The 103,788-nt window shown below is 34.6% G+C and overlaps 1 protein-coding gene across 1 annotated transcript; it reads right to left on the bottom strand.

The window, feature by feature from the left end:
• Positions 1-31,458: 31,458 nt before the first annotated feature.
• On the bottom strand, positions 31,459-82,164 carry LOC145293931 (serine/threonine-protein kinase RIO3-like). Its single transcript, XM_080140757.1, has 11 exons — positions 81,533-82,164; positions 68,341-68,516; positions 64,739-64,834; positions 63,708-63,820; positions 62,217-62,354; positions 58,533-58,720; positions 57,503-57,685; positions 50,425-50,584; positions 48,643-48,813; positions 45,179-45,280; positions 31,459-32,038 (listed from the first exon to the last, which is right to left on the bottom strand). Exons 1-11 carry the CDS (start codon positions 81,763-81,765, stop codon positions 31,880-31,882), a joined length of 1,719 nt encoding a protein of 572 aa, XP_079996883.1. The 5' UTR covers positions 81,766-82,164; the 3' UTR covers positions 31,459-31,879.
• Positions 82,165-103,788: the final 21,624 nt, after the last annotated feature.

Raw genomic sequence — 103,788 nt, 5'->3', positions numbered from 1 at the left:
GAAATTCTGTTGTTGCCTTAAAAAAAAAAAAAAAAAAAAAAATCTAAAATTGCTAAGCAAGGAAGGCTTTCAGGCAGTGCACGGTCCGAGATCACTCTCCAGGTCTTACCTTTGAAGATTTTGATGTCTCTATTGACTGGATGTGCTGCCAAGATATACAAATTCTTAGACTTGTTGCCATATTTCAGCTTAATTCCTCCTTTGTTCTGATAAATTCTGTTTGTTCGCTACATTAATGTTAATAAATCTCATTGGTTGCTTTTGTGATGAGATGAAGAAGTTCGTTAGTTTTAACAATCGCGTCTGGGTACAAGCGTGTACATTTGCATAATCCATGTCAGTTATTGTTTTTGCTGAGTGGTATAAACTTTTTGCTCTTCCAAGGATGAACCTCGGATCTCTGTTTCAATCAACAGATTTAAGATTATAATTAAGTAACTTTTTGTATGGATTTTGTTTCACTCGTGAAATATTTTTTAATTATTTTAACATGTCTGTGTGATGCTATAAGAAAGCCCTGTCTCCAGAAACAATTCCAAATGAATATTCAACAGGAAATTTCGCTTCATTAAATGTTAGCATTTTGTACCAACTGCTGTACTATCGTTGTCATACAGCTTTGAAAAACATGAAAGAAACCGACTTTCGATTAAATGTGTGAAAACTTGGAACGGTCCAAGGACAGGATTTGAGAAGAACGAAAGGAATACGGAATGAGAATGGCTTAATGTACAGTGGTGAGAAAAGGTCAATGAAACCGAATAGAAGTAGCAATGTTACCTCTCTTTCTCATACTTTTATTAGTCTACCCATTGGCCCTTAAAAGGTAAGATGAAAAATGTTCAAAATAAGATGATTTTGAGATTATATTGTCAGTTATGTCTTGAGCTTAATTTAGATGTGAATGCTAGCAATGGAGGCACAATGACATGAAATGCACAATGTGCATATGTGTGTTTAGGAGTATGGGTTGCTTTTGCTTTGCACCCAACTTGTAAAACCAGTGCATGCATCTTCAACGATCACCAATACAAGATAAAGATAGGAAACCACACTACATAAACGTTGGGTGTTGACATGACTATACAATTGGCCTTAAGCCACGGAATATGATGGTATACATTGGTGCACCGTGACAGAAAAAGAGAAACAAATAATTAGACGAAAATGAAAGAAACAGAAATGACATAAATTGAGCGAAAGAAGTGCAAAAAAATAGAACTAACGCGTGGACTAACGAAGATAAAAGTGACTTGGATGCACAGAAAGTACAAGTTTATGAAAGAGTTTGTAATATTTTATTAGCATGGGTGATTGTGTGGAGGAAAAAGTGTTGGCAGCCTCGAATCTTTAGGCGAAGGTGAAAAAGAAAGTAAAAAAAAAAAATCCTGAGACGTTACTGCTGCGTCAAGAGGCGAGAGGAAGTGAAAAGCATTGAAATCTAGCGATTAAAAAGTTAAGTGAATGAGTTCACACATGTGCGTAAACTTAACAAGGCCAAGCATCACGCCATAAGGGAACAAAATCACGCACTTAACTTTGACTGCAAGCCAGTTAAGCTTTAAGCTCCACAAGATTTTGGGGAAACCACCTCCTGATAAGTCGATCCAAAAAAATGTAGACGTTCGCAAATCGTAGATATAATCTAAGGAGTGTACAAAAAGAAGCGGTACCCCCCCCCCCCCTGAAAAAAGCCTTTGCCGGACATACAAAAAAAATTTGCATGCAGACACACACATTTTCGCTTATATATATATTATTGGACTACTTGATGAGTTTTGTATTTTTTTTTTTTTTTTTTTTTTTTGTGGGCTTCAGTTGTATTCCGATGTTTCGGTCAATTATTTCTCTGGTTGTTAATCGCGACAAGTTAGGAATGGTCAGTCTCTTAACTCAGTAATTATTGCCCTCTGTAGCTGTTGTCTCACCACGTTTTGGCCAACTAATCCTCTGGCCGGCTTTTGGTAGGATTGAAACGGCTATCTAAAACAGCTGTGGAGGGCAGTAATTACTGAGGATACAGTTAAGATTTAGCATTCCTATCGCATCGCGGTTAACCACCTACAAAGGCCAGAGGAATAGTTGGCCGAAGCGTAACACAACAACTATGCTGATGAGGATAAAAATCTACAAATAATTTCTTTTTTTAATCATAAGACGAGAGCAAGAAAGTGATTTTCTAATGTCGCACAGAAAAAAAAACAATATTGACATGGTGACAATAATAAAAAAAAAAAGAAAAAAATAAAGGATACAAAAATAAGAAGGAAAAAAAAAAAAAGAAAAACGTAGGTGTGTGTGGTACTATAAAGTGGCCCTGGGGTGGATTTGAGGGGGGGGGGGTATAGACAAAGGAAGAGTAAACAGCTTAGAATTAACAAAGAAATCGGAAATATCCTACAATCAACCATAACAATAGAAACCTACTGATAAAACAGGGAAGGGCAACTTCCGGTAGCCAGGGTAGGGTGGCCAACCAGTGATACCAACATAGAGGGGTCAGTCAGTTGAGATGTAGATGCCCGTCACAGCGGATGGAAGTTGGACAGTGACAGTTAAGATCTAAATGCGCTAGACGTCGGATGGGAGTTGATAACGACTACAGTGTGACATTTAGAGTTGATTGTGAAACAGAGATAGACAAATGTAACATAGATAGAACAGAAGACACACACACTCACAAGTCCAACAGTCAATTTATATATGAACATTGGCGTTTGTGTTTTTCCTTTGTTCATATATCTATGTTGTGAACCGCGTGTGTTCTCATCGACAGTCGCCAACGGGAAAAGGACGATCCGGCCATAAGAATAGTCGAATGAAAAATCCATGACACACGACGTTTGGAGTCTGCGATCTGACGTGGGAGCCACATGTCTGGTTACAGGGGTTAGGGTTAGGTGTAGTTGCTTATTTTATTTTTATTGATTTTTTTTTTTTTTTGTGTGCGCCGAGTATTAAAAGAGAAACAGTCTTTGATAAATATTTCCGATTGATACATGAATTGTAACTACAGTAGAACCCTGGGATTAAAAATTAGTAACAAAATACAGTGTTACATGATAAAAGGGCTATCCCCTTTTCATGTAAGTGTTTTTTTTTTTTTTTGTTTTTGTTTTTTTTTTAAAAAGGGAATTAGTTAAATGTAAATATGAAATAGGATAGTCAAGGATTCGAACTTGCGAAGCTAGATTTGGAATTGAAAATTCCAATCATAAGTTAAAATAAATACAGAATGTTATTGAAATAAGGAATTGCAATTGTTTAGCTTACATATCTGTATATGGAAAAATAATGAAATTTGTTTCTGTGAAAATTAAAATAAGGAATTTAATTGTCAATTGAAATTGTAAACATATTTGGTAAAAATGTTATTTGAAAAATAGGTTACTGAACTCAGGATCATGTCAAGTTTGGCAACGTGATGCATGTCATCCAACGTGCTTTATGAGCACATGTTTAATCATGCGATGACGTGATGAGTTCTCAATATAGGTAGAGTTTTTAGATGCAGTTAAAGAGGAGAGGAGTCTGGGAGAAAGAGCCGAGAGAGAGAGAGAGGTCAGAAACGGCTGCTGACGTCAAACCTTGGAAGTGAAAGGTTAGAGAAGAAAAAGCCATATAAAGAAACCTTGAATTCCTCAAGCGAAATCATGGACCGGTCATGAAATAAAGGACGTCATCATCTTTATGTATCTGCGTCTTCTGTGTTCATCATTACAACGAGAAAGGTAACGTGTTTATATTATATGTACAACTATCAAAACGTAAATGTCAAACCCTCGGTCTATCTATCTATATATCAAATCTCCTTTCATTGTGTATTATATGTATCCTGTCGTTATATATAAGAACTGTCTGTTATTTTATATATACCCTGTTTATGTCTCCAATATGCTATCTCTTACAAACAGGAACATCTTTAGACATATGAACACTCTAAGACTGTTTCTATCACTCTAAGACTCTCACAAATATGAACAACAAATAACATCAGTCCTCTTCTAATAAGAATTACATAACATATACGAATATTTGGTGCCGTATTTGGTACTTCTAAAAATAACACCCCTATGCAACAACAGTACAATATATAATATACATGTATATAATCAAATAACATATAACATTGTAAGGCAATTACCGCAATCAGAAGCTGGAAAAACGTTGTATTCGACATTGTAAACTGAAAAAAAAAAAAAAAAATGTATACTGTACTTGTTTTATTTTTGGAATATTTTAAATAATTCAGTGAATACAAAAAAATTCACATGAAAGATGTGTGTGAGAGAGAAAGGATGGGCATGAGTAGTAGTAGTAGTACTGGTAATAGTATTGATTAATATTGATAATAGTAGTATATAAGATAATATATTAATAATAGCAGTAGTAGTATATAAGATATGTTGATAGTAGTAGTATTGGTAATAGAGGAAGGAAACAGTTTTGGAAGGCGATTAAATTTAGTGGCTTAAATGAACATGTACTGTAAAGACGGGGGTGATGGTCAGAAAACGTTTTACCACTGTAACCCTTTGCCCATGGGCCACGGTCTGGAAGGAGATAATGATCAATGTTGAAAAAGAGAATTGGTAGAACGAGTAGGGAAAAACAAAGGTCCACATGGGTTGCTAACTTTTTGGGGGTCGCGTCACATCTGAACAAGTTAAGTGAAACGTTTCTGATATATTAAAAGTCGATTGCAATTTTTACAGATGTTTTAAATAATTGATGGTTGCAAGTTTAGGAAAGAAAAGAAAATTAAAACGTGCTCTATTTAAATGAATGTATGTCGGGGATTTAATAAGAAAATACATAAAAAAAATGGACGAAAGAAAATATCAGTACTATTATATATATATATATATATATATATATATTAGTTATTGGTTGTTTTTGTTTTTTTGTTTTTCTCTTCTGTTTAATAGAGTTTTGCCATAGTTCATCTTATTTTGAGATCAATTTTATCCCACTTGTGGGAGTGACTCTCCAACAAGTGAAGATGAATATAAACCAGGTTTGACAGGAATATTATTATTATGGAATACCAGGATGGCACCTTAGCAGTTGGTTATTAATTTCTGCCAGATTTGACTTTTCGTATTCTGGGGTTTCACATTGCTTTGATACAACTGAGTTTCGGTCAAACCTGGTTGATATATTGTGTCGGTCGGCACTAACCCTATTTGGGTTTAACTGGCTTCCTCCAAAAAAGGAAGTTTCATGGGAGTATGAAATTCACAAGCTTCGCCAGTCGCATGTATATCCCCATTAGGGGAGATGACGACGTTAGGTTTTTGCAACTCTTGCAGGGAGGTGTCGACGCCCTCCTACATACAGCACCTGGAATTCCCAAATTGGTAACCCATTTTAATAATGACCAGGCTCAACGTTGCTCAACTTCGGTGATCTGACGGGAACCGGTATGTCAACATGATTGTGCCGTATATTGATTGATTGGTTGATATATTGTGACATTTTGAAAATAACACAGCACGCACATAACATGTGCATGCTTCTGCTGTGAGAGTAGTTTTGGCACAAGGACCCAAGATGCGGGGAGCTCAAAAGCTCCCCTTCAAAGGTGTCTCACCCATTGCGCCACATATGTGCCTAAATCTAAATGCAAGTTCCATAGACAAAGCTTCTTTTCTAGAACTGCCTGGCTGTCGAACTCTGTTCCGCTAGTCTGCTTTCTGGCTAACTACAACATGATCATCTTCAAGTTCATTGTGACCAAATTCTTGTTGAGCCATCCCCTTAAATAGTCAATTTCTACCCCATTTCCGTCACCATACATGAATTAACTTTTATGCTCAAGTGGCCTTCAGGCTTAGTAATTGTGACTCCCCACTCTCCCCTGCCCCCCCCCCCACCCGGTAAAAAAAAAAATCTGTGCTTGTACTTTTAAATGGGTTTACATGACTTTTGCTTTGAATACAACTTTTTAAAACAGCGGACGCATATTCAGCGATCACCAATATGAGAGATGACACGGCCAGAAGATGGAGAAAAAAAAAAAAAAGCCAATCACAACACACAAACGTTTGGGGCCGGGATGGGGGGGGTGATAATTGTTGGTGGAAGGGGATGGCCTAGTCATACAGCACCTTTTAGCTAACTCTGTCTGCTCTACCCTAGACCCGGGTCGTAAGTAGCTGTTTGATTTTCAATTTCCTGTTGTCTTTTTTTTTTTCAAATCTCGTTATCCTTATCTCTATCAGGTCCATGTGCTAAAAACTTTTTCACACCTACATGACCTGACATGACATGGCAATGCTACGATGACAGGTACAAAGTGCTAACATTTAATTGAGCAAAATTTATCTCTTTGCTTCCTCTCCAGTATCAATTTAGGGTAGTTGTCTTTGGGCACAGGCCTGTCATATTGTGTCATACTTTATCAATCTTTAACAATATGGCATAATCACATTGGCACACTGGTTATTGTTAGATCACCAAAGTTAAACAATGTTAAGTCTGGTCAGTACCAGATAAGTGACTATTTGGAAATACCAGGTGCTGTATTTAAGAGGATGTCGATACTTCCCTAGTGTCATTATCTGGCCTGATAGGATAGGCATGTGACTGGGGATCACTTATGAATTTCATACTTCCATGAAACTTCCTTCTTTGGAGAAAGTGGGTTCAACCCGTTTAGGTATGGTAATAAGAATTTAGAAAGCACAAGATAGGTATGAGAAGCGTGCAATAAGTAAGTTCCCTGACCCACTTCAAGTTGTCTGATTTAGCTGAAATTTTGCATGTGCAATGATTTATATCTCTACGGGTTATGTGGCAAATTACAGCTCTGAACTAATTGCGGTTTCTGTTTTACAGTATTTTTAACTGAGTCAGGTGTGAAATGGAGCCTGTTGAATTTTTTTTTTTTATATGGGGTTCACCACTTATCAAGGCCCGAAGGCCACTCAGGGATAAGGGTTATTGCGTGTACAGTAATCAATGAGATAGTATTGTAGTAATCATTAGTATTGGGGGTTTTGATAGAGTGTCTTACTTAAGGGGGCGGTTTGTCAGGAGTTTGTTTATGTTGAACTTGAAAACGTCCAAGTTGTAGTCAGGTGGGAAACAGGCAAGCGGCAGAGAGTTCCACTGGCGTACAGTTCTGAGAAAGAAGCTTTGCTCATGGAATCTACGTTTGGATTTAGGCACAGATAAAGAGTGGGGAAAATTATTGACAGTAGTTTTAGCCAGACGGCTGAAAGATTGGCGAGGGGGGGGAGACGAGGAATTGGAGCTCAGACGAGCACCTGCCATGGAAATAACGATAAAACAAAGATAGGCTCGCAACGTCTCTTCTGTGGGAGAGAGGTTGCAGGGAAGAGAAAAGGGCATCTCCCACTAAGCCACGAAGTCTATTTTGTACTCTGTCAAGGCAGGATAGGCTGTTTTTAGCAGCTCCTGCCCAGATGTGGCATCAGTACTCCATCCTTGGATGTACTTGGATTTTATAAAGATAGAGAATTGCATCAGTAGTGAGATATCTTTTTGAGCAGTAGAAGGATCCCACCATTTTCCCAGCGTCCCTGGCAACGTGTTCCATTTCAGATCAGGAGTAAAGGTCAAACCCAGAAGCTTGTCAAAACATGGAGGCTTCCCAAGACGGGAGCCATCCATTTCAATTGATTCCAGATGGGGATCAGAGCATTGATGATGTAAAGATAGAAGCTTGGTTTTGGATGAATTAAAAGTGACCAGCCACCTCTTCCCCCATTGTACCACATGCTCAAGATCAGAGGAGAGAGAATTAGAGAGAACTTTGTCATTTACGGCCTTTGATGGTCATGTCATCAGCATAGATGCCAACGAATGATTTAAGTATGTGTTTTGGGAGGTCATTGATGTAGATCAGGAAGAGAGTTGGGCCCAGGATGGATCCCTGAGGGACTCCAGCATTAATACTGTGGGCCTCTGATTTCTGCCCATCAACCACTACTCTTATTAACCTATCAGAGAGAAATGATTTAATGATGGAGAAAACATTTCCAGTAATACCATAGCTGGAAATCTTGTGAAGTAGGCCCTTATGCCATACCTTATCGAAGGCCTTTGATATGTCAAGAGCAATTGCTCTGGAAAGGAAACCTTTGTCAAGAGATTCACTAATCCTATGTGATATAACCGTTAGCACATCTGCTGTAGATCTTGCAGAGCGGAAACCATATTGCATGTCACTAAGAAGGTTTTTTTCTGTTGAGGTGGTTGACTACTTCTTTATTTAATATGGATTCCAACAACTTACTTATGACACAGAGGAGACTAATTGGTCTGTACTGAGAGGGAGATGACTTTTCACCTGAATTCTTAAATACAGGGCATACTGATGAGGTTTTCCAGGGTGTTGGAAAGCACTTCTCCTTAAGGCAACACTTAAACAGTTTTGTAAGTATGAGGGCAAGTTCTGGTTGGAGCTTTTTCAGCACTATAACTGGAATCCCGTCAGGGCCAGTTGCTTTACTGGAATCAAGGTTCTTGATTAGCTTGGCGACCTCACGCACAGATATTTGTATGTCGCATAGCGTGTTGTCTGTTATATGAGGAAATACGGGGAGTTGATGGTCATTGTCGCATAGGGTAGAATTAGCTACAAAGTTCTTGGCAAATAGTCTGGCCTTGTCTGATGCTGACGAGATGACCTCAGGTCCATTGATGATAGTTGGGATAGAACGCACGCTTCTGTTCAAGATCCTGTTTGCTATTTGCCAGAACTGGTGGGAACCAAGCCGCTGCTCAGCTACTTTGGATTTAACAGACTGAGTATATAGCTCTCTTGCATGTTTTATTACTCTTTTACAGTGGTTGCTGGCAGTCCTGAAAGCAGCTTTAGTCTCAGTGCATCTATTACGTTGGTAACTATGGAAAAAGTGATTTCTGTGCGCGATGGCAGCAGCACATTCAGGGAAGAACCATGGCTGGCTGGTAGGTTTTTGTTGGAATTTTTTGGATGGTATGAATCGATCTATGCCTACAATTAACCATTCGGTCAGGTCTGATACTATAGAGGACACATCCTTTTTAAATATGGAATGCAGAGGTAGGTCAGATATGAATGTACGGAAGCTATCCCAGTCAGCCATAGAGTATCGATATATAGTACGGTGGAGAGGTACGTCTGAAGACTTATAACATTTCATTTTTATCTTAACTCTTACGGTGGAGTGGTCAGAGGATCCCAGAGGAGATAGAACGGAACATGAACACAGCTCTGGGGATGTTGTGAGGAAAAGGTCTAGAAGGCTTGCATATTGACCGGGTGTATCGGGCACACGGGTGGGTTCGTGAACAATCTGAGTGAGGTCATAGGCAATGGCAAAATCATGACAAAACCTCCCCTCCTCATCAGTTTTATTTGAGTGGGTCAGCCATTCAACATTATGGACACTGAAGTCACCGCAAATGTGAATGTTAGCCAAAGGATGAGCTGACAGGATGTGGTCAATTTTCTCAGATATGCTCTTAAAGATAGTAACCCCACTGCTGTGGGGGCGATAGAGGGCAAATATAAATGCAGTGGTGTAAGCTAGTGCAACTCGGAAGCACATATAAGGTAAATTAGGGTCTTCTCTGGAGATATCCCTACCACATGGAAAGCCATCTTTGATGTTGGCACATATTCCATGCCCATGGCGATCTTGGAGATCAGATTTAGATGTTAAGTTGGAGTAACCTTTAATTATGAATTCGTCTAGAGAAGTGGTTGCCCCTATGCCAGTTTCACTTAAAAAGAATATGTGCGGTTTCGTCTTCTGTAATTGTGTTTCAACCTCTGGAAGGTTGGAACATAGACCCCTGATGTTGGAGAAGGAGACCTGGTAGTAGGGGTCTACGTTGGAGGATGGGGTTCTAGGTTTATTCATGTCGAGCAGTGATCCGGTTTTTGTATGTGAAAGGACGCACACCACAGGAGATTTTTGATGAAATGAAAGAAACTTATGGTGATAATGCCTCATCATATGACCTTGTAAAACGCTGGCATCGCAAATTCAAACATGGCTGGAAGTTTGTGGAAACAGCTCCCAGACCTGGTCGCCCCTCTTCTGCCATTGATGAAGCATCTGTCCATCAAGTTGAGGCCGCCATTTTGGAAGATCAGTGCATTACTATTCACCAAATAGCCCAAGATGTCAAAATTAGTACAGGGTCTGTGGAAACTATCATTCATGACCATTTGCATATGCATAAGGTGTCTGCCAGATGGATTCCCAGGTTGCTCACACCATTCCAGAAGCGAGAACGCGTTGAGTGCTCGAGGATGAATTTGGAGATGTGCCAAGAAGATGAGTCAAAGTTTTTCAAAAGACTGATTACACAGGATGAAACCTGGGTCCATCACTATGATCCAGAGACCAAAGCCCAGTCAATGCAGTGGCAGCACTTGGACTCACTATCTCCAAAGAAGGCAAGGGTGTAGCCCTCCACTGGCAAGGTCATGCTCATAGTCTTCTGGGACCAGGACGGAGTAGTGTTAGATTTCCTGGCAAAGGGTACCACAATTACAGGAGCCTATTATGCTTCACTTTTGAGGAAATTAAGGGAAGCTATCAAAATCAAGAGATGGGGCAAGATCAGCAAAGGTACATTCCTCCTGCAGGACAACGCTCCGATCCACAACTCGCATGCCGCCAGATTGGAAGCACAGGCTTGTAGTTTGAAATCCTTCCCCATCCTCCCTACTCTCCTGACCTCGCACCCTCTGACTTTCACCTCTTCCCAGCCATGAAGTTGTTTTTGAAAGGAAAGCATTTCCCAGATGATGCAGTCTTGATTTCTGAAGTCACGTCGTGGTTGGAGGACCAACCTGGGATGTTCTACAAAAATGGTCTCCAGAGCTGCATCAAACGATGGGAGAAATGCATACCTCTGGGTGGTTCCTATGTAGAGAAAGACTAATAACTGTGCCGAGTTTCGTTGCTCTACTGCTATGGGAAGTGCGTCAGGGGCATTACTTATTGCATGCCTCTCGTATCTCTTTAGAAAAAGGAGACGAACATTCATTTCTAATATTTAAAGCAATTTTAATGAGTTGTCTTCAATAAAAAGGAGAATAGAAGAAAAAGGTGTTAATACTAGAATAAGTTTATAGGCATAAACAAAGACAAATGGTTAGACAGTGCTATTTGTAAAGAGACGAGAGTTCATCTTATTATAAATTTTCCTAATGTCTGTCTGTGTGTGTGTGTGTGTGTGTGTGTGTGTGTGACATGGTTTATCTCAACCTACAGGCAATCCACCCAAGCAAGTAAGGTACCGAAATTAAGCTTATGACCCAGTGGATGTTTTAGTGATATTTATATCCATGTTTGGTGTATGGAAATACAAAAGAAATGCAAACGTTTTATTTACTGGATATTTTTCCAGTACAAGGACTCAAGTTTGCCCAGCTGTGCAAACTTGGGTTCTTGTATATGAAAAATCTGTATTGTACATAGATGCTAAAACCTGTATCGTACATAGGTGCTAAAATCATGGCTATGTAGATATGTATGTGTTATAATAAATCTTTTTTTTTTTACATGGAGGTCATCACTTATCAAGGCCCGGAAGCCACTCGGAGATAAGGGTGATTGCGTGTACAGTAATAAATGGGAAAGTATCGTAGTAATTGTTAGTATAGGAGATTTGATAAAATGTCTTACTAAAGGGGGTGGTTCATCAGGAATTTGTTTATGTTGGACTTGAAGATATCCAAGTTGTAGTCAGGTGGGAAACAGGCAAATGGAAGAGAGTTCTACAGGCGTGCATTTCTAAGAAAGAAACTTTGTTCATAGAATCTATGTTTAGATTTAGGCACAGATGAAGAGTAGGGAAAATTATTGACAGTGGTTTCAGCTAGATGGGTGTTTATCGTGAAAGATTGGAGAGAGGGGATCAGAGATTGGAGCTCAGACGAGCACCTGCCATGGAAATAATGATAAAACAAAGACAGGCTCGCAACGTCTCTTCTGTGGGAGAAAGGTTGCAGGGAAGAGAAAAGGGCATCCCCCACTAAACAATGAAGTCTATTTTGTACTCTGTCAAGGCAGGATAGGCTGTTTTTAGCAGCTCCTGCCCAGATGTGGCAGTAGTACGCCAGCCTTGGACATACTTGGCTTTTATATAGATAGACAATTACATCAGTAGTGAGATATCTTCTGGAGTGGTAGAAGGATCCCACTATTTTCCCAGCGTCCCTGGCAACAGATTTGATGTATGTGTTCCATTTCAGATCAGGAGTAAAGGTCAAACCCAGAAGCTTGTCAAAACATGGAGCCTTCCCAAGATGAGAGCCATCCATTTCAATTGATGCCAGATGGGGATCAGAGCGTTGATGATGTAAAGATAGAAGCTTGGTTTTGGATGAATTAAAAGTGACCAGCCACCTCTTCCCCCATTATACCACGCGCTCAAGATCAGAGGAGAGAGAATTAGAGAGAACTTTGTCATTTACGGCCTTTGATGTGTTGCCATAGATGGTCGTGTCATAAGCATAGATGTCAACGAATGATTTAAGTACGTGTTTTGGGAGGTCATTGATGTAGATCAGGAAGAGAGTTGGGCATAGGATGGACCCCTGAGGGACTCCAGCATTAATACTGTGGGCCTCTGATTTCTGCCCATCAACCACTACTCTTATGAGCTGTCAGAGAGAAATGATTTAATGATTGAGAAAACGTGTGTGCCGATGAGTTCGTGGAGCTTTTTGTTGAACCCCAGAGCCAGATATCCTGAGGTTCTGGTTGCACCCTAAGAAAGAAGATTCCTTTGGTTTCTTGGCCATTGTACACGCCACTCACTCACCTGAGAGATGGTCAGAAATGGCTTGCATGCTTACACTAATCACTGTTGACTTAGAAATCAAGCTTGGATTCAAAATAATAATGATTGCTTGTTGTAGCTGTATTGTTGTCGCATGTAATAGTGCTATTACATCTCTTCTCTTTTCTACCCTTAATTCCTTATCACTTAAAATGTGTTATTATAGTTGACACCCTTCCCGCCCCAAAGTACTAGGGAGTAGGAGAGAAAAATAAAGGAAATATAACAAAAGAAATTGGAAATATGTTAAGGAGAGGTGTGAGCAAACTAATGTCGAGGCAAGCAGGAAGAACAATGGAGATTGCAGGAAAGGTGACCTAGGCTGCATCCAGGCAAGCATGAAAAGAACAATGTGTCGATCCCAGGAAAAGGTGACCTAAGCTACATCTAGGCAAACGAAAATAAACAATGAAATCCCCAGACTTGTAGCGACCTGGATCCATGATGTTAATCGGTCATGGGTCAGACTGGAAACCAGCAAAAGTGCAATAACAAGCTGGCGAGGAAATAGGTTAACAGGTTGAAGAGATATTAATAAAAAGAGGAGAGAAACAAAGCAACAAGCAGACAGTCAGAGAGACGGACAGATGCGGGACACAAATTGACACAGTTTGCAACCACCCCTACCATAAACCCCCCCACCACTATCATTGTGTGTGTATTAAATATATCATAAAGTAAACTAAGTCTTTTTTATAAACAAAGTGTGTGGTATTCATTGATAAATGATATAAGTGTCCATTTTAATCGCTAGATGATCACCAGCCTGGCATATATGTAACAAATAGGGTTTACCAATAGAAAATAGATAGGAAAATAGAAAAAAGAAACTTGACATGGAATTGTTGGCCAGGACAGAACAAAAGAATCTAACAATGGACTTGAGAGAAATGAGGTGCCTTAAATGAGTTTCCAGACTTTTTTTCGTATGGACACTTTTATTGATGAAACTCTCGTCTCCTTCGAAGAAATCTCCTCCGGCTGCAATGCACTTCTTGTACCATTCCAACAACTTCTGGAAGACCCTATGGAACTCCTCTGTTATTGACCCTCGTCACAGCCTCTTTCATCTTCTCAATTGTTTCATAACGACAGCCACTTAAGTTTTCCTTGAACTTAGGGAATAACCGAAAGTCATAAGGAGCAACGTCTGAACTATAAGGAGGGCGAGGAACTGTCTTGATGTCCATCTTGGTCAAATAGTCTGTGACAAGGATGGAGTTGTGAACTAGTGCATTGTCCTGGTGGAAATACCACTGACCCGGTTTGAAGAGTGTTGGCCTCTTCTGATGGAATCTCTTCCCGAACTCCTTTAAAACCTCAACATAGTATTCCTTGTTGACTGTCTGCCCAGTGGGAACCCAGTGCATGTAAATCATTCCCATGCTATCATAAGTTTCTAAGTTGATTCGCTCTGTCTGGTCTTCTTGGGTCTGGGAGAGCTAGCATACTTCCACTGAGAACTCTATCTCCTGGTCTCCAGGTCATAGCAGTAGATCCAGCTTTTATCGCAGGTCACTAGAGCATCAAGAACTACGAGACCATCTCCCTGCTGTCATGACAATGGCTTTCCTTCTGATCTTCTCTGAGGACCCTTAGGAAAAACTTTGTGCAAATCTTCTGCATCTTCAGTTCCTTGCAAATAATTGTGTATACGATTCCCACACTGACATCAAACTGTACACTTATTGTCTCTATAGACACACGATGGTCCTTATCAACGAAATTCTTTAGTTGGCCAATCAACTTTGGTGTTCTGACTTCCTTACTCCTCCCACATCGATCACCATCTCTCACACTCCCTACTTTTCTTGAATCTCTTATGCTACTCAAAAACTGATGCTTAATTCAAGAAAGATGGTCCAAAAGCAGTCTAAAGCATTCCATACGTTTCTATGACATTTTTTTCAAGATTAAAACAGAATTTTATTGCATATTGTTTTTCTAAAGTGTCTTCATGCTCAGATTGTATTTTTGAAATTCACCAGCTGTGACAATCAGGCTTTAGTAGGGTGTGTTCCAATTCCTGCTATAGCTGTTCATTTGAACCTGAAATCATAAAAATTGGTCAGTCATCTCATAAGATGTATAGCAATAACATATTGAATTTTCCAGAGTCTACGAGAATTTAAAATGCCTGTACAAAAAATGTCTGGAAACTTATTGAAGGCACCTCATATTTAGATTCGGTTTGTATGTATTTTAGTATTGACAATGAGTTTTATGACACTGAGGATTGAGAAGTGGTTTTATGACCTTTTATTACAATGTTCAGTTGACAGTTGGGAATTGGCAACGATTAACTGACAACAATTGTGAGTTGGACTTAACAATAGTTGAGAGCTGGATGCAGTTGGAGATGGATCATGGCTCGGATTAGATGGGAAAATGAACTGATCAACTAACTGACGAAAACAGTCTTAATAGTAGATATAGATGGGAACCTTAGCATGTAGAAGGTCAATGGTGTCACATACACGCCCAAAGCCCAACCAACATTATGCAAAATGTTGGAGTCTGTGTTTTCTTTATTTTCTTTTGTTGGATTTTATTTTTATACTTGTGAGCCAATGCGCTCTACTTGACGGCTGCCAGTGTGAGAAACTATGATGATACTTCCATAAGAACAAGATGGAGAAGAAATCCACGTCATACAATATTGAGGTTGGCAGGCTGTCGGGTGGGGTAGCACGTAGTGTAACAAAAAACGTAGAAAAAAAAAAACTCTTTGTTAATTCAACAGTTTTCTAAGGTAGGGCTGGCTACAGTTTGAGGTTTCTGTTTTTCTGTGTTTTCACTTTTGTTAGGAGTGGAGAATTTCAATCTCACCGTGCTTACTCTCCTATTACATTGAGCATGTGATCATCTCTCTCATAACCATTCATTGCCTCATGTTCTCTGTTTATATATCTGCTTATCTTCCTCTTTTTATTCCTCCTCCAGCCATTTCACTTCAAGGTCATATAATATCAACTCATTCATTTATTTATTTCTTAGTATAAATACAATACCAATTGTTGACGTCATCTAGCCTTGAAGACCTCTTATATCAATCACTGGGAATTTTCTTGTTGAATATTTTATTTTTATTTTTAATCTATAAATACAAAAGCGAAAATGTGTGTATGTATGTATGTTCGCTTTTTGTGTATGTCCAAAAAAGGCTTTTTTCTGAGAACCAGTCGGTCGACTCACTTCTTCTTAAAAATTTTCATATCACGCCTAAATGATAATATCTACGAGTTAACAACCGGGGTCGCCTGTCTATTTAATTTGCCTGGCTTTCAAAAGATAAATATTCAGCAATTTTCGATCGCTGCATGTGCATTAAGCTTTTTCATATAAAAAAGAAGCGAACAGACTTGCGGTAAATAAAACACTGTCCTGCACTCAAAGTTGACGTCATTAACTCGTCAAAAACGGGCACCTGCCGTTAAACGTCGCACGTTTTTTTTTCACACTTTATTATTTTCCAACTGCACGTCAAGGCTTCGTTTTTTTTTAAACAAACACCCGGCCAATGATTTTTCTTTTTATTTACCCAAAAACACACACACCTCCAAATACCCGGGCAACGCCGGGTGCCCCTCACTAGTCTATAATAGAAATCTCACCTGTTTGTTTAAATATATGTATGTATGTATGTCTGCCTAAAACTTTTGACAGAGGCGACAGATTTTCACGAGATCTGTATCTTTTTAAAGCTCGACCCGTTGGACGACAAATAAAAAAAAAATTGGCTAAAAACATTAATTCCTTCACCCTCAACTGGGCACTTTTCTACAGGGAGGGGTCGCTTTTTTCGCCGATATTTGCAGAATTCATCCCCTCTTTTCGATTGACTAGCCTTAATTTAAACCTACGTCACTTCCGGTTTGGCGATGGGTGCAACAGCAAAGACGCCATGTTTTTTTGTTTTTTTTTCACTTTCTTTTCCTCCTTCGAAAAATTAGCCAAAAACATTAATTCCTTCACTCTCAACTTTCTACGAGGAGGGGGTCGCTTTTTTCACTGATATTTTCACAAATCATCATCTCCTTTCGATTGTCTATCCTTAATTTCAATGTTTGCGAATTCCGGTTTTGCCATGGAGGCATCGGCTAAGATGTAACTTTTTTTTAACCTTCTTTTCACGTTACGGGTTTGCCTGTCTACTACCACATTTTTGTAACATCTCTCTCCACCCAAACTGCCTACTGTTGTTTTGATCCCCCCCTGCTACTACCACTTTTTATGGGGGTTCCTTACTACACCTCCACATACCCGGGCAACACTAGGAACCCCTGCTAGTCTATTATATAAAAGGCAAAATGTGTGTGTGTGTGTGTGTGTTTGTATGTCTGCCAAATACTTTTCTCAATTGCATCAGGCTGGGTCGAAAACAGTACCATCTGAAAGATCGATGTCTTGGTTGCATAATATGTGAGAATTAGAAAAAATGGTCAGTTATTTCCTATAGAAATAGACGTTTGCAACGAGGGAGGGTAGCAAAAAATCGTTCCTTCATAATGATTTAGACAACCATGTATGCGCGAATGACGTTCTTTCTTGAATTGGTTTAAATAGAAAAAAAACGATGTTTCTTCGCTGACTTCATTGTGGAGCAGTGGTTATCAAGGTTGCGTCATAAGCTTCAGGTTTCACATTTGTGCCCACATAACAGATTTTTGTTTTGTTTTTCCGATTTTTTAAAAAAAGTTTTAACATTTAAACAGGGTTAGTTATGCCATTTATTTATTTCTACTTTATTTTCCCTTCTTTCATTTTTCCATCACGTTTGCACCTACATAACGGACTGTTTTTTTTTTCCAATTTAAAAAGAAAAGTTTTAACATTTAAACAGTGATTAAATGTGATTTTTTCAGTTTGTTGTACCCCTTGTTTATTTTTCCATTGGGATGCCATGCTCTGATTTTACGCCTGGCCCTTGCTCAATATCCTTACTACACCACCTCTCCACACCCAGGCAACGCCGGTACCCTTGCTAGTCTATTATATGAAAGGGAAAATATGTGCTTTTATGTCTACCAAGTAGACAAGTCTGACAAGTATGGAAAATTGATAATCGAAAAATATGATTAAATATGAAACAGTCCGATTGATGTCTGATTGGGACAAAACAGAAATGTCTATTGTTTTTATCTCATTGTCGTTATATATCTGTTAACATGAAAGGTTGTTTTTAAAACCTCTGTTGAGAGGTATGAAGAGATCCAGAGATTCTTGGCTGATTAAGACTGACAGCTTAGAATGGGGGTTAGGAGAGAGGGTCGCCACCGGGCGTTGTTCGACCTGGGGTGACTAATCACTCCTAATTTGATAATAAGCAGAAACCTCAGTGCAAATGGGGGTTGAGGTTTGGGAGAGATAGGTTCAAAAGAGGAAGAGTAGAAATTAGGGGAACAGAGAAAGAGAGGTGTTGAGTGGACAAGACGAAGGGTAAGCTCTAAGAGGAAGAAAGAAAGGGTGTTTGTAATACTCTCTGGAGGAGAGATGGGGAAAAGGGGTTGAATTTAGAAAAAGGAATTCTAAAAAGAGTAGAGTCGTAGCCAGCAAACTGAACGGCTGGGCTGGTCAAGCGCTCCCGATTTGGGAGCCCTCAGGGACTGATGTTATGATGTTAACTAGCCTGTGTTAATGAGAAATCTGTGACTTTACTGGTCTGGTCTTACATCGTTTCACTGCTATAGTCAGTCACCTCAATTCAGACAATAGCTGTTATGAAGTAATGAAATTAATAAATAGTTTGTTATTATTATAAACCAGACTTCTGTTTGTTTGTGGTGAGGACTCTTCAATTTGCAGCAAGCCGCAAGGACCAGCAGAGTGATTGATGTACCCGGAGACTACCTGCACAGGGTAGGAGACGATTCGATCGAGAGGCAAAGCACCCCACGATGAAAACACAGTGGATGAAGACGATCAATTGGCCAAATATGTGACAAGACAATGTACAATCGAAAGAACACCTGTCATATCGGGTGGAATCCGACGAGGTTAAGAACACCCGGTGTAGTTGGTGCAGTATCGGTCCTCCTTCTAGTTGTTGCTTTTGATTGATTGATTTTTTTTGTTGTTTTTGATTCATTTACTTTTTTTGTTGTATTTGATTGATTTTTTTTTGTTGTTGTTTTTGATTCATTTTTTTTTTTGGTGTTTTTTAATCATTTATTTTTTTTTGTTGTTTTTGATTGATTTATTTTTTGTTTTTTATTCATTTATTTTTTTGTTGTTGTTTTTCATTCATTTATTTTTTTGTTGTTGTTTTTTATCCATTTTTTTTTGTTTTGTTTTGTTTTGTTTTTTATTCATTTATTTTTTTATGTAGGGGCAGCCCCAGTGCACTGGTTGCCGAAATATCTGGTGGGGAAGTTGTCACCTATTTCTCTTTTTGGATGATTCCAATCTTTTGTGAGAGTTGCTCAATATCCTTAGTATAGCCAAACCGAACTTCATGTCCACCCAGTCAAACGCTGGGTATCCATGACAGTTTTTGATACATTTCACTGAATATACAATCCAGTCACTCAAAGTGCCTAGGAACCGCTCATGTGCAAAGCAAATGACTGCTACTATGACGAATGTTCATCATTCCTTTTTTTTCTCTACCATTGAATATTTTTGTGAGAATATGTAAAAGTTGTTAACTTGGTTTCAATCTCTATTATATAAAAGTTTTTAATCTCTATTATATAACACTGTGTGTGTGTGTGTGTGTGTGTGTGTGTGCGCGCGCGCATGTGTATGTGTGAGAGTTCCTTCCTTATAGGTTCTGAGCTTATCTTTTGCGAATTTCACACAAAGGTAATTTATACCTCTGGCAGTGTTCTTAGATGTGTTTTGTCCAGAAATTCATCTGCTAAGTATCGAAGATCAAAAAATCTGATCCTAAAAAAGTAGTTTTTTTCTTCTTATAGATAAAAAATAATAATCTTTACAGGTGAATTTTTATATGTGACACTGGCAAGGGAGATAATAAAATCTTAGCAATGATTTTTTTTTTTCTTAAGAAAAAGAATTATTGACATCTGGAGATATAGCTCAGCTGTAGAGCACTCGACGACAGATCGAATGATCCCGTGTTCAAGCCCAGTATACCTCACCATTTTATTTATTTATTTTATTATTAATGAGTTCAATTTACAATAAAAGAAGAGATACCATTAATAATCGCTTCAAATCATTTCTTCGCTTGCATATATTAAAACTAAACATTAATCAGAAGTGACTTTTCCAGAACATTCATCGTCAAACCCAAATATCAGCTGATGTGATATTGTAAACAAAAACAGACGGAATTTGATGAATGATATTATCATTATTATTATTAAAACAAAAAAAAATTGTGAATTAGTCCACAAGGCAAATTATTCCTTGTAATATATAATAATCAATAGAGGATTGATTCTATAATTCATACATACGCAATCTGCATAAATTAAAATATCATGTTTAAGCATATTGTACCATCGGGCAACGTCGGGCGTCTAGCTAGTTGTATATAGTTTTGTACTGTTGTAATTTGGTTGATTAAAGTGCATCTCTCTCCAAGTTTGCTCCATAATATACAAACAACAAACATTTGTACAAAAACTGAAACATGCATTACATAGGTGTAAAATAGTGCATGATGTTTGATTGTAAACATGCGCTACTGCATGTTTTAGTGGTGCATGTGAATCGCAGATGTTGCAGGTGATAGATGTTCTGCCAAAAATGAAAAAAATGGGAGGGGGCACCGAGAACTGAAAATATCTTTTGTTGGAGTCCGGGCCACATAAGAAATGTTTTTATTTTTGTTTGGAATAAAATAAGTGCCTCTTTAAATGGAGAATCAAATAAATGCTGAGATCAACCTACTTGAGAAAAGTACCGTATATTTCGGCGTATAAGGCGACCGTCAGATAAGATGAGGTACAAAATTGGAGCAAATTTTAATAAATTCATCATACATCGGTTGTATAAAACGACTGCTAAATCATGAAACCATGTTTGTTTAGCCTAGGCTAGAGATTGCAACACCGGTATCTTATGAAATATTGGTTTTTAAAGATTATTTTTTTTTAAACTTTTAGGGCCATCTTATACACCGAAATACATAGGAATATTCCTAGATAGACTCCAGATAAATCCCTTTGAGTGGATACTGTCTAATCGTTATCTCTAGTGGAGATATAGATTGGTCAAATGAAGACAAAGGTCAGGAGTGAAAAAATTCCAGAAGATGGAAAGAGCAGAGCAGTCAGAACTGTGCGGCTGTGTGATGGTCCTATCCTGAATAATATCGGATGATAAGTTGACGGAAACTTGTGTCATCCGAGTCTGAACTATTTTTAGAACACCAGTCTGGCAACAGGTAGCTGTCCAATCAAATTAACCTTTTCGTTTTGGTGTGTGGGTGTACATAGGTGAATGCTATGTGCGAACAAGAGATTGTTAAAACTAAGAATTAGCTGCAACTTCCAAACAGTGAACAAGTCTTTTTCTCCAGGGAAAACAAGGCAGTAAGTGGAAACAAAATGACGCTTTATGAAAATCAGAATGAAAAAAATAACTTTGCTGAAAGCCTCGTCGAGACCAGAAACAATTTTATTTTTGAAAGAAAAGAATAACGATCTGGTGCACATTTGTTACTGCTTACATGTCTCCCCATGAGGACAGAAAAGAACGGCCATTATTTGAGAGTTGTGCAGAGTTGTAGAAGGCCATTATTTGAGAGTTGTGGATTCGACATATTAAAGAAAGGTACAAGTCATGGATTCGATGTATTAAAGAATGGCATAAGGTCGTTATTCGTGAGTCATGGATTTTTGACATACTAATGTGGCACAATGGCGTAGCCCCTTTTGAGGGAGCTGGGGTCTTCTATATTAATTGACCTTGTGTCAAACTTGGCCTGCACTTATGTGGAGGCAAACACACATACGCATTTCAGTGCGGATACATTTTCTTAAAAGTTAAAACTGTCGGGACTTGAAGATTGACACATGTTTATGTTTCAGTGCATAATAAAAGTTCAAACTATGTTGACATTATAATTTTGAAAAGCAAATCATTGCGTGAAACGCATCATTCTCTCTCTCTCTCTCTCTTTCTTTATTTCTCTCTTTCACTCCCCTTCTCTCTCTTTAAAGATAGAGAGAATTAAATATAATTTCATTGTTTTAAAAACAGTTGAGATTTACTCGCTATACGCGATGGGTCGACAAAATATGCTTCCTACTTGTTAACTGTTAAATAAATTATATATATTTTTATAAAAATGCATTTGTTGCTATTTTTATACAAGTATTCGATTTCAGCATACCATTAATGCCGAAGATGCCATTAATGGGAAGATGCCTGCAATGGCCACACAAGATGTGACCCATGCCAGACAGTTATAGCCGACGACGTATCGACCCATTTTTGTTGATGTTTCCACCATGTGCCTATCATTAGATATCGTTGGATATCGTTTATTCCCCGGGGAGCTGGTTGCTTTCCAAAGACGTTCATCAACCAAGTAACCCTCTCGGGGAGGCGGTAGTGCCACACATTGAAGAAGGAAAGAAAAAGAGAAGAAGAGGAAAAGGAAAAAGAGCAATAGGTGGTGCCATGCCATTATGTATTTCAAGTCGACCATCTAAAAACATTATTCACATGGATATACCATCGGAAAGAAAAATGGTTGGTCATGAAGTTCTCTTTTTTCTTTGCTTTATCTTGGTGCTTTTATCAATTGTTTGGAAGGACTCGTCGGATTATTATTTCTTTTGAAGTTCAGTTAACTTTAAAATTGGTGTTTAAAATGGTTGGTCATGAAGTTCTCTTTTTTCTTTGCTTTATCTTTATCTAACCCTAACCCGACGGATTATTATTTCTTTGGAAATCTTCAGTTTTAAGTTCAGGTAACTTTAAAATTGGTGCGCATCAGAACACGTGCATAAGAAATTTTCATCTCAACGTTTCTGTCCTGCAATCAGGAACTTTGAATGACTTTCATTTCTCATTATTATTTTTTTTTCCCCTCTTCTTCATTACTTTGTTGAGTTTATAAGAATAATAAAAACAGAACGAAAAAATATATAAAATGTATTTTTCTTTAGATTCGTGTTCTTCTATTTGCCTCTGCTAAATACATGCTTTGTTTTAACCTGCAAACTAACCTACTATTATCGCTTCCAGAATATAGGACCATTAGTTCATACACAGTTCGGTATCATTTGAAGATTTTCCCCATCTGACAGGAGAGAGCTGGGTGATGCATCTTTGCTGATGGACTTTCCCACATTTGTGCAGATTTCTGAGTAAAGATGCAATGGACTAACACTCAAAATACAACTGCAAATTACTTTAAATATAGAAATAAAATAAGTTTAAGGCTCCTAAAACTTGTACTAGAATTGTCCGCAAAGACCCGTGGTGCAGTGGTTAAAGTATTTGGAAAAATTCAATTGCAAACTGATATTCTCCTGAAGGTTGAAGGTATAGAGTAGGCGACCAGAAAATATAATTGCGAATTACTTAGGATTTCTACCCAGTCATGGCTGACAGAACAAGACCATGCTACCCCCGTGGATTAAATAAAGGGTTCTGTTTGAAATTCCATGCAGATTTCCAAGTTCAACAGAAAGATTCCAGAGTTCGACAAGATACACCTGAAGAAGGTCAGAGGTTACATGGACCAAAACGTTGTGAAAATAACACTCAAGAGATAAACATTACTTCAAAGAATCCAAATAATACAAACTAGCGGGACCTGTGGAAATTCCACAAGGGACACATTCATATGTAATATATTGATGTTGGCATTCTGTAGATGTTCAGTGTAAATGGAGACACTCTGATATTATTGTAGCTTTTTTTGTTAAAACTGCAAAAGTATTTATCTAAGCTAGCAGGGATGCCCGGAGTAGCCCGGTCGTAAAGTATGCTTAAATATGATGTTTTAATTCTTATTTTGTTTATTATTGAGTTAATGTTCTATCGATTTTTATATATTATAAAGTTGCGATTTCAAAAATAAAAAAATATATCCATATGACTTGGGTGCATTAGCTTGAACTGAAACCGAAACCAAAACTTATGAAGAATTCTTGGTAAAATTATTTATTACAAGAAATAGAAGTCCATAACAATTAAACGATAGTCACTCAGATGTAAGTGTGACACACAAAATAAATAACACACACGCCATCCTATTAATATATAGATGACCAATATTCATCTAAAAAATTCAGAAACGAGATAAATTTGGGGAATGAGGAGACATTCCTGCCACACTTTTTGAATTAATTCTGCCCATTAAACAAGAATATCCTCATTGCGTGTTGATACAAGATGCCAGAAACACATTAATCCTGGTCAACAACTTATTTTGAGAACTTGGGTGTTTGCTTGGGCAAATATGGAAATGTTGTGATATCTTTCCCAATGGTATTACGATTTAAGTGAATACAAAGCGCTAACTGGATTTGAACATCACTTATCTAAAAGCAACACAGAAACCATTCCATGCATTGTTAAGCAAATGCGTCCAGGAATTACAATGGTGAAATTTTTTTTTTTTTTATAACTAAAAAATAAAATAAAGCATCATTTCATGACAAAACGATGCAACAAGTCATTGAGTAAACCCCAATCGATGAAATTATCGGTTGAAGCCCGTGATGACCCGAGTTTTTCCCAGGTCACATCTGATATTTGCTGCCAAGGAAATTTCAAAGAAATGAACATCTCTATTGATGCTGAACAACAGATTTCTTAAAGTAAAGAGAATGAATGTTACAATTTATTGGTGTCTCAGTTTATGAAAACAGAATCGAGGGCAATTCAATTTTTTGTGGGACATTGTACATTGGATATGCAAGAATTGGAGTGGAACAATAGGTAAATTGAGAGATGATAACCAGTTTGTGTACAAGAAGTGCAAGATAATGCTGTAACGTGACCATGATGCTTGAACCGTGTTTGTTACAATTCATACCTCCCTCGGGACCCCCACGCTGTTCGGCTCCGTCAAAAAGGAACAACCAAACAAAAATAAATAAATCCAACTTGGCTTTTCTTTCCGTTTTAGCAAAAGGCACTTATTACCATCACTTTCCAAACAATGCTTCTTGTTTTTCTTCTCTGCTCGACCACAAGCCAGCCCTTTCTCGTCTTCAACTTTACACATCCATCTTTTTCAATGCTCACTTTTCTCTCGACCATGGTGTACTTTTTTTCTTCTTTTTCTTCTCATACACCTAATTTGCATATGTGCTTTTTTTTTTTGGCTACTGCTGCTAATATCTTCGCAAGTAAGCTATCTTACAGCTCCTGCTGATATTTTCCCATGTGCTCATATGCGCTCTGTTACAATGCAAATGTATGGAGATTTAGACCAAGCTATTGAAGTCATCAAATTTTTTCCTAGCTTGGTGATAGCATAGCATGGAACAGGTGTTAGTGTGGTTGCAAGAATTAAGAGTAGATAGAGTAAGTTCAGGGAACGAATTCTGTTATTACTAACAAGCTGAGAGTTACCATTGCCGACAAAGGCATGCGTATATAATGTGATGAAAGTGAATCCTGGCCAATGAGGGTTGAGGACGATATGAGAATCATACGACGCGTAAAGACAGGCTTGGATCTGATGACCTCAAATTAAGATTAAATCTGAACAGTATAAGGAGATGCATGCAGAGCAGGAGGCGTAGATGGTATGGTCACATTAAAAGATGGGTAAGAGTTTTTGGGTTAATAAACATGAAGCAATCAAGGTAACAGGTTTAGTAAACAGAAGGCCGAAGAAAATATGGGAGAAAAAGAGAAAAAAAAAAAATAAAGTTGAGAAAAATGGATAAATAAAGACCTGGCCAGAGATAGGTTAGTTTGGAAGTTAATTCCTAAAAGCTGTTCAACACATGCCAGCATGTAAAATGGATATTGGGGCTAAAGGTCCTTATACACAGAAGGGGGTGGGCAAGAATGTGGCAGTCAATTGTAACAAACACTTTTAACTGTTGGATCCTTTCAAAGTTTGCTTACATAAAAATTTCATTTTAAATCGGACAGAGCTGAGTTGGAAAGAATCTAATTGATTTTCTAGCCGTTCTCTTGTTCAATGAGACCTAGCCCCTCCTCTTTCTTTGGTTCCTGATAAATCCTTGTATTTTTTTAATTATGTTATACTAGCCTGGGTGCCTGGCGTTGCCCAAGTGTCTGGAAGTGTGTGTTGAGCAAAAAAAAAAAAAAAAAAAAAAAAAAAAAAGTGGTAGTAGGCAGGCAGGCTCGAACCCGTGACACAAGGCGGAAATGAAAGTGAAATAAAACCTGACATCTTACTGCTACTCCATGACGTGACCAGAAGTTTGGAACGTTGAAATTAAGTAAAGTCATTCCAACCGATATGATGACTTGCAAAAATGGAGACGCAAAAAAAACAAAAAAAAAAAGACCGACCCTCCCTATAGAAAACTACCCAGTTGAGGGTGAAACAGTTAATGTTTTTAGCCAATTTTTCGATATTTGTTGTCCAAAGGGTTGAGCTTCAAAACGATACCAATCTCGTGAAAATCCGTCACCTCTGTCAAAAGTTTTAGGTAGACGTGCAAACATACATACATTAAAACAGATAGGTGAGATTTATATAATAGATGGAGCAAGTTTACAGGAATTGGAATTTATCAGTTTCAGATGCATAATTTATTAATATTGGACGTGTGTTGGTACTCAATATTACTTATAATTTATTGTTTTTATATTTAGTCTTAATTAGTTATCTTTGTATTATTAACTAGTCTTTGTTTTATTTATTGATGCAAAACTTTTTTTTTTCTCAGAAAAAAAACAAAAAAAACGAAAAAAAAAAAAAACGAAAAAAGGACTTGAATTAGAGAAAAATCGAAAATTTACAGGCTCCATCTTTTCACTTCTAAAATAACTTCTTGTATCATGCATAGCACCGCTTGTTCATACTGCATCCTCCCATTGGTCCATAACGGTCTTCCTTTTAATAAAGTTCTATGCAGTCTGCAGCCATTCAACTAAAGGGTAATAATCAACTAACTTCCTGCATGCTGAGAAAAGTTCTCCCATGGTTAGGCTATCCTTGACAGCAGGGATCTTGTTTCCTTCTTCAGAGGTTTGCATATTAGTCACCCTAATAAAATAATTGTCAAACACAAAGGCATGGAACAAATAACAAAACCTTTTTAAAACAAAACAGCAAAAGAATTTATTTTAACAGCATAAAGTTGAAAGTTGGACTATGTCCAGGTTGAGAAAGAAGAAATAGAAAGTTCTTTGGGTCTGTCGGTCAGGAAGTCATTCTTTGTGTAGTCCCAGATAGGAAGCAGTTATCTTTCGTGAAAATGGTCAACGCTGGAGTGTCAAGTAGACAGGCATGAAAGAGAAAGGTGTCTGGCTTCACTGCTGATTAGGTTCCCTCCATTGGCTGACTGTTTACTAAAAGTTCCTTAAGGGACAGATGACTCAATGCACCCCGCCAGCTAATTGGTTAGCGTGTGGCTGAATTACTTTGTGGGGAAGGAGAGGGAGTATTGATTCACAAGAGAAAATAGATCATTATTTGTGACTGCTACACTTTCCTAATAGTGGGGCAGATTGCTGAAACAATCTTTCACTTGGTGATACAAGCACCAAAATTGAAATATCTCTGGTTTGCTTCTGCAGCCATCTTGAATTTTCTAATGGCTAATGTTCTTTTCTTAAAAAATGTATGTTCTGAACGTCATGTGCCAATTTTTATGCTTGTATCACTAAGTGAAAGATTCTTATGCAATATTAAGATAACCTGCACCACTACAAACAAACTTTTGTTTTATTCCACTGTAATTTCAATCCCAGAGCCATTCCATTTTCTAATGTCTGATGGTTTGACCATATAAAATCAAACGTCTGTTAAATTGTATGTATGTTTGTATGTCTCACTAAAACTTTCAACACACGCGACCAACACTGACAAAATTGGTATCGTTTGAAAGCTGTCCCTCAGCCGAATAATATTAAAAAATTGTCCAGAAACATTTATTATTTCACCGTCAACTGGGCCATTTTTTACAACTATGGTATTAAAATTCCTTCATTGATCTACTTTATCAAACTGCAGTCTTATCTTTTCTCTTAGCATGCTTTCATAGCAGCTAATCTGATTTGTCGGCACAGAGGGTCCCGTGGTTTATTGCCACCATAAAAATAGGGGTGAATGTCCTCACCCTGACATGGCCTGGGTTTTATCAGCTGGATGCCATTATTACTGGTTTGCCATTCTAGTTACTTCCTGGCCTTTAGCAATTGCAGCTCCTCCCGGTGGTCGATAACATCCAGGCCAAGTATCCCATCAATTCTTGTGATGAGTTTATCCAGTGCAATCAATATATTCCTTACCATGATTTTGGCATTGGTTTCTCCACAACGCTTTACATCTCTGCTGCCATCTACCACTCTAATATTGTTGGCCCCCATTCTAAAAGTTGGCGACACTTGTCAAACAAGTGTAGTTATATAGTCGGTACCAACAAGGGCTCTAGCCTGCTTCCTTTGACAGTGATAATTATCAGTGGCAACAAGCTCACATGTGCCTTTTAAGAATTCAAGGAGTGACACAATAGCAGCCCATTACTCGTTGCCCAACTGGAATCATGTAACAGTGTGTGGGAAATCATGCACGAGCATGTGGGAAAATAGCAGCAACAAAGGATAGCTGGTTTGCGAAGAGATTAGCAGCAGCAGTAACTGAAAAATGCACATATGCAAATTAGGATGTGCAAGAAGAAAAAGAAAAAATGAACCATGTGAGGTGGGGGAGAAGAAAGTCAACGTTAAAGAAAATGGATGTGTAAAGGACGAGAATGGGCCAGATGTGGCTCGTGTGTGGTCGGAGGAAGAAGAAAAGTGTACACCGGGAAAGATGGACGATGAGAAATTTTTAAGTCGTGTCAAGACAGGAAAGTAATGGTAGTAAAAGCTTTTGTTAAAAAAAAAAAAAAAAATGCCAAACTGGATTTTTATTTATTTCCTTTGTTTGTAATGGCAACATTACAATCAGATAATGTTCGGTCTTCTCTACAAACACTCATCAGGTGGGTCTCTTGATATCTGAAGCATTTTCCAATAAATTTGCAACTTTGTTTCCTCACGGAGATGTTTCACCAGCATCTTGGCATGTCTCAAAATTTCCTCTGCCTCAGAGTTCTGATTTGTCAATTGTTGCAGTTCCATCAAGATGAGGTCAGGAAAACCACTCACAAGAAAGCCATTTTAACAATCTTCTCAAGACCTTGACCCATGTATCCGGCCAATCGTGCCAGTTGCCCTATTCCTGCTGCACACTCATTCAGATAACCAGGGAAAATCATAGATGGAAGGAGTGGAAAAGTGGTGAAGGAGGAAGGTTGGGGTTGGGGGGGGGTGTAATTGGATCCTTGGATTTTTATCCAAATTCGAAGATTCATATTTTGTTCATTTTTATGACACTTTCAGCAAAGAATGGTGATGTTAGAAAGAAATCTTGTCTTGGAGGGGGGAAGGGAGGTGTTACTATTTATGTACAACAAATGAAGGTACAAGGCATGATAATTGGCTCCTGCTGATTCTCTATTCATGGTGACAAGATATTTTATCGCAAAAACATTCATAATAATATCGAAAAACTAAATATACACAAACGGTTATATTTACTTTGGTAAAATTTAATCGTCATAGTTTATTAAGTTTTCACACAAATTATGAGAATTGTGCACTGTAGCATTATTGCACAGCATAATTTAGTCTTTTGTTTATCAAAGCCAGATGCACATATGATGGAATTTGTGGTACATCTTGTTAATTTGCTGACAATATGCCCATGCACAGTCACCACTTTGCGAGGATTTAGGAATATTGGTTGATGAAGGTAAATTCCTTTTCAAAATTTCTACATTTTAAATATAATGTTGATAAAGTAAACAAAAATGTTTCAAGAATCTATGAAATCTTTTTTTTTCTTTAATAATTTTTTTTTTTACTTTATTTTTTTATTTTTTTTTTTACAAAAATCATATTAAGACAACCTTTAAGAAAAAAAAAAAAAAAACCCAAACACTCACATTCTTTAATGAATAAAATTTTTTTGTTAGAAATTTAAAATAAGTTAATCAAAATTTAAAAGCAATGTTTTTTGGTTTTTTTTTCTCAGAAGAAAAAATAAAAATTTAGTCAATGTTTCAATTCATAAGGCCTTTTCTTCATTGTTTTTCTTCATTTTTAAAAAAATTAATTTATATTTTGTAGGAGAAAATTTCCAAACAACTCAAATTGAAATTAATTGTAAAAATTAATTTTATTTTTTTAAAAATATATAATCTCTACTATTCTCAACGTGAGAAACACAAAGTCGTGGTGCACAACGTCCATGTAAAGAGAGGCAGACAATCAGATGACCTGTGTGTTATTCATCAACACTTAGAAATCAAACATGTCTACGTTGTGAGAAGGCTAATCAGCATATAATTTCTTTTTTTATACAACCAGTGGAATTGGGTGCATTTGAAATCTGATGAAAGCACCATAAATATCAAATTAAAATGTGGCTGACAGTGCTAAAGTCCAATTTGGAGGCAATCACCAGCATTCAGATTTATGATGACAGAATAGTGGGTGGTTAGATATCGCTAAATCAAATGGTAAAAACTGCATAGCTTGGGCGGCATTTATTTGAGAATTAACTTGTTCAAAAGAGGTGAACAAGCACTGGTAGTTACTGATTTTCGCTGACGCATCCTGAAGACAACCCAGTGTGCCATGGTTGACATGTTGTCACGAACAAATTTAATTTTGTAAAAAAAATGTTGGTTCTTCTTAGTTATTAAAGCGAAATCCAAAAGAATTTTCATTAAAAACCAATGGTATACACTTACTTTTTATACCAATTTCAAAAACAACATTATTTACTTAACTGTCATGTTGCAATTAGTTTAATATTACTGCATTGTTACATAAAACATGTACTTTGATGATTTCATGGTTCAGTGATATCCGCCATTAACAAGACAAACTGCAGTTACTTCCCCTGACTTCATACTATTTAAGTATGTGCAATTTACTTTGAAAAGTATTTTCATTAATAATTTTCTACTTTACTGTTTTTCGTAATTTTTGGATATGTTACTAATTTCGTCATGATAATTAAGTAGATATCGTAAGTTTTTAATGAATTTTGATTTTCATTCTAATAACGAAGAAGCATCCAAAATGTTTTGTTTTAAGTCATTTTGAAGTCATTTCACTCATTTTTTTTTTTAAAAGAATGCAACATTTCTCAGATGAATTTTTGTCATTTACAAGTTTTGATCTGTTGTCGGCATCATGAAAATAACGGACATAAGCTATGAAATAAGATGAAATTAATTGGAATCATTTCATAGAGGTTGTATGTACTTTATCAAAATAACTTTTAATTTTGGAAAATATTGATTGATTTACAAGCAAATATAAGTATTTTTTTTTTTTAATTATTTTTTGGTGCTTGTACAGTTTAATCAAGACATTAAAAAATGAAAATATCGAAAAAAAAATTATATATTGTACATATCCGTTCTGGACTGAAAATCTCCGAACAAAAATTTCATTTAATTTGATCGAGTAGTTTTTTTTTTTTTACAGTGGAAAAACACGTTTTTATGAGAGCGTGTTTAAGTCAGCCATTATGGAAATTTTTAACATGCCACGGAGAGATAACTCAATGTAAAGCACTGAGACTCCCTCCCCATCTTTATTACTAGATTTTCTTCCTAAAAATCGAACCTTTTGCTAGGTATCATAATATTTTTTTTTACAGCGAAAAAAAAAAAAAATACTTGATGAAATTAAGTGAAATTTTTTTTCAGAGAACTTTGTTCCATAACGGATAACCTTTTTTCTATGTTTTTTTTAATATCTTGATTAAACTACAAGTACCATTTTTTTATAAAAACATTGACAAATTTTTAAGCATTTTTCCTCCAATGAAAATATATAAAAGGATCTTTGATTTGGATTTTTTTTTTTTGTGTTACTGAAAAAAAAAAAAAAAAAATGAAAGAAAAAATAGAACAATTTAAGCATCTTCCTCCTCTTCTTCCAGATGTCCGTCATCCTCATCAACTTGGCTTGCCTGTTTTTTTGACTGCTCCCAGAAATAGTCAAAAGCATAGTCTTTTTTATTATGGCCATGAACAGTAAGATTTTTCTTTTGTTGTTCATCAAAATGTCGGACCTGGAAGAGAAAAAATAAAGCAGATTAAAAAGAATGAAAGCAAATTAGTTACAAATTAACAAACGAATGAAAATAAAGTCTAAAAATTTATGTCAAGATTTACACACAACGTCATAAAAATATTCAGTTTTATCTTTCTTTTATACTAGCAGGTGTTGCCTGGTTGTAAAATATGTTTAAATATGATATTTTAATTATGCAAATTTCCTATTTATTATTATAGAGACAATTCTCTATTCTTATTATTAGATCCCCAATATATATACAGGGTGGAACAATAAAATTGTTGCTATAGAAAAGACAATATGATTCCATTTCTGTTTGATGAAAACCGGTTTTCTTTTTTTGTTGCAGACCATCTACTAGTTGGCCAATTGTGTACAAATCCTAGGAGTGTCAGATGTCTTCTATCATGTCTGAAAGTGACACAGTGTTCAATGATCAAGTTCAGAGATGTGCCTCTGTACAACTCATGCTTTCTATCGATCCGAGTTATGACAACAGGACCATTGCCAGCATCCTCAAAATGCATCGCTGGATTGCCACGAATAACAGGGACAACCCCAGGATGATAAAAACAAAGTTTCCGGCCATGGTTGTGGCCTTTGGTTTGGTTTCAAATGCCACCTCACATCTTCGAAGTTGGTTTAAAAGCCAACATCAAAGTGTACCTGGATGTGCTGAAGAGTGTGGTTATCCTCTGGTGCAATCAGGTGGCCACTGGCAAACACTAGGAGTGGCAACAGGCACCAGCCCACAAGTCCAAAGAGACCCAGGCTTGGCTTCAGAAGGAATTCTACGACTTTGTACACTTCTCTCATTCCCCCCCCCCTCCACCAACCCGCTGGGATACTTCATTTGGTTATACGTCGAGAACACCAACATGACCTTCCACAACACCAAAGCCAGCCTGATAACTGCCAATCCGCCGAACTCCTGCCAATGCTTGTAGAAAAGACATGCTCCCAGTTCCGAACCCGTATTGAGACAGTGATTAAGACTGAAGACGGCTACACTGAATAGATGTCAGCTCTACTACATAATCAAATTACCTGAATTGATTTTTTTCAATAAAAGTTGTAAAATAAAGCTGTAGTGTTGTTTTCGTTAGGGCGACGCTTTTATCGTTCCACCCTGTAGTAATGATTTCAAATTTAAAAAAAAAAAAAAAAAAAAAAATGACTGCATTGCCACTAGCTGGAATCAAAACCAAAACATTCAGCTCTCCAGCCATAGTTGTTATCATCTGAGCTATAATCAGATGGATAAAAAAATGGCTAAAAGTTAAGTGACTTCAAGCTGAAAATACACACATGCTCAGAACATAGTTGATTTACTTTTGCTAAGACAAACTGATTTTTTCCAATTTGGACCTCATAGCAGCTATTTTTACAGGCTAAAAACCAAATCGAAAGTGTTCTCAAGGTTAAAATACCTTATATATCAAATTTCAAATATGTAGACCAAATATTCAAAGAGGAGTTTGGTAGAGACATTTTGCACACACACACAAGGTCAATTTTATATACATATAAAAAACACATGTCCATGTGTTATGACGTTTTCATCCTAAGTTCTACACAATTATGCATAATGTAGAAACTATGCATAAAGAGAAATCTAATAGTTAAATAAACCGATCATCTAATAAGAAACCATAAAAAAAATGAATAATTAATTAATGAACGCTTGTTCTTCAAATGAATATACAAATTAGTTAACCTTTATGAAGTCGCTCGCATATTCATGACAGAGTATATTAAGTTTGCTTTAATAATTTTTAAATAGAACAAGTGAAGTATGCATCGTTCCCCGTAAGTGCACAGTGAACGAGGCATAAAAAAATTACGGAGTTCAGCATTCCAAGCTGTAGTTGAGAAAAGTGTGAATGGACAAGGGTGAATTTACAGGTCCAAGCTCCTTTAGTCGAGGGGACAAAAGAATAGACTTAATATCAATGTCACAGCGATAAAAAATCTAAAACTTATGTGTATATAGATTAAAATTTGTATGTGCATATAGATTAATAAAATTTGTATGTGCATATAGATTAATAAAAATTGTATGTGTAACTAGATTAAATTTATGTGTAACTAGATTAAGAAAATTTGTATGTGTATATAGATTAAGAAAATTTGTATGTGTATATAGATTAAGAAAATTTGTATGTGTATATAGATTAAAAATTTTTTTATATGTATATAGATTAATAAAATTTGTATGTGTATATAGATTAATAAAATTTGTATGTGTATATAGATTAATAAAATTTGTATGTGTATATAGATTAATAAAATTTGTATATGTATATAGATTATTAAAATTTTTATATGTATATAGATTAATAAAATTTGTATGTGTATATAGATTAAGAAAATTTGTATGTGTATATCTATATATATAAAAATGTAATTCTTGGTTCGTTCTAAATCGATAAAACCATATTTCTACATTACCAATTTAATTGAAATTTTCAGAAAATCTATCTGTAAAGTTAATGAATGTTTGCATGTTATTAAAATAATTTAACATTGCGAATTATAAAAATATTAATTAAAATAAAAATATTTTTCGTAAGTCGTTTCTGCGAGACTGCCCGGTTTTATTTCTGGTAACTTCCGTTTCAACTATTCTCGAATTACAAGTAAAAAAAAAAAAAAAAAGGTACTCATGCAGAGAGTGATCCATGCTGAAATAATAACATTATTTAAAAAGCCATTCTTAACATGGGGAGGGGGAGAGTGTTTTGTACCTATTCTGTACTTTAACCTTACAATTGAAAATAAAAAAAACATAAAACTTTAATTAAACGTGGAAATACGATTTAAAAAATAGCGTGGATTACTCTCTGCATTAGCACAAAAAAAAAAAAATCTCCTATTTTTTAAATTTATGTATCTTACCAATTTTTTTCCTTTGTTTATCTTAAGGCTTTTCACTCATCAAACATTACGTTTTAATTGTTTAGTTTCTTTCACGGTATTGTTGACATAAAAAAGTTTGTTTTAACTTTTTCTAAACTGTTTCATTTTTACGACATGCCTCAGCGTATTATAAACACCCTAACCTCCCCATGTTAAAAACGGCTTTCAAATTAAACACGCCCTTCCACAGACCTCGAAAGCCGTTCTTAACATGGGGAGGTTGAGAGTGTTCATTCCGAAAGCCGTTTTAACATGGGGAGGTTAGGGTGTTTATAATATGCTGGGGCGAGTCGTAAAATTAATGAAGTTGCTATTTATTATTTATTGCAAAAAAATCTTGACAATTCAAAAGAATGTTTAAAATTATTTATTTGTTGGAAAAAAAACCACAAAAAAAAAAAAAAAAAGAACTATTTTATAAAAGTCCAATGTTGCTTTCATTTCAAAATTGTTTTCTTAAAATTATATTTTTTATGCAAACTTTTCAATCAATGATTTTACAATTATATTTAGATTCCCAGTAAAAAAAATAACAAACAACCCACTTCTCCATTAAAAAAAACCCAAAACAATCATTTAAATTAATTTGTTGTTGGCCTTTCAAAGTTGCTTTAATTAAAAAAAAAATGTATAAAATTATTCATTTGTTCAATACAAAACAAAAAAAACAAAAAACAAACAAAAAAAAAAAACACACACACAAACGAAAAATTAAACAAAAAAAACAAACCAAACTAATAAATGTTTTGGTTTTGTTTTGGTTTTCAAATGGCGTTCGCCCAGTTTAAACAATTATGAATATGTCATTTCAATTTTCTGTTTTTAATAAAAAAAAAAAAATGTTTCATGAAAAACTTCCCCATTCTCATTAATTAAATCGAAACATTTCCAATTAAATAATTATGGATATATGTTCTTTTTCACTTTATTTACTTTTTTTCATAGTTCTTTCCGGAAGTTTAATTTTTTTGTTTTTTTTCGAACAAATAAATAATTTTAAATATTCTTTTGAATTGTCAAGATTCATTTTCTCCAGTAATATCGGTTTACCAAGTTTCTGGAAGTAATAAATGATAATTTTAGTTTAATTTAACGTTTCTGGAAGTAATAATATTAATTTTGGTAAATTTATTCTTTCCTTTTCCGGAAGCAATCGTTTGGCCATATAATGATGTCTCCCCTAGATTTGGATAGCAAATGCGTGAAAAAAAAAATGGAGTCTCCAATTTCGGCAATAAAGGATAGAAGCACCATTTTATTCATTCTTGATTTATTCAAACAGTCCTTTGGAAAATAAATATTTAAAATAAAGTAGTCCTTGGGCGTTGAGTTCCATGGCGACCAGCAGAATTATTCAATGGTCGCTCCCTTAGCCCCCCCCCCTAGTCAAGGCTAACGCATGCGCACGTAACATTTATCATTTATTTACTTACGTTGCCTTTCGCACTTTTACAAACATTATTTAATTACGGTGGCTTAACTCTTTTCATGAATAAAAAAAGTAACTAAACCTGAATTTGTCACTTTTACAAACATTTATTTATGTACGTTGGCTTAACTCTTTACATGAATATTGGAAAAAAAGTTTTACTCTTTATGAATATTAAAAGAAAAAAGTTACTAAACATATATTAATAATTTTTCACTTTTACAAACATTTGTAATTCATGTATTTACTTACGTTGGCTTAACTCTTTTCATGAATATTAAAAAAAAAAACAAAAAAAACCAAACCATGTATTGATAATTTCTCACTTTTACAGACATTTTTAATTTACATGGGTGGATAATTTTTGGGTTAAATATTTACATTTAGATCCACCTCCACAATTTTCTTTTTTAAATGACTTTTATTGATAAATAAATCTACTTCTCTGCAACGGGCACTGAACCCCTCCTTTTTTTTTTTAAATAGTATTTTCGGGTGGGTATGCGGACAACAAATATCAGTTACATTTTGCAAATATTTTTTCACCCCCCCCCCCCTCCAAAAATGGTGTTTATTCCGGAAGCTGTTCTTAAGATGAGGAGAATGGGGGTGATTATAAGGTGGACCTAATCTAAAAGAAAAAAAAAAATACCAAGTTTTTTTAAATGATTAAAATAATTTCTCATTTTTACAAACATTTTTACATGCGCACATAAGCAACTATTTTTTTTTATTAACTTTTCTTTTTTACTTTTTTTTATTTTTAAAAATTAGTAAATTTCAATGAATAGAATAATAAATCATTTATCATTAATATGTGTTTTTGGTTTTGTGTTGAATGAAACTTTTTTTCATTACAACAATAATGAACCAATTTAAATCTTCTGGCATGTGTTTAAGGGTTACGACATTATCAATAAATCGTTTAGTTACTAAGCCAACGTCAGTAAATAAAAAAATGTTACATGCATATGCATTAGCCTTGACTAGGGGGAGGGTATTAAGGGAGCAACCATTAAATAATTATGCTGGTCGCCATGGAACTCAACGCCCAAGGAGTACCTAAAGTGGCACTTATGTTATCGTGCTATTTTTTAAAATAGTATTTTCACACTAAACTCAAATTTTACAATATCTTTTTCTTTTATTAATTTGTTAGGTGAAAGTACAGAGAACCTGGTCGGTTTCTAATGTGTGGAAAATCTAGCTCCTGAAAAAAAAAAAAGAAAGAAGGGTACTCTGGATAGTAACAAAAAATTAAAATTGCCTCAGTCTCGAAAGATTTCTTCTCTACTGAACGAGGAAAAAAACGGTGAAGTGTAGTTCACCTTCTGTTTCTCTCCCCCCTCTTTCTTCCTCTCTTAATATCTCTCTCTATCCATCTCTCCCTTTCCCTCTCTCAATCTATCTTTCTCTCTATATCACCCTCTTCATCTCTCTTTGAGCCCCTTTCTCTCTCTAACTCCTGCTATCTCTCTCTCCTTTCCTCTGTCTCGCCCTCTCTATTTCTAACTCTCCCCCTCTTTCTGTCTATCTATCAATCCCTTTATCTCTCTATCTCCTTCTCTATTTTCCTCTCACTTTCTCTTTTCTATCTATATATCTTCCTCTCTATCTGTCCATCTCTAATCCCTCATCCTATTTTGGTCTCCTAAATTAATTACAGTGAATAAGGCATTGTCAAAACATGGATAAATCCTATTTTAGTCACCTAATTTACTGACTGTGAGAATAGAAGTTACTTGGAATTTACTGCTACCTTGAACAGCACCAGAAGTAACTGGTAAAACCTTTCTAATTAAATTGATTTTGACAGCCATTCGGTAACAAAATGACATAGCCTTAGTCCTTGCTGCATGAGGAATACCTGCGACCTTGCTGCCAAGTAGAAGAATTATTTATTTGAAAAATTCAATTTTTCAAAAATCTCATGTTCGACATCTCCAAAACATCCAATATGGGGAAAAATATTGCAGAAATGCAAACTTATTGTTTAGGATGAATGCACAATGTTACGCAAAAAATCACTTGAGGTTCTTGGTCGATCCTTACAAGATTTGCGTGGCAATGTCAAACCATTTGGGAATGCAGTAATATTGCTTGCAGGAGATTTCAGACAAATGTTACCTGTTATTCTTCAATCAACACCAGCAGATGAAATAAGTGCTTGCCTCAAATACTCTACTTTTTTTGTGCCACGTGAAGACATTAAACTTAACTCAAAATATGCATGTCCAGTTGTAGACTGTTCGATCCACACATAAATTTTTGCATCACTTTTAACTTCTGTAATTTTATTTCATCAAAAGAAGAGTTAGTTTAAAAGGTTTTTGCAGATATTCAAATCATAAGAATTCCATTTGACTGAGTGAACAAACTATTCTTGCAGGTCAATACAAAGACGTCCACGCTATCATTCAATGTAAAATTCCAAGTGAGGTAGTCAAATACAAATCCATCGACACTGTTGTGAAAGCAGATAAAGTGGTTAATTATCCAACAGCTATATTTGCCAGGGATGCCACCGCATGTATTGCAACTGAAATTTGGCGTACTAATTATCATGTTGTGAAATATAAACCAATCCAAGCTTTGCAAAGGCACATGGCTTGCAGTAAAAAAAAATTAAATAATATCATAGAAACAATAATCATAACAGGACTTTTTACAGATGAATATATCTTCATTCCATGCATTCCTATGATTCCACCGAATACATCATTATACTTTAGGAAATTGCACCTTCCAAGTTTATTGTCATTTGCAATAACCATCAACAAAGCACAGGGAACAATCTTTACAATTGTGTGGCTTACAGTTACACACTGACTGTTTTTTCACATGGACAATTTATGTTACGTATTCAAGAGTCACTAAACCAGAAAATCTCTATATCAGCTAAGAAAATGGAACAACAAAAACTGTGTACCCATACGAAATGGAAAATTAAAACTATAACAAGGATGCTTTTCCTCATTTTGGAACTTTTTCCATTGCGCCAATTTGAGCCACAGCAACGCGTGGCAGGGTACAGCTAGTAGATTAATAAAATTTGTATGTGTATATAGATTAATAAAATTTTCATATGTATATAGATTAATAAAATTTTCATATGTATATAGATTAATAAAATTTTCATATGTATATAGATTAATAAAATTTTCATATGTATATAGATTAATAAAATTTTCATATGTATATAGATTAATAAAATTTTCATATGTATATAGATTAATAAAATTTTCATATGTATATAGATTAATAAAATTTTCATATGTATATAGATTAATAAAATTTTCATATGTATATAGATTAATAAAATTTTCATATGTATATAGATTAATAAAATTTTCATATGTATATAGATTAATAAAATTTTCATATGTATATAGATTAATAAAATTTTCATATGTATATAGATTAATAAAATTTTCATATGTATATAGATTAATAAAATTTTCATATGTATATAGATTAATAAAATTTTCATATGTATATAGATTAATAAAATTTTCATATGTATATAGATTAATAAAATTTTCATATGTATATAAATTAATAAAATTTTCATATGTATATAGATTAATAAAATTTTCATATGTATATAGATTAATAAAATTTTCATATGTATATAAATTAATAAAATTTTCATATGTATATAGATTAATAAAATTTTCATATGTATATAAATTAATAAAATTTTCATATGTATATAGATTAATAAAATTTTCATATGTATATAGATTAATAAAATTTTCATATGTATATAGATTAATAAAATTTTCATATGTATATAGATTAATAAAATTTTCATATGTATATAAATTAATAAAATTTTCATATGTATATAGATTAATAAAATTTTCATATGTATATAAATTAATAAAATTTTCATATGTATATAGATTAATAAAATTTTCATATGTATATAAATTAATAAAATTTTCATATGTATATAGATTAATAAAATTTTCATATGTATATAGATTAATAAAATTTTCATATGTATATAGATTAATAAAATTTTCATATGTATATAGATTAATAAAATTTTCATATGTATATAGATTAATAAAATTTTCATATGTATATAAATTAATAAAATTTTCATATGTATATAGATTAATAAAATTTTCATATGTATATAGATTAATAAAATTTTCATGTGTATATAGATTAATAAAATTTGTATGTGCATATAGATTAAAATTTGTATGTGTATATAGATTAAAATTTGTATGTGTATATAGATTAATAAAATTTGTATATGTATATTGATTAATAAAATTTGTATATGTATATTGATTAATAAAATTTGTATATGTATATTGATTAATAAAATTTGTATGTGTATATAGATTAATAAAATTTGTATGTGTGTATAGATTAATAAAATTTGTATGTGTGTATAGATTAATAAAATTTGTATGTGTGTATAGATTAATAAAATTTGTATGTGTATATAGATTAATAAAATTTGTATGTGTATATAGATTAATAAAATTTGTATGTGTATATAGATTAATAAAATTTGTATGTGTATATAGATTAATAAAATTTGTATGTGTATATAGATTAATAAAATTTGTATGTGTATATAGATTAATAAAATTTGTATGTGTATATAGATTAATAAAATTTGTATGTGTATATAGATTAAAATTTGTATGTGTATATAGATTAATAAAATTTGTATATGTATATTGATTAATAAAATTTGTATATGTATATTGATTAATAAAATTTGTATATGTATATTGATTAATAAAATTTGTATGTGTATATAGATTAATAAAATTTGTATGTGTGTATAGATTAATAAAATTTGTATGTGTGTATAGATTAATAAAATTTGTATGTGTGTATAGATTAATAAAATTTGTATGTGTATATAGATTAATAAAATTTGTATGTGTATATAGATTAATAAAATTTGTATGTGTATATAGATTAATAAAATTTGTATGTGTATATAGATTAATAAAATTTGTATGTGTATATAGATTAATAAAATTTGTATGTGTATATAGATTAATAAAATTTGTATGTGTATATAGATTAATAAAATTTGTATGTGTATATAGATTAATAAAATTTGTATGTGTATATAGATTAATAAAATTTGTATGTGTATATAGATTAATAAAATTTGTATGTGTATATAGATTAATAAAATTTGTATGTGTATATAGATTAATAAAATTGCAGGACTTTTCCTCACATGTGACTCACATTTTATTTTCAATATACTATTAATAGATTAAGTACAAAAGCAGGCTTTTTTAAAAATCCTATATGAAAAAATAATTCATGAAATTAAATGCACTACAATGCATTTTGGTTTCTTCGTAAACAAGTAAGCTATTTTAATTTTTGAGGTCAACAAGGTGATTTCATCAAAGCTGGAACACTGCGTCAGTCACCTCAAATTGGTGAAGCAAGATGCAGAAACGATTGTTGGTCTACCTACGTAATGAAAACTGTTGCTCATCTCAACATTGGCAATAGCCAGCCTCTTTTCGTGATGCAGTAAAATTAAATAGAAGCTGCTAGCTCAACCAACCTGGGGTGAATGTCGTTACAAGTAGTAAGAGTTTGGATGACGTATCTCTCTTTGATTTAGTACCTGCAGATTGGTATTGGGTGCTTGTTTACATTGGCGATTTTTTTTTTAACCCAACACATTTCAAGTGAAAACATTATTACATACTAACGTGTCATGGCAAAATTAATATAAATTCCAAAAATTACGGAAAACTAATTCAGTAGATGATGTGCTAGGAGTATGTTAAATAAGAAAATTAACCACAATTACATTCCCAGATATATCATGTGATGGACGCCTAATTTAAGTGTTTAAGTTGGTTATCTCCCTTGTTTGTCATATTGAATTGGCCACACAACTCTTCCAAACTAAAACAGACGATAAAACGCGATAATTTGATAAATTATTTTTTTTTTTTACATGGTGGTCACCACTTATCAAGGCCCGGAAGCCACTCAGGGATAAGGGTTATTGCAAGTACAGTACGTTAGTGTGGAGATTTGATGAAGTGTTTACTTAAGGGGGCGGTTCATTAGGAATTTGTTAACGTTGGACTTGAAGACATCCAGGTTGTAGTCAGGTGGGAAGCAGGACGACGTAACAGAGTTCCACAGGCGTGCAGTTCTAAGAAAGAAGCTTTGTTCATGGAATTCTAAAATATTCGTACTTATAATTATTTTTCTACTGGATCATTTTTCATAATTTTTGGAATTTATACTAATTTCGCCATACTCGTAAGCAAGTAATGTTTTCACCTAAAATGCGTTGGCTTAAAAGATCACCAATGTAAACAAGCACCTGCCATTGTTACTGTTGTGCTAAAGAAAAGGGAGGTAATTCAGGAAGAGACAAGCAGAATTATTAGATATTTAATTGAATAACACCAGTCACTGCAGTAATCAAGAATTATTAGATATTTAATTGAATAACACCAGTCACTGCAGTAATCAAGAGCAAGATACTAAAACTCTTCGGCATATTAAAAGATCTGAAACTGGATAATCTAAGATATGCCTAGAAGGGATGATAGAAAGAAAACAAGGAAGGCCGTATAAACGCCGGCATGAAAATGTTTATGTGCATCATAGTTACGTTTAAATTAACTTAATTATGTAATGGAATCAATGCAAAGTATTTTTTCATGTTAGTGTGGAATCTGATCTAACAGTTATATATTGGGACCCTATGCCAGAGATTATTTGAACTAGTATGGATGTCGGCAAGGAGTACATGTCAGGATATCCTGGTGGAAAATGGAAATAGACTCAACTGCAGCTAATGTGACTGAAGTAGTGGTTCAAATGTTAGCTCCCGAGACCAAATGCGCTAGAAATGCAGGTGTTGTAATGATATGATAAAGATTATGTCATATGTTTTTTGGGGGGTGGGGGAGCACAGAGCAGAGTTTCTAAACAGCTGGAAGTGAGAGAGATGATTTGCGTTCTGAAAATGCAGAGAGAAACTAAACAAATCAATACCATCCTGATGATGCCATCTGCGTCTCTCAATCACCAAGTCTCTCCTCCTGTGAACAAACATTGGTGCTTGTGCTCTTTTGTTGATGCGCTATTTTTAAACAGTATTTCAGGTTAGATTCAAGCTGCATAATACCTTTTTTGGCACTTCTGCATGTCAGTGACATATTAGCAACAGAGCCGAGTTATCAACCCGTTCTTTGAAAGAGAACTGATGTCTAGCGGCCATTATGTAAACCTCAAATATAAACAAGTGTTTACGATAACGCAAAAAATATATAATAGCAAAATAAATACACAAAATATAATTTTAATGTATTCATATAATTTCTTTTCAATGATCGATTCATAATTGAAAATAAAATAAATATGATGAAGACACGAAACATTTCTAGATTGTTTTTAGAATTATTTGTTTTTTTTTATGGTAAGGTTGTATAAAAATGTAACAAAATATAATTCATAAAATATGACGCATTTAAAGAGGTTTAATAATAATTTTTTTTTTGTGTTTTTTTTTTGTACAGAAAGATTGTATAAAAATGTAGCAAATTATAATTTTAGTATGCACGCACTTTTAGAAAAGGAAGAGTTATCGACCCCTGTTCTTTAGCCGACAAGTGACATCTGTCGGCGGTTCCCGAAACTAAAATACACACATTCGCCTCATGTCACGGACATGCAGAAGTGCTCCCCATTTTTTTTTTTTTTTTTTTTTAATTAAATTGTTAGGTGGAAGCACAGAATAGTTACAAAACACCCTCCCCATGTTAAGAATGGCTTTCAAAATAAGATTATTTCAGCATGGTGGCAAAGGTGTACAAGTACTCAACCATTTTCTAAATAAAACCTTTGAACGCGAATAAGTCTCCATTGTGTTCTATGCACGAGTGAATCTGTCTCAAGTTAAACAGAAAATCAACGACCATAAAAAGTCAAGGTCACACATGAAAAAGAATGAAAAAACAGCGATCGTATACATATGTAAAAAGGCTGATATGATTTTTTTTTTTAATGAAAATAGCTCGAGACAAGGCACAAAGCCACTTGATGTAAGGAGCTAACAAGAACAAAAGTTGATTATTGCAAAGACATAAGATTCTTATTGACCTTAGTTTTGAAAATCCCAAGGCTGTAGGTAGAAGGAAAACGGTGAGCAGGTAGAGAGTTCCACAGCCTTGCAGTCCTTGTAAAGAAGCTACTGCAATAGATAGCTGTATTAAATACATTGAGGTGTTAAAACAGTGAATTGGAGGAGACCTCTAGACCAACAAGTCAAAGGCACTAGAACAAAGCAGGCCACTTATCAAGGACAAAGGCCATTCAAGGATAATGGTTAAACAAGCTGGATGGATTGTCAGTTTAATGATGGAGAATATTATGAGAGGATTGACAATGATGAATGGAATGAAGTTTGATTACTTACATGATTTTAAGAATGTGCCTTTAATGCATACACAAATTTCTAGTTTTTTGACAGTTTGAAGCCACCGCGGAAGAGGTCTAAATTTGAGTGCATATGATGCAAGATGCTTATCTCTATATAAAGTTAGGTATGTGTTTATTGGAAATGACACGTGCAAACTGTACGGTAAACATTTATGTAATGATGGAAAGATTGCTGAAGTACAAATAAGATTGAATGATGTAAGTCATAAACTAACTTATGAGAACATAAGTTCTTAATATTATTCTTTGTATATTACATATTTTATGAAACACCTATCAAAATAACTAATTTTTTAAATAAAAGTAGATTTTACTTACAGCCTCTAAAAATTCTGAACCTTGTCCAGTAAAATCCAAGTGGGTAATTTCATTAAATAATTCTTCAGGGTTTGGTACATCGGTCACATAAGATTGAAAAAACTGTAACAAACAAACAAATATGTATGTTTAAAAGTCGAATGCATGTCTGACGAAGGGAAGGCTTCCCAAAATATTACAATACAGATTCTCTATATAACCATGCTGACGAAAGTAAGAACACGATACATGCAAAATAAACATCATTTTGACAACTCCAAGCATCTCAAGTCATGCCAGAGATTATCACTACCATTGCATATAAGAGAAAGAAAAAAACAAAAAAAACAAAACATACTGTCAAATTTCCTGAAGATGAATATTTTACTATTCCAAAATTTAAAAAAAAGTTCAATTTTATTTTTAATAAATAACAATATTTTAGTTTTAATAAATAACAATATTTTATTTTTAATAAATAACAATATTTTATTTTTAATAAATAACAATTTTATTTTTAATAAATAGCAATATTTTTAATAAATAGCAATATTTTATTTTTAATAAATAGCAATATTTTATTTTTAATAAATAGCAATATTTTATTTTTAATAAATAGCAATATTTTATTTTTAATAAATAGCTAGATTTTATTTTTTAATAAGTAACAATATTTTATTTTTAATAAATAGCAATATTTTATTTTTAATAAATAACAATATTTTATTTTTAATAAATAGCAGTATTTTATTTTTAGTAAATAACAATTTTATTTTTATTAAATAACAATTTTATTTTTATTAAATAATAATTTTATTTTATTAAATAACAATTTTATTTTTAATAAATAACAATTTTATTTTATTAAAAAACAATTTTATTTTTAATAATATTTTTAATAAATAACAATATTTTATTTTTAATAAATAACAATATATTATTTTTAATAAATAACAATATATTATTTTTAATAAATAACAATATATTATTTTTAATAAATAGCAATATTTATTAAAAACAATTTCACACTCGTCTGGTCTTTCTAACTGTAAAATCTTGATTTATTATTGAGTGTTTCAAACAGCAAATTACTTTTTATTTCATTATATATCTTAATTTGCTTCAGGTTCTGTTTATCCATTACACCTTTACATTGTATTGCCTTCTGTTATCATTTCTTACAGCTGCTGAGGAGGGCACACACGGGTTTACAAATCTGTATATCAATAAAAGTGAAAATGTCTGTGTGTGTGTGTGTCTATGTACATTTCCCTACCAAATAACTGTCAATTTTTGGTTTAGAGACTCGAGATTTGACATAAGGAGTATAGAGGTTTGTGAAAATCTTTTTAATCGTTTTTCGGTCAGAAATTTGGCTGTCAAGGAGTCAAAGTTCAATGATTTGACCTTTGGAAATTCTATCAAACTCCTCCGACAATTTTGGGTCTAAACACTTCAAATTTTAAATGTAGGTTACTTGGACATGGATCAAACTTTTTAATTTGATTTGAGCTCCAAAGAAATAAATGTTAAGGGGTCAAAATTGGGGTCAAACTTGAAAAAAATTTGACCTCTGCGGTCTATACCAAATTACTCAAACAATTTCTGGTCTAAATATTTGAAATTTTACATAAAGGGTATTCAGAGATAGGGCAAGCTTTTTAATTGGTTTGGGTCGAAAATTTGAGCTGCCAAGGGGTCAAAGTTCCAAAGACTTGACCTTTGCGCTGTCTAGCAAACTACTCAGCCAATGTTGGGTCTAAACATTTGAAATTTATACATAACTGGTATTCAGACATGCGGCAAGCATTTTAATCAGTTTTGGGGTGAAAATTTGGCTGCCAAAAGGTCAAAGTTGAAAGAGTTGACCTTTGCAGATTCTACCAAATTCCTTCACTAATTTTTTGTCTAAAGACTTGAAATTTTAGATGTAGATTACTTGGACATGGATAAAACTTTGTATTTTTATTTGAGACCAAAATAATAAATGTTAAGGGGTCAAAATTTTTTTTAAATTACCTCTGCGGTCTCTACGGAATTAGTTAGACAAATTTTGGTCTAAACATTTGAAATCTTACATAAAGTGTATTTACACGCAGGGCAAGTTATGAACAGTACATAGGGCCCGAGCAAAGCCGGGATGAACTGCTAGTATATATATATATAATGTGTGTGTGTGTGTGTGTGTGTGTGTGTGCACATTAAGTTATGAACAGTACATCGGGCCCGAGCAAAGCCGGGCTGAAATGCTAGTATAAAAACAAATCACAAACTCCATATTCTCCAAATATCAGTTGCATTGTGTGTGTGTGTGTGTGTGTGTGTGTGTATGACACCATCGAACCTCTACACGCTAAAGTCCACATCTATATTCTGTCGATGCCATGTTTGTCAACTGATGTCAGCTTATCTCAATTTCCTAAAGCTCTCAATCTGGTCCAAGACATGATTTGCTTTCAACTGTGTTCAACTCAAAACCGTCTTCAATTCTAACTGTTATCAGCCATCGCAAACTCAAGACTGTCCACAACTGTCCCCAACCATCACATAAACATTCCTAAAGCTGCTCATAAACTAAATCTAAACATACTGACCTAGTGTCTGATTAACAATCCTATTTTTGCTTTCTTTTCTGTTGCTTTGTGAACGACTTTCTATACTTTTGTTCTGCTGATAAATTTCTTTTTTCTTCTTTTTTAATTCCTAACACTTTGGGGGGAAGGGTAGTCATCGATAGTATAACTATTATAAAGATATCTGACCCAATTGTTGAAAATTAAAATTTACAACAAAAAAAAAATAAATAAATAAAATAAGCTCATTTTACTAAATTTGAACAAAAAAATTAATATTTACCGCAAATGGTTTATTGCAAGAATTTTTTGATGATTGGCTGATAATATTAAGCAAATTATTTGAATACTGATTTTAATGGAATTTTATTCCACATCGTCTTTGTTCATAATCAGCTGTGATGATATCCAACAGATTTCCTTGTTTAGACAAACACTACAAGAATAAACATTTTAAGATGAGTAAAACTGATTAGCTTAAAAGAACAGTTTTGCATCATTTGTATCATTTAGATTACTTATCTTGAGTGTTATTTTCACAATGCTTCGATCGATATAACCTCCAACCTTTTTCAGGTGTCGAACTCTTCTGGAAGTCGAAGGTTCAATCCTCAGTGCAGTCGACACAAAATAGAATTATTTATATAATATCCATTAAATGCAGCTAAGAATTAATAGAGATTAATATCGATTAGTATTTAATGTAAAAATGAGCATAAACTTATTCTCATTCAACCATCAATTGGCATAAACCGTTCATTCTAAGGCTACAAGCTAAAAAGTCTAGTTTGACGTTGATCAGTTGCATTTCATTTATAAAATAAAAAATAATAAAAAATTCATTACTTTTTATAAAAAAGAAAAAATTGTGTTTTTTTCTTGTTTCCTTTCGAAATAAATTCAAAATTTTACCTTTGAAACATTGACGCAATCTCTGAACAGAAATTCTAAGGCATGTTTGTGATTGATTTCAACAGCTTGGCTCACATCTATGACCCACACATTGTTATCGTGCCACAATAAATTGTATTCACTGAAGTCGGCATGCACCAATTGGCACTCGTTGTAAAGTCGCATCAAAATCTGAAATTAAAAAAAAAAGTTGCTATAATTAAATAACCCACGTGTTATTTCTTCTGCCTTTCACATCAATTCCTTGGTTAAGTTCAACACTGTTGTCCAAACTTCCAACTTCCAAACGCAACAATCTTTTTCACTGACTTCCACACGTCTGTATAAGTAAGGCACCTTCTCTCAACTCCAAAAGCACTTCTGCTGATCGAACTTACTTCTTCAAAATCCAACTTCAAAATGAACTTGCTCTCTGAAAAATCAACCCTCTTATATCTCCAAACAGGAGCATCTCACTGCATCTCCGGTGGTAACATTGCAGGCATATAAAGAGATAAGGCAGCCATTTTTGTTTCTTTTTTTTTTTTCCTTCATTTTGTTCCATGACTGACCTGTTGAATTATGCACACGTGCTAGTTAGGCAAGTCACGTGTTTTCTTACAGTTGCAATAATCAAATCATCATTTTAAAGTTCACATAACTTATGAATAAACATCCCCAATAATAAATATACACAACGGCAAAGCAAACAAGTTTGTTATAAGAAATAAAGTTTCACCATAATTCAATTTGATTCACTAATACACCAGTCAGCCTGTCATTCGTTTGTTATATCGTAAATTATTCATCCCACACACGCAAACACCCCATGGCGAAGCAAAGAAATCAATAAGTATAAATGGAACATACACTGTTAATAAAATCAGAATAAAAAAAAATGTTCTAAAATATATTTAAAAAGCTTCAAAGAAAAAAGTTCTTACATCTACATAAAAATTCCCATCTCATGTAGATAGTCCAACATTATTCTTTTCGAAATTTATTTATACATTTATTTTAAGAGTTTTTATTTCTTCTTCAAGCTAAAAAAATTATCTTGACGTTGCCATTAATTAATCTTTTTTTATAAAAGATTAGCAGATAAAATTTGAGTAGCAAAATTTTTTATTTATTTTGGTTTGCCCACATAACACTAGGCATGTGCAAGCGGCCTTACATATGGCTGTAGGACAAGGCAGGCTATACAGAAAGTAACGTTGACACAATGCTGGTTATTCAGAAAGTTACGCCAACGCAGTGGCGGGCTAGTCAGGAAGTTACGCCAACGCAGTGCCAGACCAGTCAGGATTGGTTGGTTGTTTTACGGCATATCAACCCTTTTCGAGTTATTTAATGCCGAATCCAAAGATTTTGAAGAAAAAATTTTTAATAGAATATATTTGTTGTTTTCAAGTCGGTTTCTATTTAACTCATAGTTGGAACCCTAACAGGTACTACCACTCCGGGTCAGAGTGGACCTGGGAGCAATGGTAATTAAAGGGTGTCTCCACACTCCCCAAAGCCCGCAAGCTGGGGCCTCACCACTGGATATAGTTTAAGGTCAGGAAGTTACGCCAACGCAGTGCCAGACTATTCAAGAAGTAACATCAATGCAATGGCAGACTATTCAAGAACTACAGTTGATTCAATAGCAGACTATTCAGGAAGTACAGCCAATTTAATGGCAAACTATTCCAAAAGTAACATCAATGCAAGATAGGCTATTTGAGAAATATTTCTGTTCCAATTTAAATTAGAGCTATGAAACAAAAAAAGAAAAAAAAGTCATCCAAGCTTCCATACTTCAACTGTTTGTTTAAATGCTTTCTCCATATCGTCTGGACTTAAATCGGCTTTGCGTAACTGTGGGGCAGCTTGAAATTCATGTCCAATAAAGGACATGACTAGCACGTGTTTCTTTTGACAGACGACCGTGGGACAGAGGATTCCATGACGCCTCATTCTGAAGAAAAAAAAAAAACAAAAAACAGTTTCACAAATTGAAAAAAATAAAAATGTTATTCTTTTTCATTCAAATAAAAATTCACAAATTTTTTTTTTTTTTAATTATTATCCCCTCATCTTTTACAAGACTAAGTTATGTTCAATCATTAATGTTTGTCTGAGATCAGACAACCCGCAAGGGAGGTATTTTGTCTTTGTAAGACAGAATTTACTTAGTATTAATCAAACAAGAGTTGAAGAAAAGGCGACAAGCCCTGCCCCCTCTCCAATCTTACTCACACACCCAAATTCTGTTATCTCTTTGAAATTGACGTTTTGGCCAAAGCCAAGTCTTAAAGGACAGAAGATTATTAAAAGTAGCAATACACATGGCTGATAAAACGCTTTGGATAATCACAGATTTCAAGGGGTTTCTGCTAAAATAGTCATATTTTAAAAACCAAAGCACTTTAAGTCTTCAAAATACCACCGTTTTGTTCAGAAATGAATATACTTTCAAATGGATTAGTAAATAATAACATACATTATATATTTTTAGAGTTTTAAGCAAATAAAGTGATAAAAATGCGAACATCATAAAACAGCATTTTTGGAAAGATTTTGTAATGACCCCACTCCCCCGATTTGTAAACACTCGTACCGTGTTTCTGTTAAGAATTTTTTAATGAAATTTGGAAATTAGCCAAAAGAGATGTCATTTTTAATAATTCCGAGTGTCTGAAATTCATTTGACCACTTGTTTTTTTGTTGTGTTAAAAAAAAAAAAAAGATTCCAAAATGACGAGTATGGAAAATTTTGAAAAAAAATTTCTTCGGACACTCACTATTAAATAAAGCAATCTTTTTACTATGTTTATTCGTTAAAAAGCTAATTGGACAGGGTTTTCTCTAGTCGTATGTAGCAATTTAAAAAATAATATCCAAAAAAATCGTTATGAATTTTAATCAAGACTTTTGTAGTATTAGTAATAGCAGCAGCAATGGCATGGCGTAAACAGACATTTTGTTTTTGTTGTTCATTTTTATTCCAGATCGATTTTTTTTTTTTTAATCGAAAATCTGGTTATAAAAAAAAATTATTACATGTTTAGTTAGAGCTATTTTGTTATCAACCATATATTTTTGAGAATTGAGTAGCAGTAAATTTTTTAAATATTTGAACAAGCGAAGATGTGAAATATGATTGTTTTGGTTCATGTGTACGAATGGTACAAACTTCTAATTTTCGTCTTTTAAAAATGTTTTCAGTGAATTATTATCGAATGGAAACTAATCTACCTGATTATTAAATAAAAAAAAATAATCAATATTTAAATATATTTGTAGGAGGTGCTCAGTTAAAAAATAAAAACAGTAGAAAAAACATGAAATGTAATTAAAAATCAAAATAAAATTAATGTCATTAATTCAAAATTTTTTAACAATTTGTCAGCTTTAGCAAAAACTTGTTTCTTATTTTATATTTAAATAGGTGGGACAAAAATACTTGATATTTTTCCAAGCGTCATGTTTTCTGTTAGAGAGACGTCACTTTTTTAAATGACATTTATTTTTGTTTGTTTGTCATAATTCTTGTAAAGTTTCATAATGCGTATCAAACACCGTCTTAAAAAAAAAGAAACTCACTTAATTCTAGGTCTAATCCTAGGTACGAGTGGCAAGCCTCCTCCTAAAACCTTTAGCCCTAACAATAACGCTAAGTACAAGCAGAAGAGCTCCCCAGTAAACAAACTTCCTCTGTAAGCTCATATAAGCGTAAAACAAAAAGCGTAAAAAATGTTTAAAAGTGCACATGATTAATCTCCCATAAAAAAAATAAATTGGTCAACTGTCCTAAAATGCTAGGATCGTCTAGAAATGGTGAATTATTTTACATTTATGTGAAACCAACCCCTACTCTAAATTCTAAAATTATTTTTGTTTTGTTTCTATCAAGTCTTCAGGATGTTCACACATAATTTTCCTTAGCCCTATCATTCACCCAAAGTCAGAGTGGCAACCTCCCCACCTTCTCATATGAGAGGCGTGTAATAAGTAATGCCCCTGACTCACTTCCAGCTGTCTGATCTGGCTGAAATTTTGCATGTGCAATTGGTTATATCTCTGTGGGTTATGTGGCAAATTACAGCTCTGAACTAATTGTGGTTTCTGTTTTACAGATGTTTGAACTGAGTCAGGTGTGAAATGGAGCAGTGATCCGGTTTTTGTATTTGAAAGGACGCACACCACAGGAGACTTTTGATGAAATCAAAGAAACTTATGGTGATAATGCCCCATCATATGATCTTGTAAGACGCTGGCATCGTGAATTCAAACATGGCCGGAAATCTGTGGAAATAGCTCCAAGACCTGCACCTCCCCTTCTGCCATTAATGAGGCATTTGCCGTCAAGTTGAGGCTGCCATTTTGGAAGATCGGCGCATTACTATTTGCCAAATAGCCCAAAATGTCAAGATTAGTACAGGGTCTGTGGAAATTATCATTCATGACCATTTGCATATGCATAAGGTGTCTGCCAGATGGATTCCCAGGTTGCTCACACTATTCCAGAAGTGAGAACACGTCGAGTGCTCGAGGATCAATTTGGAGATGTGCCAAGAAGATGAGTCAAAGTTTTTCAAAAGACTGATTACACAGGATGAAACCTGCGTCCATCACTATGATCCAGAGACCAAAGCCTAGTCAATGCAGTGGAAGCACTTGGACTCACCACCTCCAAAGAAGGCAAGGGTGCAGCCCTCCGCTGGCAAGGATATGCTCACAGTTTCTGGGACCAGGATGGAGTAGTGATGACAGATTTCCTGGCAAAGGGTACCACAATTACAGGAGCCTATTATGCTTCACTTTTGAGGAAATTAAGGGAAGCTATCAAAATCAAGAGGTGGGGCAAGATCAGCAAAGGTACCCTCCTTCTGTAGGACAACGCTCCAGTCCACAACTCGCATGTCGCCAGATCAGAAGCATGGGCGGGTGGTTATTAAATCTTGCCCCATCCTCCCTACTCTCCTGACCTTGCACCCTCTGACTTTCACCCCAGCCATGAAGTTGTTTTTGAAAGGAAACCGTTTCCCAGATGATGCAGTCTTGATTTCTGAAGTCACGTCGTGGTTGGAGGACCAACCTGGGGTGTTTTACAAAACGGTCTCCATAGCTGCATCAAACGATGGGAGAAATGCATAACTCTGGGTGGTTCATATGTAAAGAAAGACTAATAACTCTGCCAAGTTTCGTTGCTCTACTGCAAGAAGTGGGTCAGGGGCATTACTTATTGCACGCCCCTTGTAATTGCACAAAGACCCTCTTAAAACCATCATTAATCGCTTTTTAGAAACGCTTTTTAGAAAACAAACAAACAAAAAAAACAAACACCCAGGATTTATCTATCATAGGTAAAAAGGGGAGGGGTAACTGCCCTAAAATGTTTGAAGGATTCAAAATGGAAAATCATTTTACATTAAATTCTAAAATAATTTTTATCTTTTATTAAAGTTTTTCAAGTTGTTCACATGCAATTGTCTATAAAGATAGAATCACATATTTTGGAGAGGTGGTCAGATGGGGAGGGATAACGGAAGGTATTAATATACAATAATACCAAAGAAATATTGCAATATATTCATTTTTAACCAATCCTAGATTTCAGAGTGAACCTGGGAGCAATGGTAATTAAAGGGTGTCTCCACACTCCTCAAAGCCCGCAAGCTGGGGCCTCACCACTGGAGATAGTTTAAGGTCATATCCAGGACCTGTTAGCTTATCAAGCTCTTTCTATATATACCAATATTGAAATATTTTAAGCCATTTAAATTTTTTCATGTGTATTGCTATTAAAAGTGAAACAGAAAATATTAATGTCTAGAGAATTGTGTTCTAAGGAAAAAAAATATTTTCAGAGCTCCCACTAGCCTCTTCCTCTTGGATAGGGTCTAAAAAAGAGCTTCCAATCTAATAGATCCCACTTTGTCCACTAAGCTCCAGCCCCTGTACCATCACCACAATGTTGCATGTGCCTGTTTGTTTTGCAAATATTTTAATGGAATGTGCTCTGATGAACTTGTTGCACTTGTGCCCCCTCGATGTACATATCCCCAACCCGCTTAGCAACAAAATCTCACCCCTTCACTGTTGAGGTTCCTAAATGCCAGAAAGCTTTCTATTCTAATAGTTTCTTCCCTTGAACAGCTAGACTTTGGAGTTCCCTTCCTGCTACCTGCTTTCCTGGCTGTACTGATATGCAGAAGGTTAAATGTAACATAAACCAACATCTTGTTAAGCTTTCCTAAGTATGGTCTCAAATAGTAGCCCCTTACATCTATAGGCACATGCCCTTTTAAATCTAACATGCATTATTTCAAACCGCACACATATCCATAAATACACCTTTTAATAATGCACTGGTTACTGCCCTTGTGGTAATCTTTGTTTTGTCCAACAGGTAGCGTTTTCTATTTTCTACTTCCGTTTCTCTTTCTCGATCGTTCTCTTTCAATTCGAACCTCGAATGTAATCGCACGCAAATCTTAGACGCGCCTCAGCAGGGCGTTTTTCCTTCTCTAAGGTAGTATCAAGTACTCGTGCATGACTTAGCAAACTCTTACATACACAACGGACGTCCAATGCATACCACAACGAACTCTCGTATGCATTCACGCACGCATACATGCAACGAACATTATCTACATGCATGCTAGTTCATATACATACACTCTGTAATGTTTCTGTGTAAATAAATTCGCCTGTACATATGTAAATATGTATGATCCTGTTTCAGTGTGCGTCATTCCATGTTCCTCTGAAACGTACTCATGCCACATCCTTTGTTGTTGTTATGATCTGCAAATAATGACCTTCTACTCTTCTAGTAATTGAACGTGCAACCTTCTCAATAACTGGTGCCTCAATGCAGCCTACAAAGTGAGGACCCCAGCCTATAACCCGGTAACTAAACAGCTCCCGGGGTCTTCCAACACATCAAAATGATGATATGCCTTGTTAGGAGCGAATGTGAGAAAAAAAAACAAAAAAAAACTCAGATCAATTTCTAGATCAGTTGCATATTTCAACAGATCCGAGGAAGATGGGTGAGAAGTGATACTAGAATAAAGCGTGATATCATCAGGATAAAATGTTAATTTTCTGAATAATATTCTCTGGATTGGTTGGTTTGGTTGTTTTTGTTTTGCGGCATATCAACCCTTTTCAGTGGCGGGCTAGTCAGGAAGTTACGCCAACGCAGTGCCAGACCAGTCAGGATTGGCTGGTTGGTTGGTTGTTTTACGGCATATCAACCCTTTTCGAGTTATTTAATGCCGAATCCAAAGATTTTGAAGAAAAAATTTTTAATAGAATATATTTGTTGTTTTCAAGTTGGTTTCTATTTAACCCATAGTTGGGACCTTAACAGGTACTACCACTCCAGGTCAGAGTGGACCTGGAAGCAATGGTAATTAAAGGGTGGCTCCACACTCCCCAAAGCCTGCAAGCTGAGGTCTCACCACTGGATATAGTTTAAGGTCATATCCAGGACCATATTCTCTGGAAGATCATTTATTTAGAGAAGATACATCATCCTGAGTTACTCGCAAGCTTCCATCCAAAAGAAAAGACCTAACAATATGAAGAACGTTACTACCAATACCATAACCTTGGTTGAGATAAAAGACTAGGATGCCACACTCTGTCAAATGCCTTTGAAATGCCAAGCACAATGACCCTACCCTTTTCTGAATTATCCATAAGCCAACAGATCCATTCAGTTACAACAGTTAATAGATAAGCTGTTGAGCGAAAACCATGAAAGCCATACTAAATATTGCTAACGAGGCCGAGACTTTCCAGAAAATGAACACGCTCGATCAACCTCTCAAAAACTTTGCTAATATAAGAGAGAAAACTAATAGGATTATATTCTAATCACCAGTATTTTTAAAGATAGGAACAACAAAGAACTCCTTCCAACAACAAAGAAAACAGAACCGAGACAAATGTGATCGAATAATTTCGAGAGGATATAAGAAAGTTCAGGAGATGACATTTGAGAATAATAACCCGAATCAAATCACGACTGAACAAGGTCACCAATAATTCTTGCAAACATCTTTGGAATAATAACCAGGAATCAAGAGATTGATCAGTTTTCGAAGGAAAATCAGGAAGAACAGCACCAGAATCATTGAGAGAAGAGTTCTCAACAAAAAGACAAGCAAAGAAATCAGTCGTATCCTTAGAAGATGAAGTGACCTAGTGTCATGAGAGGACATATTTCCTTTTAAAAAAATGAAGAAATTACAATTTCTTACATAAATTATAATATAGTTATCAAATATAATAAATATAACACATAATAAAAATATTTATTAATATAATTAAATATTATAATCTATATATTAATAGGATGGCGTGTGTGTTATTTATTTTGTGTGTCACGCTTACATCCGAGTGATTTGTTTAATTGTTATGGACTTCCATTTCTTTTAATAAATAATTTTACCAAGAGGTTTCATAAGTTTTTGGTTTCGATTATAGCTGATGGCATTCCAGTAATCTATCTTTTTTATAAATAATTTTATCAAGTAGATTTTTGCTAAGAAAAGCATCAAGATCAGCAGTGACCATATTGTTTTGAATTTTACCAAAATTTAAGGGCGACAATTTAATTCAGCTACAGAAATTTTGTTTGTAAATAATTAAAATTCTTTAATTGCTATAAATCGTAAAATTTAATTTTCTTAAAAAAACAACAAAAAAACTACCTGATCAATTTAACATATTTGGAATATAACACCTTCGTTCTATGATAAGTACATACACTATAAAGATTTTTCTGTATTTTTTCAAGTGTAATTTTAAATAAGCACCCTTGTTTTTTTTAGAAAGCCCAAAACAAAATTCAAGGGAGATAATTTCGTTGATTTACCTATGAAGATTGGCTGCTTCTTTTTTGGTCCACTTCTGAATGATTTTCCGAGGATTCATTTTCTTCAAGTCATCATGACTGAAGCGGCTGTCACCGATAACATACATCTTCCTCTCTTTGAAGTCAGTGAGAGTCGTTTTGAACACTTTAATAGCACACACGGTCGGACAAACTTCATCGTTCCTGTGAACACAGTAGGAAAACATTTTCATTTTTAAATTGAGAATATTTTCTTGCACAGTAAATGACATTACATGTGCAAATATGCATTAAAAGAATGGAAAGATACAATTCATCCAGATTAGTTATGATAACTGTATTCATTTTAACTAAGCTTATTCATCATACCACTTCAGACGAGAAAAAAAAAAAAAAGATTAATTGAATAAAATGTTTTAAATCAGAAATGACCATTCTTTTCACACTATGAATTGTTCACAATACGAAACCTATGAATTATTCACAATACGATTATGACTAATTAAAAACACAATTTGTTTCTTGTTCAGAATTCAACAAAAATAAAAACACAGAGCAATCTTTATAATGTACATACCTGCCACGGAACAAAAATGTCATATTCCAGAAAATGACATAAATTGATCAATTTGCATGATTTTTGGAATATGACATTTTTCATTCTGTGATGGGTATGTATATCATAAAGAGCTTTCTGTATTTTTTCAAAAATTTTTTTTATTTAGGTTGAAGTTTGGACTTACACCTGCATTTTATTCCATTATTATAACACAATGCTTAAGATATTAAGCATTGTATATAAGGCTTATATGTGGCAACTATTCCATGCATGGGCAAAAGGTGGTTTTGTAGAGATATAGCATTGGAATAATAAAAAAAAAAAAAAAAAAGTAAGAGGAGCAAAAAGTAAAATACAAATGGGACCAAATCAATCAAAGGAAAAAAAATATTTAACTTCTGATAACAATTTGACTTATTTTTATTTTCTTAAATATATCTCATTTATGATTTCAAATTATGAAAAATACAAAAGATAAAATATGTTACTTACCCGTTGAGAAGTTTGTTATTCCTTTTGGTGGGTTTATTATCCAAGTAGTCGGCTAAATTTTCACCTGCAGCAGAAGAAAGTACCACAGATTCTTTACCTGTGCTAACAATGCCATGAACGTCATCAATAACTCCGCTATTAACCATCTGGAACAATATCAGTTGGGTGTCCATGTCCACAGCTTGGATCTGCAAACAGAAATTGGTTCATGTCTTATTAAAAGTACCAAGAGAAACTTCCTTGAACTTAAACGAAGGAAGAATTTATTTTATTTATTAGAGACTAGCATAAAATACATTTTAATTCATGCAGATTTCACATTGAATATTATATTATGCCTAATATACAGTACTGATTTCAAAAGTAAAAAAAAAAAAAAAAAAAAATGACTTTGGTGCTATCAGCTAGAATTGAAACCAAAACATTTCATGCTCCAGTTGTGTTCCCTACTGTTTAAACTATTGACATATAGATATGAAAGATTTAAAATTAAACTATTTCAAGCTATGAACAAATTTTTGCAGGCATGTCCCCAGTGATGCTGGGTTAAACAGAGCTGAGATAAAAAAGATAATGAAATACCAATGTCTTATGTACATCATGAAAAGAAATTGGAATCTTAGAGATTTTTCATCATTCTAGTAATTATAGGAGAAACCGGACTCATGAAAAAGAATTTCAAAAACTATCTGACGAACATATACGGTGAACCAACTGCAAGAAAGATATAAAACAGTTGCATTTAAAAGAAGGACAGTTAGAATCTTAAAAAGATCTCTTGATTGGAATGTTTGAGATAATAGCTGAATTTCTGCCACCCCCACCAAAAACAAAATAAGAAAATTACTGAAAAAAAAAAAAAAAAAAAAAAAAAAGTAAACGTAAAACAAGAAAAGATCTATCCATAAGCTGCCTCTATTCAATTGACACTTTTAATGATGAGATTGTTATTCGTATTATTCCTAAAAATTATACAAGGACCCGTAGCATAGTGGATAAGGTACTTGATGCATCAGTCGTAAAAATCAGCACCTGCTGAGGCTGGTTGGTTGGTTGTTTTTGTTTTACGGCATATCAACCCTTTTCGGGTTATTTAATACCGAACCCAAAGATTTTGAAGAAAAATTTTTTTAATAGAATATATTTGTTGTTTTCACGTCGGTTTCTAACAGTTACTACCACTCCGGGTCAGAGTGGACCTGGAAGCAATGGTAATTAAAGGGTGGCTCCACATTCCCCAAAACCCACAAGCTGGGGCCTCACCACTGGATATAGTTTAAGGTCATATCCAGGATCCCCATTGAGGGACTTTTACCCTCTGCAGGGGGGCAGTCAGCGTATTCTAATGCCCCACCGACAGGGCCACCTGCTGAGGCAGTCCATTTTTTCACAGCTGCAATTAGGGTATTGTATTGGGGAACTGCTGTCCATGTAATGCGTCGTCTAGATATTCAAACAAATCAAAGTCGAACAGTGCCAGGTCAGTACTGTGCAGTAGTCAGACAGCACTGTTCAGTTGAACTAGCATTACAAGCGTATACTGTATTTTCGTGGACATCAGCAATATTACATACCTAATGTGCTTCAACAAGTCATATCTTGTTTATTTGTGGGTCCAATTTTTAAAAGAATTACATTGATGGAAAGAGAATAAAATAAGCATTCCAATGATCTTAATTTATTTTTCTCTTATGCATTGATTATTTTTATGCTCCAAGTTAAAAATGAAAAAACGTAAAAAAAATGACGGCAGCAAAAAAGGAAACTGTTTTTTCAATGTTTACATTTTATACGTTACGTTTGGATACATATGCGTGGGGTTGAATTTGATTGGATATGGCTGAAATTTTACAGGCTATATAAACAAAGAAGTCCATCTCTATTGGTGTTTGATTTTTATTTTTACGATCACAGGAAGCAAAGTTATGACCAAGCAAAGTTGACAAAGAATATTTCAAAATTGATAAGATAAATCGGCATATATCATCCATTTTCATATAGATATGTAAATATTTGATAATTATTAATTGTGCGGAAATTTCTTTAAAATGTTATCTTTTATAGAAATTAACAGAAAAACGGTTCGCTAAGTGCTAATGCTATCATAATGCATAAGTTCTGGTCATCTATGGGAATTTCCCTCTTTTACAGAAATCCAAAACCTATATAAAAAATTTTCTTCGATTTATTTCTGAAATTAATTCATATCTACTCAATTTTTTTTTTCTGTGAGGGGAGTAGTAAATACCGGCCATGAATGCTACACCCAAGATTAAGCTCTCCTTTGGTGAGGAAACAGGAAAATGCCTATTCACAATAAAGCTATATTTAAATACCACTATAATACTTAGTTTTGTTCATAAATAGACATCCACTGTATGATACGCCAGTTTAAAAAAAATTGAAATTTGTACATATGAATGTATAATTCATGGCTTATGGTAAAGAGATACATCAGATTTGACTGCATAATCAGAAAGAGCGTACAATTTTATATAAGAGTACCAAGTTTCATGAGAATAGCTTGAAAAATAAATAAATGGTGGCGAAATTACCAAATTTTTTGAAATTTCGAGGTCCGTAATTTAACCCACTTTTTCTAAAGAAAAATGTCCACGGAAATGCATAAATTTTGGCACTTAAAATTCTCATAACTTTTGAACTACTGATGGTATTCGCATAATTCAAACGGTTTTAAGCATCTTTTACATAGCTCTTTTCATGCAATTGATAAAATAACAATTATCTAAAAAGAAAAAAATCAACTTGTAATGCTAGTTGAACTGTCACACATTCTGTAGTCATCAAACTTGCGTGTGGCCTGGTGTTGTCGTGTTGCAAATGGAATTTTTCCCTTTTTTCTGGCTTTACATAGGTAATTCGGGCCTTTGGCATGGTCGACATTTCAACGTAAGAGTCAGAGTTGGCAGTCAGCTCTTGTTTCAAGAAATCCAAGAAAATGATGCCCTCTCTGTTCGAGCTTTGCCTGCAGATATCTGCATCTTTAACTTTTTTGCTGGAGAGCATGTGTAGTGCCATTCCATCAACTGTCATTTGGACTCTGGCTCGTAGTAATGACACCACGTCTCGTCACCAGTGATGATGTGGTCCAAGAATAATCCATCACCCTTCGGCTTCATACTGATCCAACAAGTCCTGACAGATATCCCGTCGTGGTCCTTTTATTTCAGCATAAAATTTTGTGAAACTCACATAGCACACACTTTGCTGCATCCTAGGGATGACAACATCGTTTCCAGCGCACTGACATACGCATTCAACTCTGCACGCATTTCATTCACCATTATTCGATCAGCACAGATAACTTGGTTGATGCGCAGTGGTTTCTGGATTCTGGAAACTATGCATGAGCGTCTGGAGCACGTTTTTTCACTCACATCTATGTTATCACTCTGAAATCAACGAATTTCTGCGTGGAAGAATTCAATGACACATCTCTGCTTATGACGCATGTTGATGACAGGGGTGCTATTTTAGAGTCTCAAACTGTCAATATCTGCAACAAAGATGAAACTTTCAGGTCATGAATGTGTAAGTTCAGTCATCATAACAATGCGATTTGCAATCTCTCGGATTCATTTGGATGGAATAAAAAATAGGAGGCATTACTTTCGGAACAACTCTCACATAATATAAATTAATAGATAGATACCAATTACTTACAGCAGTTGAATGTTCTTTTTTTTCGTGAACTCTGTTGTGTCTTTTATTCATGGCATTAGTGTGAACTTTAAGTCGGTTATAGACATCATTTGGTAATTTGAGGTCCATACCTTCCCCATCTCCAGAATTATCTGAAATCTGAAAAAGGAAAGAAAGAAAACAATTATCGATCTGAACAAAATTTGCGACATTGACGTCACATCACCAATCTTAGTCTTTTTATTATTGTTCACCCACTAGGAGTTTTCGCACAGGTCATCATCTGAAATTGCTCGCGGACAACAATCGGTGGTGTTCCCTCGAGTCCGAGTGAAAAAAAGTCCCCTTAGATTTCCAGTACTCTACACCTATTTTAATAACCTTTGCAAATGAATCTGAGTGACAATAAGCCTTCCCAATGTCTTAGTTCACTTTGCACTCGTCCAATGAAGTTCTAATTCTCATCTAGAAAACTTATAAGCTTCTAGTACCGCATAATAACGTTGACAGTCAAGCAACGTTCAACCTAGTCAGTACTTAATGGGTGACCATTGGGGACTTCCAGGTGATGTATGTGATCTCTGCTTATCTCAGCATTGTTTCCATTTGTCATGGACATCACCTTGCCACTGGGCTCAAACAGTGCCGATTCAGGAGAAGTTTGGTTGGTTATTGCGCAAACCTTGGCTCACAATTACACATGCAGCTGCCCCTACGAGATTATCCTTTGTCATTCAAGAATGAACGGAGGCATCAAACTTACAAGCTGAAAAAGAAATGCGAACAGAAAAAAATGTAGACCACCAACAGGACACAAACTACAAAGAAATGTTTGTAATAGTTGAAAAATGCTTTGACAACTTAAAGTCCTTAAACAAATGCAAGCAACGTACATTGTCAAATTTTCCTTTTATGTCTACTCATTAATCCATGATGTAAAAATTGTTTAACTTGCGTGAATATGTCTGTAGTTATCCACCTTATATCTCAATCTCCGGCAACTTTGGGTCACATATTTCATCAGGGTACGTAAGCAGACAAAAGATGCTGAAGTGAAAACTGTTGGACGATTAATTCAAAATGGGGCACCCCCTCCCCTTTCCTATGTTAAGAATGGCTTTCTAAATAGAAAGCCATTACAATTTTTACATTATAGATTTCTAAATAGAAAGCCATTCTTAACATGGCGAAAACAGGGATTTCACATTGACATAGCGTGTTGAAAATTATTTTCGTTTTAAAAAACATTTTCTTGATTTAATAAGTTTCAAGCTTTTATTTAAACTTATAGCCTTCTGACAGCTGATTGGATAATCATTTCTGCATCTTCTGACTGTTTACGTAACTTGACGGCAGATGCCGACGCAAAGTTGCTAGAGATGAGGTCATAAACTGATTAAATATTAATGTATCCCCACAGTAAGCCACAATTTTTTAATATCAGAAATGTGGGCGAATACAACAAGGACATATACCTTGCTATTCAGTTTTATTATTAAGAGACAAACTCACCTCCATTAATCGTGAGGCATTCCTTCGACCACAAATTGTCGGATCGTGCTTTGTTGTTATATTTTTGCCCTTTCCTGAAATACCATAACGCCCAAAATCTGGAACTGGATTATCTATAAAAAAAAGTTTGCATATCTTTTGTTAAAAAAAAATAAATTCTAAAACATTTCTGTTCTGTAAAAGAAAAAAAAAATGATATAAGATATGATTTATAAATAAATAAAAAAAACAAAACTCAGATGTGATACAATTTTAGAAATGTATCATTTTCTAATTAAAGTAAACATTTTTAATTTTGATAGCATAGGGAAACGTGCTGCACTGCATGTTTTGCTGATGCATACGAATAGCAGATGTTGCTGAGATATTTTCTTTGTTTAAAATTTAAATACTTCATTGAATGGGGAAAGTAATGCTGGGAAGGTGGTCATAGGCAACCTCTGGAGGAGGAGGAGGAGGAGAAAAGTGGGAGCTGAACGTTTGAGGCAGGCAATTAATTTTTCTGAAACCTGAGTGATTGGGCCAGCATACCTTTCTGATGTTGCAGTAAGGAACTGAGTTAATGGGGCATATGTATTTCAGGCAAAACTCATTCTGCAAGTCTACAATTTAAGCTTGGGAGAGCAAGTACCATTTGTAATATCCCAAAAAACTGCAATATCAACTGAACACTGAATACTCTGAATTATAAAATTTACTGCTAAGGAGGAGGAAAAAAAGAGGGGTTTAATTTGCTATGTAAGTTTTAAAAATTAATCATTCTGTTCAAAAAGCATTTGTAAATTTGGGATAAAGATTTGTTGAAAAAATATCAAGTAGGGGGACCATTTTTATATTAAGCTTGCATCGAAAATTGGACCCCTACTTAAAACTAAACATGTATTTTTTTTTTTGTTCAAAAATCTTAAAATTTGGTGCTATCAATAAGAATTAGAAATATCTTTTTGAAAATTGAACAACTTTTTACCGAGAACAGAACATAATCATATGCATCGACTTGAATGCTTTTGTTTGCCTCAAATTAAACTTACCCCATTCCGTCTTCAGTTCATCGTTTTCACCAACTTCAAAATCGTCATAACTTTCTGAATTAGGTGTAACGCGAAATTTTTCAAATGAAATAGAAACTACAAATAAAAAAAAGGATGCAAACAAAATAAATGAAACTTAAAAAAAAAAAATATTTTGAATGGAGCATAGCTATTAGATTATGTGAACTACAAGATTAAAAAGAAAATTTAAAAATTAAGATCAAAAATAGTCATTATATTTTTAACTCCTCAATATTCATTTACTGTAAAAAAAAAAAAAAAAAACTCAAGGGAGATAACTATAAATAGTTAAAAATCATTTCATTAATGAAAATCATAGAAATGAAAACAAAAATGATAACATATTAGATTAAGTGTGAATTAATCTTAATCTCCTATATACCACACAAACATAAGTCTCCACCAAAATCAGCATTATATATATTAGCAGAAATTGTTTATATATATATATATATATATATATATATATATATATATATATACACTAGCAGAAGTACCCGTTGTTGACTGGGTTCAAAAACAGCCTACAGAAAATGGACTGTGATTGATGAAAGTATGATAGGTTATGAAAAGGAGGGGGTTGTAAAGAGATAGGTTTTGATACTCCAAAATTTTACCCTAAGCAAAATATGATGAAAGTAAAGATAATTTTCGCGAAAATATTTTTTTATATCAACTTTGTTTCCATTCGTAGCCAAGAGTGACCAACAAAATGTTTCCTTACAAAGAGAAAATGTTATATATATAATAATATAAATATACAAGAAATAAATGTTACCATAGTCAATAAAAGTTACTTTTATGGTAGAAAAGTTCATTGGTTTGTATTTTTAAGTAGTTTGTAAAAAATTTTTTTTAAATTTTAATTCACAAACCGGTTTAAAAAAAAAAATCAAAATGGCAGCGATTTTGAAATGGAGAGCCCCATTTTCAATTTGAAGGAGGGGCACCTGAGCATTCTGTATTAACAATTTAAGAGAGTTCCGTCAACGTAAGGAATTTTTAAACATATTTTAATGTTTTCCATTTTGTGCTTGAGGAATATTCGATTATTGCATGTGTAGTTTACATAAAAATTCATTTAAGTAGTTATCGCCTCAAATTTCGTTTTAATTTCAGTTCGCTGAAATTATTTTAAGTAAAGAGCATTAAAAACTATTTAAAAAAAAAAACAAAAAAAAACATGAACTGAACTTTTATTGACAACATTTATTTCTTATATATTTATTTTTTCGGGTAATCGTTTGTTGGCTTTTCTGCTAAACACTCTTACTAAATAATATCACTATAATATCAAAAAACAAAGAAACAAAAACAGTTTTGAAAAATAATAAAGCTTTACTCACTTTAGTAAAATAATCCGAAACAGCAAAATGGGATATTAAAAAAGTAAACACGTAATTACTTTAGTTTTTTAAAGCAAAGAATCAATATAAATATGAATAAGAAGAAAATGGCGTCCTTTTCAAGCAGAACAGCTTCATTTCAGTTTTACAGTATTGAACGGTGTAGTATTGCACCGTCAAATTCAGGGTTGTACTATTGTAATGTAAAGAACACGCAGAAAGGGTTGTAATCAACTGAATTCCTTCTAGTACACTGACAAAAAAAGCTTAAACAGATTATAAATAAAAATAAAAAGGTTATATAAATGTTTTTAAAAAGACACGTAATCATGTGAGCAGGATTTTTTCCTTCTTTTGACACAATAACAAATAACGTTCTTATTTTTGTATTATTTATCTATTTTCAAAAGAGTGCCACGTGCAAGTGGAGAAGGAAAAAAAACAAAGTTATGCAAAATTTGTGTTGAGAATTGTCTAAAGTTCTGACTTTTTTTTGGCTTTCACTTTAATAAAAATGTGAATTTATGAGGTGAATTTATTCAACACAATATGATTCAACTCAAAAAAATAAATAAAAGCTAACATGAATAAAGATTAAAGTTAAGGTGTTATTGTGGACCCTCACCCCTTTTATAAAACCTTCTTAAACTTTGTGACATATTTACATTCTATGGAGGTCAGGCGCGAACGAACACCTAATAATTTTATTATACCATATTTCTTCAAACTGAAACATAATTATCAAAGTATGCTTATGCAAATAGATATGAAAAGTCTTTGTTAAACTTTGTGCCATATTTCCATGGAGTACAGGCGTGAACGCAGACCCCACAATTTTATTATACCATCCCTATTTAAGTTAAAACATACTTATCAAAGTATTCTTATGTACATCTATATCAAAAACCCTTGTAAACGTGTTTTTCTTTTTTCATTTATTTCCATACTTTGGGGGCAAGGCGCGAACACAGACGCCACAATTTTTATGAACCACCGTTCTGCCAGATCAAACATACCCATTCCTGATCCTCGATATATCTTCTACCATTATATGTAATCAGTTTTTTAAAATAGTCAACCATATAGGAGCCTATTCGTGACCAGACACACAGCTTTATATTATACTAGCGAGGGGTACCTGGCGTTGCCCGGGTGTTTGTAGGTGTGTGTGAAAAAAAAAACAGGTGCCCGTGGAAAAAAAACGGATCCTTGACGACGCGCAGTTGGAAAATAGTATAGTGTGAAAAAAAAAAAAAAACAGGTGCGCGTTTTTGATTGATGGACGTGACGGCGATAACTATTCAGCAGTTAGCATTTTGTGCGGGACAGTTTTTAATGAGGTCAATAAATCGGTTTGTTTGTTTTTAAAAAGCCGCTCCCTTGTCTCGAAATGAAAGCTACCGTCTGATATGATGAAGTCAACATTGACCAAACGGACTGGCTCTGGGCCTGTGATTAGAGTCGAGTTTCGCTTTTTTTTTATACCGAAAACCGAATGTAACGTGTGCCGATGCGGGAAATGTGGAATAATTAACATTTGAAAGTCAATAAAATTAAATAGACAGGCGAGCTCCGTGGTTAACTGCGAGATATTACAATTTATAGATGATATAAAAAGTTTTAAGAAGCTGCGAAGCGAGCGAGCGCTTCTCTGAAAGAAGCCTTTTGTGGACATCGAGGAAAAGCGTACATGCATACATACATTTTCGCTTTTATATTTATAGATATATATTTATATATATCAAGGAAACAAAAACTAAAGCATTTAGACTTTCAAATTGTCTGCCAACAAAATATCTTCACACTTTGATGATAACTTATGTAAGTAAAAATATTGAAGATAAATCTGAATTTGAATATGCATAAACCTGTACATCATGAATTTGAACTGGTGGCTAAAATAGGAATTAAGTGAAGGAGTTGTCTGTTGTTTTTCATGAAATGTTAGCACATATTTACCTTTGTTATTGACATTATATTTCATGAAATGTTAGCACATATTTACCTTTGTTATTGACATTATATTTCATGAAATGTTAGCAAATATTTACCTTTGTTATTGACATTATATTTCATGAAATGTTAGCACATATTTACCTTTGTTATTGCCATTATATTTCATGAAATGTTAGCACATATTTACCTTTGTTATTGCCATTATATTTCATGAAATGTTAGCAAATATTTACCTTTGTTATTGCCATTATATTTCATGAAATGTTAGCAAATATTTACCTTTGTTATTGCCATTATATTTCTTTTCCTCAAGTTTAAGTTTGTCATCATCTTCCATATCAAATTGCTGCTGCAATAAACGTGCCATTATTTCATCGTTGGCTTCTTGTAATTCTTTTTCACTCAAGTCAAGCCAATTGCTTCCTTCTGCAGAGGCCGAGTGTGGAAGGGGAACACTGCATAATAGAGAAAAGGTGTATGCTGAGCAAAAAAAAAAAAAAAAAAAAAGCGGTCAATTTTTTTAAAACTTTGACCCCTATTATGACCCCTTAACATTTGTTTTGGGTTCAAATCAAGTTATTAAGTAAGATCCATGCCCAAGGAACCTATATCTAAAATTTCAATTGTTTACACCCAAAATTGTCGGAGGAGTTTGGTAGAGTTCTCCAAGGTCAAATCGTTGAACTTTGACCACTTAACAGCCAAATTTCTGGCCGAAAACGGATTGCAAAGATTTTTTACCAAATCTCAGTACCCTGTATCTCAAATTTCGAGTTTGTAGACTTAAAATTGACAGAGTTATTGCATAGGGAAATGTACACAGACACGTTCACTTTTATAGATATATAGATTTGACTAATCTGGATTATTTGGATTACTAGGACAACTGTTCTCATCTTGAGTGTTATTCTAACTACATTTTGGTCGATGTAACTACTGACCTTCTTCATCTTGTATCTTGTCAAACCCAGGGATCTTTCTATCAAACTCTAGAATCTGCACTGAATTTCAAACAGAACCATTTATTTAATCCCTGAGAGTGGCATTCTCTTGTTCCATCAGTTATGACTGGATGGATGAACACCAGCAGTAACATGACAAGGCGGTCCAACCCCAGCAGCTAGGAACAGAAGACATCAAACCATGCAGCAGTAGTAATAGCAGTATCAAGATACACTTGAAGAATGTCAGAGGTTACATTGATCAAAACATTGTGAAAATAGTACTCAAGGTGAGAACAGTAGTTCAAATAATACAAATTATCAATCCTTATCTGAAAAATTCTGATCACCTGAGTGTTCCAAGTTCGTTCCACAAAAAAATCACTTTCACTTGAAATGTTGACAACTGTAATGTGATTTCTCCTGTAAGTATTCAATGTCTTCTATTATTTAAAAAGCGAAACTGTTTGTGTGTGTGTGTGTGTGTGTGTGTGTATGCAAATTTTTGTATGTTGGCAAAGGCTTTTTTCGGGGGGGGGGGGGGCTTCAGGGGAGTTACCACATTTTAGAACTTTTTATACACTCCCTAGATAATATCATCTCTGATTTACAAAAGGAGGTCATCTATCTTTTATTTTAGCGACTTTTACTCTCGCCTGTTTGCTTGGCTTTTCTGTATAAAAGCGAAACTAAAAATCAAAAGCGAAGTGCGTTCTCGGCACGTCCAGAAGCAATGAGCTTTCATCAATGCAGGGGGGAAAACCCGTCATATTAAATAATTGCTATTCATTTGGACATTCCCCTTTTCGTGGGGAGCTGGTCTTCCCAAACATCTTGGGGAAACAAACAAATATGCAGAAAGCATAAAGCTCAACTGGCTCTGCGTGATTTCATTTCTCTATGGCGTGATGTGTGACCTAGAAAAGCAGACGTTTTTTAAGCATTTACTTTTAACGATTCTCGCTTCCTCTGCCCTCTTAGCGTAACAGTAACGTGTCGTTTTCTTTTTCAACCCAAGGCTTCAGGTTCGAGCCTACCTGCCTACCAAAAGGTTTTTTTTTCCTACACACACACACAACGCTGGGCACTCCCGCTAGTCTATATATATAAAAGGCAAAAGTAGCGCACACGTTTTTGTATAACCAAGAAAGGCTTTTTTCACGGGGGTTCTCGGGGAGGGAGGGGGAGTTACTATCCTTTCGAACTTTTTATATACTCCCTAGCTTATAATATCTACAATTTGTGAAGGGACATCGTCTCTAGATTTATTTTGATCGACTTTTATAAAACTCATGCTATTTTGTATAAAAGTGAAACTAATCAAAAATGAAGGCAGCTTTCCGGCTTTTCTGCAGAGACGTCCAGAAAGCAATTAGCTTTGATCAATGTGGGGGAAACCCTTCATATCAGACAATTGCTATTCATTTGGACACTCCCTTTTTGTGGGGAGCTGGTTTTCCCCAACATCGCGGGGAAACAAATGAATGAAACGGTGGAAAGCTGAACTGGCCTTCAGCCAACCTTCATTACTGCACCTGTGTGAACTCATTCACTTAGCAAGTCAACTTTTTGATTGACATCACTAAATTTGAACGCTTTTCACTTCCTATGGCCTCATAGCGGTAAGATGTCACGTTTTCTTTCACTTTCTTTTCTGCCTTCGCGTTGCGGGTTAAAGCCTGTCTGCTAACACGTTTTTTCTTTTACACCCTAAATACCCAGGCAATGCCGGGAAGCACTGTTAGTTATAAAAAGAATTCTCAATAGAAAAATATCAGGAAAGTTAATGCCCACAATAGAATTTTCGGATTCATACGATATGATGATAATCTCAAAATTTCAGAAATATAAAAAGAATTTGTTGCAAATATAATGTTTGATTAATGTAAATATTTAAATTTATTCATTCATCATTTGAGGATTCTGTTATGAATTGGAAATTTTAATTTAATCTATTCAGTCATCATATATTTGTTTACTTTCCAAACATTATTTAATATTATCCTTCAAATGCAAAACGACAAAGATATTGCTTTTTACATTAAGAAAAACAATGAAAAGAAAAATTTATTTGTTTCTATTTCATAAGTGGAAAACAGAATTTGTCACTATTGAAAATATATATATATATCTTTGAAAATAATATAAGAATAAACCCTAGGGGTCCTTTTAACCAACAGATTCATTAGGAGTTGATCGTTGGCATTGTAAAAGACGAATCAAATTAACACATAAGAGCAAATGCTCAGATATACGAGTAAAAAAAAAAAAAAAAAAAGTCTACTGCTGGCTATGTGGGTCAAACCTCCCTGAACTTACAGACACACATCAACCAAAATATACCGGCAGAAATTAGACTAGGCAAGCCACATTGTTTACGCTCTTCTTCTGCTTTGGAATCTGCCATTGGCCAACATCTAATTGAAAATCCAGTTTGTGCCAATGCCCATAAAATGGACCATTTCAGAAAAATGCATCAGGCTGACTCAAAATCATTTGAAGATTTTGGAGTCAGTCTCAAGGAGTATGTTAGATCATTGGACCTGCTCGGAGATATTTCTTAATCATTCTTATATCCTTTCCATCTTAATTGTACATATATTTTACTTTTTATTATTGTATATATATATATATATATATATATATATATATATATATATATATATATATATATATATATATATAGCCAGTAGAGTTTAGTTTCCTAGAAGTACATCCAATGAAACAACGTGTCTACCAAAATAGTGCTCAATGAGTGAACAGAGCAGGTATATTAATTTTATTTATACAAACATTAATGGCTACATATGTGCATACATGTTTCTGTAATCACCCACGTTGGGGGATTACGTCTTCAGGCCAAGAATTACCGTCGAAAGTGATATTTCCACCAAATACATTTTCCTATTTCGTTTATCAAGTTAGAATGCAACCTGGGTGGGAGTCATAAAAAACGGTAAGAGGATAAGTGAGGTCTTTGAAGATAATAAACATCTTTTTCATTTCCCTTTCCCCCATCCAACCTAACTTTTGGTTTTTATGGCATGAGGTACTATATATATATATATATATATATATATATATATATATATATATATATATTTTTCATATGAATTCTCATTCGCCTTTTCTGCCCACCCACTTTTTTTTTTTACTCGTATATCTCCGAATATTTGCTCTTAGGTGTGAATTTGATCCTACTATTGCAACTTTCAATTTCAACAATTAACTCCTAATGTTGGAAAAAAGGGTTCCTAGGGTGTGTTTTTATATTATTTTAAAACATTTATACAGTTGTTGCACAATTAAAAAGATTATAATTTATATATGTGTGTGTGTGTATATATATATATATATATATATATATATATATATATTACTCATGTGGCGATATATATTGCTGATCGGAAATAATTTATCCTTTTAAATAATTTCTATATTTAGTATTTTAAGTAAAATTTATGAAAAAACATTTTTAAAATACTTGTTTCATATTTAAAATTTTTAACTTTGTAATGAAAGTTAAAAATAATATTTGCAAACATGAAGTCAAGCAATAAAAACTGTTAGTGTTTTTTTTTTTTAAGAAATAGTCAAAACCATCTACTTTCTTACACACAGCTCTAAAATAAATAATTTTAAAGAATCAAAAATTATTTTAAATCTTAAAAAAAATATCAATAAAAACATTTAAACTTTAAATCAAAAGAAAAAATAGATTCTTCAGAGATATTCTTTGTTCAATTTTATTTGTTTTATGAAAGGAATAAAATTTTATTAAAAACAAAAAAAATGAATTTAATTTCTTTACCTATAATATAATATATTTGCATGATATATTTCAGTTATTTACGGACCTAACCAATAACTAACCCTAGTGAACCCAGATGGGTTCCAAGTAAAATTTCAATGGCGTCAATGGCAATTTGGATTCAGTGAAAAAAATTTAATCCTTATTAGAACTTATTTAAATGTTCTAATTGTTAACATATCGATTTCTGTAACACACAAACAAACAATTGACTTTTATGTTATAGATAATAGAATATTTTTAATATGGACAGAAAACAATTACTATACAGCCCCCCCCCCAAAAAAAAAAAATTTCCATAATCCTTTCTACAATCCAACCATATTTGGTACAAATATATTTCAGGCTATGTCTGACTTGTCCATCAAATATGGTTGGAATGCATAAAGGATTGTGTATTTTACTAACGATTCGATGAATGCCATATTTTTTTCATTTTCTTTTTTTTAGGAAGAAGGGGAAAGAGGTATTCGGTAATACATACAAATTATTATTAATAAATTATTAGTAAATTATTTAAAAAAAAAAAAAAAAAAAAGGACACAAGGACAACTTAGATTGTGCAAATAACTTTCCTTTTAACAGCTAATTGATTTTTTTTTTCATTTTCTTTTCTTGTCTCATGCTGAAGTTAGATGTTTTATAAATAACTTCTAATTCCTCTTGTCTGTTGCCGTTTTGCTTGTACCACCTGCCAGAATCAGATTGTCACCAACTAATCCCCTCTCCATCTTAAGCAGCCAACCACATGGCTTTTGACTACAGATATCAATGTGATACACACTTTGGAGAATTTAAAAAATGACTGATTATTGATGACATCTCTATACCAGTTAAGGTGTTGTGTGCCAAATGTTCCTAGAGTGAGACTAACAATTTTCTCCATTTGATTTGCTGTAGTCAGAAGTGTGTCATTTTTTTGTTTCATCGTTGATCATATCTCGCAGTCATACATATGCAGTGTACAGGTCGGATATGTTGTTGATTGGAAAAGTTCTTGTTTTTTCATTCACAGTGTTTGTTTAAACTTAAATCTTTTTTTCTGATAATTCATAAATACCTATCGGGTAAAACAATCAGTTTGAGTATGAGAGAAAGTTTAGGAGACCATCTAAATTTATATGAAATTCATATTGAAATAAGATTTGGAAAACAATGTAAATTTATATAAAATTCATATTGAAATAAGATTTGGAAAACAATGTAAATTTATATAAAATTCATATTGAAATAAGATTTTCAAAGTAAAAGTTAAATAATAAAAGATAAAATAATCTCACAAACAGATTTAAAAAAAAAACAAACCAGCAGATAACAACATTATCTACATACTATCATTTTCTTTATGCCACCGAAATACATACAGAAATCGTTTTTTATATATTCCTCATCAGTTATCTTGTATATTTTGACTGCATATGTTGTTAAGACAACACAAAGAATTTTCTTGATTGGGACAAACTATGTATCATCAATTTGCAGCCAATAGAATGTCTAGCGTGGTCCATAACGATGTCGGGTTAGTCAGTGAATGTACGTTGAGGGAGGCACAAGTACTATAAGTTCATCAGAGCACATTTCATTAAAAGTATTTGTAAAATAGACACAGGGATGCAGCATTGTGGTGATGAAACAGAGGTTGGAGCTTTGTCGATTGTGTGGGACCTATTAGGTTTGAGATTGTTTTCTTTTGGACCGTGTCTAAGAGCGAGAGACTAGTGGTAGATGCATCAGCCTAGATGTTGCAACAATGCTCTTTGCGGCTTTGTAAAAACATATAAATTTTAAAAAATTATGACAAATGATCCAGTAGAAAAATAATTACAAGTAAAATAAGAATTTATCGAATTTTCGAGTGTCAATGCAGGTTTTAACATAGAAGAGTTGTGCGATCAATTCAGTATGAGAAACTGCCTTATCTCCCTTGATTTAAATCGAAAGTATGCCAGAATGTAATTGTGGCTGATTTTTCATTAAAAATACATCTAGCACGGCTACTAAATCATTTTCCGAAATTGTTCGACTTTATACTAATTTCGACATGACACGTAAATATGTAATGCTGGTGCTAATGCACTTACTGATCCGTGCTATTTTTTAAAATCGTACTTCCAAGTTTAATCAAAGTTTTATGTTTTTTTATTCAATTGTAAAGAATAGGTACAAAACACCCTCCTCTCCTGTTGTTAAGAATGGCTTTTTAAATAATAACATTATTTCAGCACGGATCAATAAGTGCATGAGTACCGTAATGTTTTCACCTGAAATGCATTAGTTTAAAGCATCACTAATGTGCAGATGTTTTTACCCAAGATGCATTTATTGCAACTCGAATTATACTGTACAAGCACCAAATAAAATAACTGCACTTGTCCAGTTAAGTTCATTAATGAGATCGCCAATAACCTGAACTGATAATTGATTTGTTGGAATTCATAAAAAGTATCAAAAATATTATAATTAGTAACGTTTGCTGATTAGGGCGAAGTTGTTATTTTATTATCTTTTGAGATCTAATTGAACATATTGTTTCGTTTTTGATACTTCCAAAATGCTGCAATTTTTGTATATTGATATATTTTATGTGAAATCAAACAGAAATACCCCCCCCCCATTACAGATGTGTTTTGACGCACTTGAAAGCAATCGTGAAGTTTAACTCATAATCTGCAGTAACATACACAGGAAGTGGAAGTAGAACGATTCTTGTATGCTGATGAAAAAAATGTATTTTTTTTTTCAAATATATGTGCTTGTTTTGGCACATGATAGATTGTCTTTGAATATAACAAATAAGAATATCCTTAAACTTTATTATAATCCATGACGTGTAAAAGGCAATAAAATGAAAGGGCTTTTAGAAGTATAACTTTCCATTCAACAGTTTAAACATTTCCAAATTCCTTTCAATTCTTCCTCAACCTAACAAAACATTAAAAATGGTCATAACAGGAATTTCAGAAGTATTGGTGACAAAGACAGTGATAGATTGTGCATTAAAGAAACGTATTAAATTTTTTTTTTTACATGGAGTTGACCACTTATCAAGGCTCAATGGCCACTCGGGGATAAGGGTTATTGTGTGTACAGTAATCAAAGGGATAGTGTAGCATTGTAGCAATAGTATTGGAGAATTGGTAAAGTGTCATTACTTAGGGGGGGGTTCATCAGGAATTTGTTTGTGTTGGACTTGAAGACATCCAGTTGATTAATGTGCACTAGAGTGAAATGATAGTTGTTGGTATTTTATTATGAAATCAAAGCCGAACAATAGAGTGAGCATGATAGCAATTTATTCAGGAGAGCGCGCTAGTCCAGTAAGGGTTACATCTGGTCCAAGGCAAATAGTATCTGTGGCACTATAACATTCCCCTCCATTTCGTTATACGTGTATATTTGTTGTCTTCTTTGTCTTTGATTTATGATGCGTGTGATGGTGTTATGATCTATGATTTATGGGATCAGTCTTTGTACCTTGAGTGTGTTCTTATAGTTCTGCCTAATTTAGTTTGAAGTGGGCCATATTTGTTTTTGTCTCGGGTAGTTTTGGTGATGTTTTGGTTTGGTGATTTCGTCTCCAACATCAATCTCCCTTGGTCTTATTGTGTCCTATATGGTGTCCAAAATATAGATTCCATGAACAAAGCTTCTTTCTTAGAAGTGCACGTCTGTGGAACTCTCTCCCGTTTGCCTGTTCCCCACCTGACTACAACTTGGATGTCTTCAAGTCCAACATAAACAAATTCCTGATAAACCGCCCCCTTAAGTAAGACACTTTATCAAATCTCCAGTACTAATGATTACCGCGATATTATCCCATTGATTACTGTACACGCAATAACCCTTATCCCCAAGTGGCTTCCGGGCCTTGATAAGTGGTGACTACCATGTAAAAAAAAAAATCAAAGTGAACCTTTTTTATCACTGGAATTGGTATGGTGGACAAATGGATGGGATTGTAATAGAATATAGTTTCACTGGGCGACTACTATGTAGCTTCTGGGTTCTTTGCCATTCTTCACGATGGTTCCAGGTGACCATGTGTTGTTGAGTTTATGTAGTACCCATACACACTAACCTGGGAATAATTGTGGTAATTTTCTGGTTCCGCTATCATAGTCATGATTGGTTTTTATGCTTGCTGATCTCTTGCATAACTGTTCAGGCTCTTCCTTTCCGGGTTCTGATCAGCTGGGTAAGGTGGTTGATATACGTCTTCCAAAAAGTATTTCAACTAGTGATGGTAGTTTGATATCTATTGGTGTTGTTCTAATCTGTAACAAAGCATGCTGGATATCAGTTTTCTTTTATTTTTCATTTTTTTTTTTTTTATTGTTAATTTAATAGGTTTCACATCTTTCTAGGAAGTCATTGCTTCTGGCATAGTAAGATGAGCTTGTGACGTGCCTGATGCTTCAGGTATTAATGAAGCTTTGGAAAGCCTTTCCAGAGTACTGTGGACTATTGTCTGTAATAATTTCATTTTGACGACCAAAAAAACACAACATAATATTGCATTTTATCTGCAACTGCTTTGCTGGTTAATGGTGTTGGCATTTCATCGACAATTGGGTATTTTGAGTACTTTTTGACAGTGAGCAGAAATTGCTGCCCATCAATTTCGAACAGGTCTCATGTGATGAATTTCCAATGCTTAGGATGGAATGCTGTGTGGGTGCAGTGATTCATGCCTGTGCGCATCTTGCTGTTCCAGGCAAAGTGTACACAACTTGCACATCCTTTCAATATCTTTGTTGATATTTACCCAGTACACACTTTCTCTCGCAAGTCTGTGTGTTTTCTCTATGCCATGGACTTAGTGGAACTGATATAGAATGTCTTCTCTCTTGTTCAGGATGAGTACTTGTTTGGCCTTGAACAGGATCCCAGATTCAATGGCAAGCTCATCATGGGAGGATCAATGTAATCAATATGATCAGGTCTCCGCAGGTAATTCATAGATATTGTGTGGCCATCCCTGGTATATGATCTCGTTAACGAGATTCATGGTGGAGTTCTTGCACATCCGTTCAATATCTTTTGATATTTATCCAGTACACACTTTCTCTCACAAGTCTGCGTGTTTTCTCTATGCCTTAATGGACTTCTTTTTTTTAATGAGCTGGTATAGAATGTCATCCCTCATGGAGTCTGGGATGAGTACTTGTTTGACCTTGAACAGGATTCCAGATTCGATGGCACGTTCATCGCAGAAGGACCAATATGATCACAAGTATTATCTGACTATCCTTGCTATATGATCTTAACGTGATTCATGGTTGGCTCTTTCGTTGTTTTGTTTCCGAGGATTTTCTGCTTTTGGAATGATAAGTTGGCAGTTGAGATGGTCTGATCCTCGTCGACTTTAGTGTTTATGCTATCCACCCTCTCACCTAACTCAATTTGTTTGTTGTTTTCAGTATTAGGCAATTGACTTAGGGTGCTGACAAGAATCATTTTATACTCAGTATAAATAGCTCTGGATCTTCAATAACATTCACTGTAACCAGTGTGGTGTTGAATGCAATGGTTTAGCACATTGTAACCAGTGGCTTATGGTCTGTAATGATGGAAAAAGCTTTCCCGTAGAAATAGGTGTGGTATTGTTGAATACCATACATCACTGCCAACATCTCTTGTTTGATGTTACTGAATCTGGCTTGTGTATCAGTTAATGTTTTGGATCCAAATGCAACTGGTTTGCCATCTTGGATAAGCGCTACTCCCAGGCCCTTCAGCGATGTGGGTTTAGTCTGATGGTAGTATAGAAGGCATGTGTCATCAGTAATCATTTCCTTGAGTTGGTCGCAGCACTTTTGATGGTCAAGGTCCCAAATCTATGGTGACTGCAATTTAAGAAGACCTCGCAATGGGTGAGCCTTTTCAGCAAAGTTTGGAAAATATGGGCAAAGATTATTTAGCATACCTAGAAACCGTTATAGTTTTGTGGGTTTAGCATTTGCTTGATGTCACACACCTTATTTTGGTCTAGTTTGATTCCAGTAAGTGTGTATATGTTTCCAAAAAAAGATATACTGGGCTCCTTTATAAAACATCTCTTGCTGTTGAATACAAGTCAATTTTGGCTACTCGAGCCATGAAATTTTGCAAGATTTTATTATGATCATTATTTTACCAAAATATAATTACATCGTTGACTATGCTGGTCACGCCATCTAGACCTTCTAGGATTTGGTCTATTTTTGTTTGGAAGATATCTTGTGAGACATTGAGACCAAACAGTAGATGCTTCCAGTAAATAGCATTCTGCAGATTGCCAACGGTTGTGATTCCTCATCGAAGTGGACTGACCAGTATCCTGCTTTTGAATCAAATTTACTGAACACCATGGCTTTTGTAAGGGGTGGGTTTACCTCTTCCACTGTTGGTATTTTGTGTGGACATCTTTTGAAGCTGGTGTTGAGGTTCTGTGGGTCCATGCATATTCGAAGGGACCTGTCTTTCTTTATGCTGAATGCCAAACTGAAGCACCAGTCTGTATTTTTCAACTTTCTGGAGCACATCTTCCTCAATGAACCTGTTAATTTCTTCCTTCAATTTGTCTTTTAGATTGCATTTGTGTGGAGGGTTGATAAAAGGTTCTGCAGCTTCCTTTGGTAGGAGTTTGATAGTCCCACTAAAATTTCCAATCTTATCAAACTGCTTGGGTTATTGTGACATAAGTTAGTTGATAGATGTGATAGGCACTTTAAAGGTGTCCACATGCACGGTTAGTAGCTTTAGGTTTTCGCATGTTGAAAACTCTACGACTGCAGGTTCTAATACTTTTACAACATAGATGCTGTTGCTGTATTTGTCCAGTCTGAGTCCCTATACCGACATCGGTTGCCTCTGTAAAAAGTGAATTTCACATGTGGGCAGGGTCGTTCATCGTTGGCAAGAAATGTGTCATATTTTTTTCTTTATATATATATATATATATATATATATATATATATATATACACACACACACAAGGTGGAACGATAAAATTGTCGCTCTAGAAAAGACGACATGATTCCATTTCCATTGGATGAAAACCGGTTTTCTTTTTTTGTTGCAGACCATCTACTAGTTGGCCAGTTGTGTACAAATTCCAAAAGCAATAGGAGCCTTCTATCATGTCTGAAAGTGACACAATGTTCAATGAGTGAGATCAGAAAGGCGCCGCTGTACAACTCATGCTCTCTACCAATCCAAATTATGACAACAGGACCATTGCCAGCACCCTCAAAATACATCGATGGATTGCCATGAATAACAGGGACATGCCCAGGATGATGAAAAAGTTTGCGGCCACGGTTATGGTCTTTGGTATGGTTTCAAGTGACGGCCACATCATGCCACCTCACATCTTCGAAGTCGCATTGAAAGTCAACACCAAAGTGTACCTGGATGTACTAAAGAGTGTGGTGATTGCCTGGTGCAATCAGATGGCCGCTGGCAAACCTTGGGTGTGGCAGCAGGACTCGATACCGGCCCACGTCCAAAGAGACTCAGGCTTGGCTTCAGAAGGAGTGCTATGACTTTGTACTCTTTTCTCACTGGTAACCCCCCCCCCTCCTTCCTTGACCTGAACCTGCTGGACTACTTCGTCTGGTCATATGTTGAGAACATCACCAAAATGACCTCCCACAACACCAAAACCAACCTTCAGCCGAGCTCCCGTCAACACTTATGGAAAAGGTATGTTAGTTACCCGAATTGATTTTTTTCAATAAAAGTTTTAAAATAAAGCTGTAGTGTTGTTTTCTTTAGGGCGACACTTTTCTCGTTCGGGAGGTCTGTTATTTTTTTTTTTTTTAGGGGCGCTGTTTATTGTGGCCTGATAGACCAACACAAAACCTACCTTAAAAAACTTGTTTTCCATAGGTTTTCGGGTGTGACGAAGACGAATATCACATTTAATTTTCTGCAAATAATTATATTTATTTTTGGTGCTAATGCAGAGAGTGATCCGCGCTATTTTTTAAATCGTATTTCCACGTTTAATTAAATTTTTATGATATGTTTTTTTTTTATTCAATTGTAAGGTTAAAGTACACAATAGATACAAAACACCCTCCCCTCGCCATGTTAAGAATGGCTTTTTAAATAATAACGTTATTTCAGCACGGATCATCACTCTGCATGAGTACCTTATTTTTAAATGCCCAGGGTGATGAAAAAGTCTCCGGTCACGGTTATGGTCTTTGGTGTAGCTTCAAGTGAGGGTCACATCATGCCACCTCACATCTTTGAAGTCGGCTTGAAAGTCAACACCAAAGTGTACTTGGATGTGCTGCTGAACCGAACACCTATAGAAAAATAAGTTTTTTTAAGGTAGGTTTTGCGTTAGTCTACCAGGCCACAATTACCAAATAAACACCACCCCCTAAAAAAAAACAAAAAACAGACGCCCCCCCCCAATAGTAGCTATAAAGTGTGTGTTCATTTTACACTAAATTAATATAGAAACGTAATCCCCTCACGTTTTGAAACTATAATTTCTTCATATGTTGGAAACTACTAGTTTCCTGGAATTTTAAAAGTTACTTTCGTTTTCGAAAAACTTATAGTGGTAATTTTAAAGGATTTTTGAGGGTGGAAAGATACTGCATCTTTACTGAACTTTTACCCATTTTTAAGGACCGTTAACTATAAAATTAATTTACGTGACTAAAATAGGAATTAGCAACTGTTAAAACAAATTATTTAAAAAATAATTGGATTAACTTACTTGTCTATTTCACCAATGGGTTCTTCGTTTTTGCTGAGCTCCAGGGCCAACTGTTCGCTCATCACATCAACGAGGGAACACGGTGTCGGCGGTGAGACCAAATGGCCAGATTCACCACCCCAGGGGGAGCGCTTCCCCCACGCGGGTGCATTATTATTGATGGGTAGGTCGGATGGTTTACAGCTGGCCGACGAAGAAGATTCCGTTGTGTGAGCCTCGACAAAGGTAGACATTTTTTTTTTCTTAATGATAAAACAATTAATTCTGACCTGAGGATTTTTAAAATTATTTTTACTACTTTATTAGGGACCTGCGGTAAAAGAACAACTATTTTTGTTGTTGTTGAACACGAAATAGGGTAAATTGATACAAATATGTTGTTGGAAAATAAAGACCCCGGGGATAACAACAAAAAAGAGAACTTGTTAAGCAAGACCTACAACTACAAACGTTTTAAGGAAATTATCAGAAATAAGGCAAGCTGCTAAGTAAATATACCTAAGTGTTTGGACTATATAAATAAAAATTACGTTATAAGTTGAGAAAGTTGTGCAATATTGTTGTTGTCACTAACCGGGGTCAAAGGAGATCAACAACAACAACCTACAATTTAAACGTAAGTATTGAAGTAAAGAGTTATTCAGGGGGAGATAACTCAATTGGAATTCAACAGCCTGAGTATTGCACCAGCACCTGCAATATTTCAAAGAATAGATTTCAGTAAATCTATGATATAATTATATATTAAAACTGTGGCTTTTACAGAGTGGATGACGCCACAATATAATGGTCATCCATCAACTCCTTGAAGAGGGGTAAAGAAGAGATCCTTTATGCTATGGTTTTATCGGGTTTGTTTTACAATAAATAGGGGTCGATTGATTGACAGAACCCCCATCGAATAAATATCACCATGACATTTATTCGGCGGATTTCTGTCAGTAATTTAAAATTATTCTCGGGGTTTTTGATCGATTCTCAGGACTTCCAAGACAAGAGCACCACACCATGGCCCCATATTTGTTTTCGTTTTAATTTAAGCGCTCAGCACAACTTGCGTTTCGCACTTAAAACATATTTTAAAATCAGTTAAAACACACACAAAAAAAAACAAAAAAAAAAAAAACGTACCCAGGTAGGTAGAAGAATAACTTATCTTGCCTTTGATAACATTTATTTGTTATATATTTCCCATTTTTTCGTATCTCAGTCTATTGTAAAACAAACCTGTTTTATCTAAACGCTTGTCTACAACAGCAACGAGTGATCTATCTTAGAAAACTAAATCTTTCTTTCTTGCCTGTTTGTATCCGTGCACAATGAATAGCGTCACAAAAAAGCGTCGTGCGCACTGGATGACGTCACAAAAGGTAAATTGAGTAAGTAAAGGGCAATTGCTAGAAGTACTAAGAGGAAGTGAATTTCAGCAGGAACGTTAACTGTACACATTTTTGAAGACCGTTAAAAGTCAATTTTACCAAGGACTTTTAACAATAGAATTAATTTGGCAAATCAGAAAAACGATGGTCATGCTGGATTAGAAGTTAAATGTGATCCCCAACTGCAGGATCACATCTATTTCTAGTCTCTGATTCTTTTAAATGTATTCAGGCATTCACTAGATGCTAGAACTGTGCATATACCGTTAGATGTCGCTCTGCATAAAACATGCAGACCCTAAGTCCATGTGGTAACACAATTTCTGCATCAACAGATTTTTCAGAGGTACTTAAAGAGTACTTTCTCGCTCCGAGATGTCTACAAGGTTGTGTTGTGGAGTCCATGACATGAATAGCATGGTAAGCGCGATATTGAGTGAACGCAACTTATGGTGCCAGGAAGTACAAAGGGGTTAACAAAGGTTACCGATGACATACATCAAACTCGGAAACTTCTGTTGACAGAGTGTGCATCTGTGTTGCGAAACAGGTCAATGAGTGTATGTTGGGTGTGAGCAGTTAATACTGCAGCGACTGCTATATACGGCTGGAACAAATCTTTGGCAGAGACATTCTTATAGCAATCACCGTTTTCAACATGCACGTGTATGAAGCACATGCAAGCTTACAACGTCATAATTTGCCCATCCGCACACATGCGATAAAGGAACTACGTTACGCTTCACGCACAGTGATAAAACTAAATCTTTCTTTCTTGCCTGTTTGTATCCGTGCACAATGAATGGCGTCACAAAAAAGCCTCGTACGCACTGGATGACGTCACAAAAGGTGAATTGAGTACGTAAAGGGCAATTGCTAGAAGTACTAAGAGGAAGTGAATTTCAGCAGGAACGTTAACTGTACACATGTTTAGAACAGTTTGGAATGTTCTAGAACACAGGTATATAAGTTTTTAACTATGAAAATCAAATGAGTCTATAATGCAGTTTTACGAATAAGCATCATCGTTGCCCAACTCCGTTCTGTGGGACGTTAAATTACCAACATGACTTTGCACACATCATGCACCTTAAATTCTTCGCTTGGAAAGTTAACATACCGAATGAGAATTAATTTCTCTTGGAAACCCTGTTATCGCGAACTGCTGTTTTCATATGTACTGAACACAAACACACACACATGTCACTTAAGTAATCAATGATTTTCTTTTCCCTCCAGAAAATAACCATGTTAATAATAACCCTTTGTTAATGAAAATCTGTAATCATAAACTTTTTGCCTTTTCTATGAGACACTTAGTAGCAAAGACTGCCTAATGAACACTTGTTGCAAAAACCTTAACGTTGGAACGATTTGAATTACTGTTTCTTAAACACATAAATAAATGTTATTTCATCCCAGTACAGCGATCTCTTTTTTCTTTGTCAAATGTCGTTATTTTTCCAAAGTTAATCATGCCTTTGTAATTTTTATGGATGTGGCTGTGACTCGGTAGAACCCTTCTGTAAATCAGAGATCTCGTTAAATTTACCTTTAATGGTCCCAGTGATACTTTTGACTTATAGATATCCTTGCACCCGTAACCATTCCGATTATGAATTGGTGAATACCGACTCACACCCAAAATATCCTACAATGGGAATTGCAGCCCCATAGACATGCAACCATATAAATATAAATGCAAATAGAGAATTCAGTAGAGAGTTCAGTTCGAGTTTGTCAGTTCGACAGTCTAGAGTTAAGGGGGATAATCTTGATTCAAGATGAGAAAATGAAAAAAAGAAGAAAAAGAACTGAATCGACTCAGTGAGACACACACGAAAGAATAGCATGCATAAAGAGGTACACGTGTTGCATAGGAGACCATATTAGAGAGACGGCACTGATGAGGGGGAGATGACATACATTTTACAGTCTGTGGTTTCTTATAACATATATTGTAGGAGAGTTGACGGAGGGTGATCAGTTCTTATATCACAAGAGGAGGAGACAGTCATTACTTAGATGGAGAGGGAGACACATTACTTAGATGAGATATACACAAAGTTCATTATAAAGATGAATGGGAGCAATGTTCATATAAATGGTTTCACATTACCTTCAATTTGGTAGAAAGACGACACGAAGATGGCAGTTACAAAAATATGAGGTGTTCTTTTATTCCAATTGACCAGTCAAATGATGATCACATCTAGGAATTCAAGGTTGTTTTTGCATGTTTAAAACTTTCCCCTTTGCTTCTAAAGGGGAGGCCCCCCCTCTGATTCGATTCAGACTCGACTCTCGACCCCGTCTCTCTCTGTCTCATAATCTCGCTAAAACTAGCAAACTATATTGAGAATCTGTTTTCTGCTATGACGTCATGTATGGCTCTCAACGTGACACACTCATATGGAAACTCACGTGGCCTAAACATACGTGGTTCGCACATGTTCCCAAACCATTTCTGCAGACAAAGAATTCTCACTGATCTATTTTTCGACCTAAACTATTTTTCAACATATTTAAATTGCATTGTTCTTTATTTTCTCTGACCTTATTTTAATTCAGTTTTCATAAAAAGAATTGAACAATTAAAATTCCTTTTACAACAACATATCTAAACTGTTTTATGTGAAACTGAACAATGCGAAATTCCTTTCTGAATCTATTTCTGAACCTTGCTTACAAGGTTCGAATCTCAGTCTATCCTCATCTCATTTTTGCTTATCTAATGTTTTTCTTACCTACAAGAAAAGGGCTTTTTTCTTGTAACACACGTACACGAATAAGTTATATAGACTTCAGTATATATATATGGTTGGTTGGTTGGTTGTTTTTGTTTTACGGCATATCAACTTTTTTCAGGTTATTTAATGCCGAATCTAGTTATTTTGAGGAACGATTTTTAATAGAGTATATTTTTTTTTAAGTCGGATTCTATTTAACCCATAGTTGGGGCCCTAACAGGTACTATCACTCCTGGTCAGAGTGGACCTGGGAGCAATGGTAATTAAAGGGTGGCTCCACACTCCCCAAGGCCCGCAAGGTGGGGCCTCACCATCGGATATAGTTTTAGGTCATATCCAGGACCAGTATATATATATATATATATATATATATATATATATATATATATATATATATATATATATATATATATATATATAAAAAGATATAATATACACTATACATCTGGTTGTGCTACTGGTTTCTTCTCTCACAAAAGATCACCATTAGGTTGGAAATCCTACATTGCTGGAAAGGTTAGGTTTGTTGATGTCTGTGAAAAACTGAATCACATTCAAAACGCTAACAAGTGAAGCATGCATGGTACCCCATGAGTCCACAACGAATGAGGCATAAGAAAGATGACCAAGTTTAACATTTGCCCCACCCCCCCATTTAGCCCCAAAAGTCCCCAGGAGCCATCAAATCCTGGTGAAAATGTACAAATGGTGCAGTTTTAGGCCTTAACATATGTAAACTTGAGTTCTGCACCATGCAAAAAAAAAAAAAAAAAAGAAATGACCAAGTCCATCATGTGGCCTCTGTATATAAATAAAGTTAGAGTGGATAGCTTATAACTCTTTCTGATTTAAGAAATACGTTTTCGATGGGTAGAGTTTCTTTTTCAATTTAACACTTTTTCTGAGTTTATCTCGATGAAGTTGGCAATTTCTGGCGACGTGAATTCCTCTTGGCAGTTACATGGCGACTCTCTTTGATTCTCTCAAATCCTTTGTTTTTATTGAGCCATTATTTACCCCGCTCTGGTGCTACGATTATCGTATTTCCCTCTTCTCTATTTTATCTTCCTTTTTCCTTCTCCTAATAATCACATGCTATCTCTTTTTCTCTCTCTCACTTTCCTTCTTTCTTCTTTTCTTTACCTAAATAACTTTTCCAGAATGATAAATTCATTGTGAGAATATCTGTCAGCAATTTGTCAGTAACAACCTAATTGATCTTCATGTTCCTCTTGATTTTACCAGCTGGTCTGTTCAATTTGTGAGGATCCACCAGCAAGGTTGGTAAACGTTGCCCAGGATCTATAATATCGCCACAAGAAGAACAAAAGTGGCAAGAGGAATGGAATGGCGTAAATAATCATAAGATTATGACAACAGAATATTCTTTTCATTGTTTTGACTCTCGAGTATATATCGGACACAGTTAATCAACTGAGAACCACATCAGTCTATATAAAAGCCGTAATCATAAGAGAATTAGAGCAGAGAGAGAGAGAGAGAGAGAGAGAGAGAGAGAGAGAGATGGAGAGAGAGAGAGAGAGGGAGAGGAAAGGGAAGCAGATAAAGAGGAATGGAAGGAGAGAAAAAAAGGTCTAATATGATATCACAGTGTATTCTAGTATTTTGAAACCCTTTGTAAAGATATGATTATTAAACAATCTATCTATATGTCTATAAAAGTGAACATGTCTGTGTGTCTGTCTGTGTACATTTCCCTACGCAATAACTCTGTCAATTTTTAGACTACAGACTTGAAATTTGATATACAGGGTACTGAGATTTGGGAAAATCTATGTGATCAGTTTTCGGCCAGAAATTTGGCTATTAAGAGATCAAAATTCAACGATTTGACCTTTGAGAACTCTACCAAACTCCTCCAACAATTTTGGGTCTAAACACTTGAAATTTTAGATATAGGTTACTTGAACATGGATCTAACCTAATAATTTGATTTGAGCCCAAAACAATAAATGTTAAGGGGTCATAATAGGGGTCAAAGTTAAAAAAATTGACCTTTTTTTTTTTTTGCTCAGCATACACCTCCAAACACCCGGGCAATGCCGGGCACCCATGCTAGTATATCTATAAAAGTGAACATGTCTGTGTGTCTGTCTGTGTACATTTCCCTACACAATATCTCTGTCAATTTTCAGTCTACAGATTCGAAATTTGATATACAGGGTAGTGAGATTTGGGAAAATCTTTGTAATCCGTTTTCGGCCAGAAATTTGGCTGTTAAGTGGTCAAAGTTCAACGATTTGACCTTTGAGAAGTCTACTGAACTCCTCCGCCAATTTTGGGTATAAACAATTGAAATTTTAGATATAGGTTCCTTGGACATGGATCTAACCTAATAATTTGATTTGAGCCCAAAACAATAAATTTTAAGGGGTCATAATAGGGGTTAAAGTTAAAAAGATTTTTACCTCTGCGGTCTCTACCAAATTACTCAGACAATTTCTGGTCTAAACATTTGAAATTTTACATAAAGGATATTCAGAGACAGTGCAAGCTTTTAAATCGGTTTGGGTCAAAAATTTGAGCTACCAATATATAAATGTATGTATGTATGTTTGCATGTCTGCCTAAAACTTTCGACAGAGGCGACTGATTTTCACAAGAACAGTATCCCTTTGAAGCTTGACCCTTCAGACGACAAATACCAAAAAATTGGCTAAAAACATTAATATCTTCACCCTCAACTGGGCACTTTTCTACAGGGAGGGGTCGCTTTTTACACCAATATTTTCGAAAGTCATCCCCTCTTTTCGATTGTCTAACCTTAATTTAAACTTATGTCACTTCTGGTTTGGTAGTGGTTGTAACAGCAAAGACGTCAGGTTCTTTTCCTGTTCTTTTCCTCCTTCACGGTACAGGTTCAAACCTGCCTTCCTACTACCATTTTTTTTTTTTTTTGCTCAACACTTGGGCAATGCCGGGTTGAAATGCTAGTGTCAAATAATTCATTAATTTAACTAGAAGAACACCTGTTCAAGGCGAAGTAAAATTAATTTTCAGAACAGAACGATTTGTCACTGCTTAAAGAGATCAAAATCAAGATATAAAGTGGCTAGACCTTATATCTTGAAACCTTATTCCAAGTTTTATCAAAATCTATTTCATGAGTTTGATTTTTGGAAAATGTCTAAACTTTAAGGATTAACCTAAGGGTCTCAAGAAGGAATTAAAATTTGGAGACTCTTATTTACTTTGTGCATTTTTTATTTTTGTTTTTACATAAGAGTCATCACTTATGAAGACCCAAAGGCCACCTGAGGATAAGGATTAATGAGTGTACAGTAGTTACTGAGACAACAGCATATTAAGAGTTGGGGTGGAAATGGGGTAGAAATAGATTATTTAGTGAGGTGGGGGGGGGGGCTGTTCAACAAAAACTTATTTACATTGGACCTTAAGACGACCATATTGTAGTCAGCTAGAAAGCAGGCTAGCAGAACAGAGTTCCACAGGTGGGAAGTTCTAGGAAAGAAGCTTTGTTCATGAAATTTGCATTTAGATTTAAGTGCAGATAGAGAGTGGGGGGAAGTAATTGTTGATGGTTGTTGAAGCTAGACGAGTGCTTTTTGTGAAAGTTTGGCAAGGGGGGGCATAGATTGAAGCTCAGATGAGTTTTTGCTATGAAAATAACGATAGAACCAATACAGGCTTGCAATATCTCTTCTGTGGGCAAGAGGTTGCAGGGAAGAAAAAAGGGCATCACCCACTAGGTTTCGAAGTCAGTTTTGAACTTTTTCAATGAAGGATAGCAGCTCTCACCCAGATATGGTGATACTACCCCATTTTAAGACGTATCTAGCTCTTATACAGGTAGAGGATTGCGTTGGAAGTTAAGATATTTTTTGGAACGGTAAAATGATGCAACCATTTTTCCGGTGATTTAATGTCAGTCTTCTATTTCAGGTCAGGAATAAAGGTCAGACCCAAAAAATTGTCAAAACAAGGAGCCTCTTTGAGACAAAAGCCATTCATATCAATTGAGGCCAAGTGGAGATCAGAGTGTTTATGGTGAAAAGATAGAAGCTTTGTTTTGGATGCATTAAAATGTTATAGCTATGGACGAAAATCTGAAATATTTCAATTTTCAAATGGGGAATTATACACGTATTATACCTTCTAAAATCCTTTATAATACTCTAAAGAAATGGAAATTTGGAAAATATTAATTGATCAATTTCTATTGCTAAAATTTCAGAGAGTTGCCAACCTGATAGGTCTTGAACTGTCATCTAAACATCAGCCTCTGTCCCATCGATGAAATGTTACATCCCTCTGTTTGTTCTACAAGTATTTTAATGGTAAATGCTCTGATGAACTACGAGCCCTTGTACCCCCTCAACGTAAATACGTCCAACAAATCCGACAAGCAGCTAAATTCCACCCCTTCACAGTAGAGATCCCTAGATGTAAGAAAGCCTTCTACTCCAATAGTTTCTTACCCATAACTGCTAGACTTTGGAACTCCCTTCCGGGATTCTGCTTTCCCAACTGTACTGACATGCAGAAGTTCAAGTGTAATGTGAACAGACATCTTGCTACTCATCTCCCTTCATAATGTCCCTGCAGCTTATGCCCCATACTTCAAAGTGGCACTGTGCCTTATTTGGGGTGAATATTGAATAATAATAATAATAATAATAATAATAATAATAATAAAAAGTATATGTCTATTCTCTAATGTTGAATGAGAATAAGTCCAAAGGGAGATAACTAAGATAAGTAAGCTCTAATCTCTGCTCTAAAATTTGCCAAAACTGAATTTTTTTTGGTTTTTTTACTCACATTCGCCTCTAACAAGGTATATCGCCACTTGGACGTAAGGATATACTATTTGGGATCATGCCTAGGAAAGATTAACAAAATGTTGGTTTACATTACATTTAAACTTCTGCATATCAGTACAGTCAGAGAAGCAGATAACAGAAAGAGAATTCCGAAGTGTAGCTGATCGAGGAAAGAAACTATTAGAGTAGAAAGCTTTCTGACATTTAGGGACCTCAACAGTGAAGGGGTATGATTTTGTTGCAAAGTGGGTTTGTCAGGGATATGTACATCGAAGGGGCACAAGTGCAACGAGTTTATCAGAGCACATTCCATCAAAATATTTGTAAAACAGGCACGGAGATACAACATTGCGGCGATGGGACAGGGGTTGGAGCTTAGTTGACAAAGTGGGACCTATTAGACTGAAAACACTTTTTTAGACCCTATCCAAGTAGAAGAGACAAGTGGTAGATGCACCAGCCCAGATGTGGCAGCAATACTCCATGATTAGGTGAATGGTGGCCTTGTAAATACATTTTTTTTTTTTTTTTCACAGTGATCACCACTTATCAAGGCCCGGAAGTCACTCAGAGATAAGGGTTATTGCAAGTACATTACGTTAGTGTGGAGATTTGATGAAGTGTTTACTTAAGGGGGCGGTTCATTAGGAATTTGTTAACATTGGACTTGAACACATCCAAGTTGTAGTACGGTGGGAAGCAGGCAGACGGAACAGAGTTCCACAGGCGTGCAGTTCTAAGAAAGAAGCTTTGTTCATGGAATCCGCGTTTTGATTTAGGCACAGATATAGAGTGGGGGAAATTTTTCACAGTGGATTCAGCTAGACGGGTGTTTTTCGCAAAAGATTGGCGAGGGGGGGACCAAAGATTGGAGTTCAGACGAGCACCTGCCATGGAAATAACGATAAAACAAGGATAGGCTCGCAACGTCTCTTCTGTGGGAGAGAGGTTGCAGGGTAGAGAAAAGGGCATCCCCCACTAAGCTACAAAGTCTATTTTGTACTCTGTCAAGGCAGGATAGGCTGTTTTTAGCAGCTCCTGCCCAGATATGGCAACAGTATTCCATCCTTGGACGTACTTGGCTTTTATATAGATAGAGAATTGCATCAGTAGTGAGATATCTTCTGGAGCGGTAGAAGGATCCCACCATCTTTCCAGCGACCTTGGCAACAGACTTGATGTACGTGTTCCATTTCAGATCAGGAGTAAAGGTCAAACACAGAAGCTTGTTAAAACACGGGGCCTCACCCAGACGAGAGCCATACATCACAATTGATGCTAGATGGGGATCAGAGCATTGATGATGTAAGGATAGGAGTTTGGTTTTGGATGCATTAAAGGTAACCAGCCACATTTTCCCCAACTGAACCACGCGCTCGAGATTAGAGGAGAGAGAATCAGAGAGAACTCTGTCATTTACAGCCTTTGATGTGTTGTCGTAGATGGTCGTGTCATCAGCATAGATGTCAACGAATGATTTAAGTATGTGTTTAGAGAGGTCATTGATGTAGATCAGGAAGAGAGTTGGGCCCAGGATTGACCCCTGAGGGACTCCAGCATTTATATTGCAGGCCTCCAATTTTTGTCCATCTACCACTACTCTTATGAGCCTATCGGAGAGAAATGATTTAATAATTGAGAAAACATTTCCAGTTATACCGTAGCTGGAAATCTTGTGAAGTAGACCCTTATGCCATACCTTGTCGAAGGCCTTTGATATGTCAAGAGCAATTGCCCTAGAAAGGAAGCCTTTGTCAAGAGATTCACTAATCCTGTGGGATATAACCGTCAGCACATCTGCGGTAGATCTTGCAGAGCGGAAACCATATTGTGTGTCACTAAGAAGGTTATTCCTGCTGAGGTGGTTGACTATTTCTCTATTTAATATGGATTCCAGCAACTTACTCATAACACGCAGGAGACTTATTGGTCTGTACTGAGAGGGAGATGATTTATTACCTGAATTCTTAAATACAGGGCAAACTGATGAGGTCTTCCAGGGAGTCGGAAAGCACTTCTCCTTAAGGCAGTATGGGAGCAAGTTCTGGTTGAAGCTTTTTTAACACTATAATTGGGGTGCCATCAGGGTCAGTTGCTTTACTGGAATCTAGGTTCTTGATTAGCTTGGCGACCTCATGCACGGATATTTGTATGTTACCTAGCTTGTTATGTGTTATAGGAGGAAATATAGGGAGTTGATGGCCTTCGTCGCATAGGGTAGAATTAGCTGCAAAGTTCTTTGCAAATAGTTTGGCCTTGTCTGACGCTGACGAGATGACCTCTGGTCCATTGATAATTGTTGGGATAGAATGCACACTTCTGTTCAGGATCCTATTTGTTATTTGCCAAAACTGGTGGGAACCAAGCCGCTGATCAGCTACCTTGGATTTAACAGACTGGGCATATAGCTCTCTTGCAGTTTTTATTACTCTTTTACAGTGGTTGCTGGCAGTCCTGAAAGCAGCTTTAGTCTCAGTGCATCTATTACGTTGGTAGCTATGGAAAAAGTGATTTCTGTGCGCGATAGCAGCAGAACATTCTGGGGAGAACCATGGCTGGCTGTTAGGTTTTTGTTGGAATTTTTTAGATGGTATGAATTGGTCTATGCCTACAATTAACCATTCGGTCAGATCTGATACTATAGAGGACACTTCCTTTTTAAACATGGAGTGCAGAGGTAAATCAAATATGAATGTACGGAAGCTATCCCAGTCAGCCATAGAGTATCAGTATACAGTACGGTGGAGGGGTACGTCTGGGGGCTTCTTATATTTCGTTTTTATACGACGGAGTGGTCGGAGGATCCTAGAAGAGAATGAACGGAACATGAACATAGCTCAGGGGAAGTTGAGAGAAAAAGGTCTAGGAGGCTTGCATATTGACCGGGTGTATCGGGCACACGGGTGGGTTCGCAAACAATCTGAGTGAGGTCATAAGCAATGGCAAAATCATGACAAAACCTCCTCTCATCATCTGTCTTATTTGAATGGGTCAGCCATTCCACATTATGGACGTTGAAGCTACCACAGATGTGGATGTTAGCCGAGGGATATGAAGACAGTATGTGGTCTATTTTCTCAGATATGCTCTTAAAGATAGTAACTCCGCTGTTGTGGGGCCGATAGAGGGCAAATATAAATGTAGTGGTGTTAGCAAGTGCAACCCTGAAGCACATATAGGGTAAATTAGGATCTTCTCTAGAGATATCCCTGCCACACGGGAAGCCATCCTTAATGTAGGCACATATTCCATGCTCATGGCGATCTTGGGGGTCAGATTTAGCTGTTAAATTAGAGTATCCGTTAATTATGAACTCATCTAAGGAAGTGGTCGGCCCTATTCCAGTTTCACTTAGAAATAATATGTCCGGTTTCGTCTCCTGTAATTGGGTTTCAACCTCTGGAAGGTTGGAACGTAGACCCCTGATGTTGGAGAAGGAGACCTGGTAGTAGGGGTCTACGTTGGAAGATGGGGTTCTAGGTTTAATCGAGTTTTTATTCTGGATATATTTCATGTTGAGGTTTTGGGATTTGTGGAATAGGTCGGCATACTTGGTTAGAGCAGTACAGAGAGGGAAATTAAGAGAGAAAAAGACAGGAAAATTTTTTTTTTTTTTGTAGCACACGAAAAGGTAAAGCCGTAACAATTACCCACTAGTATGGCATCGAGAGGCCCCACCAGAGACTACTGCATGGTCCAGATCCACTCACCAAAGGGCAATACAGCAGTCCCAGTACTTTGCGCCTGCTGATAGGACAGCCTCCTTAGTGGTTAATCCAAGGTTCGGGTCCCTGACTATCAGGTGGATAACGTCAGCCCAGACAAAACGTTTACCTCCAGCACCCTTACTAGTGACATGGCCACAAGGACAGACAGAGACAGAAAAATTTCCGACATTTCAGACTACTGGTCACCAAGTACTACCGACCTTTAAGCAGCTTTTTCTTCACCCTTTGTCAGAAAAATCACTCATTGAATGAGGACTGAATGACAAAATAGGAGAAGCAAGAGTTACTGGAGCTGCCGCTAACACATCCACTGTATTATCTACTCTCCATTTAAAAAAAAAAAAAAAAAAAAGAAGGGGGGGGGGAGAGGAGGGGAATGGGTACAAGTGACTTATTTATATCTAAGTAGTAAGTCCGGTGCTTAGTTAACAATTCAGGACACTTTTGATGATAATCTCCCCTCCCATATTAATGGGTGGAAGTTTGTCGTTATCTATCGAGTTTGAATCATTAGAGTTTCACCTTATAATTAATTAAAATCCAATAATTAACTATTATCAATTTGTAAAGTCGGCTTAATATTAATTTACATTCGAGGTTGGGTATTTCAAGGTTTTACTTTAGGAGGTTCGTTTTCATGGGTAACTTTTTCTTTGCACTGTATTATATTTCGAATGTACTTGAACATAAGGCTAACTATATTAGATGGTTTGATTGGCCAGCAAGGAAGCAAGCATTTTCAATACAGGCAAGCTTGCAGTAATAGTATATATTAAGTATACTACTTAAATAAAGTCCTAAGTTTATCTACTCTAATAGAGAATAATTTCCGGCATTTTTTTATTTTTTTTTTTATCGTTAGTTTCCGGCATTTTGTTTGTTTTTATCGTTTACTTTGTAGCATGGGGGGGGGGGTGACGGATAAGACAAGAGAATACAGACAAAATACATAATACAGACAAAATACATAATACAGGCAAAATACATAATACAGGCAAAATACATAATACAGACAAAATACATAATACAGACAAAATACATAATACAGGCAAAATACATAATACAGACAAAATACATAATACAGGCAAAATACATAATACAGACAAAATACATAATACAGACAAAATACATAATACAGACAAAATACATAATACAGGCAAAATACATAATACAGACAAAATACATAATACAGGCAAAATACATAATATAGACAAAATACATAATACAGACAAAATACATAATACAGGCAAAATACATAATACAGACAAAATACATAATACAGACAAAATACATAATACAGGCAAAATACATAATACAGACAAAATACATAATACAGACAAAATACATAATACAGACAAAATACATAATACAGGCAAAATACATAATACAGACAAAATACATAATACAGGCAAAATACATAATACAGACAAAATACATAATACAGACAAAATACATAATACAGGCAAAATACATAATACAGACAAAATACATAATACAGGCAAAATACATAATACAGACAAAATACATAATACAGACAAAATACATAATACAGGCAAAATACATAATACAGGCAAAATACATAATACAGACAAAATACATAATACAGGCAAAATACATAATACAGACAAAATACATAATACAGACAAAATACATAATACAGGCAAAATACATAATACAGGCAAAATACATAATACAGGCAAAATACATAATACAGACAAAAGACATAATACAGACAAAATACATAATACAGACAAAATACATAATACAGACAAAATACATAATACAGGCAAAATACATAATACAGGCAAAATACATAATACAGGCAAAATACATAATACAGACAAAATACATAATACAGGCAAAATACATAATACAGGCAAAATACATAATACAGGCAAAATACATAATACAGACAAAATACATAATACAGACAAAATACATAATACAGGCAAAATACATAATACAGACAAAATACATAATACAGGCAAAATACATAATACAGGCAAAATACATAATACAGACAAAATACATAATACAGACAAAATACATAATACAGACAAAATACATAATACAGACAAAATACATAATACAGACAAAATACATAATACAGGCAAAATACATAATACAGACAAAATACATAATACAGACAAAATACATAATACAGACAAAATACATAATACAGGCAAAATACATAATACAGACAAAATACATAATACAGACAAAATACATAATACAGACAAAATACATAATACAGACAAAATACATAATACAGGCAAAATACATAATACAGACAAAATACATAATACAGACAAAATACATAATACAGACAAAATACATAATACAGGCAAAATACATAATACAGGCAAAATACATAATACAGGCAAAATACATAATACAGACAAAATACATAATACAGACAAAATACATAATACAGACAAAATACATAATACAGGCAAAATACATAATACAGGCAAAATACACAATACAGACAAAATACATAATACAGACAAAATACATAATACAGGCAAAATACATAATACAGGCAAAATACATAATACAGGCAAAATACATAATACAGACAAAATACATAATACAGACAAAATACATAATACAGACAAAATACATAATACAGGCAAAATACATAATACAGGCAAAATACATAATACAGACAAAATACATAATACAGACAAAATACATAATACAGACAAAATACATAATACAGGCAAAATACATAATACAGGCAAAATACATAATACAGACAAAATACATAATACAGACAAAATACATAATACAGACAAAATACATAATACAGGCAAAATACATAATACAGGCAAAATACATAATACAGACAAAATACATAATACAGACAAAATACATAATACAGACAAAATACATAATACAGGCAAAATACATAATACAGGCAAAATACATAATACAGACAAAATACATTATACAGACAAAATACATAATACAGACAAAATACATAATACAGACAAAATACATAATACAGACAAAATACATAATACAGACAAAATACATAATACAGACAAAATACATAATACAGGCAAAATACATAATACAGACAAAATACATAATACAGACAAAATACATAATACAGACAAAATACATAATACAGGCAAAATACATAATACAGACAAAATACATAATACAGACAAAATACATAATACAGACAAAATACATAATACAGACAAAATACATAATACAGGCAAAATACATAATACAGACAAAATACATAATACAGACAAAATACATAATACAGACAAAATACATAATACAGACAAAATACATAATACAGGCAAAATACATAATACAGGCAAAATACATAATACAGACAAAATACATAATACAGACAAAATACATAATACAGGCAAAATACATAATACAGACAAAATACATAATACAGACGAAATAAATAATACAGACAAAATACATAATACAGACAAAATACATAATACAGACAAAATACATAATACAGGCAAAATACATAATACAGACAAAATACATAATACAGGCAAAATACATAATACAGGCAAAATACATAATACAGGCAAAATACATAATACAGGCAAAATACATAATACAGACAAAATACATAATACAGACAAAATACATAATACAGGCAAAATACATAATACAGGCAAAATACATAATACAGACAAAATACATAATACAGGCAAAATACATAATACAGACAAAATACATAATACAGACAAAATACATAATACAGACAAAATACATAATACAGACAAAATACATAATACAGGCAAAATACATAATACAGACAAAATACATAATACAGACAAAATACATAATACAGACAAAATACATAATACAGGCAAAATACATAATACAGACAAAATACATAATACAGGCAAAATACATAATACAGACAAAATACATAATACAGACAAAATACATAATACAGGCAAAATACATAATACAGGCAAAATACATAATACAGACAAAATACATAATACAGACAAAATACATAATACAGGCAAAATACATAATACAGGCAAAATACATAATACAGGCAAAATACATAATACAGACAAAATACATAATACAGACAAAAGACATAATACAGACAAAATACATAATACAGACAAAATACATAATACAGGCAAAATACATAATACAGGCAAAATACATAATACAGGCAAAATACATAATACAGACAAAATACATAATACAGACAAAATACATAATACAGACAAAATACATAATACAGACAAAATACATAATACAGGCAAAATACATAATACAGACAAAATACATAATACAGACAAAATACATAATACAGACAAAATACATAAAATGCAAGCAAAAGTAAAAGAAAAAGGAATATCACATACTTAACAAATGAAGCATGCATGGTTCCCCGTGAGTGCACAGTGAACAAGGCATAAAAAAAATGACTAAGTTCAGACTCCCCTCCCCCTATTAAGCCCCAAAAGTCCCCAGGAGACGTCAAATCCTGGTTAAAATGAACAAACGGTGCAGTTTTAGGCTTTAACATATGTAAATTTGAGTTCTACACCATGCAAAAAAAGAAAGGACTAAGTCCATCATTTGCCCCCCCCCTCATAGTTAGCCTCAAAAGTCCCCAATGTCTTAACATATTTAAATTTGAGTTCAGCACCATGCAAAACTGCTAAATAGACATAGACAGAAAATTTTGGACAAATATGGTAAAATAGTCCGAAAAATGGAGTGTTTTTATTAGCCCTAAAAGAGCCCCTGGGGCACACCCAAGAATTATCGTGAAGTATAGACAAACAGAATTATATAGAAATCAGTTTGTTACAACTTTTCAGAAAGTTTTATAAGAATCGAAGGCATTAATAATAAGCACAAAAGTGTCAATTGTAACCATTTTAACCCGAAAAGCGGGGTTGGGGGTTGGGGGTTGGGGGCTGGGGGGTTATCGAGTTTTACCCGGAAAATCCGTTCTGTTACTTTTTACTCATATCATGTTTAATGTTTGGTAAAATTTGAAAAAATTCCAAGGCGTAGTTATTGAGAAAAGTGTGGACAGCCGAACGGACGAATGTGAATTTACAGCTCCACCCTCCTTTTGTTGGAGGACCAAAAATTAGAAATATAGGAACATAGTGAACAGAAGACAAAAGCTCTTAGGAGCATATTATTTTATTTTATTTTTTTTGTTACATTTTCACCCTAAACAAGGCACGTTGCCACTTTGATGTAGGGGGCTACTATCAGGGACCTAAGTTGCAGGGGTACTATGTAGGGAGTTTAGCAGCAAAATGTCTGTTCACAGTACATTTGAACTTCTGCATGTCAGTACAGTTGGGGAAGCAGGAAACCAGAAGAGAATTCCAAAGTCCTGCAGTTGTGGGGAAGAAGCTATTAGAGTAAAAGGCTTTCTTACATCTAGGGATCTCGCTGCTTGTCGGGTTTGTCGAGGGTACTTTCGTCGAGGGGGTACAAGGGCTTGTAATTCGTCAGAGCATCCACCATTAAAATACTTGTAAAACAAGCAGAGGGATGCAACATTTCATCGGTGGGACAAGGGCTGAAGTTTAGATGACAGTTCGGGACCTATTAGGTTGGCGACTCTCTTTTGGATCCTATCCAGGAGCGAGAGACTAGTAGCAGATGCACCAGCCCAAATGTGACAGCAGTACTCCATACATGGGCGAATGGTGACTTTGTAAAGGTACAGGATACTTTCAGGCGTAAGTAACTTTCTAGCACGATAGAGAGAGCCCACCTTTTTTGCAGCAGCCTTAGCAATGATCTCGATGTATCTATTTCAACTCATGTTTCCTGTAAATGCTAAGCCAAGGAGCTTGAACGAAGTGCTCTCAAGTAAAGTATCTCTAGCCATAGCTATTGGTAGTCGCTAAGGTTTCATGTAATTATTAAAGGAAACGAGCTTTGTCTCGGCAGCGTTGAACGTTACCATCCATTTTTAACCCCATTCCACTACAGACTAAAGGTCTTCCTCTAAAGTTTCGGCTATTACCTTAGATATGTGCTCATTAGTTTTCCCCACATACGTGCTATAGAGTGGTGTCGTCGGCAAATATACCCATCTCAGAGACAATTTTATCAGGTAAGTCATTTATGAATATCAGAAATAATAAAGGTCCAAGTAATACCATAGGATTTTATTTTCATGAGAAGACCATCGTGCCATACCCTGTCAAAAGCCTTAGATATATCTAGGGCTACTGCCCTCCCCTCTCCTGCCTTATCCAGTGCTTGGTATAAACGTTTAAGAAAAAAAATATACTTCTTTTGCTGAAGACTATTTTACTATTTGAAATTAATAAAAAAAATCTAATGATTTTTATTAAAATATTTGCATCTTAAACATGATTTCAAATAAATTTTGTCTATATTCAAAATTTCCAATTTCTTCACAATGTTTTTTTTTTTTTTTTACAAAGGAGTCATCACTTATCAAGGCCCAGAATTCACTCGAGGATAAAGGTTTATGAGTGTATACAGTGGTCAAAAGGAACATGTCGTAGTAATCGTTAGTAGTGGTAAATTGGATTACTTAAAGGAACGGTTCATCAAGAATTTGTTCACATTGGACTTGAAGACAACCATATTGTAGCCAGTTGGAAAGCAGGAAAACGGAACAGAGTTCCACAGGAGTGCAGTTCTAAGCTTTGTTTATGGAATCTACGTTTAAGTTTAGGTACAGATAAAGAGTCGGGGAAATTATTGATAGTGGTTTCAGCTAGACAAGTGCTTTTCATGAAAGTCAGGACGGGGGAGAGGTGACCATAGATTGGATCATCTACATCCCTTTGATTTCATTAAATATATATGTGTGTGTGTGTGTGTGTGCACGCGCACACACACACACACACACACACATATATATAATTTAAAGGAGATTAGAACAATAGTCTAAAGAGCTGAGTGTATTTCAATCTAACAGTGAAATTACTAGTTTAATTAAAATACAGGAAAGAGAAAGTGCTCGTTGTAATTTAGATATATAATAAGCTCGATAGGTAAATATCACAGAACTAATTCAATATTAAGTAATGTGATTGATAATTTAAAATTTAAAATCAAATTATAATTAAATTAAAAATCCGTTTCATAAGAAGGAACAACAACAAAATCAATTATCTGTACGATCGTTTCGGAAAACAGTGCTTTTTATTGTGGTAGACATCAAGTTACGGACAATAATTATTACATATAGTTTTTTAATAAGCAAGGTCTCCTCGTCAGCAAATTTTTTTTTCCGAAACGATCGTACAGATAATTGATTTTGTTTGTTGTCCCTTCTTATGAAACGGATTTTTAATTTAATTATAATTTGAGTTTAAATTTTAAATTATCAATCACATTACTTAATATATATATATATATATATATATACAATTTATGAAAAATGATAAGGAGTGGGATAACAAAAGATACTCAAATTAAAAAAAATGAATAAGATAGATAAGTAACTCTCATCTCCCAATCCTTTTTCAATGTATAATATGCACTGTTTTTCCGATTTGTTTTAGACTACGTGCTTAAAAAAAAGAATTCAAATTAAAGATATGTTCTCCATCTTACATTTTGCAACAAAATCTGACTTCTGGCTCAATAGCATCACGAGAAAAGTATATTTTTAATTAAGGAAGAAGAAATAAAACTTATTCTGATGATGGATATTTTACAATCCAAAATTAATCTATATAAATAAAACAGTAGATGTATGTGTGTCAATTTTTAATCGGTAAAGTGTAGTATCTGTTCTTCAGATGCTGCATTTCCATTTCTTGTTCTCTTTCGGTGGAGGAGAAATCCTTCACGACTGAGACAATTTTTTATATTTTTGTACCTTTTCTCCACGTTAAAAAATGACCCTGGTGTCTCGTGGGGAGGCATAGTGAATAGGTACTGGTCACATAACACTGAAATTAACAGGAAATAGTAAATATACACCAAGAATGGTTTATAAAGAGTAAAATCTTTGTTTGGATGGATGAATAATGCATACAGAAGTTGGCAAATTGAAATGCAAAATGTTCATTTAAACTTGCCGACATATTTGTATTATATATTATTTTTTTTTAATCTTTTGAGATGAGGCTTCATAATTTGTGTACTGATTCACGGCCCATGGCGCAGTGGATAGAGATGAGTCTCTACTGTTCCAGATAAGCATTGTCTGAAGATAACGGTTTCAATCCTACCCAAAGCAGCCCAGAGGATTAGTTGGCCAAAAACGTGGTGAGACAACAACTATGGAAGGCAGTAATTACTGGAGATACAGTTACGAGAGTCTGCATTCCTATCCCATCACGATTAACCACCTGAAGAAGGCCAGAGGATGAGTTGGAAACATAGTGAAACAACAGCAACTATAATGATGAGGATAACAGTCCACAAAAAAGCAATACACATATTTGTATTAGTTTGCACATGCATAAAACTAATCACAGCTAAAAGTGGTTTAATTTTAAAACTTTCTTATCTGTCTGTCAAATAATAGGCAACGTGGTTAAAGAGCTAAATGTTTTGGTTTCGATTCTAGCTGATGGCACCAAAGTCATTTTTTTTTTTTTTTACTTGTGAAATCAGTACTATAGATTAGGTACAATATAATATTCAATAGAGAATTGGTTTTGTAATAATAAATACAAAATCTGCATAAATTAAAATATATTTAAGCAAATTTTATGACCGGCAAGGTCAGCCCCCCCCCCTGCTAGTAATAAAAAATGTCAAGTTTAAAAAAAAAATCTAATGATTTTTGGTATTATTTGGATTCGTCGGACTACTGTTTTCCTCTTGAGTTTCATTTTCACAACGTTTCGATCAACGTAACCTCCGACCTTATTCAAGTGTATCTTGTCAAACTTGGGAATATTTCTGTTGAATTCAGAAATTTGGATGGAATTTTGAATGGAACCCTTTATTTACTTCATGGGGTAGAATCCTCTTGGTCTTTAATAAAATATTTGTATCTTAAATGTGTCTGTTTATTCTAAATTTCCAAAGAAAAAGCAGTATTTATGAAACAAGAAGAATTAATAAACTTTTGAAAAACAGTATTAAAGAAAAACGTAACTTGATGTTTACAAAACTATTTTGTATAACGTTTTCATTTGATTATTGTACATTGTTAATTTATTTAGAAAATTTTCAAATGGACCTCAGTTCAACCTCCTCAATCCAGAAAGAAGAGGTAATTTCACCCAGTGGTATCTGTCTGAAAGAGAGGTGCTGCATCTGTTAGCACCTCAGTCAAAGGGAGGATGGCTGTTTCCTGCATCTATCCTTGTATGTTGTTAGAGAAGACAAGCTGTAACAGCCTTCCCAATCTGTTATAGATATCTGTCATGAACAGACTTCCAAATAAGGGGTTCATCTAATGAGGAGCCGGTGTAAAAGACGGTGCTTCAGTCAACTGAATGATTTCTTAAAATATGTTGTTTTAAGCAAAAACAATAGTACTTACTTGTCTTGTCGAAAATAATAATGTATTAAAAAATTACGAAAATTCATTGAGTAAAAAATTATTTATAATCAGAAGTAATTTTTATGGAAAATTGGAGGACAACCACAGATGTGAACACT

The sequence above is a fragment of the Euprymna scolopes genome, chromosome 15 (assembly GCF_053919585.1).
Source record: "Euprymna scolopes isolate OS-2025 chromosome 15, ASM5391958v1, whole genome shotgun sequence".
Lineage (NCBI taxonomy): Eukaryota > Metazoa > Mollusca > Cephalopoda > Sepiida > Sepiolidae > Euprymna > Euprymna scolopes.
The sequence above is the reverse complement of the archived record's forward strand: the minus strand, read 5'-3'. Positions and strand labels throughout refer to the sequence as shown.

What these genes read in the sequence shown, in the direction of transcription:
- LOC145293931 (XM_080140757.1), bottom strand. Translation starts at nt 81,765, where the DNA reads ATGTCTACCTTTGTCGAGGCTCACACAACGGAATCTTCTTCGTCGGCC. An exon ending in ATATAATGGCAATAACAAAG is followed by an intron (nt 64,835 to 68,340) that starts GTAAATATTTGC and finishes TTTTATTTGTAG; the next exon opens with TTTCTATTTCATTTGAAAAA. An exon ending in AAAAAGAACATTCAACTGCT is followed by an intron (nt 58,721 to 62,216) that starts GTAAGTAATTGG and finishes TTCTGTTTGCAG; the next exon opens with ATCCAAGCTGTGGACATGGA.